The following is a 144,179-nucleotide window of genomic DNA, read 5'->3' as shown; positions in this document are numbered from 1 at the left end:
ACTTAAGTACCAACAGCGCCCCATAACATTAATGCTGAATCGGGAGTTCGGCGCGAATCTTCCTCTGATGAGGAAAATGAATCTTTCTGTCAGCAAACAGAAGTTGTTAGTGTTGGACCATAAGCACCCACAGATGTGTCACAAAAACCGAAATAACGATGCACCCAGCAACGTGAGTGACATCGTCACAACAATAGAAGAGAAAGTACAGGAGGCAACTTGCATTAATGCTTCAGAGGTAGACAATTAACAGAATTATTATCCGGATCCCTCGAAGTATTCACTGAACGCCCTGGGATCATAAAAGATTACCAGTATAGTATGAAATTGTATCCGCACAAAACCTATTGCAGAGCATCTTACTCGGTCCCCTGGACTAAGAAAAGCGAATTGAATATACAAAGGACCAATCAAAAGCGCAAGTCCACTACCCCATAACTGTAAATATATTGTTTATGGTAAAATAATTAGCACTAATAATGTGATAATATTATGTATGTATCAGTTTATGAGCTTTTATGCCAAGTATTACACTGTAATGTTCTTGAATTATTTGAACAAGGAGTAGAGAATCCCCATAATAAATGTATTTTTACTCTGAAAGGGATCAATAACTTGATAAACACTTGAGTGTTATTGCATTAAATGTGAGGAATTTTACCTTTCTATACGTAGGATAGAAATGATTAAAATGCTTAAATAATATATTCGTTCGTGTGTAAGAATGGATATAACAAAAATATTTTCATAAGATTGAGTCATGTGGTCCCACACACGTAGCGAGTGTCGGTGGTGTGTGAGCATGTTCCAAACATTCTCCCGGTCCGTTGGTTATACTCTCATATGGCGACAAGTGGGAACACGTAATGCACCCACGAACACCGTCGAACATGGTCGTTATGGTGGCCCACGTGTTGTGTTGTGGGGAGGCATTATGTTGCATGGGCTTACTGACCTCCGAATCTTTGAACACGGTACACTCAGAGGTCAACGTTAATGTCATACTATACTGTTCCCTCGTGTGCATCTTTTCTGGGATGCATTCCACCTTGTCTACATTTTCATGATGCCAACGGCCGACCACATCGTTCTGCCACTGATGAAGACACTCTTGAAACGAGAGTATATTCAGAGAATATTCCCCCGACTTAAGTCCTATCGAGCACGTGCCGGATGTGTTGGGCAGATGCACTGCAGCTCTTCCATATGCACCGACAATCTTCCAGCAGTAGTCAACCGCCCTGCTGGAGGAATGGAATGACCTACCACAAGAACTGTGGTTCGAGTGGGAAAACATCGTACACCATGCACTCCGGTACGTACCGATCACACACACTGTTATGGTCCATGATATGCAACAATAACTACCGTTCGTAAGTTCTACCCAATTTTCGTGAATACTAAGGCAGGGTGCTATCTGTTAACCAAAATGCATAACGTGGGTTCGTGGCAGTTGACCATGGCCGTACGACCACGATGACTGTAGCGTATTCGTACTGCGTTGGAAAATTTTATTGTTTTGATCTAGAAACAAATAATACATTCCAGTACTGTCAACACCGATTTAATAGCTTCTCTTGACACAGAAGTAAAAATGCTACAAGGGACAGTTTGGTGCTACTTATGACCTACATTTAAGTAAACACTGATTACACAGACACAGAAATACAGTATTGACCTACTTCAGTTGAAATTGTATTTCTATTTATATTGCGGTCATCAGTTGTTGCATTTCTACTGAGGTCGCCAATGTTATATTTCCATGCAAATTGAAAATACTGTTTAATTTCTTAGTTTTTATCTCATTTTCGTATTTTTGCAGATTATTATCGTACTCCCTCCAATAAACCATTGACCTTGCCGTTGGTGAGGAGGCTTGCGTGCCACAGCGATACAGACAGCCGTACCGTAGGTGCAACCACAACGGAGGGGTATCTGTTGAGAGGCCAGACAAACGTGTGGTTCCTGAAGAATGGCAGCAGCCTTTTCAGTAGTTGCAGGGGTAACAGTATGGATGATTGACTGATCTGGCCTTTTAGCACTAACCAAAACGGCCTTGCTCTGCTGGTACTGCAAACGGCTAAAAGCAAGGGGGAAACTACAGCCGTAATTTTCCCAAGGGCATGCAGCTTTGCTGTATGGTTAAATGATGATGGCGTCCTCTTGGGGGAAATATTCCGGAGGTAAAATAGTCCCCCATTCGGATCTCCGGGCTGGGACTACTCAGGAGGACGTCGTTATCAGGAGAAAGAAAACTGGCGTTCTACGGATCGGAGTGTGGAATGTCAGATCATCTGATCAGGCAAGTAGGTTAGAAAGTTTAAAAAGGGAAATGGATAGGTTAAAGTTAGATATAGTGGGAATTAGTGAAATTTGGTGGCAGGAGGAACAAGACTTCTGATCAGGTGAATTTTGGGTTTTAAATACAAAATCAAATAGGGGTAGTGCAGAAGTAGGCTCAATAATGAATAAAAAATAGGAATGCGGGTAAGCTACTCCAAACAGTATAGTGAAAGAATTATTGTGCCCAAGATAGACACGGAGCTCACGTCTACCACAGTTGTGCAACTTTATATGCTAACTAGCTCCGCAGATGACGAAGAGATTGCTGGAATGTATGATGAGATAAAATAAATTATTCAGATAGTGAAGGGAGACGAAAATTAAATAGTCATGGGTGACTGGAATTCAGTAGTAGGAAAAGTAAGAGAAGGAAACGTAGTAGGTGAATATGGAATGGAGGTAAGGAATATAAGGGGAAGCCGCCTGGTAGAATTTTGCACAGAGCATAACTGAATCATCGCTAACAGTTGGTTCAAGAATCATGAAAGGAGGTTGTATGCATGGAAGAAGCCTGGCGATACTGAAAGGTATCAGATAGATTATATAATGGTAAGACAGAGATTTAGGAACCAGGTTTTAAATTGTAAGACTTTCCAGGGGCAGATGTGGACTCTGACCACAATCTATCTATTGGTTATGAATTGTAGATTAAAACTGAAGAAACTGCAAAAAGGTGGGAATTGAAGGAGATGGAAACTGGATAAACTGACTAAATAAGAGGTTGTACAGAGTTTCAGGGAGAGCACAAGGGAACAATTGACAGGAATGGGGGAAAGAAATACAGTAGAAGAAGAATGGGTAGCACTGAGGGATGAAGTAGTGAAGGCAGCAGAGGATCAAGTAGGTAGAAAGATGAGGGCTAGTAGAAATCCTTGGGTAACAGAAGAAATATTGAATTTAATTGATGAAATGAGAAAATATAAAAACGCAGTAAATGAAACAGGCAAAAAGGAATACAAACGTCTCAAAAATGAGATCGACAGGAAGTGCCAAATGGCTAAGCAGGGATGGATAGAGGACAAATGTAAGGATGTAGAGACTTTTCTGACTAGGGGTAAGATAGATACTGCTCACAGGAAAATTAAAGAGACCTTTGGAGAAAAGAGAGCCACTTATATGAATATCAAGAGCTCAGATGGAAACCCAGTTCTAAGCAAAGAAGGGAAAGCAGAAAGGTGGAAGGAGTATATAGAGGGTCTATACAAGGGCGATGTACTTGAGGACAATATTATGGAAATGGAAGAAAATGTAGATTAAGATGAAATGGAAAATATGATACTGCTTGAAGTGTTTCACAGAGCACTGAAAGACTTAAGTCGAAACAAGGCCCTGGGAGTAGACAACATTCCATTGGAACTACTGATAGCCTTGGGAGAGCCATTCCTGACAAAACTCTACCATCTGGTGAGCAAGATGTATGAGATAGGCCAAATACCCTCAGACTTCAAGAAGAGTATAATAATCCCAAAGAAAGCAGGTGTTTAAAGATGTGAAAATTACCGAACTACCTGTTTAATAAGTCACGGCTGCAAAATACTAACACGAATGATTTACAGACGAATGGAAAAACTGGTAGAAGCCGACCTCGGGGAAGATCAGTTTAGATTCCGTAGAAATGTTGGAACACGTGAGGCAATACTGACTCTACAACTTACCTTAGAAGATAGATTAAGGAAAAACAAATCTACGTTTCTAGCATTTGTAGACTTAGGGATTAGCCGAGCGGTCTGAGGCGCTGCAGTCATGGACTGTGCGGCTGGTCCCGGCGGAGGTTCGAGTCCTCCCTCGGGCATTGGTGTGTGTGTTTATCCTTAGGATAATTTAGGTTAAGTAGTGTGTAAGCTTAGGGACTGATGACCTTAGCAGTCAAGTCTCATAAGATTTCACACACATTTGATCATTTCTTTTTAGACGTAGAGAAAGCTTTTGACAATGTTGACTGGAATACTCTGTTTCAAATTCTGAAGGTGGCAGGGGTCAAATACAGGGAGCTAAAGGCTATTTACAATGTGTACAGAAACCAGATTGTAGTTATAAGAGTCGAGGGACATGAAAGGGAAACAGTGGTTGGGAAGGGAGTGAGACAGGGTTGTAGCCTATCCCCGATGTTAGTCAATCTGTATATTGAGCAAGCAGTAAAGGAAACAAAAGAAATATTCGGAGTACGAATTAAAATCCATAGAAAAGAAATAAAAACTTTGAGGTCCACCGATGAGATTGTAATTCTGTCAGAGACAGGAAATGACTACGAAGAGCAGATGAACGGAATGGACAGTGTTTTGAAAGGAGGATATAAGATGAACATCAACAAAAGCAAAACGAGAATAATGGAATGTAGTCGAGTTAACGCGGTTGATTCTGGGGGAATTAGATTAGGGAATGAGACACTTAAAGTAGTAAAGGAGTTTTGCTATTTGGGGAGCAAAATAACTAATGATTGCCGAAGTGGAGAGGATATAAAATGTAGACTGGCAATGGCAAAGAAAGCGTTCCTTAAGAAGAGAAATGTGTTAAAATCGAGTATAGATTTAAGTGTCAGGAAGCGGTTTCTGAAAGTATTTTTATGGAGTGTAGCCATGTATAGAAGTGAAACATGGACGATAAATAGTTTGGACAAGAAGAGAATAGAAGGTTTCGAGATGTGATGCTACAGAAGAATGCTGAAAATTAGATGGAGAGATCGTATAACTAATGAGAAGTTGCTGAATAGTTTGGTAGGACATGTAGTGAGGCATGAAAGGATCACCCATTTAGTATAGGAGGGCAGCGTGGAGGTTAAAAATCGTAGAGGGAGTCCAAGAAATGAATACCCAAGCAGATTCAGAAAGATGTAGGCTGCAGTAGGTACTGGGAGATGAATTAGCTTGAACGGCATAGAGTAGCATGGAGAGGTGCTCTGGACTAAAGACCACAACAACAACAAATTATCTTACTTTGCAGCGAACCTATTCTAAATCCCTATGCTTTGACCCAAAATTATCTACAGTTCCGGTATTTACCATTTATTCCCACATACTGAAGAGCACATGTATTTGGACACCAAGGCTTTCTTGAAGCTTTTGTACCATATTTGACGTCACGTTTGGTAAATAATTACTGTCGCCAATAATTTTACTCCTAATTTCTTTTAGTTACAGTATCTTTCACGTACGACGCACGAGCTGTGTTTAACGTTAAAGGGGAAGCAAATACGGGGAAGCTAGCACAAGTTGCGGCCCGTGTCTCGGATTCTGTGATGCTTTTTGTTGGTTTTAGTCGAACGATACTAATTCGGAAGGAGCTTGACTAGTAATTGAGGAAATCATTGAGCCATTTAGCGCTTCATACTAAAAGACATGCTCATATGTTGACATGTAGTTTTGATTAACTTTTATTTATTTTCGGCCTAGTCGTCACATGACTGTTTTGGAACGAATTTAAATAGCATAAGAACTGACTGAACACCTTGAGATAATCACAAATGGTAGATTACACTGAACCAGTGGTAAAATCACCTAATAAATTTTAAAAATTAATTGAAAAATCTCCAAACCAACTGACCTCTCAGTTCAACAGGTAACAATGCAGAATCAACGAGCAGAGGATGAGTCTCTGTCAACAAAACACATTACACATTCAGAAATTACTGTGTGGTCTTTTTTTACTTATGAAGGGCTGGAAGTAGGTGGTTGACAGCTTAAGCAAACTACTACTCAAATAACCAGTCTTCATCTAGGATCTGGCCGAGCGGTTCTAGGCGCTACAGTCTGGAACCGCGCGACCTCTCCGGTTCTTAGGTTAGTTAAGTTTAAGTACTTCTAAGTTCCAGGGGACTGATGACCTTAGAAGTTAAGTCCCATATTGCTCAGAGCCATTTGAACCATCTAGGATCAGTTTCAATAGTCAATCTTCTACCTAACTAAGAATATGAGAGGAAAGTGGCGTACGAAGTACTCGAGGAAACATAGATTGACATGCGTGGGATAATTTCCTAGCAATACGGCTGAAATGCGATAAAAACTGGACTGAAATAAAGCAGGAGTCATTTACATGAGAACATGGTGGGTTGCTGGCGCATGATTTACTACGCAAGTAGGTACAAAAATTAACAAAATACTTTTCCTCATGGTCTCACCAATAAATTGTAACATGGAAAATAGCGATAGTCTGATGGACAGTTTTCACACATACACTTCCACATCCTAGACCATACAGAGAAAAGAAATGAGACGAGAAGGGTTAATACATATACCATAATCACTTATAGTCGGAAAACATTTCAATAATGAACTGAAAAACCGATTTATCCAAACATCCAGAAAAGAACTACGTGGCCGAACAGGTTAGCATGTGGAATTATCCACGAAAGCTCCACAATTTCGGAAGTGATAAAAGGTACACACAAAGAATTGCAAATGTAAAAGAACACTGCAATACTGAAATAACCATATCCTCGTGCGTGGACTAGCCACATCCGGTCATAGAATCACACAAAGCACCCTCTCAAGGGCAAGAACCGTTGAAAGTTGGAAACGATCAGAAACACAAATCAGAAATAGTACACATGACAAAGGAATTTAATTTGAAACTTAATGGTAAAGAAAGGAACAGAAGGATGAGAAACTGGAAGCTCATTCGTTTCTCGAACACGTTGTGCAAGTTACACAAAGATAGACAACGAAAAACATGAAAATCCTGAAAAATTTAAGACTTTGCTACATTAGAAATGTACTGCAAAGTACTGACAAAAGAAAACAGAGTCAGAGTACTAAAGGTTCTCTAAACCATATGTGAACAAGAGGAACTCAACAGACAAATTCACCAGTATGAAACAGATAGAAGTTGCAGAATAAAGTGAAACTAATGAAAAAGCAAGAATTATAACGCAAGAAACAAAAACACACATTCGTACTGCGTAAACTACAATATTAGCAGAAACCAAGCATTGTACAGCCATTACTCTTCCACATTGTTAAGTTGGCCGAATAATGCATCTATCTACAATAATCGAATAATAACAAAAACTGTACCACTCCCTATGTTCTATAAACTACACCTCTTGATCAGCAAGACCTAAAGATCAAACAGAAATGGATTAATACTTCAACTAGGCTGAAAATTGCACAGTCTCATTCACATAACTAAAGCCAGTACAGAGTAGCTCCCACGGACAACTAAACTCACCATCTTCCATGCACGATTATCTAGCACGCGAACAAAATTAAACTCAATGCATGTACATGTAGCCGAAGAGGCCATGGAAAGCCATTCTGCACAGTGCAACTTCAACAAAATATTGCGTCTACCAGACAGGGCCAAACCACTTTGCCTCACCCCAACGATAGTTCTTATCATTAGAAACACGCATGAACGTGTGTGCTATAACTGTACCAACGATGAACCGCTGCACATGAATTAGTCCGTCGATGCACTGCCGTAACTTTGTGAGATTTGAATTTGTGGAGAGCTGTAGATGTTACTTACACACCAGTAGAAGTACTGAATGGAACAACGATAGTTTTCGACTGCTTTCCAAAGCCACTTCTGTCTAGTTTTACTAAAACATATGTGCCACCTATTATGAAGCGAGGAACGGGCCATAGCCTATTTGGCGATCGAAAGATGCCATCCAAGTACTGGTTCCTCCAGAATGCCAGACATAACGCTTACGTCGTATGTAGTACGAGTTGTACCTAACAACACTTAGCTGCGAAGCTCGACAAGACCGAAAAAAAAAAGAGACCAGAAATGGTGGATATCTACGCAAAGGACTTCATATTCAACCCAGTTCTTAATAACGGTAGCGATTCCTGTATTGATGAACTGACCCCTGAAGTGCGGGGGCTTTTCAGAATCATAAATTCCGATGTTCTCTGGCATGCGGAGTAGTGGGAAGCCAAGTGATTTCAGCATAGCTGTGTGCCCGGCTCAAAAGGGACACATTTGACCTCGAACGCTAGGAACGCCACGAGACCCTACTTAAAATAACAATCGATTATAACAAACATTGGTCTGTGTCAATACCATGCAAAAAGTTGCATTCTACTATAAGTGACATTTCACTAGAGAGAAACCAAGTAACAGGATATAAATACCATACAAGGGAAATTATAAGTAATCTAATAACGTCATTGTATCATTACACTTTTAGTCAATAGTACCAAAACCCTCTGCTTAAATTCATTATAATAACGCAAAACACAGATCCTGCACACCTGACTTTTTTATTTTATTTTATCGTATGTCTAGAGTTCCCCGTCGGGCAGACCTTCGCCGGGTGCTGGTCTTTTAATTTGACGCCACTTCGGCGACCTGCAGTCGAGGAGGATGAAAGGATGATGATGAGGACAGCACAACACCCAGTGCCTAGGCGGAGAAAATTCTCCGACTTCGCAGGAAATCGAACCCGGGCCCAGAGAATTGACAAGCCGTCACGCTGACCATTCAGCTACCACGGGCGGACGCACACCTGATAGTTCTTATATTAGTCTTCGTAGTGCAGATCCGGGATTTCAATGACGTGGTTAAAACAGAGTGGAAGAGAACAATATGCACACCACGTTTTTACGTTCAGAATCGCTTCCCCGTTCAAGCAGTCCAATATCGAAAACCACACTAATTACGTTTTCAAATAACGAAATGGATACGTCAGTGTCACAAACTGCCTTTCGCCAACCATACTGCAACACAGGCGTGTACTTTGGTGCAGAAAATTGTTTGTAAATCACAGAGTGACGTTTGTGGTTACATAACGATCACGTGTCTTCACTTGCATTTTGCCACATTGTAGTCTTACAGAACAAGCAATCCGTCTGAAATAGAGGTTACATTGCGGAAAGAAGTAAACATCAAGGGGCTGGAAATATTTTGTCATTTTCGATGGCAATATCATCAGCATAATACGTTTGTTTGGAAAACTTGCATTTAGAAGGGTACGATCTGTATGACCCGAACAGGAATCACTCATAAAGAGACTCTTTTCACTTGTTACATGTTTGTCCAGTTAGAAAATGTTTTATGTGTTCTTTAGTCATTTTCCCCCCTAATTTTCCTCCACATGAATGTTTCATGGGCAGGTTGCTTCAAGTTGCTTTGAAATATTTGGGCTGAAAGAGCCTTGTGCCTCTTGGAAACAGGTGTACAACTTGCTTGTTAGTCTGCCTATGACTGATAAAGCCACTTCATTTGTGGAGATGAGGGTAGAGCTGTAGTTTTCATTCCTCTGTGAGAGATTGTTGATGATGAAGATATTTCATAGTGGAATTGAGTCTGGTCACTGTTCCTAACATTTCCTATCTCCGCACCCTGCTCTGTCATAAGATTTGATCAATTCCTCCACAAACTGTAGTGCCTTCTGACGTATACTATTATCGTCTTCTTTGTCCTTACGTGTGACAAAGGTAGTAATATGTCTGAATGAAATACCACATTCAGCCTTGAGATTGAGAAATCGAAGCTTTGAAATTATTCAAGCTAGCCATTTTAGGCGCTTCTAATGTCCACGTTAGCAGAAGTCAATAGTGAACTGGAGCTCCATACAACCTCACTCTATCAAACTACACCATTAAATGCTCTTTTATAGTTTGTAATTGGGACAGTCTGTTTCCTTTGAAACGAGCTACTGTTCGCCTTTTAGTAGACAGTTTAGAATTAATCTGCAATTGATTTACTTTTAATATAATTACAGCGGCGCATCAGTTTACTACAGGAACTGAAGCCAAGATTATCTTCATAAATGTTCTTCAGTAGGCTGCCACCAATAGCTTCTACGTCACTGGGTGACGACTGTTCGGGTGGAAACAGTTCGTACTCACTTTGAGTGGACTGTTCCTGTTGCTCTGGACATGAACATCGTGTACTGGTTGAACAGGCACATTCAGGTTCAGGTTCTTCCTACCCTTCAAAATCAATGCCTATATCCAGCGTAACGTCGTCTATTTCTGTGTCAACCCCATTATATTTCTGAATTACTGCGATTTCATTTCCCTTTTCAGTAAGTAGCAGCTTTGTCCCTAACATTTGAACTATATTCATAGGATTAATTCTCCTCATTATATCACAACACTCGATTTATACAGCAACCCGCATGCGAACACTCCAGGAGACACATTTGTACTGCACCTGTATCATTCACGCAATTCGAGCACTTGTTAGTGCAGCTGCAACTTGCCACTGCCTGATGAAAGTGCCAAGGAAAAGTTACTGAATGGCTGGCTGCATCGTAAACGTAAATCAAAACGGCCGCTGTCATTGAAAATTAACATGAATTACACGATGTAATCGACTTTCCTTGTGCATAAAAGATGAATGAAATGGCTCAAAAAATTCAAATGGCTCTGAGCACTATGGGACTTAACATCTATGGTCATCAGTCCCCTAGAACTTAGAACTACTTAAACCTAACTAATCTAAGGACAGCACACAACACCCAGCCATCACGAGGCAGAGGAAATCCCTGACCCCGCCGGGAATCGAACCCGGGAACCCGGGCGTGGGAAGCGAGAACGCTACCGCACGACCACGAGATGCGGGCGAATGAAATGGCTGAAATGGCTCTGAGCACTATGGGACTTAATATATGAGGTCATCAGTCCCCTAGACTTAGAGAACTACTTAAACCTAACTAACCTAAGGACATCACACACATCCATGCCGAGGCAGGATTCGAACCTGCGACCGTAGCAGCAGCGCCGTTCCGGACTGAAGCACCTAGAACAGCTCGGTCGCAACGGCCGGCAAAGATGAATAATGTACACAGTCACAGCGAACTTTGTGCAAACGACAGAGAGGTCGGACGAACATCGGTGACGGAGAAAGAAGTGGACGACCATTTGTTGTGATAAATGAACTTTTCGCAAATGTTAATCACAGGTCAGAGAAAAATCTTCGGTTCACAACTGCACCCTTATCAGTCAGTTACTCTTAGATAAAAGAGACAATAACTAATCTTAATCATGTTGAGACCATAGTTGATTGATACTAATATTCGTTATTAATGAGTAGCAACATGACTGTACAGATACACAGTTATTGTGTGATGACCGGCCACATCAGTGATTTAAGAGAGCCAACACAGCTGAACTGACTGATATTTATTGTTTCATAGCCAGTTTTGTTAGTCAGAACATCGCATGTCGCCGAGCTGTTCCAATGTCACGACGTAAGACGACCTTTCGCATCCAGACTCTGGCACAACACCGCATATTAATGATGTCCAAACGAATGACATCGGACGTGTTCCGATACAGTTGTTGTAGTTTTCATTCATCATCAATATCACGGCCAGAGTTGTATGAACTAGTAAGTTGTCATTCTGTTAACGTTACGTACTCCGGCATGTTACTTTTCGTTCACATAGTTTTCGAAATCCTTAATGGATCGGCCGTCAGAAATAGATTATGCTACAAACAAACAGCAAGAAGTAGGCCACGCAACATTCTGGACAATGAAACCAGCTACAGCTTCTGTTTAGATTGTTCTCCATCAGTCAGACATAATACTGCGAATTATTTATGAACGTTTATTTCACTCTTCTTCAAATTTTCTAGATGAGAGCATTACAATGAAGTAACACTACATATTAATAAAAAATAAAATTATTGCCAGTGGCCAATTATTGGTGAATTACTTGCAAACAGAAAGGGAAATATTCATAGTGTAGGTAATGACGTTACAAGGCGAAGGAATTGGAAAGAAACCTTACGCAAACCTTTGAGTGATATGGGCTTTAGTCATTGACGTTGTGAAAGTACATGCAACATTCTAGTGCACACTACTAGGGAAACAACGCATAAAAACTGAATTAAGAATCTAAAATGAAAAAAAACAGTCAACTGATTATGCTCGTATAGGAGGAAGTACAAAGCCATTTGTCAGCTGTTGCCACAAATCATTCATTATGGGACTTGTGACGCCATAGAGAGCCGCGCTGACGAGTAACTTGAAGAGGTGCAGACTCTGATGTGTCTCCAGGCCGACTCAGACGCCACAGGGTCATAGTGGGCGTGTGGAAAGGAGAAGGCTGGACGTCTTCTCCCGAAGGCCGCAGGTCATAGTAAATAAATCATAGCCGGCGTAGTCTATTTTTCACACTGTCACCTTTATTGACAAAAGAATTGGCTGAGTGCGCGGTCTTCGACAGGTCCGCCTGTCCGACAGCTTGCTGTGTGTGTAAGGGTGGGGGAGTCGGTGGAGGGGGGGAAAATGGGAGGGGAGATTTGAGGTTGAGGCGTGTGATGGAGGGTATGGGGTGGGGGTGGGAGGAGAGGGGAAGGAAACCTCCCGAGATGGCCCTCCATGATCGACTGCGCCTGTGACCCGCAGAACAAACAGCCCCACCCCTTCCGTCACTGGAGAAAAAATGGTGTCGTTTCAGTAACATTTTAGACGAATCTGCTAACTGATTGTGCGGTGAACAAGTTATTTTGTCATTTCCTGTACCCTTTTACGCCAATATTACATCTAATCATTATTTGAAGAAATTCTTTTGCTTCGACCGTTATCTGCCAAATTAATATTAACTGTTCCTGGGAGACCACGTTCCGTTTGCTTCACCATCTTCCGTGTTCATGTGCCACGTTGTAGCAATTATAGAATCACTGCTTTAGGTTTTCATCTTGGAGTCAGTATTCATTTTTGCGGCCAATTAGGGATTGGTGCCACGACTTTGAGATACGAAACTGTATGTACGTGTGCCAGGAAGGAGTTCTTTCAGAAAGCAGTGGCTTAAAGGGTCCTGATTAAACCGCGTCGAACTTATTTGATCATTTCTCTCCTGGAAAAATCAGTAACTATGTTCTAAATTACTCAGTGAAGCGGTCACTTCCCGTATTAATCATTAGTTATTAGTTAAACCCACCTATCATACGAGGCTTGTTCAAAACATTCGGGAATATTTGTAATTTGGCGCCAGTGGTGTGTTGGAGCGAAATGCGTTTGGCATACCTGCACACGCTTATGTTTAATGTGGAACTGCCGGAAGTGACATTGTTGTATGTCCGCCTGTTAGTTATTACTCAGTGCTATATTGAGTAGAACGTTGTGTCACACAGTTCACAAATTTTGTGATGGCGGAGTTATAGGAGCAATGCGTCTGCATTCAGTTTTGTGTGAAACTCAAGAAGACCTTTACAGACACATACCAAATCATGCAGCAAGACTACGGTGATAAGTGCTAAAGCCCTTCTCGGTGTTACGAATGGTTCACACGGTTTAAAAATGGCCGGACGGAAGTTAAAGAGGACCCTCGTTCAGGACACTCTTCGACGTCTCCCGACGACGCTCATGTCAGGAACGTCAACGAAATCGGGCGTGCCAATCGAAGGCTATCTGTTAGAGAAATTGCAAAAGAATATACCATTCGTGTTGGATCATGTCATGAAATGCTGACACAGCATCTTGGGTGGCATTGTATTGCCGCCAAGTTCGTCCCATGACTCATGAGTCAATACCAGGAAGACCTTCGCCTCTCAATCTGTGAAGAGCTTTTGGATCTCGTAAATGATAGCGGATGTTCCTTAAGAGATTCATAACGGTGATGAGACGTGGATCTACCGTTATGATGATGAGACCATGATTCAGTCTTCGCAATGGGTGAGGAAAGGTTATGTCCGCAGCTCGTGGTCGTGCGGTAGCGTTCTCGCTTCCCACGCCCGGGTTCCCGGGTTCGATTCCCGGCGGGGTCAGGGATTTTCTCTGCCTCGTGATGACTGGGTGTTGTGTGATGTCCTTAGGTTAGTTAGGTTTAAGTAGTTCTAAGTTCTAGGGGACTGATGACCATAGATGGTAAGTCCCATAGTGCTCAGAGCCAGAGAAAAGGTTCTACATGACCAAAGAAAGCTCTTCAGGTCAGGTAAAATGTGAAATCCATGTTGAAAGTTTTCTTTTACTTTTAAGGATTGGTTCATCATGAAATCGTGCCACCGGGACAAACTGTTAATAGTTAGTAGTATCGGGATGTGTAGCGACGTCTGCGTGAAAATTGGAGATGGAAGCGGCATGAAATATTTTGGGACAATTCATGGCTCTTGCATCACAATAACGCACCCGTACGTTCAACCCCTATTGGTGCGTGACTATTGTACAGAGAATGAAATCACTGTTCCGGCTCATCCTCCGTGCTCTTCAAACCTGACCCCTGCGGACTTTTTTATTCCCAAAGTTGAAAACCCCGTTGAAAGGACAAAGATTTGCAGTGATAAACGAGATAAAAGAAAATTCGCAGGCGGCGCTTCGCATGACCCAGCAAGAGGCGTAACAGGACTGCTTCTGGAAGTGGAAACGGCGTTGTGAGTGGTGTATCAGTTGTGGAGGAGAGTATTTCGAAGAAGACCATGCACAATAAGTAAAAGGTAAGCGTGGAAAACTTTTTTGTTCAATGCTCCAGAATTTTTTGAACAGACCTCGTGTAACTTTCTTTTAAGGGTTTCATGGCCTCCATAACAATTTAGTATTCTGTCTGGCTAAGTGTGTTTTCATGTAGTATCACTGTTTCTACTTTAGAGGAAAAAGTCAAACACTCTTAAAAATAAATTTATTGTAGCTTAGTGATTCTGAGGTACCAGTTATGTACCCATTCCTAAACACCTGTAATGGAATTAGATTAAGCTAGCACTGGCGGAAAAGCAAGCATTGGTTCTGACATGATGTCTATCATATAGGTGGCAAATATGTCTTGGACAGCGTTTAGAGTGTTACAGGCACGTTGGAGGAGAGTATCATCGATTGGGCACAGTAACTTACCCTCTAAAATGACAATCTGCTATTTGGCGAAATAGCCGTAATTCTCCCCCTTCCCCCTTCGGTATCTTAAAAATTGGAACCTCATTGACACTAGTGCATCCTATCCTGACCGTGACAAAAGCATCATACTTCACTCTCCGTAAGTAGGAAAGCCAAGACTAGCTTAGTCATCACTGAGATTGTCATACAGTGCCTACGGCACAGGCCGAGAACACAAGAAAAACTCTGGTAGATATTATTATTATTATGTTAACATTCTGGCACTCAACTTTTCGTCATTCACCATGTTGCTTCCTAGTACAATACTATTAAGTCTTCCAGAGCGCCTAGAGTTCCACAGGCACGCTTTGGACGAGTATTATCGATACAGCATCTTACCTTCTAAAACGACAGGGTGCGTTGGCAGAATAGATGCAGTTCTCCGCTCTTTTGATTATAAGGTCTCTTAGAAACCAAAAGCTCCTTGACACTTGTGCCTCCTATGCTGACCGTGACCCAAGAATCATATTTCTTTTTCTCTAGGTTGGAAAGCCAAGAGTCTACGTAGTAAAAACTGAGATGAATTTTATTAAATTTTATTAACTTAATCTTAATTTTACATACTATTTTAAACTTTCTTTTTTCGTGATATAATCATGTGATGCAGAACACCTTCTACAGAAGTCAGGACTAATATCTTATACAGGTGCTTGGCCTAACTGTAGTGAAGATGAATATGCCCACTACTTCTGTTCTTGGTCCGTCACACGACATTTTGCTCGATCGTTTTAATTCTTCATAAAACATTTTGTTAACAGATCTTTTCATTGCAAAATATGGCATGTTAGTTTTCCCACGTTGTTTAGTTTTTTTACCCCTTTTGGCTATAAAATGCGCTTTTTAATTACTATCTAAGCCACAGGGAGATGGTATCCACTCAACTGTAGCTGTCCTGTTCTTTTTTCTGTATCACAGAAAGCATAGAGAGCGAGGTGATACCGTCAAGTAATGATGCAACGGCACTAAAACGATGTTACCTGAGTGACAATTAGGTTAGCCTTTTGGCTCGTTGACACTCATACACTCGTGCTTCCACCGTTGAATTAGTGAACGAGCTGTGTGATTCAACGAGTAATAATACACTCCTGGAAATGGAAAAAAGAACACATTGACACCGGTGTGTCAGACCCACCATACTTGCTCCGGACACTGCGAGAGGGCTGTACAAGCAATGATCACACGCACGGCACAGCGGACACACCAGGAACCGCGGTGTTGGCCGTCGAATGGCGCTAGCTGCGCAGCATTTGTGCACCGCCGCCGTCAGTGTCAGCCAGTTTGCCGTGGCATACGGAGCTCCATCGCAGTCTTTAACACTGGTAGCATGCCGCGACAGCGTGGACGTGAACCGTATGTGCAGTTGACGGACTTTGAGCGAGGGCGTATAGTGGGCATGCGGGAGGCCGGGTGGACGTACCGCCGAATTGCTCAACACGTGGGGCGTGAGGTCTCCACAGTACATCGATGTTGTCGCCAGTGGTCGGCGGAAGGTGCACGTGCCCGTCGACCTGGGACCGGACCGCAGCGACGCACGGATGCACGCCAAGACCGTAGGATCCTACGCAGTGCCGTAGGGGACCGAACCGCCACTTCCCAGCAAATTAGGGACACTGTTGCTCCTGGGGTATCGGCGAGGACCATTCGCAACCGTCTCCATGAAGCTGGGCTACGGTCCCGCACACCGTTAGGCCGTCTTCCGCTCACGCCCCAACATGGTGCAGCCCGCCTCCAGTGGTGTCGCGACAGGCGTGAATGGAGGGACGAATGGAGACGTGTCGTCTTCAGCGATGAGAGTCGCTTCTGCCTTGGTGCCAATGATGGTCGTATGCGTGTTTGGCGCCATGCAGGTGAGCGCCACAATCAGGACTGCATACGACCGAGGCACATAGGGCCAACACCCGGCATGATGGTGTGGGGAGCGATCTCCTACACTGGCCGTACACCACTGGTGATCGTCGAGGGGACACTGAATAGTGCACGGTACATCCAAACCGTCATCGAACCCATCGTTCTACCATTCCTAGACCGGCAAGGGAACTTGCTGTTCCAACAGGACAATGCACGTCCGCATGTATCCCGTGCCACCCAACATGCTCTAGAAGGTGTAAGTCAACTACCCTGGCCAGCAAGATCTCCGGATCTGTCCCCCATTGAGCATGCTTGGGACTGGATGAAGCGTCGTCTCACGCGGTCTGCACGTCCAGCACGAACGCTGGTCCAACTGAGGCGCCAGGTGGAAATGGCATGGCAAGCCGTTCCACAGGACTACATCCAGCATCTCTACGATCGTCTCCATGGGAGAATAGCAGCCTGCATTGCTGCGAAAGGTGGATATACACTGTACTAGTGCCGACATTGTGCATGCTCTGTTGCCTGTGTCTATGTGCCTGTGGTTCTGTCAGTGTGATCATGTGATGTATCTGACCCCAGGAATGTGTCAATAAAGTTTCCCCTTCCTGGGACAATGAATTCACGGTGTTCTTATTTCAATTTCCAGGAGTGTATGATTGAAATTATAATTCGTTCAAACGACGGCCTTCCCCAAGCTTCTGAGGCTTCGGAACTTAGCTGAACTTTTACCAACGTAGTACCTAAACTGTGTTGGTCTATGGGATCCCCGACTGATTGTACTATCCGAGGAAGCTCGTGTTATTACTTCGAAGTCGAGATAAGAAGTGGGGAAAGTTGTTCCTCATAGATCCTACTTACAATAACCTGCCCAGAGAAGGTCAATCAACTTCATTCTGCTTCTTAAAGGCAATCTGACTGCGTCGTTTTTAGCAAGTTCTGAAAAAACATAACACTCTGGGATTATAGGTGGCCAGACTCATTTTTCCAATTAATTTGTGGGTTAACTTACTAGTCTCACTTTATTCTGCATCATTCTGGATTTTCCATCGAGTACTGCCACCATCAGAAAGTAAGCCATCACAACCTTCTAGGTGAAAGAATGATAGGACTGTTCAGGCAACATTCTGCACGTATCGAACAGCGTTCCCTGTGAAATAACAAAGGTGAACGAGACGTGTAGCCTGCTGCAGACAAAACCATAGCCTAGGGTCGACCAGTGTCTTGGACGATAATATTCCTCGTGACGGAACTTTGCACAAATATGTCGTATGTGCGACGTGCGAACCACCATCACCTGCGTGCGTGTAGAATCTGCATTCATCCTGAAGATCACAGGGAGCCATTCCATCCTTCGCGTGATCCGCAGACGACGCCACTCCAACTGGTGAACGTGATGCTGTGGCGACAGTAGAAGACAGGCTAAAGGTGTGCATCCCCCTATTAACCTGTACACAGTAGTACTCTGCACAGCCTGGTACAACTGCTCGCACTATACGACGATGTTGATGGGCGTCTGTGCTTCGTGGATTTACAGAACCTCGTCTCCCAGTGTGGGAACTTCCATGTGTCGGCTATTGTTCTCCTACATTACCATCCTATCACGCGAAAGATCAAAACTGAATCATTCTCAGTGCGACTCATTTGGCTGTTGAAGGTATGGGTGCATCTCAGCAGCATTTTCCCAGCTTGCCCTACACATTTGCACGACAATGAGCCTTATGGCCGCAGAAGGTCGTAGAAGGCGCTGTGGTTGTTGTGTCAGTATGCATCTGCTGACAGATGACATTGCAACTATTATCAGTGCACCTACTGCCCCCAGTGGCATATGCTCTCACTTAATAGAAATCGAGATCGTATTCCCAGATGTTCGTGTAAAAAATCTCGTTAACACATCAGCGACCATTGGTGCTACATCAGTAGGATAGTAAGTTGTACATCTAAGATACTGTCTGCTTTTATAGTTTACTTCTTCAGTTAGTCTTGCTAGGATGGTTAAGATGTGTTCATGCTGTGCGCTGATGCGGGAAGAGTTGGCCGCAGTTCACGAGCAGCTCAGTGCCCTTTTGACAACTTCCAGTCACCTTCAGGCTGCTGCCTCGGGGCGTAGCGGTGGCAGGGATCTGGTGCGTCGCATGGGATACCTCAGGTGTCGTTGACCACAGGCTCTGCTTCCGAGGCACCTCCTAGTGCACCTGACGCAGTGGATCCGCCCACACAGCGGGGTGAGTGGCGGATGGTACGGCGTTAGCGTAGCTCGAGGCGAAAAGCCGATGTGAAAACTAGCCGCCTGGCCTCGCCCATTCAACCTGTGAGGGAACAGGTGACCGCTCATTAAGCAGGGTTCGAGCAAGGATACGGGTTCAGGGGTTTACAAATTATCAAGAGCTCCAACATTAGGCGCGCTATGGAGCCGCTTAGGCAGATGGTGTTCAGGGCTTGAAAGAAAGCCAGTGTGCTCTCGGTATGGCTGCCAGGGACCCTCATCCGAGATGAGGAGGCGGCTTAGCCTGCGGCTATCGAGCGTACAGAATGCAGTTGTCTGCAAGTTTTGGTTCACGTCGGCACCAACGACGCCTCTCGCATGGGTTCGGAGGCCGTCCTCAGGTCATAGGAGTGGCTGGCGGAGGTGGTGAAGGCCGCTCGCCTCGCGTGCAGGTTGTAAGCAGAGCTCGTAATTTGCAGTTTTTTTCTCAGACTTTATCGGGGTCCTTTGGTTTGGAGCCGAGTGAAGGATCTCAACCGAAGGCTTCGTGACAGTCTTGGCTGCTTAGTTCTAGACCTCCGTTTTCGTGTGAGGATTTTTAGCACTCTCCTTTATAGTCACAGGTGCACTACACAAAGGAAACAGCTACTCGTGTAGCAGAATACTTGGGAAGTGCAGATGACTTTTTTTTATGCTAGACGGAAGTTGGAGGTGCTCTGATGACCACTCGGTAGTTCATATACAGCAAGGGAAGTTACGAAGCGCTCAGAATAAAGACACTTCGAATATCACAGTTTTATCAGTAAACTGTTGAAGTATTCGTAATAAAGCACCCGAATTCACTGCCCTCGAAGAAAGTTCTCACGCTCGAATTGTTCTTGGGACCGAGAGCTGGCTGAAACACGAGGTGGAAAGCTCTGAGATACTTAGCAAGTCGTGGAACGTATATCGGAACGACAGATTAGATACCACAGGAGGGGGAGCGTTCACTGCAGTTGACAAAAAATACTGTTTCTATTGTGGCAGAAGTTGAGCTTGACAGTGCAATTATCTCGTCGCGTATAACAAGTGCAGGTGAAACCAAGCTAATTGCTAGATGTTTTTACTAGCCACACCATTCCTCTGTTGGAGATGGCGAGTCATTCATAGAAAGTCTAGAGCCAGTAGAGACAAGATTATGAAATACTAGTTGGAGGAGGCCGCTAGAGACAGTCATACGAAGTACTTTTGAACTCGTTTTCTGAAAACTGTTTTGGGCAGTTAGTTCTGCAGCCCAAACGCACTGGTCCTTACAGTCAAACAGGCCGGACCTTGAATGAGATTTTCACTCTGCAGCGGAGTGTGCGCTGATATGAAATTTCCCTGGCAGATTAAAACTGTGTGCCGGACCGAGACTCGAACTCGGGACCTTTGCCTTGCGCGGGCTAGTGCTCTACCAACCCTGAGATACCCATGCTCGACTCACGCCCCGTCTTCACAGCTTTACTTCCGCCAATACCTCGTCTCCCACCTTCCAAAGACAAAGATCCCGAGTTCGAGTCTTGGTCCGGCTCACAGTTTTAATCCGGCAGGAAAGTTTCAGGCCGGACCTTATCGACAATATCAGTATAGAAATGGGGATTAGCGATCACGATGTCATTATAGCAACTATGATTAAGAAAGCTGATAAATTAGTCAAGAAGACTAGCAGAGTGTTTGTGCTAGACAGAGCAGATAAGTAGTTGTTAGGCAGTGAATTGAAATCACTTAGTTCCAATAAGATGGATATAGAGGAATTATGGGTAAAGTTTACGCAGATTATAAATCATAATCTGGCAAGCTATGTTCCTAGTAAGTGGATAAAGGATGGGAATAATCCATCATGGTTTAATAACGAAATTCGGAAGATGTTGGCGAGGCAGAGGCTGTTACGCTGTCGGTTCAAAAGAGAACAGACAAATGACGACAAGTGGAGATTAGTAGAGATTCCTGCGTCTGTGAAAAGATCTATGGGCGAAGAATACAACAACTAGCACCGTCACACCTTAGTCAAAGATCTGGCAGAGGACCCAAGAAAATTCTGGTCATATGTAAAATAACTAAGCGGGTCTAAGGCTTCCATTGAGTCCCTCATTGACCAGTCTGCTGTGGCAGTTGAAGATAACAAACCTAAAGCCGAAGTATTAAATTTCACGTTCAAGAAATTGTCCACATCAGAATCGTACAGACATGCAAGTACTGTCATTTGACCATCGCACAGACTCCCTTAGGGGCAGAGAAACAACTGCGTGATTTGAAAGAAAATAAATCCCCAGCCCCGGATAGAATCCTAGTTTGGTTTTACGAAGGGTACTCTACGACATTGGCATCGTACCTAGCCTGTATATATCGTGAATCCCTCGCCCAGCGCAAAGGCCCAAGAAACTGGAAACCAGTGCAGGTGACTCCAGTATATTAGAAGGGTAGAAGAACGGACGCGCACAATTACAGAACAATATCCCTGACTTCGATTTGCTGAAGAATCCGTCAATATATTCTCAGTTCGAGTATATTAAACTTTCTGGAGACGGAGAAACTTATCCCACGTATCAGAATGGTTTTAGAAAGCATCTCTCTGGCGAAACTCGCTTGATATTTTGCGAAATATGGATGATGGGCAACAGCCGGATTCCTTATTTCTAGGCACTTCGACTGTCACAATTTTATCGGTATAATTCCAGATTTCTAGATTTCTGTAAAGCATTTGACACGGTGCCCCGTTGCAGGTTTTTTACCGAAGGTACGAGCATGTGGAATAAGCTCACAGGTACGTGAGTGGCTATAAGACTTCCTAAGTAATAGAACCCAGTATGCTGTCCTCGACGGCCAGTGTTCACCAGAGACAAGGGTGTCGTCACGGGTGCAACAGGAAAGTGTGGTGGTACCGCTGTTTACATAAATGATTTGGCGAAAAGAGTGGACAGGAATCTGCCGTGGTTTATATCCAAGTTCTGTAAGCCCTTTTTTAAAAAAATAATAAGAATAAAACTGTGAAATGTCACCGATTTACTACCAGCGACTATTCCTAACCATAGGTATGCAACATGCACAGTGTTATTCACTTGTTGGTAGCATTAAGTCGATCTGTGCGTCGGTGCATCTTTGTCAAATGCGGTGATGTTGGGATCTCTGACCGCAACCCAAGTTCGGACGGTTGAAGCGTGTTTTTTGAACCACAAAGGATTCAGCAATTGACGTCCCGTCTTCTATCTGGGCAGAACGCTGGTAACAAGCAGTAATTCAGACTTCTGTGAGCTACATGGAAGCTTTTGGGCAGCACACTTTGATATAAATGTTGAGATGCATATACCCGTTCGTATTCCAATTGCCTTCATACGAATGAGCTTCATAATACAAGGTTTGACAAAGTCGTCACTAATTTTCTTCATGACCTAATCTCGTGTGTTAAGTGTGGATTTTCATTCACCCTCGTATTTGCTTTATAAAACGTCATGATACAAATCTCCTTGAATGATATACGTCTGTAACCTCAAGTGACTTACAGATGGCTCTTTCAACTTTACCGAGGAGTGTTAATTTTGCGGCGTGCTTCCAACATACTGTATTAAAGGAATTTAAAGACAGCCTATTTCGAATATGTATTACCATTCACTAGGACTAAATTGTAAATTGGACTTCTTTGGCGATTATAGAAGGTTTCAGATTAATTTGTCTACGGAAATTTATATTGTTACACCAATGTACCCGATTTACCAATGCTACCACGTGTAACCGCATCCCTGTTGGAATTTCCGAAATTGACCCCATGAGCGTGGTGTCTAATGAACATACGCTGCATTTTGCTTTAGAGTCGTATTGCAGACATCCGTCCCCCCCCCCTTTTTTTTTCAGCAGCTGATGGTAAGGATCATCCTATAGTGGCGACAACAAATTTGCAGTTAATAACTTTCGTGAATAGTAATGATCCTTTCAGCTGATAGGTGACTGATAATAAGGTAATTAATGGAACTATTTGGACCTATAAGATGCACGTTACCACAATTTTATTTCGTGCAGTGTGGAGTTTACGCTTTCACTGCGTTTTTAGTGTCCGAATGGTATTACGACTCATTGGCATCTCCCTGTTATTAGTAAAATCTGATCGCGTTATTCATAAACCATATTTTCTGTTAGAGAGTGTATATCAGAACATGAAAATTAGTTAGATGTCTGTATAGACACTCGTGGTTAGTTTAAGAAGGAGTGGTAGCTTCGAGGTACAGTATATCAGTCTTACCAGAATGACATTTCGCAAGTACAGAGTGTGCACGCAGGTATGCACATGTCAATATTTCTTCAGTCAGAAGCTTAACAAAATGTTGTAGGGGATCGAATTTGGCAGCAGTTACGAAGATCTGTGTTCTGTTTACTAAAGAGGCGTAAAATGTCACATTTTTATTTGTCTGGAGTCATCCCCATAGTTCACGATACAAGTGTCTATTAGAAGGAAAACTACTATTTACGTACCGGTAAATGTTTTGCTGGAAACATCAGCCATGATTTCAGTTTCAGATAAATGTTCTTATTTTCTTTACTAATGCAATAAATAGTTTTATTTGAGTAAAGTGTCTTGATATTATGGCTTTAGCCTATTGCTTTCGACCTTATTTTGAATTTCAGTCACTATTTAAACATGGCAATTACTTATTAAAATTATATTTAATATTAACATTTCCTTGTTACGTTTAGCTGAGAACCAGTCCATCATTATTGAGCAGAATTTCGTTCCTGCAACGTAGAATATACACAGTATTTATGATTTGCTATCAGTTAAATTTGTATTATGTTTGTATTCTGGATTAAGTAACGGAAATATGCCTCTCTGAACGTCTAATTAAGCCTCTATGGAGTTTCAAGGAAAATAATAAGATGAAGTTTAGAGTCGATTGGTGAGAAAAGTTTGGATGGCGAAACTGAGGTAGGGTGAGTCGGCATTTAAGTCTTGCTGTCAAATACAGCGTTAGACAGCCACAAGTGATAAGTATGGTGTAGGTCACTATCCATAATATCGTAGGAATGGTATGTGTCAAAGTGCTTTCTCGTCCCTGTTCCATTACTTTCTCCCTACCTCTTCGAGCCAGTTTGTATTCATGGTACGCTGAAGTCTTACTTTCGTCATCCTACTGGTTGTGTACTGTTTCCTATCCGATAGATAATACCTCACAAAAGATCTTTATACTGTTTTGTAAGCACCTTAGTACACACGACAGCAATAAAGGTTTCCATGGTGCTGTCCTTACACCAGCCACGTAGAATGGAGACGCAACGAAAAACGTTCGAGTTGCCATTGTTTCCGTTGAGCCGGCCTTTTCTTCAGTTGGAACTCCACTTTGAATAAAAGTGCCTGGTAAGATAACCAGCGACGACAGAAAACTGGGACAACGAAAGATAGTGTGCAGCAAGAGGGGTGCCGGAGGGGGTCAACTCTACTTTGACGTCAAACTGCTAATGCACGCACTGTTATATACACTCCTGGAAATTGAAATAAGAACACCGTGAATTCATTGTCCCAGGAAGGGGAAACTTTATTGACACATTCCTGGGGTCAGATACATCACATGACCACACTGACAGAACCACAGGCACATAGACACAGGCAACAGAGCATGCACAATGTCGGCACTAGTACAGTGTATATCCACCTTTCGCAGCAATGCAGGCTGCTATTCTCCCATGGAGACGATCGTAGAGATGCTGGATGTAGTCCTGTGGAACGGCTTGCTATGCCATTTCCACCTGGCGCCTCAGTTAGACCAGCATTCGTGCTGGACGTGCAGACCGCGTGAGACGACGCTTCATCCAGTCCCAAACATGCTCAATTGGGGACAGATCCGGAGATCTTGCTGGCCAGGATAGTTGACTTACACCTTCTAGAGCACGTTGGGTGGCACGGGATACATGCGGACGTGCATTGTCCTGTTGGAACAGCAAGTTCCCTTGCCGGTCTAGGAATGGTAGAACGATGGGTTCGATGACGGTTTGGATGTACCGTGCACTATTCAGTGTCCCCTCGACGATCACCAGTGGTGTACGGCCAGTGTAGGAGATCGCTCCCCACACCATGATGCCGGGTGTTGGCCCTGTGTGCCTCGGTCGTATGCAGTCCTGATTGTGGCGCTCACCTGCACGGCGCCAAACACGCATACGACCATCATTGGCACCAAGGCAGAAGCGACTCTCATCGCTGAAGACGACACGTCTCCATTCGTCCCTCCATTCACGCTTGTCGCGACACCACTGGAGGCGGGCTGCACGATGTTGGGGCGTGAGTGGAAGACGGCCTAACGGTGTGCGGGACCGTAGCCCAGCTTCATGGAGACGGTTGCCAATGGTCCTCGCCGATACCCCAGGAGCAACAGTGTCCCTAATTTGCTGGGAAGTGGCGGTGCGGTCCCCTACGGCACTGCGTAGGATCCTACGGTCTTGGCGTGCATCCGTGCGTCGCTGCGTTCCGGTCCCAGGTCGACGGGCACGTGCACCTTCCGCCGACCACTGGCGACAACATCGATGTACTGTGGAGACCTCACACCCCACGTGTTGAGCAATTCGGCGGTACGTCCACCCGGCCTCCCGCATGCCCACTATACGCCCTCGCTCAAAGTCCGTCAGCTGCACATACGGTTCACGTCCACGCTGTCGCGGCATGCTACCAGTGTTAAAGACTGCGATGGAGCTCCGTATGCCACGGCAAACTGGCTGACACTGACGGCGGCGGTGCACAAATGCTGCGCAACTAGCGCCATTCGACGGCCAACACCGCGGTTCCTGGTGTGTCCGCTGTGCCGTGCGTGTGATCATTGCTTGTACAGCCCTCTCGCAGTGTCCGGAGCAAGTATGGTGGGTCTGACACACCGGTGTCAATGTGTTCTTTTTTCCATTTCCAGGAGTGTATATTTAATTGTATCTTATTTAATGGAACTTCCTGGCAGATGCAACTGTTTGACGCATCGAGACTCGAACTCAGGACGTTTGCTTTTGGCTGGTAATTAATGAGTTACTGAAGCACAACTCACGGCCTCTGTTCAAAGCTTCACTTCCACCTGTGCTCATTTCGTACCTTCTGTACTTCACATAAGTCCTCCTGCGAAAATAGAAAATGAGGTAATGGTGGAAGTAAAGCTGTGAGGACGGGTCGTGAGTGGTGCTTGGCACTCATTCGGTGGAAGAATCCCGCAGATGTCAAAGGCACTGAGTTCGAGTTACGGTCTGCCACGCAGTTTTAATCTGTCATGGCATTTGAAATCAGTGCACACTCCAGTGCAGAATGGAAATATCATTCTTGACCTTACAGCTTATCTCTCTCTCTCTCTCTCTCTCTCTCTCTCTCATCTTTACCACCTTCTGATGACATATCACGGAAGAAGTCTGGGCATACCTCAAATATTCAAGTCAAGAAACCTAATTTGAAACCCCTTCAGCATACGCGCATCTTAAAACCAAGTTAATCGAATGAAGTCTCCAATCCCTCATAAAACGGACGTGTTCATTGAGTAAGGCATGATAAATCAGTAAACATGTTTTTTTTTCTTCTGCATATTCTGTTTTTAGAAAATCTTAACGAATTGCATGTTCTTCGAAGATGATATCTCTATTCGAATTGATATCCTGGGCTCTGCAGTTAAGATTGTATTTCTATGCGTTCCTAATATCTTATTCGTCATCGTTTATAGCGAAACAATCACAGAGTTAGGGATAAATCAGAAGTTTACTCCTGATTCCATAAAATTACACAAAACATATGATTTTTTACCACTAAGAACACAACAAACTGAAAATCTTGGCAGAAAGAGGCACGATGAGAGCATGAGTGTTAATACATAATGGAATTACTTCCATGGTACTTACGGGAGCTGTACAGCGTGAAAATTGCAGAAAAAGACAGAAACTTGACAGTATGTCCAACAAAATGAGGACGTTGAGCGCAAAAGCTACTCTGAGATGAAGAGGTTGGCACGGGAGAGGAATTCATGGCGAGCCGCACCAGACCAGTGAGAAGTAGGACGACTGATGACTCCACCCAACCTTCCACACAAAAAAGGGGGGGGGGGCTTACGTGACCGCAGACCAAACGCAATTGCCGCTTTTCTTTGACATATTTGAAACTGATATCCAAGGTAAAATAAATGCAAGAGCTATTCTCTGACGCATTGTGTGTGAAATCTCAGCCGAAGAAAGGATGGGAAAACGTTTGAAAATATGGATCTATGTACTGTATCGATATCGACAAAAGAAATCCTTATTATCGAGACAAAATTTTTGATATACTGATACATTGCTCAATATTTTCAGTATTTACAGGAATTTAAACAAGTTGATCGAAGTCACAGAAATGGTTAACAAAAATTTAAAAACCGACGAATACTTTATTAAATCCAACATAAACCAATAACACACACAACATGCTATAAAATCAATTATTTACAAAAAAAAAAAATTAATGAAACCGATAATCATCACCGACAGATATCAGCAAAAGTCTTTGTTGTCCCATACAGGCGTATTTGTTTTTTAAACTCAGATCAAATTGAAGCTGAGCCAAACACTCTTATTAGAACGGGAACACATTTCACACACAGTCACAGGTTCACGTGTAACTGAGTAGGCACTGTGTTCCACTACACACAGACACTGTGTTCATTTCAAATATATGCACTGTGTCATGTCGCGATAACCAGTTAACTTTAATTGAGCGCCTAAATAACGTCAGGTTGCTTCATTCTTCGGTGTACGTTCCAGATACTGCGTGAATGGCTTCGCAGTATTGTCAATAGATGGCATCCCCCAAGCGATGTGCTTCACTGAGTTGCACTGTTCTTGGGAATACTCTTCGTGCCAGACGTGTCTGACATACGACGAGCCAACAGAAGCAAAATGGCTGACGAGAGAGAAGACTCGATTCCTTAGGAGAACGCACTTTTGATCGTGTTCTCAGCATGAAATATTGTACTTAGCATAAATATTCAACAGAGTACATTTTTCGTTAAATGCCAGTACAGTAATGTGTCTGATTTCTCTGCCGACTGTGAGTTACTTTTACAGTGCGTCTATCTTTTTTTTTTTATTCACATAATCAGGGGGTAAGAGAAGCGCACTTTATGCCTCACAGTTGGAAGCAGGGAGTAATAATTTCCACCATTCTCATACAGTGCTCTCATAAAAGTGTTCATTTTGCGCCTTGTACCTGTCATTGCTCGTTGTAGAAATGACACCTCGAAGAACAAGTTTTCATGAATTTGCAGTATAGATACATTCATGTTCAGATCTGGTAATCATTTGTATTACTGAATATGAAGTTAAATTAAGCTCACTGTGAGCCATTTACTGTCTGATTGCAAAGTTTGGTAGTAGTTGGAATGCGCAAGAAATCTCCTGATAACACCTGCAATACCTATGAATCAAGAAGCAACAGACAATAAAAATATGGCTTTTCATGTTAACTACAAGTATCGATTAATCGACATATCGATGGGTGAAATACCGACGATAGGTGTCGATACTATACAAAACGTCCTTGGACCTCTTACCGCGCCAGTTCAGAGCAAAACCTCGACCTTTCGATGATTTGATGATTTCCACCATTGTCTTCGAGAGCTGCAACAGTCAGTTGCTGCTGACGAAGACGATGGTGGAAATCGTCGAAAGCTGGAGGGTTTGCCCTGAATTGACGCCGCAAGAAGTCCGAGAATGTTTTATACAAAAGTGACGTCGAGAAAGACTTCGTTCTCATACATCGATATTACTTTGAAGAAATATCGATATCCTGATATGTCAACACTTTTTGCCCTGCCCTAGTCGAAGGGAGGTGCAACGAGCACTTACTATGTCAACTTTTGTGTTCGGCTTGATATGGGATCAGGTCAGACAGTTCGGTGTGTCAATGTTACGAGTACATATCGACTTCAAAAATTGGCTCTGAGCACTATGGAACTCAACTTGTGAGGTCATCAGTCCCATAGAACTTAGAACTACTTAAACCTAACTAACCTAAGGACATCACAGACATCCATGCCCGAGGCAGGATTCGAACCTGCGACCGTAGCGGTTGCGCGGTTCCAGACTGTAGCGCCTAAAAGCGCTCGGGCACCCCTGGCGGGACATATCGACTGCCACATCTTAGTCGTTAGGCACGAATGACCTATCGATGTTTCATCACCTGATCATCGTTTGTTAGTCTTACGCGCGCTTCGTTGTAAGATACATGACGAGCCTGCTTTCTCTGCTGCCGTAACTGAGGTTTGCATCACACCTCCCATCTCTTTTCTCTGTGTGGACTATTATCTTTTGCGAATTCTCCACACATACAGGTCACGTCGACCAGTCGTCTGTGTTTTGTCAGTATCGTGGTGGCCAATTTCTGAGCCACGGAGTGTTATGTTCCGTTAAACAGTGTAATTGTGCAGTATAAGCTGTGGTGAGCTTGAGAGAGTCACGCTTCACGTTTTCGACAGCCTAGCAGCGAACCCGCGTGTTGTGTGCCCATTGTTCTCGCTGCCGCCTGCCGCATAGTACTGTTTCACTCACCACACGCTACGCCCTCTTGCGTTGCACTCTGCTGTTTGCTTGCCGTACCGATTGAATTGAAAGGTGAGTGGCTGCTCGTCGAAACAATCGGGCAATAGTAGAGGTACTGTCTAAGAAGGGGACGCCCAGAGGCGGGACCGCAGTGTTTGCATATCTGTCAGATCGAATTTTGTTTTACTTCGTTTGATATTCAGACGCAGAATAAGTGCATCGATTCGGTGCAGTGCTTTTATTTCGTGAGTCTTTCAGAAACGTCATCCTGACACTTAAATCTATACTCGATGTTAACAAATTTCTCTTCCTCAGAAACGCTTTCCTTGCCATTGTCAGTTTACATTTTATATCCTCTCTACTTCGACCATCATCAGTTATTTTGCTCCCCAAATAGCAAAACTCATTCACTACTTTAAGCGTCTCATTTCCTAACCTAATTCCCGCAGCGTCACCCGATTTAATCCGACTACATTCCATTATCCTCTATTTGCTTTTTTTGATGTTCATCTTATATCCTGCTTTCAAAACACTGTCCATTCCGTTCAGCTTCTCTTCCAGGTCCTTTGCTGTCTGTGACAGGAGATATAGTATTATATCATAGGTGAACGACAAATGCAATCTGACAACGTTCGTTTCTTCGTAGTTTCCTGGAGCGTATAGACGCAGTGTGATGCTGTATGCGGAACCAGTACTAGTCTGAAAAAACGACGTGGTACCGACACTGCTGTGTGCAGTGTTGTTGTTGGACGCACTACTTCCGGCACGCCTCTCTCTGCTTGCTGTTTCCTGAAAGGACAGCCGCCACAACAATGTTCATCGTTCGGTCAATTCCTGGCCCTCTGCAATTTATCCGTGTGCATGTTCGGCTACAAACAACACCATTTAAGGTAAGATCTTCTGCGTTGTTAGGCCGCATCATGTTTCTTCTATACAATCGATACCTACAGCGACGGCAGGCAGGAAAGTCTGCAGACATACGAGAGGTCCTTTTAAGCCCAATTTATTGACTCAGGTTGCGTGACGTGACTTTACGATCCAGCAGGTAACAGCGAACAATACATACGACTTCTCGGATGCTGTTCGCGTGGCTACTGAAATCTTGCATGGCGTTTAGTGCAACGACTCTGTACCCATGGATTCCACGTTCGCGTAACTGTCGTGTGATTCTGACCAATGCAAGCTGTAATATCGTGGAGCGGAGAAACATAATCTTGTTAGGGATTGATCCTGTCGTTGTAGCGGAAGTTTCTACGTTAGGCGTAACACGATCTTCTCACAAAAAACCAATACTCAAAATCGATTTTTGAAAAAAAAACCTGTGTGTAATTTTTCCTTACATACCGAATATAGTAGGTATATCTACCACCTATTCTTTGCGTTTGCTCTCAAAGGCTAATCACTTGCATTTCTAAGCATGTTGTACCCTTTATGCCAATTTGGCGCTTGTTGCAAGCCACACTCACGCTGTTTCAGTTTCAATAACCAGCAGTGTAAAAACAGGGAGCATCGAATAAAGACAATCATCCTATTCGTATTCTAAACATCTACCATTCACACGGAAAGAACATTCATAATCTACACCTCTCCTAGTCGCTGAATGTAGAACTCTGATAAATAAATCAAACAAATTATTTGTATATACAAAGATGATGTAACATACCAAACGAAAGCGTTGGTATGTTGATACAGACACTAAAAACATAACGCACAATCACACACACAAAGTTCAAGCTTTCTCAACCCACGGTTGCTTCATCAGGAAAGAGGGAAGGAGAGGGAAAGACGAAATGATGTGGGTTTTAAGGGAGAGGGTAAGGAGTCATTCCAATCCCGGGAGCGGAAAGACTTACCTTATGGGGAAAAAAGGGACCGGTATACACTCGCACACACACACATATCCATCCGCACATACACAGACACAAGCAGACATGTCCCTTAAAACATACATTCTTTCGTCTTTCCCTCTCCTTCCCTCTTTCCTGATGAAGCAACCGTGGGTTGCGAAAGCTTGAATTTTGTGTGTGTTTTTGTGTTTGTTAGTGTGTCTATCAGGATACCAGCGCTTTCGTTTGGTAAGTTATATCATCTTTGTTTTTATATATTTTTTTCCAACGTGGAATGTTTCTCTGTATTATAAACAAATTATTTGGTAATATCTTACAGGTTATATCGACACCGTACTAACGGATATCAAGAAGCAGAGAAAATGTCGCCATGGAAAGCCTTGTAGATCGAATTACGATGATCTGAAGACTGAAAAATGTAGAAATGTTAGTGGGCAGAGTAATCTTCAAACCACTGCGAAGGACGAGGTAGAGGCCACTTCCTGTTACCAGTTGTGACATAGCCAGGAAAAAGTTTTCAGCGATCAAGGAAAATATGAAATATACATTACAGTTACTTACTACGTCTCTCTTTATGTGCCGTATGCAAGCTTCAGTGGTGCTCTTTACAAGCCACCATTTTATTTGTTTGTCGAAACCGAAATGGCTAGTGATTTTCACTCCACCATCACATGTGATGACGTGATGTGTGTAACGCAGCACGTTTCTACTCAGGTGTGAAGACAATCATTACCAACTGAAATTAATATCCTGATTGGAAATGAACATTGTGATCCAAGACTGGAATTATAATAAAGCAAATACTTACTATTACACTCGCAAACGTAGTACGTGAAAAATGACATAATCTCAGTGCGTTAAGCTGCACTATGTGATGAAAACTATCCGGCCACCTGCCTCATAATGACTTACAAGCTGGTGGCGCCCTCCATCTATAATGCTGGGATTCGATATGGTTTAGCCTTGATGAGAGTTTCCACTCTCGCAGGCATACGTTTAATCAGGTGCTGGTAAATTTCTTGGGGAATGGCAGACCATTCTTCACAGTGCTGCACTGAAAAGAGGTCTCGATGTTTGTCGGTGAGGCCCGGCACGAAGTCGGCGTTCCAAGACATCCCAAAGGTGCTCTATAGGATTCAGGTCAGGACTATGTGCAGGCCAGTCCATTACAGGGATCTTATTGTCGTGCAACCACTCCGCCACAGGCCAAGCATTATGAACAGGTGCTCGATTATGCTGCAAAACGTAATCGTCATCCCCGAATTGCTCTTAAGCAGCGGGAAGCAAGGAGGTACTTAAAACGTCAATGTAGACCTGTGCTGTGATAGTGCCACGCAAAACAACAAGGGATGCAAGCCCCCTCCATGAAGAACGCGACCACACCATGACACCACCACCCCCGTATTTTGCTGTTGGCACTACACACGCTGGCAGATGACGTTCACCGGGCATTCGCCATACCTTCACCCTGCCATAGGATCGCCACATTGTGTACAGTGTTCGCCACTCCATAAGACATTTTTCCTCTGTTCAATCATCCAATGTTTACGCTCCTTACACCAAGTGAGGCGTCGTTTGGCATTTACTGGCGTGATGTGTGGCTTATGAGCAGCCGCTGGGCCATTAAATCCAAGTAATCTCACTTCCCGGCTAATTGTCACAGTACTTGCAGTGGATCCTGATGCAGATTGAAATTCCCGTGTGATGGCTTGGATAGATGTTATAAAATAAATAAAATAAATAAAATATTGTTTAAATATTAATTATTCTATCTGTATGATGGTGATTGTGATTGTAATTGTAATAAATATTTGCTTATCTGGAACGTGGACGTTTAATTATTCGGTATCAGACGCTTGACAATGGCTTTCTCGTAAAGGCAATGTTACTCGTAGTTGACCGTGAAATAAAACTGAAATAATCGGACTTCGTAAATAAATCGTTTCCAAAGACTGCTGCGGTAGGTGCGGACTCATAATCTAAATCTCAATATTTCAATAATTTGCCAGCCATGCCAATACGTCGTACAGAGGTGATTGTCTACTAAACATAAAAAAGTTACACAGTTAGTTAAATCAGATATATTCAATGAATAAGCCTACAGTTCATAATCCTACTTACTTTTATAAATATAAATTCTTTACAGAATCGAGTGCCTAGTCTGGTTGCAACTCGCAGTATTCTTCTATAACATGAAATATGGCGGTGTGCCAGACAATAGAATAAAATACGTGCTTCTCGCACCACTTCTACCAGAGCTCTCCCCTTTCTTAATCAAACATAAGAGTAACGTAATTGTGCTTTTGTTTTATCAGCGACACAGCGCTGCAGTTGTGTGCCATAGGCTTTATTTATTTGTCACTGATTATTTATTTAATTAATATTTCGCGTTTCCGAGGAAAGCCACGCTCGGCATGCAAATGCGCCTTTATATTGCCCCCTGAATTGCGAGGCGAAAGGACACACCTGCAGGCGAGCAATTCACCTAAAGGCACAAGAAAATCTAAGTTATCTACAACTATTTACATGACTTACATTATACACATTATATACAAAATTTGAATGACGCGGGTGCGCCGTAAAGGTTCTTATGTTGGCAGATAGAGTGCGCGCATGCGCAGAAGCGTCTGTGTGACTCTGGCACTGCCGTTATATCGTACAGTTAGATCACGCGACACAGTATTGCAGTTCATATTGTTCGTGTGCGCGCGTTTCTCAGTCGTTGCACAAAGAAAATATTCAACCAAGATTACATATGAAGACTACATTCTATGACAGGTAACTTAGTTTTAAATTTACAATATTTGTTATCACACAATACAACTTAGATTGTTGAATGTTCTTAGTTACATAGTATTGTTTTGAAATACTTCAAAGAAAAATGTCCGTATGTTTCAGGTGCGTTGACCTATACACATCGTGTCGTTATTACAGTTCATATTCATCTGCTGCACAATAATTTTTTTTATAGGTTAGTATCGTCGTGGTAAAGTTTTTTTTTTTGATCACAGTAACATCGTTGTATAACAACGTGATTAATACATAAGCGTGTCCATTTCCCATTTCCATTATAGTTGTTGTGATGCAGTTCGTTGTGACTAAAGGCATTGCTCATTACAGATCAGACGTGACCCGTCGAGTAATTGGTCCACGTGCAGTTCGTTTTTTTTTTTTTTTTTTTTTTCTATTCCGTGGAAGCTTGGTTGCAGAACCTCGGACGGCACATAGCTGGCGTCGATCCTTGGACAGTCCAGGTAAGAGTGTCCGTCACATTTCGAGAACATTTCATTCCCTGAAGTTCCAACCAAAATTCTTCCACCCGTCATGTTGTTTTCTGGACAGGCACTTTGTGTCCATTTAATCCAGTTAACATCTTGAAGTTAGGTACTGTAGTAATGTCACTAGACGATGCACGAATTATGCCCTTCACATTTTCAGTTTTTTGCTGAATATAGCTCACCTAAATGTTCGTAGTTATTAATCAAAGAAATCATTCATCGCGTTTACATAGATACGCTGCATAATGAATGGCATTAACCGTTTCTTTCACATAGGTTTCTGCGTAGTTGCAGAGTTAGTAATGTTCGTTAATGTCCGTGAACAGAGGTTCACTATGCAATGTCTTTTTGGCACTCGTTTTGTTCAAATTTTTTACATAGTAACAGTTACATGATACATCAGTTAAAAAAATAAGTAATTATACATACACACGTCACATATTTTCTTAGCATAAACATAATACAGTTGCACATAAACATGTTTGCATCATCATTACATAGCTATAGGTTATTACATTGTGTCACGTGATGTCATCTGAAATTAAGATAGGTTAGACACAACATTCATTACATCAGTAGGCAAGACCAGGCGTTTTCACTACTCAATAATATTCAAAATAGTAAGAGAGAGAAAATGTTCGATTCCTCGCGTTTTGTGCGTGTGTGTAGAGTGTCTGTGTGGCCTTGACTACTGATAGATGCTTTTCGTGTTGAGAGATGTGCGTCTAATCTATTTCTCAAAGTAAAAGATCGCTTCACAGATGACGTCTGTCGGTTCGTCAGGTGTCATACCAAGTCAGTGGTACCTACAATAACAAATGTTCCGTGAAAAATTAATATATCATTCACTGCTACGTAATCATAAATTTTATTTTAATATTCCGTCTTCCAGGTGGAGACGCGCGCTGAAAGAAGAGTTCTTCTGTCTTCAACTGCGACTCTGGAACCGCTGAAATGAAAATTTCTACACCACTTATTATCTGTGTTGTAACAACAGAGTTTTTCGAGTTGCTTAGCAATATTTCGATGGGTATGACTTTGACATTATTCAGCATGAAATGCTCTAAGATCTCGGTGTGCGTATTTTTCTAAAATTCTTTGAAGTGTGCCAACGTGTTCCTTCCAAGACTGTGTAGCTATCAGTATATCATCTACATAGTGTGTGACTGTCTCAACTAAATCGTCGCCAAGCACGGTATCCAGGGCTGTAATGAATACCCCAGAGCTGACATTCAGTCCGAAAGGTAGAACACAAAACTGATAGGTTCGCCCCCCGAACATAAATGCAGTATATTTCCGTGAATCAGGAGTGATACCCACCTGCCAAAACGAATTAGCAAGATCTATTGTGGAAAAATATTTTGCATCTAGAAATTTCTGTAATTGCTCTTCTAAATTTTCGGGTTTTGTGTGAACCGGTAAAATTATTTCATTAATAGCTCGTGCGTCTAACACTAACCTAATGCTTCCATTTGATTTTTTGACAACAAGTAGAGGACTACAATAAGGTGAGGTGGATGGTTCAATGGTTTAATTCTTGCCACACAGCAGGTCGTTGAGATAACGGTACGTTATATGTCTTGTGGTAGAATATCTTGTGAGGCTTAACTTCAATCTTGTATACATACGTGTTGATAACACCTAATCGTTTGGTAAAAACTTGTAAATATTTGGATAACACTTCCTGTAGTTTTATACGTTCATGTACACTGAGAGCTGTAGCTTCACTTATCTTATGATCAAGCAATGTTTTCAAGTCCATTAGCTCTGTGTCAGATGAGTGTGTTTGCATATCTTGAATGTCATTGTCAAGTACTAACTGAACCTTGTACCCTGTACAGTGTTTGTCATGCTTTAGAGTTCTCCTGTCCAAATCAATAATAATTACACTGCCTTTGTCATTTAAAATACATTTACCTTTGGAGAAGTCTATAATAGAGTCCTTCTCGCTCATAATATCTGTTCCTAATATGCAATTTGTCACAAGGTTTTGTACAACCAGGAATGGCCATTGTACGGTTCCATTACCTATTTTAATGTTTACAAAAACTTGCTTCGTAACCCTACATGACTTATTACCTAGTGCAGTAGTTATTTTACAGTTTTGGGCAGGAAACTCAGGCACAGGTTCCAATTCACACATCTTTTTATAGAAATTAAAAGACAAAACGCTCACAGCTGCACCTGTATCTAGGATAATAGTAGTTGGAATCCCACCTACTACACCAGTAGTAGATGCTAAAACAATTTCATTTGTGTTTGAACGACATTGTGTACTGTCTTGTAAAAGTTCATCTGATATATTCTCATTGTGGTTGTATCTTATAAATAAAACAGGTAATTTTTGTTTAGAATTATTCGGCATATCATTATTCTGTTGTTCAAGTGTGGTGTCAAATAACTGATTAACATTGCAGTCGCCCCGCAAGAATTCTTCAGCCACGACCTGGGGCATAGAAGTGACTGTTTCTAGTTTGTTGGATTAGCATTTGTACTAGGTACTGACACAGATTGATGTTGTGCATCAGGTGTCATTTCTATTATATTCACATTCGGATATTGCCTATTATGATCTCCAAACTTTTGCGGTTGTTGTTGCTGTTGCGCATTATAACTTACCTGTCGGTCGTAAGGTATGCTCCAATTTTGTCCTGGTGGCTGCTGTGGTAAAGCAGAGTTTGAATGGAAGTACTGATCGTTACGAGTCCAACCTTGATGCTGTCTTGGCTCGTAGTTATTATTATTTCTATTTCTGTTTGTGTTTTTGTTGTTGCCTTTGTATCCGTTGTTACCGTTGTAGTTATTACCGCGGTGCCTTTTGTATGGATTGCCGCATGAAGTGTTATTACTGTTGTAACTATTGTTTGTATTGGAATACGCGTGTTGATTTTGATTTTCGTATTGAAACGGCATGTGAGTTTGCTGTTTTTGCTGTACCGCGTATCCAACTGTGGGCGCGCCAGAATTGAGTTGGCAAGCCTGCATGTTTTGCATACCACTAGTGTAAACATTGTGGCTGCTGTTTTGCCGCGCGAAGCGCTGATCTTCAAGTAACATGTCAACCGAATCTAAGGCAGTTAAAAAATAATCTGAATCGTCATCCGGGATATGTAGGAGTTTTTCTTTAATGTTGAAAGGCAATTTGGCCTTCAACGCACGGAGTATATCACGCGTTGCGACTGGTTCGTCTAAAAAGTGTCCCATGTTCAAGTATTTTTCAAAATATCTGCGTAAGTTGCCATTTTTACTGTTAAAAATTTCTGGTTCTAAAATTTGTCTTCTGAGTCGCTACTGGACGGATTGCGACCAGAATTTGTTCAGAAAAGCACGCTCAAACTCACTGTACGTGGTACATACGTCAGCTTGACTGTATGCCCAGACAGCTGCATCGCCTTGGATGTAACCGACAATATATGAAATCTTTTTCCGGTCACTCCAAGTGCGTGGAAATGCGTTACTAAAAGATTTAAGAAAAATCACCGGATGAATGGTTCGTTTTTCTGGGATAAAAATCTGAAATTGCCTGTGTTTCATTAAGCTTTCTTCTTCCTTCGTATTGTGATATGGATTTATTCCACTGTAATTACTGGTATGTTCAGCTGGCGAGTAATTACGATAATGTTGCTGTGGTTTACCATGATAATAGCTTGTGTTTGTGTTTGCACATCGTGGTATGTGTTGTAGTCGTGGTGTGTTTTGTTCTTGTGTGTTTGTCGTGTGCGGTATGTGTGTGTCATACTCGAATGTATATTGGTTCCTGAACTGTGCATTTTGACTGATATTTTCGTTACATTCAGACTGTGGTCGATCGGTGAATTGTCTCATGGGTGCAGTGACGGATTGTACTGCGTCACTGATCAGCTGTTTGTTATTAGTAATGTATTGCGCTACGGAGTCATGCACAATTGTTGGTAAATTTTCACGTAAGCATCTATCAAAATGTTTGTCTTTGTTCACTACCCAATCATGAAATTCTTTATTAATATTTTGAAAATGAGCTGTGGCATCAGATTGTAAGATGTCAGTCAGGTGTTGTTAAACATTGTCAAATTTATTCTGTACGTCAGTAATTCGTTTTTCAAGGTTGTCATGTACTGAAGGATATGTTTGAATTTGTTCAGTAAGAACTTCACACGTGACATTAAGGTTTTTTACTTGTGTCTCTAAAAGTGCTACGTCAGTTGTAGTCTTTTCTTGTCTCGTATTAAGCTGGGAAAATTTAGTACTGAGTTCAGTCATCTGTTTGGTCAGTGTGGCCTCTATAAGTTCCACACGTTTACATAAAGTGTCATTACCTGTCTTGAGTGCTATGAGGTCAGATTTAATTGCGTCATTTTGTGTCTGTAAGGTTGCCATGTTTTCGGCGTTTTGTTTCATTAGCATTTGTAACATGTCGGCAATGTTTACTGTTTGCAAGGTCTGTGCCCCCGTCGCGTCATTAGACGTGACGTCATGCATCAACATGGGCTCTGACTGAGACTTTGAAATTTTTGTAGTGGACGGCCTATTGCCAAAATTTCCGTCAACACTTGCGTCAATGTTTGATAAATCGTCACTACCGGTTGCTGTCGTAAAGTCATTTTCTAACATTTGTCTCTCGTCCGAGTCGGATTGCGTCTGAATAGTACGTCTTTGCTGTTCCATTTTTGCGTATTGATTTCTAGTTATTACCATCCCACACGTGATATATGTTTCAAGAAAATATTTGACACTGATTTTAAAATAAAATGCAGTTGAGCATGAATCGCTCGTAGCAACAATGGCTGTCTGTTAATTTAAAAATATAAACTGAATTTGAGATTATTGGTAATGGCTGCTGTCCATGTTACTACGTATCGTACAGAAGTCGGCCATATTGTACACTCGTGTATTGGTATTGTTGCATACGTTATTGTTTAAGGAAAAGTACTGAGAATGAAATTTATCACTGAAAACTGTTATGCACGAAAGAAACACTACAGAATCTACTGAAAAGCTAATACACTGAATTATACGTCTGGTCAAGCCTGCTAATGCAAAGATGCTGCGTCTTACCTTATTTTGCTGTTAGTTTCATTGCGTCTTCCCGCAAAATTTTAGAATTGGAAAATATCTTCAGATTTTTTGTTATCTCTCATACATTCACGTCCAGGTCCAGAAAGTTGATTTTTTACATGAAACAAAGAGAACAATGTAACAAATGACAAAATAACAAGTCCGACACGCAGTCGCCAATATAAAATAAATAAAATAAATAAAATATTATTTAAATATTAATTATTCTATCTGTATGATGGTGATTGTGATTGTAATTGTAATAAATATTTGCTTATCTGGAACGTGGACGTTTAATTATTCGGTATCAGACGCTTGACAATGGCTTTCTCGTAAAGGCAATGTTACTCGTAGTTGACCGTGAAATAAAACTGAAATAATCGGACTTCGTAAATAAATCGTTTCCAAAGACTGCTGCGGTAGGTGCGGACTCATAATCTAAATCTCAATATTTCAATAATTTGCCAGCCATGCCAATACGTCGTACAGAGGTGATTGTCTACTAAACATAAAAAAGTTACACAGTTAGTTAAATCAGATATATTCAATGAATAAGCCTACAGTTCATAATCCTACTTACTTTTATAAATATAAATTCTTTACAGAATCGAGTGCCTAGTCTGGTTGCAACTCGCAGTATTCTTCTATAACATGAAATATGGCGGTGTGCCAGACAATAGAATAAAATACGTGCTTCTCGCACCACTTCTACCAGAGCTCTCCCCTTTCTTAATCAAACATAAGAGTAACGTAATTGTGCTTTTGTTTTATCAGCGACACAGCGCTGCAGTTGTGTGCCATAGGCTTTATTTATTTGTCACTGATTATTTATTTAATTAATATTTCGCGTTTCCGAGGAAAGCCACGCTCGGCATGCAAATGCGCCTTTATATTGCCCCCTGAATTGCGAGGCGAAAGGACACACCTGCAGGCGAGCAATTCACCTAAAGGCACAAGAAAATCTAAGTTATCTACAACTATTTACATGACTTACATTATACACATTATATACAAAATTTGAATGACGCGGGTGCGCCGTAAAGGTTCTTATGTTGGCAGATAGAGTGCGCGCATGCGCAGAAGCGTCTGTGTGACTCTGGCACTGCCGTTATATCGTACAGTTAGATCACGCGACACAGTATTGCAGTTCATATTGTTCGTGTGCGCGCGTTTCTCAGTCGTTGCACAAAGAAAATATTCAACCAAGATTACATATGAAGACTACATTCTATGACAGGTAACTTAGTTTTAAATTTACAATATTTGTTATCACACAATACAACTTAGATTGTTGAATGTTCTTAGTTACATAGTATTGTTTTGAAATACTTCAAAGAAAAATGTCCGTATGTTTCAGGTGCGTTGACCTATACACATCGTGTCGTTATTACAGTTCATATTCATCTGCTGCACAATAATTTTTTTTATAGGTTAGTATCGTCGTGGTAAAGTTTTTTTTTTTGATCACAGTAACATCGTTGTATAACAACGTGATTAATACATAAGCGAGTCCATTTCCCATTTCCATTATAGTCGTTGTGATGCAGTTCGTTGTGACTAAAGGCATTGCTCATTACAGATCAGACGTGACCCGTCGAGTAATTGGTCCACGTGCAGTTCGTTTTTTTTTTTTTTTTTTTTTTCTATTCCGTGGAAGCTTGGTTGCAGAACCTCGGACGGCACATAGCTGGCGTCGATCCTTGGACAGTCCAGGTAAGAGTGTCCGTCACATTTCGAGAACATTTCATTCCCTGAAGTTCCAACCAAAATTCTTCCACCCGTCATGTTGTTTTCTGGACAGGCACTTTGTGTCCATTTAATCCAGTTAACATCTTGAAGTTAGGTACTGTAGTAATGTCACTAGACGATGCACGAATTATGCCCTTCACATTTTCAGTTTTTTGCTGAATATAGCTCACCTAAATGTTCGTAGTTATTAATCAAAGAAATCATTCATCGCGTTTACATAGATACGCTGCATAATGAATGGCATTAACCGTTTCTTTCACATAGGTTTCTGCGTAGTTGCAGAGTTAGTAATGTTCGTTAATGTCCGTGAACAGAGGTTCACTATGCAATGTCTTTTTGGCACTCGTTTTGTTCAAATTTTTTACATAGTAACAGTTACATGATACATCAGTTAAAAAAATAAGTAATTATACATACACACGTCACATATTTTCTTAGCATAAACATAATACAGTTGCACATAAACATGTTTGCATCATCATTACATAGCTATAGGTTATTACATTGTGTCACGTGATGTCATCTGAAATTAAGATAGGTTAGACACAACATTCATTACATCAGTAGGCAAGACCAGGCGTTTTCACTACTCAATAATATTCAAAATAGTAAGAGAGAGAAAATGTTCGATTCCTCGCGTTTTGTGCGTGTGTGTAGAGTGTCTGTGTGGCCTTGACTACTGATAGATGCTTTTCGTGTTGAGAGATGTGCGTCTAATCTATTTCTCAAAGTAAAAGATCGCTTCACAGATGACGTCTGTCGGTTCGTCAGGTGTCATACCAAGTCAGTGGTACCTACAATAACAAATGTTCCGTGAAAAATTAATATATCATTCACTGCTACGTAATCATAAATTTTATTTTAATATTCCGTCTTCCAGGTGGAGACGCGCGCTGAAAGAAGAGTTCTTCTGTCTTCAACTGCGACTCTGGAACCGCTGAAATGAAAATTTCTACACCACTTATTATCTGTGTTGTAACAACAGAGTTTTTCGAGTTGCTTAGCAATATTTCGATGGGTATGACTTTGACATTATTCAGCATGAAATGCTCTAAGATCTCGGTGTGCGTATTTTTCTAAAATTCTTTGAAGTGTGCCAACGTGTTCCTTCCAAGACTGTGTAGCTATCAGTATATCATCTACATAGTGTGTGACTGTCTCAACTAAATCGTCGCCAAGCACGGTATCCAGGGCTGTAATGAATACCCCAGAGCTGACATTCAGTCCGAAAGGTAGAACACAAAACTGATAGGTTCGCCCCCCGAACATAAATGCAGTATATTTCCGTGAATCAGGAGTGATACCCACCTGCCAAAACGAATTAGCAAGATCTATTGTGGAAAAATATTTTGCATCTAGAAATTTCTGTAATTGCTCTTCTAAATTTTCGGGTTTTGTGTGAACCGGTAAAATTATTTCATTAATAGCTCGTGCGTCTAACACTAACCTAATGCTTCCATTTGATTTTTTGACAACAAGTAGAGGACTACAATAAGGTGAGGTGGATGGTTCAATGACCTTCCAGTCTAACATTTGTTTTAATTCTTGCCACACAGCAGGTCGTTGAGATAACGGTACGTTATATGTCTTGTGGTAGAATATCTTGTGAGGCTTAACTTCAATCTTGTATACATACGTGTTGATAACACCTAATCGTTTGGTAAAAACTTGTAAATATTTGGATAACACTTCCTGTAGTTTTATACGTTCATGTACACTGAGAGCTGTAGCTTCACTTATCTTATGATCAAGCAATGTTTTCAAGTCCATTAGCTCTGTGTCAGATGAGTGTGTTTGCATATCTTGAATGTCATTGTCAAGTACTAACTGAACCTTGTACCCTGTACAGTGTTTGTCATGCTTTAGAGTTCTCCTGTCCAAATCAATAATAATTACACTGCCTTTGTCATTTAAAATACATTTATCTTTGGAGAAGTCTATAATAGAGTCCTTCTCGCTCATAATATCTGTTCCTAATATGCAATTTGTCACAAGGTTTTGTACAACCAGGAATGGCCATTGTACGGTTCCATTACCTATTTTAATGTTTACAAAAACTTGCTTCGTAACCCTACATGACTTATTACCTAGTGCAGTAGTTATTTTACAGTTTTGGGCAGGAAACTCAGGCACAGGTTCCAATTCACACATCTTTTTATAGAAATTAAAAGACAAAACGCTCACAGCTGCACCTGTATCTAGGATAATAGTAGTTGGAATCCCACCTACTACACCAGTAGTAGATGCTAAAACAATTTCATTTGTGTTTGAACGACATTGTGTACTGTCTTGTAAAAGTTCATCTGATATATTCTCATTGTGGTTGTATCTTATAAATAAAACAGGTAATTTTTGTTTAGAATTATTCGGCATATCATTATTCTGTTGTTCAAGTGTGGTGTCAAATAACTGATTAACATTGCAGTCGCCCCGCAAGAATTCTTCAGCCACGACCTGGGGCATAGAAGTGACTGTTTCTAGTTTGTTGGATTAGCATTTGTACTAGGTACTGACACAGATTGATGTTGTGCATCAGGTGTCATTTCTATTATATTCACATTCGGATATTGCCTATTATGATCTCCAAACTTTTGCGGTTGTTGTTGCTGTTGCGCATTATAACTTACCTGTCGGTCATAAGGTATGCTCCAATTTTGTCCTGGTGGCTGCTGTGGTAAAGCAGAGTTTGAATGGAAGTACTGATCGTTACGAGTCCAACCTTGATGCTGTCTTGGCTCGTAGTTATTATTATTTCTATTTCTGTTTGTGTTTTTGTTGTTGCCTTTGTATCCGTTGTTACCGTTGTAGTTATTACCGCGGTGCCTTTTGTATGGATTGCCGCATGAAGTGTTATTACTGTTGTAACTATTGTTTGTATTGGAATACGCGTGTTGATTTTGATTTTCGTATTGAAACGGCATGTGAGTTTGCTGTTTTTGCTGTACCGCGTATCCAACTGTGGGCGCGCCAGAATTGAGTTGGCAAGCCTGCATGTTTTGCATACCACTAGTGTAAACATTGTGGCTGCTGTTTTGCCGCGCGAAGCGCTGATCTTCAAGTAACATGTCAACCGAATCTAAGGCAGTTAAAAAATAATCTGAATCGTCATCCGGGATATGTAGGAGTTTTTCTTTAATGTTGAAAGGCAATTTGGCCTTCAACGCACGGAGTATATCACGCGTTGCGACTGGTTCGTCTAAAAAGTGTCCCATGTTCAAGTATTTTTCAAAATATCTGCGTAAGTTGCCATTTTTACTGTTAAAAATTTCTGGTTCTAAAATTTGTCTTCTGAGTCGCTACTGGACGGATTGCGACCAGAATTTGTTCAGAAAAGCACGCTCAAACTCACTGTACGTGGTACATACGTCAGCTTGACTGTATGCCCAGACAGCTGCATCGCCTTGGATGTAACCGACAATATATGAAATCTTTTTCCGGTCACTCCAAGTGCGTGGAAATGCGTTACTAAAAGATTTAAGAAAAATCACCGGATGAATGGTTCGTTTTTCTGGGATAAAAATCTGAAATTGCCTGTGTTTCATTAAGCTTTCTTCTTCCTTCGTATTGTGATATGGATTTATTCCACTGTAATTACTGGTATGTTCAGCTGGCGAGTAATTACGATAATGTTGCTGTGGTTTACCATGATAATAGCTTGTGTTTGTGTTTGCACATCGTGGTATGTGTTGTAGTCGTGGTGTGTTTTGTTCTTGTGTGTTTGTCGTGTGCGGTATGTGTGTGTCATACTCGAATGTATATTGGTTCCTGAACTGTGCATTTTGACTGATATTTTCGTTACATTCAGACTGTGGTCGATCGGTGAATTGTCTCATGGGTGCAGTGACGGATTGTACTGCGTCACTGATCAGCTGTTTGTTATTAGTAATGTATTGCGCTACGGAGTCGTGCACAATTGTTGGTAAATTTTCACGTAAGCATCTATCAAAATGTTTGTCTTTGTTCACTACCCAATCATGAAATTCTTTATTAATATTTTGAAAATGAGCTGTGGCATCAGATTGTAAGATGTCAGTCAGGTGTTGTTAAACATTGTCAAATTTATTCTGTACGTCAGTAATTCGTTTTTCAAGGTTGTCATGTACTGAAGGATATGTTTGAATTTGTTCAGTAAGAACTTCACACGTGACATTAAGGTTTTTTACTTGTGTCTCTAAAAGTGCTACGTCAGTTGTAGTCTTTTCTTGTCTCGTATTAAGCTGGGAAAATTTAGTACTGAGTTCAGTCATCTGTTTGGTCAGTGTGGCCTCTATAAGTTCCACACGTTTACATAAAGTGTCATTACCTGTCTTGAGTGCTATGAGGTCAGATTTAATTGCGTCATTTTGTGTCTGTAAGGTTGCCATGTTTTCGGCGTTTTGTTTCATTAGCATTTGTAACATGTCGGCAATGTTTACTGTTTGCAAGGTCTGTGCCCCCGTCGCGTCATTAGACGTGACGTCATGCATCAACATGGGCTCTGACTGAGACTTTGAAATTTTTGTAGTGGACGGCCTATTGCCAAAATTTCCGTCAACACTTGCGTCAATGTTTGATAAATCGTCACTACCGGTTGCTGTCGTAAAGTCATTTTCTAACATTTGTCTCTCGTCCGAGTCGGATTGCGTCTGAATAGTACGTCTTTGCTGTTCCATTTTTGCGTATTGATTTCTAGTTATTACCATCCCACACGTGATATATGTTTCAAGAAAATATTTGACACTGATTTTAAAATAAAATGCAGTTGAGCATGAATCGCTCGTAGCAACAATGGCTGTCTGTTAATTTAAAAATATAAACTGAATTTGAGATTATTGGTAATGGCTGCTGTCCATGTTACTACGTATCGTACAGAAGTCGGCCATATTGTACACTCGTGTATTGGTATTGTTGCATACGTTATTGTTTAAGGAAAAGTACTGAGAATGAAATTTATCACTGAAAACTGTTATGCACGAAAGAAACACTACAGAATCTACTGAAAAGCTAATACACTGAATTATACGTCTGGTCAAGCCTGCTAATGCAAAGATGCTGCGTCTTACCTTATTTTGCTGTTAGTTTCATTGCGTCTTCCCGCAAAATTTTAGAATTGGAAAATATCTTCAGATTTTTTGTTATCTCTCATACATTCACGTCCAGGTCCAGAAAGTTGATTTTTTACATGAAACAAAGAGAACAATGTAACAAATGACAAAATAACAAGTCCGACACGCAGTCGCCAATATAAAATAAATAAAATAAATAAAATATTATTTAAATATTAATTATTCTATCTGTATGATGGTGATTGTGATTGTAATTGTAATAAATATTTGCTTATCTGGAACGTGGACGGTTTAATTATTCGGTATCAGACGCTTGACAATGGCTTTCTCGTAAAGGCAATGTTACTCGTAGTTGACCGTGAAATAAAACTGAAATAATCGGACTTCGTAAATAAATCGTTTCCAAAGACTGCTGCGGTAGGTGCGGACTCATAATCTAAATCTCAATATTTCAATAATTTGCCAGCCATGCCAATACGTCGTACAGAGGTGATTGTCTACTAAACATAAAAAAGTTACACAGTTAGTTAAATCAGATATATTCAATGAATAAGCCTACAGTTCATAATCCTACTTACTTTTATAAATATAAATTCTTTACAGAATCGAGTGCCTAGTCTGGTTGCAACTCGCAGTATTCTTCTATAACATGAAATATGGCGGTGTGCCAGACAATAGAATAAAATACGTGCTTCTCGCACCACTTCTACCAGAGCTCTCCCCTTTCTTAATCAAACATAAGAGTAACGTAATTGTGCTTTTGTTTTATCAGCGACACAGCGCTGCAGTTGTGTGCCATAGGCTTTATTTATTTGTCACTGATTATTTATTTAATTAATATTTCGCGTTTCCGAGGAAAGCCACGCTCGGCATGCAAATGCGCCTTTATATTGCCCCCTGAATTGCGAGGCGAAAGGACACACCTGCAGGCGAGCAATTCACCTAAAGGCACAAGAAAATCTAAGTTATCTACAACTATTTACATGACTTACATTATACACATTATATACAAAATTTGAATGACGCGGGTGCGCCGTAAAGGTTCTTATGTTGGCAGATAGAGTGCGCGCATGCGCAGAAGCGTCTGTGTGACTCTGGCACTGCCGTTATATCGTACAGTTAGATCACGCAACACAGTATTGCAGTTCATATTGTTCGTGTGCGCGCGTTTCTCAGTCGTTGCACAAAGAAAATATTCAACCAAGATTACATATGAAGACTACATTCTATGACAGGTAACTTAGTTTTAAATTTACAATATTTGTTATCACACAATACAACTTAGATTGTTGAATGTTCTTAGTTACATAGTATTGTTTTGAAATACTTCAAAGAAAAATGTCCGTATGTTTCAGGTGCGTTGACCTATACACATCGTGTCGTTATTACAGTTCATATTCATCTGCTGCACAATAATTTTTTTTATAGGTTAGTATCGTCGTGGTAAAGTTTTTTTTTTTGATCACAGTAACATCGTTGTATAACAACGTGATTAATACATAAGCGTGTCCATTTCCCATTTCCATTATAGTCGTTGTGATGCAGTTCGTTGTGACTAAAGGCATTGCTCATTACAGATCAGACGTGACCCGTCGAGTAATTGGTCCACGTGCAGTTCGTTTTTTTTTTTTTTTTTTTTTTTTTCTATTCCGTGGAAGCTTGGTTGCAGAACCTCGGACGGCACATAGCTGGCGTCGATCCTTGGACAGTCCAGGTAAGAGTGTCCGTCACATTTCGAGAACATTTCATTCCCTGAAGTTCCAACCAAAATTCTTCCACCCGTCATGTTGTTTTCTGGACAGGCACTTTGTGTCCATTTAATCCAGTTAACATCTTGAAGTTAGGTACTGTAGTAATGTCACTAGACGATGCACGAATTATGCCCTTCACATTTTCAGTTTTTTGCTGAATATAGCTCACCTAAATGTTCGTAGTTATTAATCAAAGAAATCATTCATCGCGTTTACATAGATACGCTGCATAATGAATGGCATTAACCGTTTCTTTCACATAGGTTTCTGCGTAGTTGCAGAGTTAGTAATGTTCGTTAATGTCCGTGAACAGAGGTTCACTATGCAATGTCTTTTTGGCACTCGTTTTGTTCAAATTTTTTACATAGTAACAGTTACATGATACATCAGTTAAAAAAATAAGTAATTATACATACACACGTCACATATTTTCTTAGCATAAACATAATACAGTTGCACATAAACATGTTTGCATCATCATTACATAGCTATAGGTTATTACATTGTGTCACGTGATGTCATCTGAAATTAAGATAGGTTAGACACAACATTCATTACATCAGTAGGCAAGACCAGGCGTTTTCACTACTCAATAATATTCAAAATAGTAAGAGAGAGAAAATGTTCGATTCCTCGCGTTTTGTGCGTGTGTGTAGAGTGTCTGTGTGGCCTTGACTACTGATAGATGCTTTTCGTGTTGAGAGATGTGCGTCTAATCTATTTCTCAAAGTAAAAGATCGCTTCACAGATGACGTCTGTCGGTTCGTCAGGTGTCATACCAAGTCAGTGGTACCTACAATAACAAATGTTCCGTGAAAAATTAATATATCATTCACTGCTACGTAATCATAAATTTTATTTTAATATTCCGTCTTCCAGGTGGAGACGCGCGCTGAAAGAAGAGTTCTTCTGTCTTCAACTGCGACTCTGGAACCGCTGAAATGAAAATTTCTACACCACTTATTATCTGTGTTGTAACAACAGAGTTTTTCGAGTTGCTTAGCAATATTTCGATGGGTATGACTTTGACATTATTCAGCATGAAATGCTCTAAGATCTCGGTGTGCGTATTTTTCTAAAATTCTTTGAAGTGTGCCAACGTGTTCCTTCCAAGACTGTGTAGCTATCAGTATATCATCTACATAGTGTGTGACTGTCTCAACTAAATCGTCGCCAAGCACGGTATCCAGGGCTGTAATGAATACCCCAGAGCTGACATTCAGTCCGAAAGGTAGAACACAAAACTGATAGGTTCGCCCCCCGAACATAAATGCAGTATATTTCCGTGAATCAGGAGTGATACCCACCTGCCAAAACGAATTAGCAAGATCTATTGTGGAAAAATATTTTGCATCTAGAAATTTCTGTAATTGCTCTTCTAAATTTTCGGGTTTTGTGTGAACCGGTAAAATTATTTCATTAATAGCTCGTGCGTCTAACACTAACCTAATGCTTCCATTTGATTTTTTGACAACAAGTAGAGGACTACAATAAGGTGAGGTGGATGGTTCAATGACCTTCCAGTCTAACATTTGTTTTAATTCTTGCCACACAGCAGGTCGTTGAGATAACGGTACGTTATATGTCTTGTGGTAGAATATCTTGTGAGGCTTAACTTCAATCTTGTATACATACGTGTTGATAACACCTAATCGTTTGGTAAAAACTTGTAAATATTTGGATAACACTTCCTGTAGTTTTATACGTTCATGTACACTGAGAGCTGTAGCTTCACTTATCTTATGATCAAGCAATGTTTTCAAGTCCATTAGCTCTGTGTCAGATGAGTGTGTTTGCATATCTTGAATGTCATTGTCAAGTACTAACTGAACCTTGTACCCTGTACAGTGTTTGTCATGCTTTAGAGTTCTCCTGTCCAAATCAATAATAATTACACTGCCTTTGTCATTTAAAATACATTTACCTTTGGAGAAGTCTATAATAGAGTCCTTCTCGCTCATAATATCTGTTCCTAATATGCAATTTGTCACAAGGTTTTGTACAACCAGGAATGGCCATTGTACGGTTCCATTACCTATTTTAATGTTTACAAAAACTTGCTTCGTAACCCTACATGACTTATTACCTAGTGCAGTAGTTATTTTACAGTTTTGGGCAGGAAACTCAGGCACAGGTTCCAATTCACACATCTTTTTATAGAAATTAAAAGACAAAACGCTCACAGCTGCACCTGTATCTAGGATAATAGTAGTTGGAATCCCACCTACTACACCAGTAGTAGATGCTAAAACAATTTCATTTGTGTTTGAACGACATTGTGTACTGTCTTGTAAAAGTTCATCTGATATATTCTCATTGTGGTTGTATCTTATAAATAAAACAGGTAATTTTTGTTTAGAATTATTCGGCATATCATTATTCTGTTGTTCAAGTGTGGTGTCAAATAACTGATTAACATTGCAGTCGCCCCGCAAGAATTCTTCAGCCACGACCTGGGGCATAGAAGTGACTGTTTCTAGTTTGTTGGATTAGCATTTGTACTAGGTACTGACACAGATTGATGTTGTGCATCAGGTGTCATTTCTATTATATTCACATTCGGATATTGCCTATTATGATCTCCAAACTTTTGCGGTTGTTGTTGCTGTTGCGCATTATAACTTACCTGTCGGTCGTAAGGTATGCTCCAATTTTGTCCTGGTGGCTGCTGTGGTAAAGCAGAGTTTGAATGGAAGTACTGATCGTTACGAGTCCAACCTTGATGCTGTCTTGGCTCGTAGTTATTATTATTTCTATTTCTGTTTGTGTTTTTGTTGTTGCCTTTGTATCCGTTGTTACCGTTGTAGTTATTACCGCGGTGCCTTTTGTATGGATTGCCGCATGAAGTGTTATTACTGTTGTAACTATTGTTTGTATTGGAATACGCGTGTTGATTTTGATTTTCGTATTGAAACGGCATGTGAGTTTGCTGTTTTTGCTGTACCGCGTATCCAACTGTGGGCGCGCCAGAATTGAGTTGGCAAGCCTGCATGTTTTGCATACCACTAGTGTAAACATTGTGGCTGCTGTTTTGCCGCGCGAAGCGCTGATCTTCAAGTAACATGTCAACCGAATCTAAGGCAGTTAAAAAATAATCTGAATCGTCATCCGGGATATGTAGGAGTTTTTCTTTAATGTTGAAAGGCAATTTGGCCTTCAACGCACGGAGTATATCACGCGTTGCGACTGGTTCGTCTAAAAAGTGTCCCATGTTCAAGTATTTTTCAAAATATCTGCGTAAGTTGCCATTTTTACTGTTAAAAATTTCTGGTTCTAAAATTTGTCTTCTGAGTCGCTACTGGACGGATTGCGACCAGAATTTGTTCAGAAAAGCACGCTCAAACTCACTGTACGTGGTACATACGTCAGCTTGACTGTATGCCCAGACAGCTGCATCGCCTTGGATGTAACCGACAATATATGAAATCTTTTTCCGGTCACTCCAAGTGCGTGGAAATGCGTTACTAAAAGATTTAAGAAAAATCACCGGATGAATGGTTCGTTTTTCTGGGATAAAAATCTGAAATTGCCTGTGTTTCATTAAGCTTTCTTCTTCCTTCGTATTGTGATATGGATTTATTCCACTGTAATTACTGGTATGTTCAGCTGGCGAGTAATTACGATAATGTTGCTGTGGTTTACCATGATAATAGCTTGTGTTTGTGTTTGCACATCGTGGTATGTGTTGTAGTCGTGGTGTGTTTTGTTCTTGTGTGTTTGTCGTGTGCGGTATGTGTGTGTCATACTCGAATGTATATTGGTTCCTGAACTGTGCATTTTGACTGATATTTTCGTTACATTCAGACTGTGGTCGATCGGTGAATTGTCTCATGGGTGCAGTGACGGATTGTACTGCGTCACTGATCAGCTGTTTGTTATTAGTAATGTATTGCGCTACGGAGTCGTGCACAATTGTTGGTAAATTTTCACGTAAGCATCTATCAAAATGTTTGTCTTTGTTCACTACCCAATCATGAAATTCTTTATTAATATTTTGAAAATGAGCTGTGGCATCAGATTGTAAGATGTCAGTCAGGTGTTGTTCAACATTGTCAAATTTATTCTGTACGTCAGTAATTCGTTTTTCAAGGTTGTCATGTACTGAAGGATATGTTTGAATTTGTTCAGTAAGAACTTCACACGTGACATTAAGGTTTTTTACTTGTGTCTCTAAAAGTGCTACGTCAGTTGTAGTCTTTTCTTGTCTCGTATTAAGCTGGGAAAATTTAGTACTGAGTTCAGTCATCTGTTTGGTCAGTGTGGCCTCTATAAGTTCCACACGTTTACATAAAGTGTCATTACCTGTCTTGAGTGCTATGAGGTCAGATTTAATTGCGTCATTTTGTGTCTGTAAGGTTGCCATGTTTTCGGCGTTTTGTTTCATTAGCATTTGTAACATGTCGGCAATGTTTACTGTTTGCAAGGTCTGTGCCCCCGTCGCGTCATTAGACGTGACGTCATGCATCAACATGGGCTCTGACTGAGACTTTGAAATTTTTGTAGTGGACGGCCTATTGCCAAAATTTCCGTCAACACTTGCGTCAATGTTTGATAAATCGTCACTACCGGTTGCTGTCGTAAAGTCATTTTCTAACATTTGTCTCTCGTCCGAGTCGGATTGCGTCTGAATAGTACGTCTTTGCTGTTCCATTTTTGCGTATTGATTTCTAGTTATTACCATCCCACACGTGATATATGTTTCAAGAAAATATTTGACACTGATTTTAAAATAAAATGCAGTTGAGCATGAATCGCTCGTAGCAACAATGGCTGTCTGTTAATTTAAAAATATAAACTGAATTTGAGATTATTGGTAATGGCTGCTGTCCATGTTACTACGTATCGTACAGAAGTCGGCCATATTGTACACTCGTGTATTGGTATTGTTGCATACGTTATTGTTTAAGGAAAAGTACTGAGAATGAAATTTATCACTGAAAACTGTTATGCACGAAAGAAACACTACAGAATCTACTGAAAAGCTAATACACTGAATTATACGTCTGGTCAAGCCTGCTAATGCAAAGATGCTGCGTCTTACCTTATTTTGCTGGAAGTTTCATTGCGTCTTCCAGCAAAATTTTAGGATTGGAAAATATCTTCAGATTTTTTGTTATCTCTCATACATTCACGTCCAGGTCCAGAAAGTTGATTTTTTACATGAAACAAAGAGAACAATGTAACAAATGACAAAATAACAAGTCCGACACGCAGTCGCCAATATAAAATAAATAAAATAAATAAAATATTATTTAAATATTAATTATTCTATCTGTATGATGGTGATTGTGATTGTAATTGTAATAAATATTTGCTTATCTGGAACGTGGACGGTTTAATTATTCGGTATCAGACGCTTGACAATGGCTTTCTCGTAAAGGCAATGTTACTCGTAGTTGACCGTGAAATAAAACTGAAATAATCGGACTTCGTAAATAAATCGTTTCCAAAGACTGCTGCGGTAGGTGCGGACTCATAATCTAAATCTCAATATTTCAATAATTTGCCAGCCATGCCAATACGTCGTACAGAGGTGATTGTCTACTAAACATAAAAAAGTTACACAGTTAGTTAAATCAGATATATTCAATGAATAAGCCTACAGTTCATAATCCTACTTACTTTTATAAATATAAATTCTTTACAGAATCGAGTGCCTAGTCTGGTTGCAACTCGCAGTATTCTTCTATAACATGAAATATGGCGGTGTGCCAGACAATAGAATAAAATACGTGCTTCTCGCACCACTTCTACCAGAGCTCTCCCCTTTCTTAATCAAACATAAGAGTAACGTAATTGTGCTTTTGTTTTATCAGCGACACAGCGCTGCAGTTGTGTGCCATAGGCTTTATTTATTTGTCACTGATTATTTATTTAATTAATATTTCGCGTTTCCGAGGAAAGCCACGCTCGGCATGCAAATGCGCCTTTATATTGCCCCCTGAATTGCGAGGCGAAAGGACACACCTGCAGGCGAGCAATTCACCTAAAGGCACAAGAAAATCTAAGTTATCTACAACTATTTACATAACTTACATTATACACATTATATACAAAATTTGAATGACGCGGGTGCGCCGTAAAGGTTCTTATGTTGGCAGATAGAGTGCGCGCATGCGCAGAAGCGTCTGTGTGACTCTGGCACTGCCGTTATATCGTACAGTTAGATCACGCAACACAGTATTGCAGTTCATATTGTTCGTGTGCGCGCGTTTCTCAGTCGTTGCACAAAGAAAATATTCAACCAAGATTACATATGAAGACTACATTCTATGACAGGTAACTTAGTTTTAAATTTACAATATTTGTTATCACACAATACAACTTAGATTGTTGAATGTTCTTAGTTACATAGTATTGTTTTGAAATACTTCAAAGAAAAATGTCCGTATGTTTCAGGTGCGTTGACCTATACACATCGTGTCGTTATTACAGTTCATATTCATCTGCTGCACAATAATTTTTTTTATAGGTTAGTATCGTCGTGGTAAAGTTTTTTTTTTTTGATCACAGTAACATCGTTGTATAACAACGTGATTAATACATAAGCGTGTCCATTTCCCATTTCCATTATAGTCGTTGTGATGCAGTTCGTTGTGACTAAAGGCATTGCTCATTACAGATCAGACGTGACCCGTCGAGTAATTGGTCCACGTGCAGTTCGTTTTTTTTTTTTTTTTTTTTTTATATTCCGTGGAAGCTTGGTTGCAGAACCTCGGACGGCACATAGCTGGCGTCGATCCTTGGACAGTCCAGGTAAGAGTGTCCGTCACATTTCGAGAACATTTCATTCCCTGAAGTTCCAACCAAAATTCTTCCACCCGTCATGTTGTTTTCTGGACAGGCACTTTGTGTCCATTTAATCCAGTTAACATCTTGAAGTTAGGTACTGTAGTAATGTCACTAGACGATGCACGAATTATGCCCTTCACATTTTCAGTTTTTTGCTGAATATAGCTCACCTAAATGTTCGTAGTTATTAATCAAAGAAATCATTCATCGCGTTTACATAGATACGCTGCATAATGAATGGCATTAACCGTTTCTTTCACATAGGTTTCTGCGTAGTTGCAGAGTTAGTAATGTTCGTTAATGTCCGTGAACAGAGGTTCACTATGCAATGTCTTTTTGGCACTCGTTTTGTTCAAATTTTTTACATAGTAACAGTTACATGATACATCAGTTAAAAAAATAAGTAATTATACATACACACGTCACATATTTTCTTAGCATAAACATAATACAGTTGCACATAAACATGTTTGCATCATCATTACATAGCTATAGGTTATTACATTGTGTCACGTGATGTCATCTGAAATTAAGATAGGTTAGACACAACATTCATTACATCAGTAGGCAAGACCAGGCGTTTTCACTACTCAATAATATTCAAAATAGTAAGAGAGAGAAAATGTTCGATTCCTCGCGTTTTGTGCGTGTGTGTAGAGTGTCTGTGTGGCCTTGACTACTGATAGATGCTTTTCGTGTTGAGAGATGTGCGTCTAATCTATTTCTCAAAGTAAAAGATCGCTTCACAGATGACGTCTGTCGGTTCGTCAGGTGTCATACCAAGTCAGTGGTACCTACAATAACAAATGTTCCGTGAAAAATTAATATATCATTCACTGCTACGTAATCATAAATTTTATTTTAATATTCCGTCTTCCAGGTGGAGACGCGCGCTGAAAGAAGAGTTCTTCTGTCTTCAACTGCGACTCTGGAACCGCTGAAATGAAAATTTCTACACCACTTATTATCTGTGTTGTAACAACAGAGTTTTTCGAGTTGCTTAGCAATATTTCGATGGGTATGACTTTGACATTATTCAGCATGAAATGCTCTAAGATCTCGGTGTGCGTATTTTTCTAAAATTCTTTGAAGTGTGCCAACGTGTTCCTTCCAAGACTGTGTAGCTATCAGTATATCATCTACATAGTGTGTGACTGTCTCAACTAAATCGTCGCCAAGCACGGTATCCAGGGCTGTAATGAATACCCCAGAGCTGACATTCAGTCCGAAAGGTAGAACACAAAACTGATAGGTTCGCCCCCCGAACATAAATGCAGTATATTTCCGTGAATCAGGAGTGATACCCACCTGCCAAAACGAATTAGCAAGATCTATTGTGGAAAAATATTTTGCATCTAGAAATTTCTGTAATTGCTCTTCTAAATTTTCGGGTTTTGTGTGAACCGGTAAAATTATTTCATTAATAGCTCGTGCGTCTAACACTAACCTAATGCTTCCATTTGATTTTTTGACAACAAGTAGAGGACTACAATAAGGTGAGGTGGATGGTTCAATGACCTTCCAGTCTAACATTTGTTTTAATTCTTGCCACACAGCAGGTCGTTGAGATAACGGTACGTTATATGTCTTGTGGTAGAATATCTTGTGAGGCTTAACTTCAATCTTGTATACATACATGTTGATAACACCTAATCGTTTGGTAAAAACTTGTAAATATTTGGATAACACTTCCTGTAGTTTTATACGTTCATGTACACTGAGAGCTGTAGCTTCACTTATCTTATGATCAAGCAATGTTTTCAAGTCCATTAGCTCTGTGTCAGATGAGTGTGTTTGCATATCTTGAATGTCATTGTCAAGTACTAACTGAACCTTGTACCCTGTACAGTGTTTGTCATGCTTTAGAGTTCTCCTGTCCAAATCAATAATAATTACACTGCCTTTGTCATTTAAAATACATTTACATTTGGAGAAGTCTATAATAGAGTCCTTCTCGCTCATAATATCTGTTCCTAATATGCAATTTGTCACAAGGTTTTGTACAACCAGGAATGGCCATTGTACGGTTCCATTACCTATTTTAATGTTTACAAAAACTTGCTTCGTAACCCTACATGACTTATTACCTAGTGCAGTAGTTATTTTACAGTTTTGGGCAGGAAACTCAGGCACAGGTTCCAATTCACACATCTTTTTATAGAAATTAAAAGACAAAACGCTCACAGCTGCACCTGTATCTAGGATAATAGTAGTTGGAATCCCACCTACTACACCAGTAGTAGATGCTAAAACAATTTCATTTGTGTTTGAACGACATTGTGTACTGTCTTGTAAAAGTTCATCTGATATATTCTCATTGTGGTTGTATCTTATAAATAAAACAGGTAATTTTTGTTTAGAATTATTCGGCATATCATTATTCTGTTGTTCAAGTGTGGTGTCAAATAACTGATTAACATTGCAGTCGCCCTGCAAGAATTCTTCAGCCACGACCTGGGGCATAGAAGTGACTGTTTCTAGTTTGTTGGATTAGCATTTGTACTAGGTACTGACACAGATTGATGTTGTGCATCAGGTGTCATTTCTATTATATTCACATTCGGATATTGCCTATTATGATCTCCAAACTTTTGCGGTTGTTGTTGCTGTTGCGCATTATAACTTACCTGTCGGTCGTAAGGTATGCTCCAATTTTGTCCTGGTGGCTGCTGTGGTAAAGCAGAGTTTGAATGGAAGTACTGATCGTTACGAGCCCAACCTTGATGCTGTCTTGGCTCGTAGTTATTATTATTTCTATTTCTGTTTGTGTTTTTGTTGTTGCCTTTGTATCCGTTGTTACCGTTGTAGTTATTACCGCGGTGCCTTTTGTATGGATTGCCGCATGAAGTGTTATTACTGTTGTAACTATTGTTTGTATTGGAATACGCGTGTTGATTTTGATTTTCGTATTGAAACGGCATGTGAGTTTGCTGTTTTTGCTGTACCGCGTATCCAACTGTGGGCGCGCCAGAATTGAGTTGGCAAGCCTGCATGTTTTGCATACCACTAGTGTAAACATTGTGGCTGCTGTTTTGCCGCGCGAAGCGCTGATCTTCAAGTAACATGTCAACCGAATCTAAGGCAGTTAAAAAATAATCTGAATCGTCATCCGGGATATGTAGGAGTTTTTCTTTAATGTTGAAAGGCAATTTGGCCTTCAACGCACGGAGTATATCACGCGTTGCGACTGGTTCGTCTAAAAAGTGTCCCATGTTCAAGTATTTTTCAAAATATCTGCGTAAGTTGCCATTTTTACTGTTAAAAATTTCTGGTTCTAAAATTTGTCTTCTGAGTCGCTACTGGACGGATTGCGACCAGAATTTGTTCAGAAAAGCACGCTCAAACTCACTGTACGTGGTACATACGTCAGCTTGACTGTATGCCCAGACAGCTGCATCGCCTTGGATGTAACCGACAATATATGAAATCTTTTTCTGGTCACTCCAAGTGCGTGGAAATGCGTTACTAAAAGATTTAAGAAAAATCACCGGATGAATGGCTCGTTTTTCTGGGATAAAAATCTGAAATTGCCTGTGTTTCATTAAGCTTTCTTCTTCCTTCGTATTGTGATATGGATTTATTCCACTGTAATTACTGGTATGTTCAGCTGGCGAGTAATTACGATAATGTTGCTGTGGTTTACCATGATAATAGCTTGTGTTTGTGTTTGCACATCGTGGTATGTGTTGTAGTCGTGGTGTGTTTTGTTCTTGTGTGTTTGTCGTGTGCGGTATGTGTGTGTCATACTCGAATGTATATTGGTTCCTGAACTGTGCATTTTGACTGATATTTTCGTTACATTCAGACTGTGGTCGATCGGTGAATTGTCTCATGGGTGCAGTGACGGATTGTACTGCGTCACTGATCAGCTGTTTGTTATTAGTAATGTATTGCGCTACGGAGTCGTGCACAATTGTTGGTAAATTTTCACGTAAGCATCTATCAAAATGTTTGTCTTTGTTCACTACCCAATCATGAAATTCTTTATTAATATTTTGAAAATGAGCTGTGGCATCAGATTGTAAGATGTCAGTCAGGTGTTGTTAAACATTGTCAAATTTATTCTGTACGTCAGTAATTCGTTTTTCAAGGTTGTCATGTACTGAAGGATATGTTTGAATTTGTTCAGTAAGAACTTCACACGTGACATTAAGGTTTTTTACTTGTGTCTCTAAAAGTGCTACGTCAGTTGTAGTCTTTTCTTGTCTCGTATTAAGCTGGGAAAATTTAGTACTGAGTTCAGTCATCTGTTTGGTCAGTGTGGCCTCTATAAGTTCCACACGTTTACATAAAGTGTCATTACCTGTCTTGAGTGCTATGAGGTCAGATTTAATTGCGTCATTTTGTGTCTGTAAGGTTGCCATGTTTTCGGCGTTTTGTTTCATTAGCATTTGTAACATGTCGGCAATGTTTACTGTTTGCAAGGTCTGTGCCCCCGTCGCGTCATTAGACGTGACGTCATGCATCAACATGGGCTCTGACTGAGACTTTGAAATTTTTGTAGTGGACGGCCTATTGCCAAAATTTCCGTCAACACTTGCGTCAATGTTTGATAAATCGTCACTACCGGTTGCTGTCGTAAAGTCATTTTCTAACATTTGTCTCTCGTCCGAGTCGGATTGCGTCTGAATAGTACGTCTTTGCTGTTCCATTTTTGCGTATTGATTTCTAGTTATTACCATCCCACACGTGATATATGTTTCAAGAAAATATTTGACACTGATTTTAAAATAAAATGCAGTTGAGCATGAATCGCTCGTAGCAACAATGGCTGTCTGTTAATTTAAAAATATAAACTGAATTTGAGATTATTGGTAATGGCTGCTGTCCATGTTACTACGTATCGTACAGAAGTCGGCCATATTGTACACTCGTGTATTGGTATTGTTGCATACGTTATTGTTTAAGGAAAAGTACTGAGAATGAAATTTATCACTGAAAACTGTTATGCACGAAAGAAACACTACAGAATCTACTGAAAAGCTAATACACTGAATTATACGTCTGGTCAAGCCTGCTAATGCAAAGATGCTGCGTCTTACCTTATTTTGCTGTTAGTTTCATTGCGTCTTCCAGCAAAATTTTAGAATTGGAAAATATCTTCAGATTTTTTGTTATCTCTCATACATTCACGTCCAGGTCCAGAAAGTTGATTTTTTACATGAAACAAAGAGAACAATGTAACAAATGACAAAATAACAAGTCCGACACGCAGTCGCCAATATAAAATAAATAAAATAAATAAAATATTATTTAAATATTAATTATTCTATCTGTATGATGGTGATTGTGATTGTAATTGTAATAAATATTTGCTTATCTGGAACGTGGACGTTTAATTATTCGGTATCAGACGCTTGACAATGGCTTTCTCGTAAAGGCAATGTTACTCGTAGTTGACCGTGAAATAAAACTGAAATAATCGGACTTCGTAAATAAATCGTTTCCAAAGACTGCTGCGGTAGGTGCGGACTCATAATCTAAATCTCAATATTTCAATAATTTGCCAGCCATGCCAATACGTCGTACAGAGGTGATTGTCTACTAAACATAAAAAAGTTACACAGTTAGTTAAATCAGATATATTCAATGAATAAGCCTACAGTTCATAATCCTACTTACTTTTATAAATATAAATTCTTTACAGAATCGAGTGCCTAGTCTGGTTGCAACTCGCAGTATTCTTCTATAACATGAAATATGGCGGTGTGCCAGACAATAGAATAAAATACGTGCTTCTCGCACCACTTCTACCAGAGCTCTCCCCTTTCTTAATCAAACATAAGAGTAACGTAATTGTGCTTTTGTTTTATCAGCGACACAGCGCTGCAGTTGTGTGCCATAGGCTTTATTTATTTGTCACTGATTATTTATTTAATTAATATTTCGCGTTTCCGAGGAAAGCCACGCTCGGCATGCAAATGCGCCTTTATATTGCCCCCTGAATTGCGAGGCGAAAGGACACACCTGCAGGCGAGCAATTCACCTAAAGGCACAAGAAAATCTAAGTTATCTACAACTATTTACATGACTTACATTATACACATTATATACAAAATTTGAATGATGCGGGTGCGCCGTAAAGGTTCTTATGTTGGCAGATAGAGTGCGCGCATGCGCAGAAGCGTCTGTGTGACTCTGGCACTGCCGTTATATCGTACAGTTAGATCACGCGACACAGTATTGCAGTTCATATTGTTCGTGTGCGCGCGTTTCTCAGTCGTTGCACAAAGAAAATATTCAACCAAGATTACATATGAAGACTACATTCTATGACAGGTAACTTAGTTTTAAATTTACAATATTTGTTATCACACAATACAACTTAGATTGTTGAATGTTCTTAGTTACATAGTATTGTTTTGAAATACTTCAAAGAAAAATGTCCGTATGTTTCAGGTGCGTTGACCTATACACATCGTGTCGTTATTACAGTTCATATTCATCTGCTGCACAATAATTTTTTTTATAGGTTAGTATCGTCGTGGTAAAGTTTTTTTTTTTGATCACAGTAACATCGTTGTATAACAACGTGATTAATACATAAGCGTGTCCATTTCCCATTTCCATTATAGTCGTTGTGATGCAGTTCGTTGTGACTAAAGGCATTGCTCATTACAGATCAGACGTGACCCGTCGAGTAATTGGTCCACGTGCAGTTCGTTTTTTTTTTTTTTTTTTTTTTTTCTATTCCGTGGAAGCTTGGTTGCAGAACCTCGGACGGCACATAGCTGGCGTCGATCCTTGGACAGTCCAGGTAAGAGTGTCCGTCACATTTCGAGAACATTTCATTCCCTGAAGTTCCAACCAAAATTCTTCCACCCGTCATGTTGTTTTCTGGACAGGCACTTTGTGTCCATTTAATCCAGTTAACATCTTGAAGTTAGGTACTGTAGTAATGTCACTAGACGATGCACGAATTATGCCCTTCACATTTTCAGTTTTTTGCTGAATATAGCTCACCTAAATGTTCGTAGTTATTAATCAAAGAAATCATTCATCGCGTTTACATAGATACGCTGCATAATGAATGGCATTAACCGTTTCTTTCACATAGGTTTCTGCGTAGTTGCAGAGTTAGTAATGTTCGTTAATGTCCGTGAACAGAGGTTCACTATGCAATGTCTTTTTGGCACTCGTTTTGTTCAAATTTTTTACATAGTAACAGTTACATGATACATCAGTTAAAAAAATAAGTAATTATACATACACACGTCACATATTTTCTTAGCATAAACATAATACAGTTGCACATAAACATGTTTGCATCATCATTACATAGCTATAGGTTATTACATTGTGTCACGTGATGTCATCTGAAATTAAGATAGGTTAGACACAACATTCATTACATCAGTAGGCAAGACCAGGCGTTTTCACTACTCAATAATATTCAAAATAGTAAGAGAGAGAAAATGTTCGATTCCTCGCGTTTTGTGCGTGTGTGTAGAGTGTCTGTGTGGCCTTGACTACTGATAGATGCTTTTCGTGTTGAGAGATGTGCGTCTAATCTATTTCTCAAAGTAAAAGATCGCTTCACAGATGACGTCTGTCGGTTCGTCAGGTGTCATACCAAGTCAGTGGTACCTACAATAACAAATGTTCCGTGAAAAATTAATATATCATTCACTGCTACGTAATCATAAATTTTATTTTAATATTCCGTCTTACAGGTGGAGACGCGCGCTGAAAGAAGAGTTCTTCTGTCTTCAACTGCGACTCTGGAACCGCTGAAATGAAAATTTCTACACCACTTATTATCTGTGTTGTAACAACAGAGTTTTTCGAGTTGCTTAGCAATATTTCGATGGGTATGACTTTGACATTATTCAGCATGAAATGCTCTAAGATCTCGGTGTGCGTATTTTTCTAAAATTCTTTGAAGTGTGCCAACGTGTTCCTTCCAAGACTGTGTAGCTATCAGTATATCATCTACATAGTGTGTGACTGTCTCAACTAAATCGTCGCCAAGCACGGTATCCAGGGCTGTAATGAATACCCCAGAGCTGACATTCAGTCCGAAAGGTAGAACACAAAACTGATAGGTTCGCCCCCCGAACATAAATGCAGTATATTTCCGTGAATCAGGAGTGATACCCACCTGCCAAAACGAATTAGCAAGATCTATTGTGGAAAAATATTTTGCATCTAGAAATTTCTGTAATTGCTCTTCTAAATTTTCGGGTTTTGTGTGAACCGGTAAAATTATTTCATTAATAGCTCGTGCGTCTAACACTAACCTAATGCTTCCATTTGATTTTTTGACAACAAGTAGAGGACTACAATAAGGTGAGGTGGATGGTTCAATGACCTTCCAGTCTAACATTTGTTTTAATTCTTGCCACACAGCAGGTCGTTGAGATAACGGTACGTTATATGTCTTGTGGTAGAATATCTTGTGAGGCTTAACTTCAATCTTGTATACATACGTGTTGATAACACCTAATCGTTTGGTAAAAACTTGTAAATATTTGGATAACACTTCCTGTAGTTTTATACGTTCATGTACACTGAGAGCTGTAGCTTCACTTATCTTATGATCAAGCAATGTTTTCAAGTCCATTAGCTCTGTGTCAGATGAGTGTGTTTGCATATCTTGAATGTCATTGTCAAGTACTAACTGAACCTTGTACCCTGTACAGTGTTTGTCATGCTTTAGAGTTCTCCTGTCCAAATCAATAATAATTACACTGCCTTTGTCATTTAAAATACATTTACCTTTGGAGAAGTCTATAATAGAGTCCTTCTCGCTCATAATATCTGTTCCTAATATGCAATTTGTCACAAGGTTTTGTACAACCAGGAATGGCCATTGTACGGTTCCATTACCTATTTTAATGTTTACAAAAACTTGCTTCGTAACCCTACATGACTTATTACCTAGTGCAGTAGTTATTTTACAGTTTTGGGCAGGAAACTCAGGCACAGGTTCCAATTCACACATCTTTTTATAGAAATTAAAAGACAAAACGCTCACAGCTGCACCTGTATCTAGGATAATAGTAGTTGGAATCCCACCTACTACACCAGTAGTAGATGCTAAAACAATTTCATTTGTGTTTGAACGACATTGTGTACTGTCTTGTAAAAGTTCATCTGATATATTCTCATTGTGGTTGTATCTTATAAATAAAACAGGTAATTTTTGTTTAGAATTATTCGGCATATCATTATTCTGTTGTTCAAGTGTGGTGTCAAATAACTGATTAACATTGCAGTCGCCCCGCAAGAATTCTTCAGCCACGACCTGGGGCATAGAAGTGACTGTTTCTAGTTTGTTGGATTAGCATTTGTACTAGGTACTGACACAGATTGATGTTGTGCATCAGGTGTCATTTCTATTATATTCACATTCGGATATTGCCTATTATGATCTCCAAACTTTTGCGGTTGTTGTTGCTGTTGCGCATTATAACTTACCTGTCGGTCGTAAGGTATGCTCCAATTTTGTCCTGGTGGCTGCTGTGGTAAAGCAGAGTTTGAATGGAAGTACTGATCGTTACGAGTCCAACCTTGATGCTGTCTTGGCTCGTAGTTATTATTATTTCTATTTCTGTTTGTGTTTTTGTTGTTGCCTTTGTATCCGTTGTTACCGTTGTAGTTATTACCGCGGTGCCTTTTGTATGGATTGCCGCATGAAGTGTTATTACTGTTGTAACTATTGTTTGTATTGGAATACGCGTGTTGATTTTGATTTTCGTATTGAAACGGCATGTGAGTTTGCTGTTTTTGCTGTACCGCGTATCCAACTGTGGGCGCGCCAGAATTGAGTTGGCAAGCCTGCATGTTTTGCATACCACTAGTGTAAACATTGTGGCTGCTGTTTTGCCGCGCGAAGCGCTGATCTTCAAGTAACATGTCAACCGAATCTAAGGCAGTTAAAAAATAATCTGAATCGTCATCCGGGATATGTAGGAGTTTTTCTTTAATGTTGAAAGGCAATTTGGCCTTCAACGCACGGAGTATATCACGCGTTGCGACTGGTTCGTCTAAAAAGTGTCCCATGTTCAAGTATTTTTCAAAATATCTGCGTAAGTTGCCATTTTTACTGTTAAAAATTTCTGGTTCTAAAATTTGTCTTCTGAGTCGCTACTGGACGGATTGCGACCAGAATTTGTTCAGAAAAGCACGCTCAAACTCACTGTACGTGGTACATACGTCAGCTTGACTGTATGCCCAGACAGCTGCATCGCCTTGGATGTAACCGACAATATATGAAATCTTTTTCCGGTCACTCCAAGTGCGTGGAAATGCGTTACTAAAAGATTTAAGAAAAATCACCGGATGAATGGTTCGTTTTTCTGGGATAAAAATCTGAAATTGCCTGTGTTTCATTAAGCTTTCTTCTTCCTTCGTATTGTGATATGGATTTATTCCACTGTAATTACTGGTATGTTCAGCTGGCGAGTAATTACGATAATGTTGCTGTGGTTTACCATGATAATAGCTTGTGTTTGTGTTTGCACATCGTGGTATGTGTTGTAGTCGTGGTGTGTTTTGTTCTTGTGTGTTTGTCGTGTGCGGTATGTGTGTGTCATACTCGAATGTATATTGGTTCCTGAACTGTGCATTTTGACTGATATTTTCGTTACATTCAGACTGTGGTCGATCGGTGAATTGTCTCATGGGTGCAGTGACGGATTGTACTGCGTCACTGATCAGCTGTTTGTTATTAGTAATGTATTGCGCTACGGAGTCGTGCACAATTGTTGGTAAATTTTCACGTAAGCATCTATCAAAATGTTTGTCTTTGTTCACTACCCAATCATGAAATTCTTTATTAATATTTTGAAAATGAGCTGTGGCATCAGATTGTAAGATGTCAGTCAGGTGTTGTTAAACATTGTCAAATTTATTCTGTACGTCAGTAATTCGTTTTTCAAGGTTGTCATGTACTGAAGGATATGTTTGAATTTGTTCAGTAAGAACTTCACACGTGACATTAAGGTTTTTTACTTGTGTCTCTAAAAGTGCTACGTCAGTTGTAGTCTTTTCTTGTCTCGTATTAAGCTGGGAAAATTTAGTACTGAGTTCAGTCATCTGTTTGGTCAGTGTGGCCTCTATAAGTTCCACACGTTTACATAAAGTGTCATTACCTGTCTTGAGTGCTATGAGGTCAGATTTAATTGCGTCATTTTGTGTCTGTAAGGTTGCCATGTTTTCGGCGTTTTGTTTCATTAGCATTTGTAACATGTCGGCAATGTTTACTGTTTGCAAGGTCTGTGCCCCCGTCGCGTCATTAGACGTGACGTCATGCATCAACATGGGCTCTGACTGAGACTTTGAAATTTTTGTAGTGGACGGCCTATTGCCAAAATTTCCGTCAACACTTGCGTCAATGTTTGATAAATCGTCACTACCGGTTGCTGTCGTAAAGTCATTTTCTAACATTTGTCTCTCGTCCGAGTCGGATTGCGTCTGAATAGTACGTCTTTGCTGTTCCATTTTTGCGTATTGATTTCTAGTTATTACCATCCCACACGTGATATATGTTTCAAGAAAATATTTGACACTGATTTTAAAATAAAATGCAGTTGAGCATGAATCGCTCGTAGCAACAATGGCTGTCTGTTAATTTAAAAATATAAACTGAATTTGAGATTATTGGTAATGGCTGCTGTCCATGTTACTACGTATCGTACAGAAGTCGGCCATATTGTACACTCGTGTATTGGTATTGTTGCATACGTTATTGTTTAAGGAAAAGTACTGAGAATGAAATTTATCACTGAAAACTGTTATGCACGAAAGAAACACTACAGAATCTACTGAAAAGCTAATACACTGAATTATACGTCTGGTCAAGCCTGCTAATGCAAAGATGCTGCGTCTTACCTTATTTTGCTGGAAGTTTCATTGCGTCTTCCCGCAAAATTTTAGAATTGGAAAATATCTTCAGATTTTTTGTTATCTCTCATACATTCACGTCCAGGTCCAGAAAGTTGATTTTTTACATGAAACAAAGAGAACAATGTAACAAATGACAAAATAACAAGTCCGACACGCAGTCGCCAATATAAAATAAATAAAATAAATAAAATATTATTTAAATATTAATTATTCTATCTGTATGATGGTGATTGTGATTGTAATTGTAATAAATATTTGCTTATCTGGAACGTGGACGTTTAATTATTCGGTATCAGACGCTTGACAATGGCTTTCTCGTAAAGGCAATGTTACTCGTAGTTGACCGTGAAATAAAACTGAAATAATCGGACTTCGTAAATAAATCGTTTCCAAAGACTGCTGCGGTAGGTGCGGACTCATAATCTAAATCTCAATATTTCAATAATTTGCCAGCCATGCCAATACGTCGTACAGAGGTGATTGACTACTAAACATAAAAAAGTTACACAGTTAGTTAAATCAGATATATTCAATGAATAAGCCTACAGTTCATAATCTTACTTACTTTTATAAATATAAATTCTTTACAGAATCGAGTGCCTAGTCTGGTTGCAACTCGCAGTATTCTTCTATAACATGAAATATGGCGGTGTGCCAGACAATAGAATAAAATACGTGCTTCTCGCACCACTTCTACCAGAGCTCTCCCCTTTCTTAATCAAACATAAGAGTAACGTAATTGTGCTTTTGTTTTATCAGCGACACAGCGCTGCAGTTGTGTGCCATAGGCTTTATTTATTTGTCACTGATTATTTATTTAATTAATATTTCGCGTTTCCGAGGAAACCCACGCTCGGCATGCAAATGTGCCTTTATAATGTCTGCCTACTACACATGTCGACCCTCTTCAACTGTCGGCAGTCTCTGTCAGTCAACAGACGAGGTCAGCCTGTTCGCTTTTGTGCTGTACGTGTCCCTTCACCTATCATATCGGAAACAGTGGGCCTAGGAACCTTTAACAGTGTGGAAATCTCGCGTACAGACGTATGACACAAGTGATGCCCAGTCAATACACCAGTCAACCCGGACCGTTCTTGTTCGTATTCCCACTATCTTTCCTGTTACTCCGATTTGATATGAGTTCCATACAGTTGAGAGCTATTCAATTATGTACCGTACTAGTACTAGTATGTAATCCATTTTGAAGGAAAAGTGAAGATCCCCGCATCTCATCAATTTGGCTTACCTACAACCATTCCATATGGTATATACACGCCATAACTCTACTAACATGCGTAACACTAGTCACGACTCATTAGTCCTGTAGCGGAATGATACCATGCTTTTGCGTTTCGGGACGTGCATAACCTTTTATTTCTCTACAAAATAACCAGTTTTGCTAAGGAGAGCAGGAACGCTGTTCGTTGCAGAAACTTCCGCTGTAGAGACTGCGTATCCGTTAGAGAATTCTGATTCAGAGGCATCTGCTCGTGGATAAAGCGTAAAGTTCTATAGATACCATCACTGAAATAAATTAGCATTAAGACGTACTTGTGCATCTACATCCCCAATCGACAACCACGAATCTGTTAACGTGATGGTCTAAAGAGTACACAATATGGACTCAGGGTAAACAGGAAGTAGTGAGAAGTAGCACAAATAAGAATAACGAGGAACATGTCACCAAAACTGGTGGACACAAAATAGACGAAGTTAAGAAATTGTGTTATTTTAGAAGCAACATAACCCATGACGGACGAAGCTAGGAAAACGTAGGTGAAGAGGTTATTCCTGCCCAAGAGAAATCTACTAATAGCAAACATAGACTTTAATTTGAGGAAGTGATTTCTGAGAACGTACGTTTGAAACACTACATCGGTATCGGATCACGGACTGTGCGAAATGTGGAACAGATGAACATCGAAGCATGTGAGATGTGGTGCTACAGAACGATGTTGAAAATTAGGTGGACTAACAAGGAATGAAGAGGTTATCCGTAGAATTGAAGAAGAGAGGAAAATTTGGGAAATACTGACAAGGGGAAGGGACAGCCTGACAGGACATATGTTAAGACATCAAGTAATAGCTTCCACTGTCCTAGATGTAAATATCTAGGGTAAAACCTGGAAGGGAAAACGCAGGTTGGAATACATCCAACAGGTTATTGAGGACTTAGGGTGTAGGTGCTATTCTCAAACTAAGAGGTTGGTACAACAGGACAAATCGTGAGAGGCTACATCGACTGTCACAAAACTGATGAAAGGAAAAAAAGGACCCTCATTTTACGGTGTACTTGCAGATTAAGGTTTTTGACATTAACAAAAATCGACAGAAGTGAAGGAAAAAATAACCAAGAGTTAACAATCGTCTCGCACTAAATTAGCTTGAAGTAAACGCCTAAGTAAGTACTGCGAAAACACCGCTGTCTCAGGGACTAGGCCACCGGTCGAATGTAAATGGCAGTAAATAATTAAAACGGGGGAGTATTAGTAAACCCTCATTTTGGAGGTACTGAAATTTTCAGTCCTTCCCAGTAACTGCTCTACTGCATTCATCCATATCTTCTAGAATAAAGAGAAAGCAAATAATTCACGAGCTTCGTTACGCTCACTCCTGTTCAACTTAATAATAGAGCATATTATTGACACCATAAGAAAGAAACCAGGATGCAAACTGGGGAATAATGTGGTATATATAATTTGTTACGCTGATGGTGCTGTAGTGATAGGATCTAAAGAGGGGAATTAAAAATGGTTACTTCAGCAGTTCAAGAAAACAGCTAAACAATGCAACCTGGAAAGCTCATTTTAAAGACTAGAGATCATGATAATATCAGAAACATATTTAAGATGTAAACTAGAAGCAGATGTCGAGTCAGTTGAACAAGAGATAAGTTTCAATTGTCTAGAACTGTTCAAACTTCCTGGCAGATTAAAACTGTGTGCCGTACCGAGACTCGAACTCGGGATCTTTGCCGTTCGCGGGCATTTGCTTTACCATCTGAGCTACCCAAGCACGACTCACGACCCGTCCTCACAGCTTTAATTCCGCCAGTACATCGTCTCCTATCTTCCAGATTTCACAGACGCTCTCCTGCGAACCTTGCAGAACTAGCAATCCAGGAAGAAAGGATATTGCGGAGACATGGCTTAGCCACAGCCGGGGGGTTGTTTGTAGAATGAAATTTTCACTCTACAGTGGAGTATGCGCTGATATGAAACTTCTTGGCAGATTAAAACTGTGTGCGGGACCGAGACTCTAACTCGGGACCTTTGCCTTTAATCTGCCAGGAAGTTTCAGATCAGCGCACACTCCGCTGTAGAGTGAAAATTTCAGTCTAGAACTGTTATTCTGAGCTATAAAGATTTAACTATGGAAACCAAGTGAGAAAGGCAGTTAGAGTAGCTGAGTGCTTGCAAGATACTTTATGAAGGAACTGAGGGGGAAAATAAATTACATAAAAAATGGTGCGTCTTATTATGATATATGCAGCAGAAACAGAGCAGGAATTGGAAAGATAATACAAAAGTTAACGGCAAGGGAAATGAAGACACTAAGACTGATCCAAAGAGTAATGATGCGGGACATGAGAACAAATGTATCGATAAGGTATCAGTGTGGAATACAAGATACAAAAAAATGGATGAAGAAAGGGAAAGAAATTGGGACGATCGTGCGGATGGGAAGGATCCACAAGACAAGTCAAAATCTGTAAACATGGACGACTGGAGGGGGAAACTACTGCCCGCACAAACTCCCAAGAGATGAGGCAACAGTTGGTCCAGTACGTTCACGGAGGTCTACAAACAGGGAAAGCACTAATCAACAAAAGAAGAATTTTTCTCTTGTACCGAGCGAAAAGACACCCGTCGGTACAATGGTGTGTTCTTTCGACTATCCAGGAGGATACTGAGTGTATATTGTAACACATAAAATATTAGTTCACTTTACACTGAGGTGACCGAAGTCATGGGATAGCAATATGCTCATATACAGATGGCGGTAGTATCGCGCTTATGAGGATCCAAAGAGTAACTTTGTGAGACATGGGAACAAATGTATCGATTAAAGATCACTGTGGAATATAAGATATAAAGAAATAGATGAAGACAACAAAAGAACTTGGGAGGATCATGCAGATACAATGAAGCTACCCTTTGTATTCAGGTGATTCATGTGAAAAGGTGCCCGAGATGATTATGTATCCACGACGGGTATTAACAAACTTTGAAAGCGAAATGATAGTTGGAGCTAGACGCAATGGACAGTCGATTTCGGGAATAGTTAGCGAATTCAGTATTCTGAGATTCACAGTGTCAAGTGCCAAGTTCAGGCATTTCCTCTCACCACGGAGAACGCAATGGCCGACGGCCTTCACCTAACGACCGAAAGCAGAGGCGGTTGAGTTGCCTGCTCAGAAAGTTCAGATTTAAGTTGGTAAGAACTGACGGTGGGGTTCGAGTGTGGTTCGGACCCCATGAAGTCATGGATCCAGGCTGCCAACAAGGCACTGGAAGCTGGTGGTAGCTGCATAATGGTGTCGGCTGGGTCTACGTACAACTGACTGGGTCCTTTAGTTCAGCTGAACCGATCATTGACTGGAAATGCTTATGTCCGGCTACTTGGGAAGAATTTTCAGTCGTTCATAGGCTTGATGTTCCCAAACAACGACCGGACTTTTATGGCTAATGCGCCATGTCACTGCATCACGACTGTTCACAACTGGTTTGGAGAACATTCTTGAGAATTCAAGTGTATGATTTAGCCCCACCTTCGAACATTTATGGGACATAATCGAGTGGTCAGTTCGTGCACAAAATTCTGCACCAATAAATCTTTCGGAATTATGGACGGCTATTTGGAGGGCAGCGTGGAGGGTAAAAATCGTAGAGGGAGACCAAGAGATGAATACACCAAGCAGATTCAGAAGGATGTAGGTTGCAGTAGGTACTGGGAGATGAAGAAGCTTGCACAGCATAGAGTAGCATGGAGAGCTGCATCAAACCAGTCTCAGTACTGAAGACCACAACAACAACAACAACAACAACAATAGAAGCAACACTGCTCAGTATTTCTGCAGGAAATTCCAACGACTTGTTGAGTCCACGCCATATCAAATTGCTGCACCACACTGGGCAAAATGATGTCTGACACACCTTAGGAGGTATCCCATTACCTTCGGCAGCTGAGCGTATTATAACGTAGGTAAGAAGAACTACTTATCTTCGTACAATCCAACGAGAACTTTATGAGTATTTACATCTTTTTATGAACATTAACGTATCTGAGCCGTGGCGGCTGGCGCTAGGGTGTTCGACTTGCATCGCTGATATCGATATTCGGCTGTCCTGCTATCTCTGACTGCTCCTCTGACAGATATTCCGGGTGAACGTGTGACGAGGGAGTCTCCGGTCGGCGTTTAATGAGCCAGCTTGTGTTGAAAACAAGCCCGTGTCCCTAACAGTGGTGCATGGGCCTTGCCGTGCTCGCCGCCCTTGCCTTTTCGCGCGAGCCGGATGTACGGTGCCGATCATTGGGCGCCTTGACGTGCAAAATCGTGGTGGGTTCGTCGTCTCACGCTGAACAGCTTCCCAGCTCGTAATTTGCAAGCTCCAAGTTACGTATGACTTTTATTCTGTGTTTAACTAAGAAGATTGTTGAAACTCATTGTGGCATGGGTAACTGCCGGCGATGGTTCTGAACTTGGTTCCACAGTGGCTATTTTATTAAGGCTGATGTTCCTCATTCCGTTTTTGACCATCCGTGGAGTGTGTGTTTTAAGTAGTTTTCATGCAAATTTTAACTTGTTTTTGGACGTATTGTCCGCCTGGGGACTGGCTGCGGTTGTGTAAGTGCCCGGCACCCGTAGAGTTAATTGTTTCATCATTTGTCACGGCAGCATTTGGTACGTTTATTTAATGTTGAAAGTGCCTTAAGGCAACTGGAAGCGATCTCTTAAGTTTCCTGCTAATTTACTGGGAGACGGGTAATGTTATTGCTCCTTAAGAATTTGGGGGCGTGCTTATTATTTTCCAGTGTGGCTGTGATTTGACCTTGTATTCATTGCAATCTATTTGTGCTGCAGGCCATTGTTAAGACTGCTCGTTCCCCGCCGTCGGCACGGTTATGGATTCTTGTCAGGACCGCTCATTGCGGGGCCGGTAGGATTATATATAAATGTATACCGCCTGCTATGTGACCCTGTCAACGCGTGTACGCTCGTATTGCCTGCCGGCCATAGCGTTATGGCTTCCAAACACTGCTATGGGCCTTAACGATAATCTATAAAGTTAAGTGCAATTTGGGAATCATTCTAAGTCATTATGTGCGTTAGTTAAGTGAGGCCACCTTGTTAGTACTGGCGTTTCTGTAAGTCATTTTATTGCTTCAGTTATTACTAGCCCTTCTTATTCAACACTTATGTTAATAATTTGTGTATCTTTAATGAACGTGCAACTTGTTATTATTCCAGTGTGCAAGTTTTGCTATCTTGGTTGGCCCACTTTGTATTTTTAGTATAAGCGTGTTTCACTGTGGACCTTTATGTGGGCAGTTCAGTTTAACTTAAGTTTTAAGATCTCTTTGTTCTTTATGAAGTTGTGGCATTATGTGCCTGTGTAACTTTGGTTGGAAGTATATAGTGTTATTAGTCTCTTGAGATATGGTTAAACAAAAACGATTGTTTCTGATTGATTATTCACCGTGCCTACTATCAATGATTTTGGTTGCGGACGCAAAAGAATATGATTCTTATTCGGGTTTATGTAATTCAATGAAAGTGAAGATTTGTATATTGCGTCAGTAAGAGGGCAAATGTCCAAATTGAACTTTACAATAAAGTCTATTTTGAGTCAAATTAAAACTGTAAAACAATCACAAGCTTGTCCATCACCAGTGATCCCGGGCTTCCTATTTCCTTTATTTAAGTGTGGTGGGATTGTAATTTTGTTTTTCTAGAGGATTGGTTAGTACTACGGTTCATTATCACTAGATACAGACAATATACAAGTCTCTCACCCAGAGTACATTTAACAGTAAGTTTTACGTTGTGTTCTGTCTAATACAATGACAACACGGGTGGCCTACTAGAAGAGGAGCAGTTGGGGCGACTTAGCGAAACTTTTTCGTGTATGGGTATGTCGGTGTCGCTAATTCGTCGTTGAGGCTTGTTGTTGCGTAGCGACATGCTAATCTCCACAGGTACCAAGCTCTTCGAACGGAGAATTTCAGGTACAACACATTGATAGATACTACACTGAAGAGCCAAGGAAACTGTGCACCTGTGTAATACTGCGAGGAAGCAGAAGTGTCGCAATACGACGTGGCATGGACTCGAATAATGTCTGTACGGGGAGCAACTGACACCAATAATCCTGCAGGGGTGTCCACAAATCCGTAAGAGTACGAGGGGGTGGAGATCTCTTCTGATCAGAACGTTGCAAGGTATCCCAGATATGGTCAATAATGCTCGTGTCTGGGGAGTTTGCTGGCCAGCTAAAGTGTTTATGTGCCTGTAGCCACTCTGTAGCAATTCTCAACGTGTGGGGAGTCATATTGTCCTGATAGAATTACCCAAGTCCTCCAGAATAGCAGGCCACGGTGGCCGAGCGGCTCTAGGCGCTTCAATCCGGAACCGCGCGACTGCTAGGGTCGCAGGTTCCAGTCCTGCCTCGGGCATGAATGTGTGTGATGTCCTTAGGTTAGTTAGGTTTAAGTAGTTCTAAGTTCTGGGGGACCGATGCCCTCAGATTTTTAGTCCCTTAGTGCTCTGAGCCATTTGAACCATTTGAGCCTCCGGAATACACAATGGATATGAATGGATCCAGGTGATCAGACCGGATATTTACGTATGTTCCACCTGTCAGAGTCCTATCTACGAGTGTCATGACTCCCATATAACTCCAACTGCACACGTCCCACACCAATAAAGAGCTTCGATCAGCTTGAACAGTCCCCTGCTGACATCCAGGATCCATGGAGTCATGAGGTTGTCTCCACAACCGTACACGGCCATCCGCTCTATACAATCTGAAACGGAACTAGTCCGACCACGCAAAATGTTTCCAGTTATCAACAGTCCAATGCCGGTGTTGACGGCCCCAGGCGAGGCATAAAGCTTTGTGTCACGCAGTCATCAAGGGCTCACGAGTGGGTCTTCGGCTCGGAAAGCCCATATCGATGATGTTTCTTTGAATGGTTCGCACGAAGACACTTGTTGATGGCCCAGCATTAAAATCTGCAGCAATTTGCGGAAGGGTAGCACTTCTGTTACGTTGAACGATACTATTCAGTCGTCGTTGGCCCCGTTCTTGCAGGATATTTTTTCGGTCTCAGCGATGTCGGAGATTTGATGTTTTTCCGGATTCCTGATATTCACAATACACCCGTGATATGGTCGTATGGGAAAATCCCCACTTCGTCGCTACCTCGGAGATGTTGTGTCCCATCACTCGTGCGCCGGCTAAAACACCACTTTCAAATTGACTTAAATCTTGATAACCTGCCATTGCAGCGGTAGTAACCGATCTAACAACTGCGCCAGACACTTGTTGTCGTATGTAGGCGTTCCCGACCGCAGCACCGTATTCTGCCTGTTTACATATCACTGTATTTGAATACGCATGCCTACACCAGTTTCTTTGGCGCTTCAGTATATTTTATTGTCTGCGTTTTGGAGAACAATCGTTTGTGTGGCAGCCGGTGTGATGACCCCTGGGTTCATGTTAGCTTATACCCTCTTTTAGTCTTCAATGTTGACTCATACAGACTGCAATGGTAAGCGTCTCAGCTAGGGGAATAGTGCCTTTTAAGAAAAGTCCCTGTTTTGAATTATGGTATTCTGGAAGAAATGGACCCAGGCACTGTTATAGTTTACATCTGCCTCAATTACGACGACCGGCAGTTTGTTTTCGTCACACCGCTCGTCACGTCACGCTCGTGACACTCAACCTGGCAGTTAGGGCTGGCAGCACGCCTCCCCTGCTCCACCAGACCGTATGTAAACCGATTCAACCTGCGCCGCCGCTCTAAATGCGCCGTGCCGTGGGCCCCTAAAAATACGGCGTCTCCGGGAAGGGCCCGTCTACCGCGGGGTCCTCAGCTTCCGTAAACTGGGGTGGGGACTGGCTTTCTAACAGCTTCCCACCGGCGGCCCGCCGTGTACACAGCAGACGCCAGCGCCACCGGGCAACATTAACAAGTGCACGTGTTAATTCCGGCTTCCGGGACGGCCCGCCGACGCTATTTCCAGAGTTCTGGGTCCCGTCTCGGTGGGAAGACATGAGCCATAACAACCAGCCACTTACTCCTTTACTACCATCTCAGGGAACACATTCGGAAGCTATGGCAGCAGTGAATCATCCTGTCAAGTCGCATTATTCTGACAGATGTAGGACGTATGCGTTGGCGAAGTCTTTATCTACATCTATAACAGAGGTCGACAAATTTTGACCTTTTGTGTGGAGATTCCATGGAAATGTGAATTTGTCACCAAATCAGTTGCGCTGATCAAGAATTCGGAAGCTATCTTTTTACAGCCCTTTATCTTCTTGCAGCACCACCATCACCATCATCATCATCGTCATCATCACCGTCAAAGGGATATGTACCCTATGAAGTCGGAAATTAGTTACAGGGATATGGAGGCGAAATGCTGATAAAATGGAAAGTGAGAGAGATATGAAAAAGGAGAAGAAAAGTGGTGTTTTGGACATTTACCAGCTGGAGGTATTATATTTTTTTCCGCTTACGATTTCTGGTGAATGACCGCTTGATGTCCTTTCTTTTAGGTATCACTCCTCCTTCACACCAGCAGTAGTCCGTCATTATATTTATTCCCTAACGATCTTGATAACGATGCCTCAGTGTTTCAAGTTTCTGATGGAACTTTTCCCCATGTCACTTTAATGTCAGCCAAATTCTTCTGAAGATTTTGTAGGTGCGACTTCGAAAATTTAGTTTTAAGGAGACCTTACATCGTAACTGTTTAAACGAAGGTAGCGTATAATCTACTATTTCCTTGTAATCATACTGCTTAGTCTGGCCAAGGAAACGGAGCACAACATTTTTTAAACATCTCCAAGCTTCCCGTTTCATTTCCGTCATTGTACTTTCAGAGTGTTCTTCACACATTAACATGAGCATATCCGGAACAACAAATGTCCCATCTTTCAGTTTTGCACCCCATAGATATGGGAATCGACTACACATGAACTGGAAACATTTTCCTGTCATCTCAAATGCTTTCACATACTGCTCCACCATTCCTAATCTGAGGTGTAGTGGAGGTAATACAAAGTGATCTGTAGTAGCCAAACTCTCATTGGTAGTATTCTTCTATGCCACTACAAAGTTTTCATCTTAGGCAAATCTCTCTTATTCTTATGCTCATGACATGGTTTACTGTCCCATTCACACTTATACCAAGGCATCTCGATGTACACTTTTTGCTGATCGAGCAGAATACTAATCAGTTGAAAGCCACCACACACAATCCACTGGTGTTCTACATGCTTCACAAATGTACTGAACACGCAGCTGGATTTCATGCTAACTTATTTCCAATGCGTACCAACACTGCTTTCAGACTTCGCTTTGAAGTATCTATAGACAACCTCCATTGCTTACTGTCAATATTTTGAGGGCCCAACTTCGTCAGTAATTCGGCGAAGTCTTTGGAGAACACCATACATCTATTTTAAACAAAAAAATTACTATAGTCTTTATCACGATTTCTGTACGTTAAATATGATGCAACGTGCGCTAATAAATTATTTTCACTGAGGCGCAATCCCTGAAGTTCTTCGGCGTCTTTTGAGAGTCGCAAATCTTTAATCAAATTGTTAAATCTCCTTTGAGTAACAGATTTCGGGCTACTATCGGTACCACAATCGGAATATTCAGATCCACTTATTTCATGACTTACGTCCGAATCAGAGAATTCAAATATACTCACTGATGTTGGTGGAGAGAATATCGATAGCCCTGGACAGGTTCAATCGTCGAAGCTAAGTCCGGATACAAGATTTTTTTCATGTTTCTTTCGTTATATCCCGCTACTATTGTTATACAGAAGTAACAATCATCGACGTGATTCTTCTATTCGTGCCGTACCATAGCTACAGTGGAATTCAGGCTCTTCTTTATACCTTCAGTCCACTTCCTTAATTACTTGGAATTCTAACTCTTTATTTTACCTTTAGTCCTCTTCGTTAATTGCTCTAAGCATGTGTGACACACAGTGTGTAGAGCAATGACTTGTTCTGATCTACTAACTTCATGTCGAAACAAGCAAAATATGTAATCCTCACGTATTCCGTTATTTGTCGACATCTTGCACTTAATCACGCAATTTCTACGTATGTAACAAAATGTATCGTGACTATTCACACTCCGCCTTTTTGATACACTGAACACACCTTCGATGAAATAATACCGTCCACAACAACGTGCGTAATCACCTTCTTCTGGCTCTCGCACTAAGTTGACTGTTGATTCACGTGGCGATAACGGAACATCAGATCTGAAGCTCATTCCGCCCTCCACTTTACCTTCCGACAAACAGGCAATCCTGCCATTTATATAAATTACACTACGTAACACAGATTTCGCAGCCAACAGGAAATAATAAACAGCCCGCAGGAGGCTGGAAGAAGGGTTAGCTGTATAGAGAAGATACAGGGTGATGGAAAAAATGTGGTATCATTCTCGTGTTCGGAGGCGGCAAATTAGTAAAGAATAGCACTTACTTACCAAACCCCAGAACCTGTGTAATCAGCACAACACTGTGAGGTGTATGGTAGATGGCACTTCCCATTGCAACACATATTGAGGAAACTTCGCGTTCTATTCACATACAGTATGAGGATAGAATGACACATTTGTAATACCTCTGCGTTTGCTCTAATTATTGAATTTTCCCTGGGTTCGCACCGACAGAAATTATCTGCACATATTACAAAGTCCCCTGCCACATTTGTATCTGCATGCTCAGGCTAATCGCAGGAACTTCTAAAGAGATTTCGACAGAGTGATTCACAAGGGAATGTTCGTGTACATACAAAGGACGATCAAAAAATTTCCGTTCGTAGGACATACAATCCAGAAATGGTACGGCACTCCAGCTAAATTTCCGTGAGCATTGACGCAATCATCCCAACGACGCACCAGGTTGTAGATAGACGTTTGGTACAACGCCGCGTCCTGCTGCGTCAAGAAGTCGGTAACTGCCTGCTGTACATTGTCCGACAGAAATCGTCGACCATTCAAGGCCTATTTTCTGGTACCAAATGCCACCGTAAAGACACGAATGCCACACTATCGCTTTAACTACATGTCGATACATACATACCCGCAATGTAATCGCTCTATGTTGCATATACGCTACAAAATCACCCTGAAACGGAAACTTTTTGATCGCCCTTCTAATTTATAATTTTAGTAATGAAAAGTGTGTAATGCCTGCACTTTTTTTCTGTTCTGTATTTAATTGTCGATTGGAGTGACATCTCGTGGCAATGATAGAATGTACGAGCTGGTCACCTCCAGATGATGCGGTATCTGGCGAGAGAAACAATATAATAAACAGGCATCTCAGCTGTGGAGAGCAGCAAAGAATGACCAGAATTTATACATATCTATAGAGGAGATCCCAGGAGGGTGATCAGTGTTCAGGGGCATTAGAGGAACGATGATCTGGCAGAAAAAGTCTACTAAACATTGACTGTAAAATGCGTGGGATAACCACGAGAGAGCTCATGCTGTCAAACGAAATCGCATCCCGGACCATGTCTCCAGGTGTAGTCCAGTGAGTCTAGCGCGCAGGCAGGTTGGTTGCTGACATTCGGCTGGAGTCCTTCTGACCAACACACGGTCATCGCTGGCATCAAGGCGAAACCACTTTCATCAGAAAACACAAGGGACCTTCACTCTGTCCTCCAATGAACTCTCGCTTAAAACCACTGAAGTCGCAATTGGCGGTGGTTTAAAGGGCGTCTAGCTCGCAGCTGTCCTTGAAATAACCGATTTGTAACAGTTCGTTGTGTCACTGTACTGCCAACTAATATTCAGAATGCTACTGTAGATGCACCAGAGCCGTACAACGAAACTATCTTCCCCTCGGTAAAGCCAAATGGCCATCCGGAGCCTGGTCTTCTCTCGACCGTACATTCTCGTCATCATCGCTGGCAGCAATCATGTATAGAGGGCACATTCCTGCCAAGTCTTTCTGTAACAACGCAGAAGCCCAATTTCACGAATTCTTTCCAAGTCCTTGGGGTGTTGATAATGGCGTCTTTGTCGCTTTAAAGCCATTCATCACGTCCAGGCTCAAAGGTAAGTAACCCTCACGACTGTGTATTTAAAGTAAACCTGATATGCATAGCGATAGTGGTGCTACTAGCACCATTCTTAAGCAACTGGTGCGAAATATTCATCGACAACATCTCTGAGATGTAGAAACACGCCTACCAACTTTCGTTTATGTGGTACAACTCCTTCTTGATGATGCGATGTTTTTTTTTCCGTCAGTGTATCTTCAAGGGTACTTGTCGTGCATAACAACCAGCAACTCATAAATAAAAGACTGCTCTCATGATTCTCTCCCCTCTCGAGCTTTCACTCCATAAGGGCGAAACTCACATAGAGACTTCCGCGTAACACGGGCCTGGTTCGCTGCCAGGCCCTTGGAGCCCGTCGATTTTATCAGTCCATTATTTCGTGTCCTTGACTGAGTTTTAGTCTTCCATGTTGGTTTTCGTTTCGTAGTTAACAGAAGCTGGTTTCATTGCAGTGTGCCTCTGTTTAAGATTTCTCGTGCATATTGTGTTCATTGAATTGCATTGTAAATATGTTGCTCGTATTCTGATTGAGTTCTGCTCACGGCTGTAATATTCGGTGTGGTAAGTTATCACATGTTTTTTTTTTCTTTTTATTGTATTTTTTTCATATAAAAGAGAAGCTGGGATCGATACATGATGTTCTGTGGACTATTGCGTATTTGTTACTGCTTACGAATCTGTCGTGACTGCTCGACTTAAATGTATGTTGCGTATATTGCTTTTATTCTACTTAACATTTGTTTGCTTCTGTTATCCATACTTTTTCGCATTTCAATTAAAAATCCACGTTAGCAGGTTTTGGGAGCACAGTACTGATATTCCACTTTATTACATCATGTCACAGAATGAACATGTAATTCTGCTTCGAATTATGTTTCTCGACAGAGAGTGCCATGCTTTCCACAGTGGCTTGCTGTACATGTATGTACACTGAACAGCCAAAACATTATGAATTCAGCCCACTGCGATTTGGATGCCGTCTGCTGGAGTTTCGGGCATGTGACACGATAGCAAAATTATGTAAGCGGAGCAGACGCGGACTGGGAATCACCCTAGCGAAGAATTGGGTTGCAAATGGGGACATCCACTGAGATAAGCGACTTGGACGAAGGGCAGATTTTTATTACGCAGAGCCTGTGAACGAGTATCTCGAAAACGGCGAAGCTGGTCGAATTTCAGGTGCTACTGTTGCGGGCACCTATAGAAAAAGCCAGTGAAACTAACAATAGGGGCAAAATGGTTAGATCCCCACTACCTTTCACAGAATGTGGGGTTCAGAGGCTTATCTGCTCTGTCAAGTAGGGTAGATGGTACCCTGTGGCATCTCTGCCTAAAGAGCACAATGCTGGTACTCACACAAGTGTTTCGGAGCACACAGTTCAAAGTACATTGCTGAACATGGAGCTCCGAAGCATACCCCCTTACGTGTTCACATGTTGATCCAACGACGCCATCGGTTACGGTTGCAGTGGCCACGAGACCATCGGGATTTGACCGTCGATCAACGGAAAAACATGTTGGCTCTTCAGCTTTGCTACAGTAGGTGATGGTCGTGTTCACAAACGCGGTCATGGAGGTGAAATGCGGCTCAAAACGTTCAGCGCGCCACGGACGCAGGCAGATGAGAGCAGTATAAAGCTACACGAGACATTCTCCTGAGATTGACTTGTACCTTTGGAAGTAATCGAAGACACGCTGACAGCTGCGAACCTACTGCATCCCTTTTGATTGATGTCTCCGCCAGCGGCAGTATTATATTTAAGCAGAATAACTGTCCGTGTCTCGGAGACTAAACCGTGTTAGTTTGAGAAGCATTATAGTGAAATCACGATGATGTGTCGGCGAGCAAATTCGTCTGATGCCGCATGCTTCCATAAACCTGCCAACAAACTACCTGATCTCTTATACGCAGCAACAGTGATGCATTTCGTTCCAAAGACGGAGAAACAAGCTATACGCAGGTGGTCATAATGTTTTGGCTCATCAGTGTAGATGTAGGGGAGTACGCTTTGTAGTCTTGGTTACTAGAGCGTTCTACTTTGCAAGTGCAATAAACGCGACAGTAATTACGCAAATTTTTCACACGCTAGTAACAGGCTCTGCAAACTGTACATTTTCAGCAGGAGTCAATGAAAATTTAGGTGGCCTCTTTGAAATGCGAGAGTACGAAAAACTGATGGAAACAAAAATAGTGTTGAATACGATAAATGCACTTACTATCCATTTAAATCGATCAGTTCACACACGGACTCGTAAGCAGTAAAACCAGCCCACAGAATACCATGCGACCGTAGCAGCTACGTGGTTCCGGACTGAAGTGCCTAGAACAGCTCGTTCACAGTGGCTGGCAATCAGGAACATAATTTCTAACAGATAACAGCCACCCACATGGTCGACATTGAAAAATAGGGTTTGACAAATAAATACGCTGTACGACCAGACCGGCAGACTCACCCATAAAGTATAAATGAAAAATAATATCATTCAATACTCGTATTTAACAAAGCAGAATACAGATTGTAAAGCCATATTTTCCCAAATTACAGGTCCTCTGCGAGGCCACTCACCGCGCTAGTGTCAATCTCTGGTTCCACACTTTACAAAGTGTCACTGATATCTCAGTGTTTCGTCCCGCGATCTAGTGAGGTGTGATGGCACTGTCTCCATGACTAGTCTTGCCCACGTAATTCATTATTGAGATAAAAATTAAAATCAAATTACTACGATAGATTTCATTTGTTTGACGGCTAATTCTTGATTAATTGACTTGATTGTTTCAACTGAATGTTGCCGCCATGCTTCCAAACTGATTAAAATCGTTATCGATTATTCTGTTATTCTAATATTTGTACTGGGATTGAATTGTCGATCTGGCGCCTAGTTGGTAAAACAACACCAACTTTGACAACTCAGTGATATTTTTCGGAGATCAACAAGTTCGTATTTGTGTGTTACTTCTACTTAAAAATATCAGCAGAATGTTTATGCGAGGGGTGTTCAATAATTAACGCAACACTTTTATTCTCGGCCCAGTTGACAAAATGTGCGGTACATCGTGGAATATTCCCGCTTCAGCCCTTATAGTTACGACTGGTGGCGGCGCTATACGCAGCCTTCAAAATGGCGTCTGTAACAGGGTTGCTTTTCCGCCAGAAACCAATCTCTGAGTCTCTTTCAGCGGAAAATCGGAGTATCGCGGACATGCATAGGCGCTTGCACAGTGGCGGCGGATACCTGGCGGTGAACGAAAGCACGGTGAGTCGTTGGACGAGGCGCATGTCATCATCGCAACAAGGTAACGCAAATCTCTCTGACCTCTCGCGTGCCGGCCGGTCGCTCACAGCAGTGACTCCTGAAATGCTACAACGTGCGAACGCTATCATTCGAGGTGATCAACGGATCACAAACACCACGTTGCACAACTGGATGTCTCTGTTGGTTGTGTCGACACTTTCGTCCACGAGTCGCGGTATTGTAGGCCCAACAGAAGACTATACAGAGCAGCGAAGGACCTTTGTAAGGAATTTTTTCCGCGTTACGAGACTGATCGTAACAATTTTTTGTGGAACATCGCCTTAGGCGATGAAACATGGGTTCTTCACTTCGAACTGGAAAGAAAACAGCAATCCGTGGAATGATACCACACGACCTACCCTCCGAAGAAAAAGTTCAAAGGCACACCATCAGCCGGTAAATCATGGCAATTGTCTTCTGTGACTCTGAAGGGCTTATTCTGTTTGAGATCCGGCATCATGGTGCAACCATCGACTCTGAAGTGTATTGTGCTACCGTCAGAAAGTTGCAGAAGCGACTTTAGCGCGTTCGGCCCTCCCCCCCCCCCCCTCCCAACATAAACGAACTTCTACTTCTCCATGACATCGCAGGGCCTCATACAAATCTGTGCACCCGAGAGGAGCTCACAGAACTTCATTGTACTGTTCCTTCGTATCAACCCTAGAGTCCAAAACTCGCACCTTCAGACTTTCATTTCTTTGCCCATATAGGATGCGCCCCGTAGGAAGCTGTACGGTGCTGCCGGGGGGGGGGGGGGGGCGTTATTGACACAGGAAGAGTTTGGCTCCGACGTTGACCAGTAATGTGGTACGATGCCTTTATACAGGCGGTGTAAGGCGGTCGCACTGAACGGGGGTTACGTTGGAAGATAGTGTTTTATTGACAAATCAGTGGGGAGGAATACGATATATTGGAATTCAGGAAATCGCCATCTTGCTCTCGGGACAAAATTGTGTTGCATTACTTATTGAACGCCAACCGTATAAGATGTACCCATACTGTATAAAATCTGCTATTTTAAATTTGTTCAAAAACAGTAAGAGTTTGTGCAGTAGTTGGCTTTAATGCCATTTCCTCAAGCAGAGAGAGAGAGAGAGAGAGAGAGAGAGAGAGAGAGAGGGAGAGAGAGAGGAAGGCAGAGAGAGAGACGAAAAACAGAGAGACAGAGAGAAAGATACTCGTTTTTCTCTGTATAGCGCAAAACATCCTTCCAGACAAAAGTGAAGCATTTCACAAATATTCTGCTTTTGCGTAAAACACAAAACAGCATCTTTGTGCTACAAAATACTATATGATTTGTATATTTACGTTTCAGACAAAGATACTGGCTGTACGTCATGTAGGTGTTAGTTATCATAATTGTATCATGAGCAAAAGTCTATAGCCTATTCAGTCTACTTTGATGTTCGCCACTGTCAAATAAAATGGAAACTTTTCCAGCTGCGGATTTCAACTGTCTTTTGCTTATGTGAACACTAAGATGGAATTCGCTATTACTTATGACTGCAGCAGATTTTTTTAACAATCATACACATTTTCTTCATATGACAACACGTTTAAAACATTTATTCAAAATGTAACCAAAACAGCACAGTACGTCGAAGTACTCTTTCAACACAAACTGTTTCTCCTTTTCATGTATTTGCATCTTTAGCGGCAACATTAATTCATAATTGATATTACGAGTAAAGAAAAGGTAAAAATACAGCAAATCCGTCTAAAATTACTAGCTTCGAACTTTGTGGAAGGTATAAACAAACAACGTCGTCTCATGGTCACGTAACAATCCCAGCTTAATGTTGACAAAATGTGCAGAATGTAATGCTCACTCCAGAGATGTTTCCTATAGTTCGCTTAAACAACACGGGATGTAACTGTGCTCCGATAAAGTGTATATTATTGAATGTTAATAAATAGTATTTTAAGTTCAACTTTAAATAAAGTGTTATTTATGAGGTTAGCCACAGGTCGGTAGCCAATAGTGGTGACTCCATTTTGGACGAATCACCTAGCATGAAATTTCATTTTTGCGTTGCATGTTGTCGCAAACAAACAGGGGGTCGACTCTACTCACTCGTATTTTCCAGTCTATCCGCAAAACACAGTGACAGACAGTAACTATCATTAATATGAATACTTTCTTAAGCATCAACAGCTTCAATCTCCCATCATTCTCGACCGCCAAACTGAAGCTATGGTTCGCACAAGAGGAAGGTGTGGTGTACACAATTACTCTGATAATTGTCCGGTGCTTGTGTCACAGTTGGACTTGAATGTAACTGATAATATTTAAGACTCTCTGCAACAACAATGCTACGCCCCCCTTAAAGGAGGCATATTGCAAGTTTTGCTGCCACAAATTCATTTACAAAAAGGATTATTGGGCAACAGCACCAGAATCTGATCTCTATTACAAATGTTCAAACATTTACGTGGGTCGGCTGGCCCAGCGTTATTACCAGCCCATAACTATTACCGGAGAAATCATTCGTATTTTGGCTACATAAGCTACCGGCCAACATTCAAGCTATTGTACCGTTTTATCAAGACATATCGTTGAAAGAATAGGCACGTAAAACAGATGCAGTATTGAATGCCTTAAAAGAGTGTGTCTGCAAAAATCTCGGATGGACAGGAGTGGCACAGAACAAGCATAATCATTCAAGCCGACACCAGTGGGCCAGCAATACGGGTGGATACTTCAAAACAGTAGCAGCTCAACAGTTGGCTCACTGTCAGTCAGGTGGCTGCAGAACTGACTCGTGTTAACTCAAGGCTAGACAGAATGGAGCAGCACAAGAACTATAACTAAAAAAACATATAGCGGCGCACGTGAACCACCACACAAAGGCGGCGGTGCAATGTCTGAGGGTAGTGAAGTACTCAAATGGTGTTGGTGCTGCAGACGATTCAGGATTGCAGCCCGACGGTGCACAAGACATTGCAATTATCCAAACTCGGAGGAAGGATATTAGAGGGCGCGCACACTCGTTGAATACACGTGGTGCAACTATACAAATGCTACAGTGTCGCAGCAACTTATTATGCATGGTTGTAACGCCGAAGAAGAATTCCTCGTTAACTCCAAACTAGATATCCGTGTTTATCCTCCGGGACTCAGCTAACAACCTGTGACAGTACACCGCATATATTGACCGTCACCAACGGCAACAGAATGTCCACCAATGGAGAGAAGAAGCGATCTTTGTGTCTGGAGGGTTGACGTCATGTGGCGTGGATTTTCGTATCAGCTACTGAGGACTGATCGAATAATTGGTCCTGATTTCCTTCGCCATTTTCAACTCATGCCGTATCTAGTTATCGATTACTGCAGGTTTCTCACAGGGAATTTTGCCTGTTGCATCTCCAGCGTCGGGTAGTGCGATGTGCCAAGTACATGTATCTGCCCACTCGATGATGGTCGGTTCTATCGTGTCCACTGTGCCAGTCCTGCCACAGTCGCTGCCGTATCCGTCATGCAGAAGAACGCCATCCTCAAAAATATGCCTGCAGCAGATAATATAGCGTCAACATCTGATGAAAAACTTTGTCAAAGGCTGTTTCACGAGTTGCCAGCACTGACACGGTCGCTAGCGGTCTAGCGTCTTCATTCAACGTAGCGTGGCATTCTCACCAACCCTCGACAACCAGTTCCTTCACGTCTTCGCCGGTTATCACTGGAAAACCGTATCGCAGTATAACCCGACTTCAGCAGAATGATCGAAGAAGCTACTGTAGCCAGATCTGATTGCTCTTGGGCTCACCGCTCCACGTGACATGAAGAAAGGATGGACCGTTGAGGCTAAGTAGCGATTAACGGCCTCCAATGCAAGTATTATTGGAGACCGATATCCGGTTCCTAAGGTAGCAGACTTCAATAATAACATTGCAAGTGCATACGTGTTCAGTGTGCGAAAGCGTTCTCACATGCATCGATGGCATCTGCTGACATGCAAATACCAGCTGTTATTATGTTTCAGTTTAAATTTATGTCATATGGTCTGCGAAACGATGTACATACTTGGCAGTGGTTCATGCAAGATGACTTTTCTTACATATGCGATATTTTAGTGTTCTCGGCATCACTGGAGAGCAACCTGAGCGTGACAACACTTTCGCCATTTAGAGAGGTATGGCGCTTCAATTAACACAGCCAAATATGTTTATTAAACCAGAAAAACAATTTCTGGATTACTCATTCCCACATGCTGGCCTAACTCTTTTTCCGGGGTGTTCACAAGCTGTACAACAGTTACGGCTGCCTCCAACTTACAAAGGCATCCGCAGACCCTTTACTGCCCACCGACGCATACCTCACTTAGCAGCTGCGCAGGAATCGCTCAATACACGAGGGTTGTTCGGAAAGTAAGGGACGTTCGGTTGAGAAATGGAAACCACAGTGAAAATCAAAACTGTTTTCTTTGCACATTTAGCTTCACCTTCCAGGTACTTCTCTACATAGTCGCCGCTCGGTCTTAGACATTTGTCGGAGCGTTATACCAAATTTCCTACACCATCGACATAGAGGGCAGCGACCAGTGCTTTCCGATAATACTCTACGCTGGTCTATAGTGCGTAGCCTGCGCTCAAGTGTTGTTTTCGTATCCAGTGTTCCAGGTGAGCAGAGATGATACTCAGGACGAGCCAATTAGGGCTATGTTGTGGGTGATCGAACACTTCCCATCGAAAAGGTTCACGAGCGTCTTCACTGTCCCTTCAGAGTGAGGCTGAGAATTGCCATGAAGAAGGAAGTGCGTGGCAGTTGTGTTAGGTGGTTTGCATTCATTAAGGCGAAGCCTGTTAGTGGGCCCTCCTAGTGGGTGGGAGACATTGCTGTTCTAGGCACCTTTAACGCTTATGGCGGATACAAGACAGATAGCAGGTGGCGCTCCATTGCAACAAAAGGGTAATGGAAAATGACAATCACTTGCATTTTTTCCGAAGAATCTCTCTGAATAACAAAGAAGTGGAGCGAAATCGACAGGAAATTGTTTGCCATCTACCCGACTGCCGAACATTTTAGATCGTCCGTTGAAAGTCAACATTTTGCAATATTCCAGATCTTAAACCGCTCAGAAACATATCTCAAAGAGTAACAGAGCTCATCTCGCCTCACTGAACCAAGCAGGCGGAATTTATAGCACAATTCCCGACCGACATGCAGCACATATACGGCAAGGATAATATTTTGGTTGATCGTCTCTCCCAGAATTGCGCTAGTCTGAGCTCTGTGAACTGGGCTCGTGTCACCAGCGAACAAGTAAAAGATTATGCTCTTCAACATCTTCTCAGAGATCAGCTATCCACAGCTTTATAGACCGAACGTGTACCGAGGCTCGAGAGACACTGTGACCATTTTCCTGAGAAGTATTGCCGTGGCATGTCCGACGTCTTGCACTATCTGGCCCACCCTGGAATCAGGAGACTGGTTGCTGACAAAGCCATTTGGCTCGGGCCACGGAAAAAGTCGGAGCTGTTAACGCAACAAAATAGCCAGACACGTTTCTGGATAGGTAGCTCACCTATGCACGCGGCATGCTTTGCGCACCTTCACGTGGACATTGTGGGATCTTTGCTGTATTCATCTGGGTCACGCTACCTCCTGACGATCGTCGATCGCTTAACCAGGTGGCCGGAAGCAATGCACTTCCAGACTGCTGTGATAAATCTGTCGCCCGAGCGCTAGCTCAGTCATGCTTCGCGAGAAACGGCATTTCATAAACCGTAACAGCCAACAGAGAACGTCAATTCCAGCGGCCGCTATTTCAGGAATTGCTCCAGCTCTGCGGTTGCAATCACATTCGCACAACAAGTCGTCATTCCGCCGTAACTGGATGGCAGAGCGAATGCATTGCACGCTAAAACCGCTCTGATGTACCGCGCGCCATAGCAGTTCGACGCACTTCCGTTAGCCCTGCTGGAACTACGTACTGCAAAGATGGTATGCGCTGTTCCCCTTTACAGTTGGTTTATGGAGAGCAGCTGCGGGTGTCCGGCGAACTCGCTACGCCTTCTTCGCTGTTGCTGTTGCCACTATTGTCGCAGGTATGTACGAATTTTGTGTAACAATTAAGTGCACACATTGAACATCTCTGGCCAACGAGACATAGAGAGAGACAAAAGTTTCTCCACAAGGACCTGCAAATGTCTGAAAACGTTTGGCTCAAAGACGACTAAGTTCGTCGGCCGCTCTCGACACCGTACTCCGTGACCAATAGGGGTATTTCCAGAAGGAGCAAAACGTACGTTCTAGACAGGAACAGTACAAAAGACATCGTATCTATTGATTCTCACGTCTTCCAAAACGCCACTTCAGAAGTCCCCGAACGCGACCCCTGCAGATACAAATCTTCAGATACCAGATTCGGCAGAAGAGACCACGGCGCCGCATCAGCGGAGTTACTGCGAGAACTGCCATCACATGCACATCTAACCATTTCCAGGCGCGCCGGCAGGCAAATAAAGTGCCATGGGATTCCGGGTTCAGCAGAGGGATAAGCGCGCCGACAGCTGAAGCAAATCAGCTGACTGGGACACACCCCGTGCCATCTGTCAGTCAACAGCTGATACTGACCGCCTTCCGAGTTAACTTACGCGCAGGTAACAGGGGGTAGCGGAAGCAGACATGCCCGCCATATACGCTGTGCGCTTTTGCTACTAAACCACAAAAGAGAGAGGGCCCAGACGTATTCCACTCACGCAGCGCGCCACAACAGAGTTGGTCGCCGCCTCCAAGATTCCAGGGGAGAGGAGCGGGGAAGATGTGGTAGCCGACGTTTGCAGCCAACTCTTCAGCACATTATGGACTTCATTCTTCAAAAAAGGATGAAGCAGAGGGGGCGTCGTGTCGATACTCATCGTGACGTCATCATCCGCAGCGAGCGTTATCGTTGACTAAAAGCACCCGTAGCCTGAACTTAGCTTAAACGAAATGCGATGTATTTGTGCTAAAAAATACATATAATAAATAAATAACAAAGAAATAAAATAAAAATGAAAAAGGGCTCCAAGCACTGTGGGACGTAACATCTGAGGTCAGCAATCCCCTAGACCTAGAACTACTTAATCCTAACTAACCTAAGGACATCACACACATCCATGCCCGAGGCAGGATTCGAACATGCGACCGTAGCAGCAGCACGGTTTCCGACTGAAGCGCCTAGAACCGCTCGGCCACTGCGGCCAGAATTTGTGCTCTGGTCATGTGTATGTTATCGAATGTTAATAAATATCATTTTTCGTTCAACATTTAAACGTGTGTTATTTATGTGGTTAAGTCACAGGAACTTCTAATCCCACGATAAAGTCGAAAAATAACCAATGGACAATCTAGGAATTATCCTACGATAATGGCAGTGCAATAATTGAGCTGTCGCATCCGAAACACTGCTCTCGTAGATAAACTCCCCATAGCGCACGAAGGGAAAAAAATAAGGAAAATTAAAATCATAAGGAACAAGTGATGGCAGGACTCGTGTTCTGAGGATTCCGTGCAAACGTAATTGTATATACAGATCATTTATAGCTTTTGGTGAGTGAAATGACGAGTATCAAAATACGTGACATAAATGGCCGTATCTTTTGATTACATTGTCTTTGAAACTTAAACTTTTTCACATTATCAGTGGATTCTTGTATTTGGTATAAATTTCAACTTGATACCTCTACGCCTTCCTGAAAAGCAGGGGCTCAACAGAAGGCCGTATCTTTTTATTTCATTCACTGAGGTGCTTAAATTTTGCACACTGCCAAGGGGCAGTTGACTATACTATTTGACATAAATTTCAGTTTTGTACCTCTAAGCGTCCCCGACAAAAAGAGGTCTTAGCAGACGGACAGGCCAACACAAGCGAAAAAAAATGAAAACAATTATTTGATATAATTTCAAATTAATAATTTTCGGATTTTTCCTTTACTTATAATGTGAAACCTTGCTTCTTGCCAAATTTCACGATTCTAGGTCAACAGGAACCATCCTATAGGTTTTGATGAATGAGTTTGCAAGCATCAGAATTTGTGACATAAATGGCAGTATTCTTTGACTGCGTTGACTTAGTTTATATTTTTACACATCAAGGAAATACAGAGTTTAGTATTTGTCTTCAGTTTCAGGTTGTTACCTCTGAGACTCCTTCCTAAGACAATGGGGTCTTAACAGAGGCGGGCAACAAATGGCGAAAAAATTATGTGATACGATCACTAACTAAAAATTTTCAGTTTTTTTCCTTTACTTGTGCTGTGAAATCTTTCATGATTCTAAGTCAGCTGGAAGTACCCTATACCTCTGCAATGAGTGAGTCTGCTAGTATCAAAATACCTCATATAAATGTCTGTATCTTTTGACTGCATTGGCTCAGAAGCTTCCACCGTAGACCCAAATATTTGAGATAGATTCCAACTTGATACCTCTACCTTTTCCTGAGAAAAAGGGATCTTAACAGACTGACAAGTAGACGGTGGAACAAGAAAGTGCTCGCTGAACATTGTTTGTCGGAAAATCACGCCATGGAATATGACCGCACGAGGATTCTGGTACAGACGTCGAGATACTGGGACAGCGTTGTTAGAGAGGCCATCGAAATTCGCACCAATGACGACCTCATAAACCGGGACTGTGGCTATAATCTTAGCAAGGCTTGGGAACCAGCGATCGGGTTAATCAAGAGTAAATCGAGCAGACGTATAGTTGTGACGACCTCGGCGGACAGAGCCATCACACCGACGTCATCTCAGACGCCGTCGCAATCTGTTCCACCGCGCGACCGTGGCGCTGGGCGCGGACGGCGGAGGGAGCGCGCCGCGGGCGGAGGGTATTTAAATCGGCCGCCGCCGCGACCAAACCCAGTTCCCTCTGAGCAGCCATAGCGTACGGATCTCCGTGCCGGCACGTTCACAGGAGCTCAGTCCGTCAGTTCACCTGATGATGGCGACATGTTTGATCGCCGAAATATTGTGCCCGTTGGACACTATAGACCGGCAGCATACCCGTGGATATTTTGATTATCAAATACGCCGGGAGAAACTCAAGAATCACATCATACACCTTTACGGGGAGGAGATGTATCGCAGCATGAAGAAATTTGAAAAGTTGCGCCACCGTAGATGTCGTTTGCTAAGTACTCTTGCCTTTCTAAAGAGATGTCGTTCCGAGAATGTTGTTCCAAATTTTGCTAAGGTTATGCATCACATCGATTCTGCAGCAGCTAAAAGAATCAAGAAACGAGCCAGCCTCGCATTGGTACGTGAGAGAGTGCAATTCACCCGCCGGAGCCTTGAGTTTATCTCACAGGAATTACTCAAACTACATTTGCAACTAGCTAGTAAGTTCACTTCTTGTTCCTGGGATTGGATTGATGGTGTCACCTGGGTGTCAGCTGATTCCGCCCATAAGAAGGCTACAGGACGTCAAACAGCTAAGTTCTCACGTCTCCTTGACAAACCATCCCTGCAAGTTCCGTGCAAGACTGTCATCAATTTGAGTGGCATGGTGTTGAGTGATGATGCGGTCTCGGTTTTGCAGAGAGGTCTCAACTTCGCTCCCACCCCCAAGCTCACTCCGGTCGCAGAAATTGTTAGTGCTGTTGAACAGGTTGCAGCTCGACTTCCGCCAGAATCAGCCGAGGAAATACGTCGTGAAACTTGTCGTGCGTTGACGAAATCCAAGCCGATGAAGTCAAATATCAGCAGTAAAGAGAGGGCGGCCATTCGTGATCTGAGGGAGCGCTCTGAAATTGTTGTCTTACCAGCTGACAAAGGCAATGCTACAGTTGTTGTCTCCCATAAGGACTACACTGATAAGATGCAGAGCCTGCTAAATGACGATTCCTACCGGAAGATCAGCGTTGACCCTACAAAGAAGGTGGAGAACAAGACGAGGGCGCTTCTCAAAGACGCAGATTTACCGGAGGGTGACGCTAAGAAATTGTTACCCCAAGGTCCGGTACCGCCTAGACTATATGGACTCCCGAAGGTTCACAAAGAGGGGGTACCATTACGCCCCATTGTCAGCAACATCAGGGCACCTACATATTTGTTGGCCAAATACCTGACGGGAATATTAAGTCCTTATGTGGGTAAATGCCCTCATCACATCCGTAATTCCGTGGATTTTGTTAAACGCCTTGATAGCTTCAGGTTGGATGAGTCAGATATCATGGTGAGTTTTGATGTCGTTTCCTTGTTTACGAGGGTACCCCTGCGAGAGTCACTAGAATTGATTAGTCAGAAGTTTGATGAGAAGACCACTGAACTTTTTAGGCATGTCTTGACTTCCACGTATTTTCTTTTTAATGGAGAATACTACGAACAAACGGAGGGAGTCGCCATGGGTAGCCCACTCTCACCGGTGGTAGCGAATTTGTACATGGAGAACTTCGAGGAGGAAGCCCTGTCGTCATCCGTATGGAAACCTACTTGCTTTTTCCGTTACGTGGACGACACGTTCGTCATCTGGCCACATGGTATGGATAAACTCCTTGACTTCCTTACACATCTAAACTCCATACACCCCAACATCAAATTCACTATGGAGACTGAAACGGAGGGTAAATTACCTTTCCTTGACGTCTTGGTCAAGAGAAGGGCTGACGGCACCCTAGGTCATGGGGTGTATCGGAAGGCTACGCACACTGATCTGTATTTGCATGCAGACAGCTGCCACCACCCTTCACAGAGGAATGGGGTACTTAAAACTCTAGTACATAGGGCGCGCACTATCTCTGACGCAGAGAGTCTACCCCAGGAATTGGAACATCTGAGAACTGTATTTCGAAAAAATGGGTACTCAGAGTGGCAGATTCAACGTGCTCTCCGCCCACCCACTGCAGCACAACCTGTTGAGATGGATGAAGTCACGAGGGAGGAGGTAGGCATTGCATTTATTCCATACACAGGCGCACTCTCGGGGAAAATCGCCCGCATTCTGAAGAAACACCGGGTCGGAACTGTGTTTTGTCCTCCAAATAAAACTCGTGCACTGGTGGGGAGCGCCAAAGATGACCTCGGTTTGAGGAAGGCCGGCGTGTACCAGATTCCGTGTCAATGTGGCAAGTCGTATATTGGTCAGACGATGCGTACCGTCGAGGATCGATGCCGTGAACACCAGAGGCACACTCGACTGATGTATCCGAGCAAGTCGGCGGTCGCTGAACATTGTTTGTCGGAAAATCACGCCATGGAATATGACCGCACGAGGATTCTGGTACAGACGTCGAGATACTGGGACAGCGTTGTTAGAGAGGCCATCGAAATTCGCACCAATGACGACCTCATAAACCGGGACTGTGGCTATAATCTTAGCAAGGCTTGGGAACCAGCGATCGGGTTAATCAAGAGTAAATCGAGCAGACGTATAGTTGTGACGACCTCGGCGGACAGAGCCATCACACCGACGTCATCTCAGACGCCGTCGCAATCTGTTCCACCGCGCGACCGTGGCGCTGGGCGCGGACGGCGGAGGGAGCGCGCCGCGGGCGGAGGGTATTTAAATCGGCCGCCGCCGCGACCAAACCCAGTTCCCTCTGAGCAGCCATAGCGTACGGATCTCCGTGCCGGCACGTTCACAGGAGCTCAGTCCGTCAGTTCACCTGATGATGGCGACATGTTTGATCGCCGAAATATTGTGCCCGTTGGACACTATAGACCGGCAGCATACCCGTGGATATTTTGATTATCAAATACGCCGGGAGAAACTCAAGAATCACATAATCGAAGGTTGTTTTCCAAATCATTCTGAGGTTGAGGTATGGGAATAGTTTACCTCCTTCTCGCAGGTATCAATTAATTAATGGAAGGGGTAAGATGGGAGTAAGTGTTTTGGCCAAGGCTGTGACGGAGCATTCATCTCGAGTGGCGTGTGCAGTGGCGTTCAAAAAATAATCGAGGTAGAATTAAGATCTAGTCCTTAAAGACCTTGTAAAGGCTAAGAGGATAATTAAAAATCAGCCCAGAATTTCGAAACAGCTGAGAGGGAATCTACAAATTCTTTCACGTCAGCTTGCCACAGGGATGAGAAAGCATAAGTGGGCTACGTTGTGTTGAGTGAGCAATGAGATGGGCGTGCAGGTGGAGGAAGAGTTCTCACATTAGGTACTGTACTTGTCCTGGGGTACTCAAGGCTTTGGTTATGTCCCTGTAGAAGTGAAAACTGTTTGAAGTATTTGTTCTTTTCTCTAGCAGCACTGTTGGGACACCACTACCCCAGAATATTGTTACTGTGTACGTTTTTTCACTTGTTTCCGTTATTATGAAGTTATTCTCACAGCGTAATGACGCAGTAATAATAACAATAGTAACAGTAGGTCTAGGCTCAAATGGTTCAAATGGCTCTGAGCACTATGCGACTTAACTTCTGAGATCATCAGTCGCCTAGAATTTAGAACTAATTAAACCTAACTAACCTAAGGACATCACACACATCCATGCCCGAGGCAGGATTCGAACCTGCGACCGTAGCGGTCACGCGGTTCCAGACTGAAGCGCCTTTAACCGCACGGCCACCCCGGCCGGCAGTAGGTCTAATGATTATAAATTATACAGGTCTAAGGTGTGAGTAACATTATTTTGTTTTATCCATCAAATTTGCTGAAAAGGCTGTGAAAAGTTATTTGAATGGTAGATTCTCATGATATTCTGAAAGTGAATGTGATACTGAAGGAGGAGACGAAATTCGGCGCAATAAAACAGATTAACGTGAGTGCAGAGGTGGTGATAATGTACAAACTTATGTAGTAGTCGACGATGAAGGTATATTTTGGGAAAAGAACGTAAGTTACACCCCAATAAACGATCCCATAAGAGTTTAGTACTAGAGCAGTGTGCTGTCGTGTTAGTGCCAGGGAGAACGACATAAAGGCAACGGTTAAGCGTAAAAAATGTAATAGATTTATTCGCAGCATGCATAAATGGTCTTTATACCCAGATTCTGTGTAAATTACCTGTGGGAAACTGATTTTACTATTCACTGGATGGTTAACAATAATTTCATAGCAAAACAACGTGAATTTCCTTTATTGCAATAATGAGCTTCATTATTTTCGTAATTGAGGTGTACAGTCCCCATTTTTATTGATAGTGCGCCAAGCTACAGTACTGCACGGTTAATTTTTTTGCGCCTGTTTTTACGCTTGCTCTGTGCTCGCACCCTTGGCGGGTGTCTTCCTTGCCACCGTCTCGGTACGGCCATGCTTCCGTAACACTACGTCTCCAGCCTTCGATAATCCTCGTAACCAGTTCCCACGCAGTCGGAATTCACTGCTATACAACGCTCTGTTTCAGATAAATATTCCTAGAAATTTCGTTTTGAAGTTGTCAACTTTTTGATAGTAGACTTCCTGCAGCGTCGAATTCTCTCTTTGTCTATGTGACTCTGATCCCTATACCTTCGTTTCATCGACCGTCGTGCATTACTTCGCTACCATGGCAGCAGAACTCATCACTTCATCTTACTAAGCCGTCTTATATTTTGGTGTTATTTTGTCACGAATCTCATTTCTGTTGTTCCTTAATGCTTGCTGTTATCGTACTCTTTATATTCTTGGCTCAGCAGACAGTTAATTCATTCAACAGGTCCTGTAATTCTTCCTTTCTTCCTCGGAGGGCGCCAAAGTTAGTGGGCAATTTTATCTTTGGCATCCTACCACTTCGAATTTTAACCCCTTTTCTTAACAGTTCTTTTTTTTCTTGATTCTTTCTTCGATACATGGTTCTCTGGCTTACATCTTTTTATCATTCCGAACACTTTCCTCTTGTTCTTCCATTGCTACTGTTTCCCCACACTTCTGGTGCATATTATATAATTCCCATCTCTCTTTAAAATAATAGGTTAGAGCGTAAATTCGTTGCGCTTATCCAGAATTAAATACACACAACAGTGCACGTAGCAGAGACTTTAGTCATCATTAACATATTCTCCTTCACTATTTACAACAATCTGCCAATGCTGGGGTCACTTTTCGATTCTGCGGCTGTAGAAACCATGTGGTTTTGGCGCGAAGAACATGTTCGGGGCGCATTTTCATCCGGAAAGGAAGGTCCCTGAAGGTAGTTCGATAGAGAGCGGAAAAGAAGGAAATCTGAAAGCGCAAGATGCAAGATCAGTTGAATAAGGCGGTGGCGGAATGAGTTCCCAACCCATGTCCGAAACAACAGATACCATCTTCATATAGATAATGCTTACCGACCAGTGCACTCATACTGCCGAACTCCTACGGGAAATCGGTAGATTGACTACCGCGAGTAATGAGTATAGTGAGCAGGGGCACTACAAATGTAGTGTGTGGACAGTAGGTTGGGTATGTGTGTCTCACGTGGAGCGTGCCAAGTCCCTGTAGGCCCACTGTCCTCTGTGTCCTCGGTGGCTCAGAGGGATAGAGCGTCTGGTTGATATTTATCAACGCCTGTAAGTAGCTAAGGGTCTGGATTTCTATGTAATTTAATAATACATATCTGCTTTCCTGAGAAACCAATTAGTTAGCCAAATGGCCTCATATGAGACTGTAGCCGGTAGTATTTTTCGATAAACTCCCATAACTGTCGGGCTACTTTTATCATCATCGTATACGTAATCTATTGTTGATTCTCATCCTGTGAACAGTTACTGTTTGGAGGGCCTCAACAGTGTCATGTGGGATATAGACATAGGAAAAGAATTTCCTTGCACCAAATTGTTTTCCAGGTAAGACTGTTTCTAAAGTAATTCTAAGGCACAGAGGTTCATATCACATTGTTAGGCGCTATATCTGATGCACGCTGCAGTAAGAAAAAGAATATTTAAATTGTGACTGGTGAGAGTAGTTACGTGTGTGCACGGAGTCATGCCACTTATTTTTCGTATTAAGTTGTAGTAACACCAGTTTTTGCCAATTAATGCAATAGGTAGCGGGAACGTTGTCAGACGAGTCGTATTTTCCGCATAATTACCGCAACCTGCCAGAGGAAATAAACATCCCTGCTGTGTGTAATAGCTTGTGCACAGTGATTCACCAGCGTCTTCAGGAATGCTACACGGGGAACGTCCAGTGGAACCATTCGTTACTCGTTTTACAACATTCCGTGCCGCCAAGGTACTATGAATTTATGGTTTCTCTTTCAGTCCACAACACATAAAATGCGAAGAATATGCGGTAGCCGGCTGAATCACGGAGAAACGGGAGAATATCTCCGCCGCTTTATCAACTACTCGTTCTGCGGAATGGAACTCTCAAGAATATGGCTGCGCGGCGTGCAGCTCTTGCACAACCGGTGAAGCATAAACATGGGATCAAACGCAGCGATCCTCTCCCGTACGGTTTATCTTCAGATTTCGTTCCGCTGAATCGGAAATGCAAAGCCATAACTTGTCTCTGAGGATATTGCAGCTCAAGCTGGGAAACGATTTCTCTTGCCGTGTGCGCAGCATGTACGAGATGTATGAAAACATAAAAAGAGGAAAACGAACCAGTTCTTCTATTGACACTCGAAGATTACACCTTGACGTCAGTTTCGGTACCTCAGCTGAGGTTTCTTGTTATATGCAGAGCATTTTCTCAGAGTGGCGAGGACTATTACAGGATCATAAACATTCTGGCGTTCTCCTTTCTTTCGCCTAGTCTAACAACCAATCATTTAGCTGTTGTTGATTCCTCAATACGAGGGAAAATGTATCCTACACTCATAAGCCAAAACGCATTTATTGTAGGAGAATTTATTCAACAATATATGATTATCGTTTTGACAAACTAGGAGACAAACACTACCAAAAGTTATTGAATGAAGGAGAAAGAACAAATTCGATATTCATTCTTCCACGTAAGCCGACACTATTCAGTGGGTTTAAGTTCACTATAGTCGTTCTGGGAGTAAATTAATCATAGGTTGTGACAGGGTTTCATCAAAGAACTGTGAATGTGAATGTCGTGTGACTAGGGCCTCCCGTCGGGTAGGCCGTTCGCCGGGTGCAAGTCTTTCGATTTGACGCCACTTCGGCGACTTGCGCGTCGATGGGATGAAATGACGATAATGAGGACAACACAACACTCCAGCCGGGAATCGAACCCGGGCTCTTAGGACTGACATTCTGTCGCGCTGACCACTCAGCTACCGGGGGCGGACATCAAAGAACTGTGGAAAGGAATAATTGGACACAGCACATTGCAGCACCAAACAAACTGATTTCAAACACCTTGAAGGTCGACATTTAACTTGTAATTTTTTACGTTTCATTTCTTTTTCGTACTAATCATTGCAGACTTACTGTAGATATGTAATTCTGTACCTAATGTCGATTGACAATAACTTAGTTATCATTGTATTAGTCTCTGAGGTGTCCGAAGTGTTCTTTGGGTTCCGGGAAATCAATTCGCAGCCACCTCGCAGAGAATGCTGTGACATGAGTATTTTGAATGAGGTACTCTTACCTTCTGCCTGTTGGAGTGCGGTCATGCTTTGGAGTCTGACGCCGCATGCTGTTGTATTTCTTTACGTTGAGGTGGCGTGAAATGTAACTTGACTGAGTGCTAACTTGAGTCCATTTGCAATTCTAACTTGCCAATTATTCACAGCGATCGCATGGTGCATGCGTAAATACTCTCTTGATCCGCACCGCGCCAAGTTACTGCAACTTTCGTGTTTACAGTCTTGGTTTTTGTGCCTTTGTGAGAAGAGTATGTTTCGAGGCTCGGTACAGGAACTGCTTGGTATTAATACATGCGAATGGTAATTTTGAGAATTTTGTTACATTCTCTATATACGAAACTTTGTCAACGATTTGCGATTTTTAAGGATTATGCAGGGTGGTCGGAAATTGGCGTTACTGACTTCTAGGACATGTAGAGGGTAGTGAGTACAGAACATTTTGAATAGGAGCCCATGTCCGGAATCGTATTGTTTCCGTTTTACGACAGTCCATTCAGATGTGTTCCTCGTCAACGTCTGCTTAGGGCAAGAGAAACGTCTCAGAGTTCCCTGTCTTGGTATGCAACAGGGTAGACACGATGACGTGTACTACGTCAAACGATCCCCAGATGTCACTTATTGTCCGCTTTGCTGTGAGACCGAGTCAATACCTGTGCTTCACCGATAGAGGAAACATGGTTCTGTACACGTTTGCGGAATGCACAGACATCCTCCTTGTGTATGACGAAGCTGGAGGTAACGGAGGAGCTGTTAGTCGGCTGTCTCACGATCGTTTTCCACACCGTCACTCTCCATCGCACAAACTGTTTGCCCAAGTTATACAACAGCTACGAGAAACGGGCACCTTCACCGTGAGGCGGCAGGACTGTGGTGCTCCACGGCGACGCCGCACTCCTCAATTAGAAGGAGGTGTACTGCGTCGCATTGAAGATAGCCCGTCAACGAGTTCGCGAACAATTGCACGTGCAATGGTTGTTCGTCACTGTACCGTCTTGGACGTCCTGCATGAACAACAATTACATCCGTACCACTTACAAAAGGGAACACGCTATGGGTCCATCAGACTTCCACAAGGCGTCGCCATCTGCAAATGGTTCCTCCACTGCTGCATCGACGCTCCCCTGTTTCCACGTCGAGTTCTCTTCACAGATGAATGTAGGTTCACAAGGGATTGTGTTCTGAATGCTCGAAATAGCCATGTCTGGGCGGACGAACACCCTCATGCCATGGCATGTTCAGGCATTTCAAGACAGGTTTGGAATTAGCGTGTGGGCAGGTATTCTGGACGGTCATGTGATTGGACCATACCTCCTTCAATCCAAGCTCAGGGGTCCCGCATACTTGGTCTTCCTACGACACGTAATGGACCCGTTCTTGGACGCTGTGCCATTGAATGCCCGTCAGGAAATGTGGTTTCGGCATGATGGAGCACCACCTACTTTTCACTGGCTGTCCGGAGACATCTCAACAGACGGTATGCTGAAAGATGGATAGGCCGTGGTGGACCAATCGCGTGGCCGCCACGATCGCCGGATTTAACCCCTATGGACTACTTCTTGTGGGGTCGTATGAAGAGCCTAATTTATGACACACCTGGAGAGACAGAGGAAGATCTTCTGGCACGAGATGTGGCCGCAGCACAAGAAAATGAAGAGACACCAGGTGGTATGGAGAGAGTGTACAAGAACATGCTTCGGAGGTACAATGTGTGTAACAACGTTGATGGTCGCCACATCGAGCCGTTGTAATGCATCGGTACGTTTTGGCTGGTGCCGTAGATGCTGGGTTCTTGTTATCGACTGATGTAAACCATAAGGCGTACATTGTAATGCAAATGCGTAACTAATAACGAAAGAATCAGTGTTATTTTCAAATGGATTGCAACAATTGTACTGCGTCACGCCTAAGTACATTCCTCACGTGGGTGTGGATAAGATAGTCATCTGCATGGAAACTGTCGTAGAACGGAAACGATATGCTTCCGGACATGGGTTCCTATTCAAAATGTTACTTACTCACTACCCTCTACATGTCCTAGAAGTTTGTAACGGGAATTTCCGACCACCCTGTATTTTTTTTTTTTCATATCAGGGATCTATGAGCTACATGTCTTCTGAACACTTACATCACACCTACTAATGCGACTGAGCTACGTTCCGGGGTTCAGCTATGTGAATTTATATAAAATATTCTTTCAAAGTGGTTTACCTTCTCACTCATTTTGTCGTCTCTACGGATTATGCCTTCTTGCACTCAGCAGATGTTATACGTAACTTGATATGAGAAGTGTTTTTTGCCTTCAACAACTGGTAAAATATTTAGGTGTCTCTCACTGCGACTAACAACAGTATGAGTAGTTATCACTACGAACATTATATTTCGCATTTCTTTGCATGCTTTTCAGCAGCAAAGGTAGGCATCGGTGTTATTGCAGCTGGCAGAGACCGAATGTACTTTTCAATGCAAAATGTGCTTTTTTCATTTTTTTCTGTGCTTTATTATAACAAATTGGACACGCAAGGCCACTGCACTGCAGCGGGCTACAAGCCACGATGCTTTACACATCTTTATGCTAGGTCATATAATTACTGATTATTGAAGTTCACTTAAATTCAAATGGCCAATGCAAAGCGTTGTACCACAAATGAAAGTGAGAATACACTGTCCAGGTAATTTTTTACAAAAACTTATAGTCAGGTCGCATAATTAATTTGCTACATAGGCCATTTTTCTTAATTCAGGACGTATCCGGAACTGCATTCACAAGTAACCAATACCGGAAACCTAGAAGCAATGTTACATCCTTTGTTTCAGTTTCCGTTGCTTCTGAATATAATGCTGTGACGTTGGCGGGTGTCTGTCGTATTACCTTAAGTGTTCAAGATACTCATTGTCAATCGACATAAAGGCGGAATTCCCGAGATTCACAGTCCTAATAGTTTGATTTTTTTAAGCTTTGATTCCGAGCTACATCATTCTACATGTTTGTGTGGTTAGTGTCATTAGAAATATACATGGTTACCGCTATATTATTAGCGAACAGCCGAGTGCAGAGATATAATTATTGTTCCGCTGTTTCCCAAATCAATGTATGAGATCCAAATCGGCTTTTGGTGATTTCTCTAAATCACTGCAGATTAATCTACAAACGGTTCCTTGAAAGTGGCAGCGGTCAACCAGCTGTGCCCACCACGTCCAACTTGGATTCCCCTCCTGTCGCTAACGATGCCTGTCTCGACAACACATCTATCCTTGACCTTCCTCACTACGCACACAAATAATGTACATAATGTAAACCACAGTTTCTATCATGCTATGTTTGCAGACTTCAGATTAACTGATAATTGGGGAGCGGATATATCACCAAACTTAATAACAGCAGTCTTGGCAATAATATTTCTTGCTTCAGTTTCATGCGAGTCTTTCTTATTTCTCTCAGGTTAATGTACAATACTTTTTTCTATACATACATACATGGTGTTTCAGAAGTGATGGTCAACAATTCACATACTGAAAGTACAGGCCAAAAGTAGCTAGAAGGCTCCAATAAACACGGTTCCGCAAGACAACTGTTGGCGAGGTATCGCATTAGCTAGAGCTTGGAACCAACTGTAACCGCCCCTGGATACCGCGGTATTTACGTTGGTATCTCCAGGCTTGCGATCGGCTGTTTGTTTACGCATGCGCAAGTACTTCCCTTTCCCCCTCCGTACACTGTGCCGTACCGGCCGCACAATCAGTTACGAACGTGATGGCACAATGGACGGAGGCTCCACCAATGAGGAGTACGTTGCATGCACTTTATGTGTGGCAAAGCGAATGCCAGTGCTCTTGAGGATGCATGATTGCATGAAGAAGCTTTTCCTTCCACAGGCAACCCGAGCGGTGTACATGTTGCCCGTTACGTCAGCGTCTTAGAGAAATCGGGAGTTCCTCACACAGAGTACGAGAGGGTCGACCCAGATACATAACACCCGATGTTAAGGATATGGTATTACGGATTGTACACGAACATCCCAATACTTCAACAAGGAGGCCTGCTACCCAAGAGCATGTCTTGAGTCAGAGCAGTGTGTGGTGGATTTTACATCGGCAAGTACTCTATCCATAGCATCTCCAGCGAGTGCAAGCCTTCAACAATGCAGACCTCCCTCCTAGAGAGAATTTCTGCAAATGTTTGCAACAACATTGTACCCTGGATCTCCTGTTTGTAACCAGTATTATGTTAACGGATGAGGCTGGATTTAACTGTGGCGGTATTTTTAACTACCGTAACTGTCACGTTTTGGGCCGCTGTCAATCCCAATGCAACATACGTGTCGCGACATCAGCAGCGTTATTCGTGGAACGTCTGCGCAGAACTGCTCGGAGACAGCGTAATTCCAGCACGCTTCCTACCACAGACTACCCGGACAGCAGTACATGCGGTTTCTCCTGACTGCACTTCCAGATGTACTTGGTGATGTCCCACTGAACCAACGCCTAGCGTGTGGTTCATGTATGACGATGCTCCAGCACATTTTCATTTACGAGGGCGCCGGCTAACTCGGACGTATTGGATAGGTCCTGTGCGTTGTCCTCAACGGTTTCCAGATTTAAATCCTATGGATTTTTGTGTGTAGGGTTGCGAGCTAACATCCCAGAGATGTTCGGGCTCACATGCGGTTCCTCTTCGTCGAAATTTCTTGGCTCAAACTCATCTAGGGGTGAACTGCACGTGTCGCATTAAACGCCCTAGATTAGACACTTATGACCCTTTGGTTAAATTGCCTGTCTGATGGCAAGTTTGCGAAATTTTATGAAACATACAAAGTTAATGTAACATATAACAACAGTAATAATATCAGGAAAAAAATTAATGACCCATAAATGACATAGGCCACACTGTTACGATTTGGTTATAATAATGTTTATTCAGAAAGCAAACTTATAGCGAAAGTGGTCGTATTTAAAGATACTGTTACACTCGAGCGCATATCCATTTGACACAGTTCAATCATTTATAATCTCATCGCGAATCACAAGTCCAGTACTCCACCTCGTTATTCACACGAAAAGTTCAGAGTTCACATCAGTCGCGTGGCTGCTCACCGCTCAGAGACTAAATTCCGCGATACCACACAACACCAAATTTTGTAAGTCGCGTCACTTCCTAGCTACGTAAAGACAGACCGTCCGCTTTCGCATCTCCATCAGCACTGTACCCTTTGGTGTCTACACCAGAACTGCCCACTTTGGTGTCACCAGCCGAACTGTCCGCTTTCGCGTCTCCACCAGCACTGTCCCTCTGCCCGTCTCCGGCCGCGTCTCCCGCGTGTCGAACATCGTCGCTCAACCGACTAGTGCAGTTCCCTTCCCTGAAGACGTCCATCTGATTTGCTACAGCTCAGTCTACATTATTTTACATGTTAACATATTTAAATAATCAAAGCTTAACCACTTTCATGTTCTAAATAAAGTAACAATAATATCCATTACGTAATAAACGTTAAATTCTTTTACATAAAACCAATACAATTTCCTTCTTAACTTTGAATGTCACGGCCAGTAGCCTTGCACCAATGTTCTTTCTGACAAATAAATAAAGAATAAAAGTAATTACTATGCACTAAACTTTACAACAAATATACTATTACCTAATGATTCAACAAGGTGTCATGCTGTCATCGTTCAATGTGTTTTTTGTGGAGGAAATGATGATCTGATGCTTAATTGAAAATACTGATAATTTAAATTTACTATTTCTTTTAAACAAATAAAGTTACTGAGTTAATATTTACAACATTTGTCATTCTAATGATGCGCTTTTATATGAAACGTATATCGTTAAGATCGACCAAAGCGTTCAGATTTTAGCATTCAGGTCATTGTTACTAAACATCTTAATTTCACTTTAACAGTAAATCCTAAACTATTATAGACATGATCAATATTCAAGTTTTATTGGGATCACCATAAAAATTACTGTGGCTTCATTCCCCGAATTACTACAGAATTAAATAGTTTTCATAAATGTTTCCCTTTATGGCCCATCTTAGGCCCGCCTTATTTAACACTGCTACGCCTCCCTGGACACAAACAGCTCCTTCGGGGTTTCCTTATGACCTAGGTTCTCGTCTGTCTCATCCGCACATACAGCGCTTAGGCCTGAACAGCCTGGCCTCATTCAGCACAATAGACGCCTGTGAATTTCCCCAACTCGTGTCGAATCTGCACTGTTTGTGGCACACTGTCCTGGACGACAGGATTCGTTGCACAATTCCTGGGAGACTGTCTCTTTCAGCCATATACCTAAATGAGAGCGAAATGCTCGTTGACTCATAAGGTCATGTCAAAAGCCTGGTCTACGCAACTGAGGTCAACTCTCTTGTGGAATTACGCTTGCGGATTGAAACAGCCTTCCAGCATCTACAGAATTCCCCAGAACTGCCTGAGAGGATTCGCAATTCATTTCAGAGACGAGTTCAATGTTGAATTCAGACGCATGGACGATATTTCGAACACCTACTTTAACGTTTAGAGACGCCATGTGATCCTAGGCGCTGATAAACTGCAACAGAAAATGGATTCTATCTCGACAACGATTTATTTGAGGACCCATATTTATTGTAGCTTTTTAGCTACTTTTGACCTTTACTTTCCATGTGTGAATTATTGACTATCGCTTCTGAACCCCCTGGCAGATCCTGATCTTTTTAATGTTCTCACCATTTCAGATCACCAAACAGAATTTTTGCATTTTCAAGTAAGTGAATATTACCTATGTTTCTAGATTATTGGAGTACCACTTTTCTCTGTAACCTCAGTAGGAAAATAAATTTGTCTGAGAGTTACTTATTTTGTAGTCTGCATCTTATGGTTTCACTTGATCGTAGCCGGATTTGGCCTTAACCATAATCGGATCGTATATCCTCTTAAGTGGGGATTATAGCCCAACAAGGATCATTTAACCCACATATCTCGTGTGTGGACGTAGTGTGTTATGCAGTGCTTTGACTGACATTGTTTAAAATGAGATATGGCCTGACGAAGGACTGGGCTGAGCTTAGTAAGACGAAGCGAATTCAAGCAATTTAAATTTTTGCTATTTCTGCTAATCTTGAATGGAGATCAGTGACGTATTTTGGTTTGGCCATTCTCTCGCACCCATAGGTTTAATTTATGTTGTGAAAAATTCCCAGTGAGCTGGAGATACTAAGTACTCTGAAATTATTATATGATTGTGACTACAAAGGACATTTTGCTCCATTTCTCCAAACATAAGGTGATAAAGAAGTCCACGTATTTGACGCAGTTATTTCTGGTATTACCAACAAAGTAATGCTTAAATTACGGTCCAGGTTTTGTGCTGAGAAAAGGCTATAGGTGTTACAACTAATGAAGGTAGCACCGCAGCCACAATGTATGACTGTGGCTATTTTAGCAAAATCGAATTGTTTCTTATACAAAATTTTATCACTGTGGTGGCTAAGGACGCTACTAAAAATTATAAGCGGACATCTGTAATTTTTACTTATAAAGAGAGTAGCTTGTAAAGTAGAAAATTACAGTATTCTCGAGCACACGTCTCATTTGAAAATAGAAGTACATAAAACTGGCAACCACATTCCACCTATTATGAACAACAGTTATAAATTCAATAAAATATTGAATGCAAAACTGAAAACATCATATACATTTCATTAATTTTTTAAAGTTAGAAAAAGGTTGTTAACTGGTTGTTAACTGGAACTGGATACTTGAATGAGAGTTAACCTTTCTGGACTATGCTACCTTGGCACAACTTTACATAGCTAATCTTTATATACATGTCTCTATTATCAGAAATTTTGGTATTATAAAGCGCAATCTACTGACTTATAAGAAATGCCAGTATGCCCAAGATAACGTAGCAATGAGTTAATTAGTTACCTACGTTTTATTAAACAGTTTTTGGTGGAAATAAGCTATCTCTTTCGAAGTAAAATGTCAAAATGCCTCACATCAGAGTTCTGATTCCCATCCCAGGACCATATTCTAGGTGTTATGGATTAATTAAGAACATCAAAACGAGAGAGATTATTTTCCATAGACACTCTCAGAAATATTAAGACCCGAGATTAGTATTTCCAGACACAATGCAATTGCTTGGTATGCATGCCAGTGACATTTCAGATATTTTTGTCTTCATAACATAACCATGTCATCAATAAGATGTACAGCTCGCTTCATTCTAGGAAAATTACTTCAAGTGCAACAGACTTAAAACAGACTACCTTAGCTGAAGTCAAAGGTTGAATACTGAGATTGGGTCTGTGCGAAGCATTTAGCTCGAGTAATTAGTGCGTGTGTGAAAGAGTTCACAATATGCAAACACTTACTTCACCTACATCACTTTTGCAGGTAATTTCAGTAGTAGCGAATGCTTTTGTTTAGTAGTAGCGAATAAACTAATCAACTGCGAAAATTTTATCATTTATTACAATCGTTGACTGTAGAAGGAAACAACTCTGAGACTTGAGGAGGAGTCGAGAATCACCGGACGACACATCTGTACAGAACTGCAAAGAATAAATATTTATTGAATTGAAAAATGGCTCTGAGTACTATTGGACTCAACTGCTGAGGTCATAAGTCCCCTAGAACTTAGAACTACTTAAACCTAACTAACCTAAGGACATCACACACATCCATGCCCGAGGCGGGATTCGAACCTGCGACCGTAGCGGTCGCGCAGTTCTAGACTGTAGCGCCCAGAACCGCTCGGCCACTAAGGCCGGCTATTTAACTGAAATCGTGGCTTTGACGAACATCTTAAATTCATATAGGGAATACACAAAAGTTTCACTAAGCTTTTTTTCTGTCGGTCCTCTGGGGTTTGTGGTTTGATATGATGCACGACTTCCTGTCACGACTTCCTTTCCTGTTATTCCCTAATTTCTTAACACACCTCCTAGCATCCTGTTCCTTCTTGTTGTCAGTATTTTTCACGTACTTCTTTCCTTGCAGTTCTGTGGAGAACCTTCTGTTTCCTTACCTTATCAGTCCATCTAATTTTTAATCTTCCTCTATAACATCACGTCGGAAACGCTTCCATTCTCTTTTCTCTACTTGCTGTATAGCTCCTGACTCATTTCCATGCGATGCTGGGCCCCAAACGTACAACTTCCGATACATTCTCAGGAATTCCTTACTCAAGGTAAGGCTTACGTCTGATACTAACAGGCTTCATTCACCTAAAATTGCTCTTTTTGCCTGTGCTACTCAGCTTGATATGTCCTCTTTGGCTCATCCATTACGCGTCATTTGGCTTCCAAGGTAGCGGAATTCCTTCACTTTGTCTACTGCGTGATTCCAAACTTTGATGGTAAATTTTTCAGACATCTAATTTTTTCTACTTCTCATTATACGCAGTCCATAGTTTGTGCTCAACAGACTGTTCGTTCCTTTCGCCAGTTCCCGTATTTCTCTCTTACTTCCATTAACGATAGTAATGACACCAGCGAATATTATCATTGATATTCTTTCAGTCTGAATACTTATCCCACTCCTGAACTTACGTTTTAATTCCGTCATTGCTTCTTTAGTGTATAGATTACACAGCAAGCAGGGTAGGGTGGGGGGAGGGGGGATACGCATCCCGGTCTTGCACTATTTTTAATCCGGGGACTTGGTTCTTGGTCTTCCAGTCTTTTGTTTTACTTCTTTGTTCTTATACGTATTGTACAATACCCATTTTCCCTACAGTTTGCTTCTGTTTTTTTGAGAATTTCGAACATTTTTCAACATTTTTCATTGTCAAACACTTTTTATAGTTAGACAGAGCCTATGAAGGTGTTTCCATTTTTGTAAAGCATGAAAGGAGTCTACTGGGACACATTTGTATGTGGCACCAGACTACGATTTTATAAACGATTTATGTCTTTGGTGGGCTTTATATCGCTGACTGTGTAAGACCACAGAACCAGAGATACTGCTTCTGGTCTGAGATTATTGTTGTGTTGGAGTAAGATAGCGCTGGGCGCATAGTTGCAGGTAGCTGTCTGTGAGCGAAAGACGATGGAGTAGGCTGTTTTTGTGGTGTGCTGTGTGAAGCCATCATGTGTTAGATTAATGTAGGTATGTCAATATTGTTGAACATGGAAGCAGAAGATTCATGCAAGTAAGGTAAAGATGTTAAATAATTATACTTTCTCTTTTTGCCAGCGCGTTAGTGTATATGAGTTGGCTGATAATTTGCAATTGTTGAGTAAGCCCAGAATGTACGTAAACCGTTTTGACAAAAAGGCTTGTTATATATTACACTTTTGTAATGTTTTTAAGATTTGCCAGGAGAGCTATGTGGAATATGATGATTTGCGTTTATGTTTGATTAGTTGAGGTTAGATAGTACTTGCTGTTTAAATCTCATTGCTTGTGAATAAATTGTGAGTAATGTAACTTCAGTTGTCAGATGTTTTTGAAAAAACAAAGTTAACATGCAACATAATTTTACTAAAAAAAAATTCCCCAGTGTTAGTAATTCACCATAGTAACGCCTCCCGGTCCAGGTCAAATATTTTTTCAAAGAAGTTGGACGTTTCTTAATTGTTCTCGTTTGTCAGCCAAGAGAATTTCATGTGCATTTCAAGTATTATTGCCAGCATTGCACATTGCTTAGCCTGTAGCTAGCATTTTTTTTTAATGAGAGACCAGGATACATCGTGTTACTCCGTTTACAATTTAATTTATTTGTTACGTGCGCAGGGACCAAAGTTTTCAGTTTTGAATAGGGCCAGATGTTTCAGTGCTTAATGGGCTGAATGTATTGCGCAGTTTATTCCTATTGGTAGTTGTGTTGCCCCATTGCCGCGTATGAAGATTTAGGTAACAGTAACACAGAGTAAGCACACCTAGTAGTCAGCTGATACTGTGATAGTTCTCGTAATTTCATGCTGTTGCTATCCCCGGAATTGTGTGGATGATATTTCTCGAAAATCATATGGTATGTCGCCAATCTCACAGGTTCTGCACACAGGGTTTCATCAGAGAACTGCGGAACACAATAGTTCGACACATTACATTGCAGCATCAAACAAATTGGGACAACCAGAAAGTCAATATTTAATTTGCAATTTTATATGTTTCAGTTATGAGAGTATTAATCACTACCGGCGTACTAAAAAGTTTCAATTCTGTACCTAGTATTGATTCGAATAGCTTAGTCTGTGAGGCGTCCATGAAGTGCTCTTTAAGTTCTCGCCAATCAATTTGTAGCCGCATCGCAGAGAATGCTGGGACGTGAGTACTTTTGTTTGTTTATATTATTCCCAATAACTTCAGAAATTCCGATCTCTATGCATTCCTCCTTATTTCATTGCATGTTTGCCAAAGCTCTGTCAAACTCGGCCGGCCACTGTGGCCGAGCGGTTGTAGGCACTTCAGTCCGCAACCGCGCTGCTGCTACGTTCGCAGGTTCGAATCCTGCCTCTGGCATGGATCTATGTGATGTCCTTAGGTTAGTTAGGTTGAAGTAGTTCTAAGTATAGGGAACTGATGACCTCAGATGTTAAGTTCCGTAGTCCTTAGAGCCATTTGAACCATTTTGTCAAACTCGGCATGTAATAGTGGATTCCCCATTGCCCGCTGTAGGTCGTGAGCCTCGATGTAACTACCGATGTAATGTCTGACCGCTTCTTGACTTTCCGACAGTCAGAGCACTCCCCATTTATTCAGATACGTGATTAGGAGCTCGCGCAACAGATTAATAGATAAAAAGGCTCTTCGTAAATGAATAATGGTTCAAATGGCTCTGAGCACTATGGGACTTAACATCTATGGTCATCAGTCCCCTAGAACTTAGAACTACTTAAACCTAACTAACCTAAGGACGTCACGCAACACCCAGTCATCACGAGGCAGAGAAAATCCCCGACCCAGCCGGGAATCGAACCCGGGAACCCGGGCGTGGGAAGCGAAATGAATAATGAGTATTTTTCTTACAAGACCAGTACATAATAGGGACAGGGATTGACTAGCTACAGAGTTAGTAGAAAAAGTCCATTCAATGACCTTTCTAAATGACTAACAATCACCTACATGAGAAAATGAATAAAATAAAATTTTACATAGGAACAAAGCAGGCGTGGGAAAGGGAAAGTATTTGCACTGATCATGTTTTATGCTCATGGGTGGCCGCAAAGTACTGGGTAAAGTTGACTCCAGGGCTCACGCTCGAATCTACCACACCGATGTTGTTGAAATAATTGCACTGGCCATGCTGTGAGAGGGGCGTGATAATAGGGTGTGCAAAGGAATATATGGTAAGCACTTGTTAATGTAATGAACTATCACATGGAAGCATGTACAGAAAGACAAAGTTAACTCGCAGACAGACAACAGTAAGAAAATAGTTAATGCGATACGAAACAAATCACAGCGAGGATCCTAAAATCAAATGATGTTGGACTGAAACTAAACACCCTGTGAATTCAAATGGTTCAAATAGCTCTGAGCACTATGGGACTTAACATATGAGGTCATCATTCACCTAGACTTAGAACTACGTAAATCTAACTAACATAAGGACATCACACACATCCAAGCCCGAGGCAGGATTCGAACCTGCGACCTTAGCAGCTGCGTCATTCCGGACTGAAGCGCCTAGAACCGCTCGGCCACCACGGCCGGCCCTGCTGTTTCGATTCAAGTCAACTACGCAAACGGAGCAGCACTAACTGAACCAAAATCAGAGTAGGAGTTTACTGACCGCGAGTCTGAAGCAAGGTGACCGAAAACTTTGCTCCTCTCCTCCTCCCACTAAAATAATATATGTAGCTTAGCATCGGCCTATCAAAGCTCGTGGCCTGTTATAACGCAGTGACTTGACAGGAGATCACAGTCGCAATTCACCCTCCTAAAAGAAAATTCGCGCCGGCCAGAGTAGCCGAGCGGTTCTAGGCGCTACAGTCTGGAACCGCGCCACCGCTACGGTCGCAGGTTCGAATCCTGCCTCGGGTACGGATGTGTGTGATATCCTTAGGTTAGTTAGGTTTAAGTAGTTCTAAGTTATAGGGGACTGATGACCTCAGAAGTTAAGTCCCATAGTGCTCAGAGCCATTTGAACCATTTTTGAATAGAAAATTCGAAATAACCGACCGAGATCGTACAAAGAAAAGGGTAGGATTACAAGTAACCGATAGGCCAGAGGCAGCACTTCGCGACGTCCCTGTGCTCAGAATATTTCAGATATAACCAACCCCGCAAACAAGAGAAGCATGCAGTAAGGTGGGAAATGCCAGGAGTGCACCATGCTTCCATCATCTAGAGAGGCAGAGGCAACTTCCCTCAGATTTCCTCACTCCATAAAACTCGAAAGGCGCCCTCCCGTGCTGGCAATGGTCAGGCTAGGTGGCGGATGATCGCCTCCCACATGGTGTGAAAGGTGACTGCACTCTGGTGTCCCTCTCGCAAGAGAAATTCGGCTTCTTGGCAGAACTTACAATCTTTCAGTAAAAATCGGAATGCTCATACACTGCTTCTGCAAGAAAAGCGTCTAGTTATTAGAAGAAGACGCGGTATGAAAGGTACTAACTACTTATCATTTACAATTATTTCTGTAACTCTTTCAAGTTGCTACATTCATTACTTTCATGACTTTGCCGGAAATCAGTACCTCACTAAAAGAGTTAGTGAGACGTACCGTTTTTCAATATGTCTTGCAAATCGATTTCCATGTTGTCTTCTATCACGTCACACCCTTAATACTCTTTCCATCCATCCGTTCGGACCTCACTGTTAAGCAACGGAATTCCTCTTGGACTCTTTATGTTGACACTTCCGCTTTTTCAGTTTCCCCGAAGGTTGCTTTGACCCTTCTGCAAACTTAATCTCTCTTGACAACTATCATTTCCGTTTGGATTTCTTCGTCTTCTTTCCTGCAACCATTTCACATACCTCACTAAAAGAGTTAGTGAGACGTACCGTTTTTCAATATGTCTTGCAAATCGATTTCCATGTTGTCTTCTATCACGTCACACCCCTCATACTATTTCCATCCATCCGTTCGGACCTCACTGTTAAGCAACGGAATTCCTCTTGGACTCTTTATATTGACACTTCCGCTTTTTCAGTTTCACCGAAGGTTGCTTTGACCCTTCTCCAAACTTAATCTCTCTTGACAACTATCATTTCCGTTTGGATTTCTTCGTCTTCTTTCCTGCAACCATTTCACATTAATTTTCCTGCACATACTATTTATTTCCTACCCAAGTGACTTATAACCGCTTCATTGCTGTCTTTTTCTGGGCATTTTTGTATTTTTTTCGTTGGTACATTCAAATATTTTTTCCTACTGTTCAAGGTGTCTTTGCAATTTCCTACCTTGTACCTATACTTTGTGTGTTCAGTGTCTGCTACTGTCTTTTTTTATTTTTTTATTTTTTTTTAGAGATGTCCAGTCCTCTTCAGTCGATTTGCTTTCTGTAGTATTCATTACTGCAGTATCCACAGCCTAAGAGAACTTCATATCACATCATTATCTCATTTCTGTCCTCGTTGATTCTTCCTTGTAAATCTTTCAAACATGAACATACTCTTCACCATTACAAAATTGTGTTCTAAGTCGATATGTGCTCCTGCTACACCTCACAATTTAACAAATAATTTCAGAATATCTGCCTGACTTTACATGACATGTATAACTGCGTTAATGTTGTTGCCGTTGGTTTACTGTTGATGCTGATCTCTGTCTCCCACTATATCTAGACTGAGCCTTTGCGTTCAGGTTTTCAGAGTTTCTAGTTTTCCTACTACATTCTAATTTCTGATATTTCATGCTGTGACTGCTGGAACTTACTGTATAGTTACTTATTTATTCTTACCCGCATGGCCGACTCCTCGTGGCAGTCCCCTCCAGGAGATTGGAAATGGAAATGAGCCTTAGGCGTCATTGGCTGGGAGGCCACGTACGGGGCAGGTCCGGCCGCCTTGATGCAGAACTTATTACGTTCGACGCCACGTTGGGGGAGCTGCGCGCCGGATGGGGATGAAATGATGTTGAAGACAATACAACACCCAGTCGCTGAGCAGATAAAATCCCCGACCGAGCCGGGAATCGAACCCGGGTCAGTCAGTCACGCTGACCACTTAGCTATCAGGGCGGACTCCAGATTGGAAAGGGGGACTAATCCGGAACCTTTTGCGAATAAAGAGAGACTATCACAACACATTTTCAGTTACATGACTATACAATTTGGTTACACATTAAGTGTATTTAACGCTGTAGCTGATATATGTCCTACAAACGGAGATGGACGTACGTCATTCATATGTAGTTGTAACAACAGAGGCTTTCACGAGAGAACGAACTCTGCTGGAAAGTGAAACATCATTTTAGGAAGTTTGTTAGAATCGAAGAACACGGATACTATTGCTACTAATGGAATCGGTTTAAAAAGAAAGTGCCCTATACTCACTTGGAAGGTAGAGCTGGTCACAAACACACAAATTTCCATTTGGCACATGTCCTGTAACAAATACTTGTCCCTTTACTTGTGAAGAGAGCGGTCAGTAGTCAAGTGTGTGAGCTGTCTTCCTATTGATGTATATTATTTATTTCTGACTGCTTGTATTTGCCTCTGTCCTTCAACTTTTAACTGTGATTCTGTCGTCAGGTGTAGCATTTACAACTGTCCACTTTACTAAGCACTCTGTACGTATCGTTTTGTGGTTGTACTGGCTCGTTTAGGTGTGATGCTGGCGTCAGCACGAGTTTGGTGACAAACTATCACGCGCTTGTCCTCACAGTTTCTAAACGATGTACTACCTCTGCCAATTAGAGTACTTCAGCATTGCAGAAATAGAACTGATACGACTTACGCACGACGGGGCATCACCACAACGCCTAATGATAAAGCACCAAACAAAAATTAACGATTGACTAACTGGGAAATCCCAGTAATATCTTCCCTGTACACTTCACATCAATCCTTCAGATCATTAGCAATGAGGAATTTATTGATATAAGTGTATTCCACACCTAATGACAAAGTGCACAAGTGCAAGAGCAGCGTGCGTCCCATAAATGTCACCAACTCCGAGGGTAGATAAATGAGTTCGCAGGAGTTCATGTTGTAAATTTCCCAGTGTTTTCCTTTCCTGTCTGTGTGTCACTGAGACTCTCTACGTGGTGTAACATTAGGTGGGATTTGAAATCTAGGAAGGAGTGTTCTAAATCCTGATTATAGTGTCACAGTGGCGGTTTGCGCAAATTTTTGCCATTGTCGCCTATGACATCGTAAGGACGGGCGTCTGGTTAGCCCTCCTCTGTGTTCCACGCCGTAATATTTTGTCTGCTGAGTAACTTGTTTCCTAGTTTCCTTCAGCATTATATCTTGTAAGAATAAGGGTCCGTTAAGAAAACTAAATACGTCTTTGTGTATTACCCAAGAATGACGTCGAAACGAGCAATTTTAGTTGCGTGTTCAGACGTAATATCATGTGAAACGTCCTCACAGCTTTACTTCCGCCGGTACTTCGTCTCGCGGGAGAGCTTCTGTAAAGTTTGGAAGGTAGGAGACGAGGTACTCGCGGAAGTAAAGGTGTGAGGACGGGGCGTGAGTCGTGCTTGGGTAGCTCAGATGGTAGAGCACTTGCCCGCAAAAGGCAAAGGTCCCGAGTTGGAGTCTCGGTCCGGCACACTGTTTTGCGTCCATGGACGAACCCCTGGGCTTTGTGATGTGACACTTACCACTGAGCACTTGATTGGAGAAGAGCTTTTTGGCGAGTCGAGCTGGGAAGGAGGGGAGGGTGGTGATGTGTTCCGCACTCAACCATTCGGTATTACCTGCAACTGATTAGACTTGCGTTGACAACATCTTAACCACAGACGAGCACTCTGGTGACACTGCAAGACCGGCCGGAGTGGCCGATCGGTTCTAGGCGCTACAGTCTGGAACCGCGTGACCACTACGGTCGTAGGTTCGAATCCTGCCTCGGACAAGGATGTGTGTGATGTCCTTAGGTTAGTTAGGTTTAAGTAGTTCTAAGTTCTAGGGGGTTGATGACCTCAGAAGTTAAGTCCCATAGTGCTCAGAGCCATTTGATTTTTTTGACACTGCAAGGTATCGCTCGGCGCGGGCTGGAGGACCCTGGTTCGGCGCGGAAGGCGTGGGCGCTGGCAGAGTCGCGTGTTGGCCCACGGGCGCGGCTAACCGGTCGCCTTGGCGGAGCGGCTGCTCGGCACGGAGGTTCGCAACACTATCTGCCGCACCTCATCTTTCGCCGCGCCTCCGCCGCCGCGCCGGGTCGAGCTGGGCCGGCCGGCCCTGCCTTTCGAAACACTTGTTGATCGGCTGCTGCCGTTCGCTTCAATGTTATCTTGATGCCCGTCCGTCCGTCTGTATACTTTCAATTATTTGTAATTGATGTTCTTGCACCCAACGGCTGGAACGCCTCCTCCTCTTCCTCCTCCTTCCCCTGACCCCCTCCCGTCTCCACGCAATCTCTGCCTCTCCCATCTTCACTCCTGCCCTGCACCCTTCCATTCGATCTGCTTGTACCTCAGCGACAACAAGATTAAACGCTACTGCGCTCCTGAGAAAAAGAGATACTGAGCACACCTCGTCATAGCATTGTCAGATCGCTTAGATTGTTTCACGCGAAATTCATTTTGCTACCTACGGAGATCTCATTAGTGTCCAGCGATAAGAGCCGTAATAATTCATTTAGAAATGTAGTTTCATTCAGCAGAATTGCTTGAAAGCCTCTTTCTCTGTGTAGACAAGCAAAGATATAGTTTCTTTTCGTCTAAAGAGTGCTGAAAACTAGCCACTTGGAATTACCACAATTAGGTTTAAAAAGTTCTAAGTTCTAGGGGACAGATGACCTCAGATGTTAAGTCCCATAGTGCTCAGGGCCATTTGAACCATTTTGAGCACTACCTCTGTGAATTATTTGTTAGGTTTTCGTTTTATCTGAAAGTGAGGGCTGCTGCCAGGACTCAGTTCAAGTGGTTCATATGGCTCTAAGCACTATGGGACTTAACACCTAAGGTCATCTGTCCCCTAGACTTAGAACTTCTTAAACCTAACTAACCTAAGAACATCACACACATTCATGCCCGAGGCAGGATTCGAACCTGCGACCGTAGCAGCCGCGTGGTTCCGGACTGAAGCGCCAGGACTCAGTGAAATCATATGTAACAGCAGATGTTTTTGACACCTGTGGTATCACTCGGGCATGTGTCCCACATGGTACTTTTTTCTTGTGGTATTAAGCGCTGCTTCCTATCTGTTTGTAACGATTAAGTGGATCTCCTAAAAATTTATCACGTTTCTTTCTCACGGTTTGTTTGTTGGTTGGTTAGATGATTAGGGGTAGGGGGCCAAAAAGCGAGTTAATCGGTCCCATCGGATTGCGGAAGGATGGGGAAGGAAGTCGGCCGTGCCCTTTCAAAGGAACCATTGCGGTATTTGCCTGAAATCGTTTATGGATATCACGGAACACCTAAATCAGGATGGCCGGACGCAGGTTCGAGTCGTCGCCCTCCTGAATATCGGTCCAGTGTGCTAACCACTGCACTCCTAGCTCGATCTTCCTCTCGGCTGCATGGAATTATTAAGGAATCATCATATGCGAAGCAGGAAAAAATAAGTAGAAATATTAAACAGGAAAACACTTCTTAATGTTCTTCAAAATTATCCTAGAATTTATTTGGTCAGGAACCGGCTTTTGGCTTCACACGTATCTTCACGTGACAACCGAATGTCGCAAACACAGCTAAAAATTATGTACGACTTCCACAGGTATTCTTTGCGCAGAAGATACAAAAACTGCATAGTGTGTTTACATAGGAAATCATTGCATTTTCACCTAGAAAGAATTACATTAACTAAAAAAGTGGGAGAGACATTTAATCACTAATGGAAATTAGATCATTTTACAACTTGAATCTAGTATCTGTAACTATCATCTAATTTAACAAACGAGAAAAAGGAAATTGAGTCTCGTCATTTAGTAATAATCTGGCTTTCTGTGTCACGTGTTTGTTGATTTCCAGTACAGTCATCTTTCTGCTTTTCTTAACAAAATGTGGAACTTCACATTCTGCATCATATGCATGATTTTCTTTTAGATCACGATCTGCTAAGGTAAATTTTTTTTTCCTTAATATCCAGCTCCCTCATGTTTAGATAACCCAACTGCCACAGTTCTGCCTGGCTGACCTAAACACATATTTTAAATTTGCTCACAAGTTATTTGATGTGCACCACACAGTACCAAGAGTTGCAGTTTGTCTTAACTACTGAATAAATATTTTGATTGTAACGTGTGTGCCAGTGGTTGTGAGATTTTAAGTTTGTTACAAGGTTATCTGAAATATTGCCAATGTATCGGGCTTTGCAACAGGCTTTGTAACTGCTGTTGGCCAGCGTACAGAAGTGATGCAATTTTACGCATTTTTTTCGTAGTATATTATCAGTCAAGGCAGCGTTATAGGCACTGAGGAAAGCCATATTTTTCCAAGTCTGCAGTTCAATCTGAAACGCTAATTCAGATAACGGAAGAGATATGAGGTGATGAACCATCGAATGGGAAACGGAATGTTTGTGGCTGTATGGTTGCTGGGAGCTTGCATGGACTTCTCTACCTGTAACGATGTCTTTTTTTCTTTGTAAATACTAAATAAATTTCTTCTTGTGCAGATATCTATTGTAAGGTCCAAGAAATTTATATAAAAGCCTCCCAGCTCTATTGTAAACTGTAATTTCTTATGTTTGACTGATGACCTCAGCAGTTTGGTCCCTTAGGAATTCACACACATTTCTAAAGGCTGCAGTAATAAACCTAATATTCTTGTGGTAGCAGTCCACAAACACAGCGCATAATCCACGTTCCTGAAACAGTACCGAAATTTGAATTCCGTTGGCTCTTTCCATAACAAAATTTGTTCGAAATTATTCGTGGACATTTCAAAAAGTACACGAGTAAAAGGGAAACCGTAGCTTGGCCAGCAGACTGAATGCCACTTTTCTTCTGAAACTGGAAGTAATTCTGCTTTACACACATTTGAGAAACAATGATTATGTCATGTAATCCTATAAGATTTACTTTGAACTTGTGCAAAAGGTCTGTTGATAAGAAGAGGTTGAAAAAAATGAGCCAACAAGTTGCAAAACAAAGGCTTATTAGCCCATGACCTAGGTTTCGATATTTCTAAAAATATCTTCTTCAGAAGGAGTGGGCCTTGTTACATCACATAATGCTACATTAAATTAGCTGAAGAAAATATTTTTAGAAATGTTGAAACCTAGGTCAAGGGCTAATAAATCTTTGTTTTGCAACTGGTTGGCTGATTTTTTCGACCTTTTCCGATTTGCACAGTTGCTGTTTTGCAGCCATGTTTAAAATTTTGAAATGTGTTGATAAGTTTATTGATTTATCAGTAGGAACATTTGTAAATAAGCTATTGACGTCGAACGATGCTAGTTTAGAACTTGAATTAACAAGAGCCATAGAACTTTTTTTAACAAACTTAGGGTTAAGGTCGGTTTTCTTTTTAATAATATAATCTAGCTTCTTCGCTAGCAAGTAGTAAGGAGCGGGAACCTATGACACTACTGTGCGTACTGAAATACCATCTTCATATAATCTACATAATCCATATAATCTACGTGATATACGATTCATATTAGCAAGCATACGGCCGTTGGTTTCAGGTATGATACTTTTACTTAATTTGATGGTGGCTTTTATTTGACCATTGAAAACTGCAGTCGTACCTTTTTGTAGAGTTTGAAAGTCGGAACTATGAAGGATCTGGTTCACTTTGGTAATGTAATCATCTACATTCAAAAGAACTGAACTGTTTGATCTGCCGGCTTTCGTAATGATGACACTGTTGGAGATAATTTTCTTCTTAAATCTGCTTAACGACTAATTTAACTGGGTGAGGCTTCGTCGCTAACAAAGGCATCAGATTTTAAACCATGGGCTAGCAAATGTTTCGTAGAAATACCGTTATCTAATGCGTGCTCAAGCTCTACTATTTAGCACCTGTATCGGTTCATGGTGGAGCATATTTAATAAATTTACTTAACACTTTGAGTTCGTCTGTAGTAGCTGTATGTTTGATATGTTCGTCGTTTTATCAACTTTAACCGTTGACTGTGAACAGATATTGCCTACGGTTCGTGTTTTGTTAACAGCAGCAGATTTTATTTTTGGACAAATACATTTGGTGAATAATTGCATTTACACCTTAGTGCTCACTACGATCAGAAGTGTCGAACTCACACAGTTAAGTTACGGTCATGGTAAGCATGTGATAAATTTTTAAATGTGAATTCAAATTATCGCGGATTCAACACCAGTTTCGCATTTGTTCTCTTATCCATACTCCCTTCTTCTTGACAGCCTTAGTTGCAGCTAAGGAAGCACACTTTGATTTAATGTTGACGTATTTTGGAGTGACGTTCCAATGTAAACATTCCCCGTTGAACCAAAAATGTAGTTTCCGTTCAACTTCTGCTTCAATAATCTCCTATATATGACGGTTAACTGCACTTCATCAGCAAACTTTATGACCTTAACTAGTTAACATCCTCGCCAAGCAGCGGCGGAAAAAAAATTCACTTAAATACGTAGAATGCTAATGACATTAATGGTATTTATTAGTGTCCACATTTTTCATTATTTCCTCAGTATGAAGCCGCTTGATCGTTAAATGAATTTGTTCAAAACTGAGGAAGATTGTAGTCTACCTGATGACTGTTTTTCAGTTTTGCGACGGCTTCATGACGCTGGATCGGGCAAAGTACATCTTAGCACTGTTCATACTGGATTTTAGGTATCACCATTATGTTTGTGCTAAAATGTTATCGATACTTGACATGGCTGTGGACTGTCTATAGCGAATCCACATACGACGGCATGTGAAAACTCTTAAAGCTTTTTAAATGGAACAGATTTTATTGAAATTATACATTGTTATTCATTACATCTACCTATTTATTTCCCAACATTTTCACCCTGGCGACGAAAACATTTCTTCCAACGGGAGACCAATTTTTTGATGCCTTCACAGCAGAATGTTTGCTGAGGTAGCAACAACCTCACCTGTACTTGCACAGCTCGATCACTATCAAAGTGAAGTTCTCGAAGGTTTAAGTCTTGGAAAGAGACGAAAATCGGATGGTGCCAAGACAGCACTGGATGGAGGATGATCGATGACAGTCAAACCAGGGCGTCGAATTGTTTCAGACGCAGCGCTCGTGGCTGGCCTGGCATTGTCATGCTGAAAGAGAGAGTGCACCACATGTGGGTGAACTCTTAGAGCTCGTTATTTCAAATTATTCACCCTCCGACGTATTTACTTTACACACCGCCATGGTAGACGCTATAATTCGGAACCCACTAGCAGCAGAGGGTTGCGACTTCGGCAGCGAGGTGGAGGAGTCGATCATGTAATATGCATGATATCTTATACTTCAAGCGATATTGACAGCAGAATTAAAAATTCAGAGGCATTCATTTTCAGCACGTTGTCGTACTTGGCTGTTCAGATCCTTAAGCATTATGCATTGTAGTTGACTGCTATTATTAATAATCATTTTGTAATACCGGCTTATCGCATTGCTCCGTTTCTGAGTGAGATACTCGTTAATAACGGTGGAATCGTCCGCAGTACGATGTCCCATGCTATCATGCAAAAGTTGTCACCTCACTATGATATCACAAGTAATTACGTCGAAGTAGACACGCCCCCAAGTGTTACTTACGGCGCAGCATCCGTTAAGTTACTTATTTCTGAGCACAGTACTGCTCCGCTCAGCCTCCATGTAATTAGCGACCACTTGTAATCACCGCTTTCGACGACAGTTCCAGGTGCGTGCTAATCGAACAGTTATTCAGGAGTTCATATTGTACTTCGATGTGAAACAATTATTCTACAGCAAAGTGCTACATCTTATAAGTGTCAGCGAAAGTATCAAATAAATATCATCTGTGAAGAAAGTAATTGTTTATAAAGTATTTGCCTTGATCATGTTTTAATAAATTACTAATAATTAGTGTGTTTTATACATATTCAGAAAAGAAACAGAACACATTGAACTACTAGACGTTCATATTTAGAGGACATGTACACTAGTATGTTCTGCAGAAATGATGAGTATTTCAGTAACCTTGGTACAGTACGTGTCATGCTGCCTAGTAGAGACCCTGATAACTTGTTTCATGCGTGATGGCATCGACGCGTATAAGCTGCAAATGGCGTCCTGTGGTAATGCTATCCACGATGCATTCATCTGGTTCCAAAATTCGTCTGTGATGCTTGGCACAGGGTCACAGCGGTGCACGCGTCTTTCACCGTATCCCACACATTTTCAATTGGCGACAAGTTTGGTGATCTGGCAGGCCAGGGCAAAAGGCTGACATCCTGTGACACCAGGAAGGCACGTGTACGTACAGCAACATGTGATCTTGTCCTGCCACGCTGAAAAATAGACGTTTGGGGTGTTATGCAGAAAAGGCGTGGCTACTGGTCGTTGCATGTCATTCACATAGGTCACGCTGGTCACAGTGCCCTGGACACACATCAACTGTGATTTATGGTTCTACCCAGTAGCACCCCCATCATAAAACCTTGAACTGGCGCTATATGTCTCGTGTCAATGCCGCTCCCTTTGTCTGCGATGACCCAAAATAGGTCCATCATTTTCAAGCAAACAGAAAGTGGATTCGTCCGAATACACTGTCTTATGCCTTTCCCGTCCAAAGTGATGTCATTCCATACACAACTTCCGTCTAGCATGTTTCTGCACATTCGTCAAAGGTAGGCGGAGAAGTGGACGACGAGCGCCGAACCCACGTCGTAATAAACGGCGACTGACTATCACGCCTGATAGTGTACAATGTGTTACGCTGTTCCACTCTTGCGCCAGAGCCGAAGAGGATGTAGATCTGTCCGGTATTGCCATTCGTATGAGGTGTCGATCTTCTCGGGGTTGGTCTGGTTGGTTCGACCTGACCCGTCTCTTCGTGACCTACGGTCTTCCGTGACCCATTCTGCACGCATCCGTTGCATTGCCGAATCACTTCGTCCCACACGAGCAGCTCTTTTCCGGCTGGATGCATCACTTTCTCTCATACCTCTTGCCAACTCACTATTTGACGGTACAGTTCGCACAAACGTCTGCGACGCATCCTGCACGTCTGCTCAAGTGACTTTGATCCATTAACATCGGTTTATAGCGACAATGAGAGCCACAGACACTTTTTCTCGGTACATGGTAATGCGTCACGATATCGATATTGACCTTGAACCCGAGGGCCTACGTGATTGAAATGCTAATCATTTCTTCACAACATGCTAAGGGACATCTCCTGTGAATATGAGCGTCCTATCTCTAGTCGTTCAAGGTGTTCTGTTTTTTCTGAACATGAATGTAGTATCTACTCTACCTGCTTGGGAAGTTATCTACATTTACTACAATGAAATACAATAAGAAACCCACAGGTATTCGATATACATTAGGTCCTTGCAGTTTTTCTGTCATTTTTCGCTCATTCTATCTAAATATTTATCTATTACAAAAAATCCACAAGAGACTGGCGGTAAGTACCAAATTATAAATCCAGATGTCTGGGTTTCAATCATCGGTAGTTTCTTAAAGTTTATCGCTCCATTGGTGTAAAAAATAGCAGGCTACGTCATAGTTCCTGATAGGAAGATCCAGTGATCAGAAGAAGGTAAGGATATAAAACATTCAACAGGACAATTTCTAGTAGAGCACTGTAGCATTTAATCCAACCTTGCAAACGAGAAACTTCATAAACATCTGGAAGTTGCTTTATAAATGGATACGTAGAATTATCTCAAAGTCATTATGAACCACGTGCTGCTGATGCCAGGTAAGGGTAGTTTCGTACACCGCCCCTACACTTACATTACAAGGATGTGGTACATAGAAGGCCCTTTACTCATTAAATTAAGAGGGCATGTCACTGTCCTTTCAGGTTCCTTTGCCATAGGAAGCTATACGGAACTGCGGAAATATTAATTCTGCATGTATTTCAGTTGGAAATTTATCAACACGAAAGACAGCGTCCCTGAATGCGCCTGAAGTATCTAGACAACATTGAAGACAGGTAAGGATTACTTGAAAGAATTTAGAGTTCTAATGTACCCAAATGCAAGCTCAGCATCTCGCGTGATCCTTCCTTTCGCACAATTTAACCTTTCACTATGAGTTACTGGATAAGGATTTTTGTTTGAGAGTACCAGGGTAGTTGTATATATTCACGAATTATTCCGATACTTCAGAACGTGTTAAGTCAACGATGAGAATTCATTATCAACATGTTCCGAGTTAATGATCAGGAAGAAGACTAGTAGTACTAGCAGCAGTGTTGGTCTGGGAATTTTATAGCAGTTTCGTGACAACGAATTGTCTAATGTTGCATTGTAAATGTCGTGTGACTACGGCCTCCCGTCGGGTAGACCATTCGCCGGGTGTAAGTCTTTCGATTTGACGCCACTTCGGCGACTTGCGCGTCGATGGGGATGAAATGATTATGATTATGACAACACAACACCCAGTACCTGAGCGGAGAAAATCTCCGACCCAGCCGGGAATCGAACCCGAGCCCATAGGATTGACTTTCTGTCGCGCTGACCACTCAGGTACCGCAGGCGGACAATGTTGTGTATACTCGTATAATACGTCGCACGGCGGAACAAATTCTGCGAACTACACTCCTGGAAATGGAAAAAAGAACACATTGACACCGGTGTGTCAGACCCACCATACTTGCTCCGGACACTGCGAGAGGGCTGTACAAGCAATGATCACACGCACGGCACAGCGGACACACCAGGAACCGCGGTGTTGGCCGTCGAATGGCGCTAACTGCACAGCATTTGTGCACCGCCGCCGTCAGTGTCAGCCAGTTTGCCGTGGCATACGGAGCTCCATCGCAGTCTTTAACACTGGTAGCATGCCGCGACAGCGTGGACGTGAACCGTATGTGCAGTTGACGGACTTTGAGCGAGGGCGTATAGTGGGCATGCGGGAGGCCGGGTGGACGTACCGCCGAATTGCTCAACACGTGGGGCGTGAGGTCTCCACAGTACATCGATGTTGTCGCCAGTGGTCGGCGGAAGGTGCACGTGCCCATCGACCTGGGACCGGACCGCAGCGACGCACGGATGCACGCCAAGACCGTAGGATCCTACGCAGTGCCGTAGGGGACCGCACCGCCACTTCCCAGCAAATTAGGGACACTGTTGCTCCTGGGGTATCGGCGAGGACCATTCGCAACCGTCTCCATGAAGCTGGGCTACGGTCCCGCACACCGTTAGGCCGTCTTCCGCTCACGCCCCAACATCGTGCAGCCCGCCTCCAGTGGTGTCGCGACAGGTGTGAATGGAGGGACGAATGGAGACGTGTCGTCTTCAGCGATGAGAGTCGCTTCTGCCTTGGTGCCAATGATGGTCGTATGCGTGTTTGGCGCCGTGCAGGTGAGCGCCACAATCAGGACTGCATACGACCGAGGCACACAAGGCCAACACCCGGCATCATGGTGTGGGGAGCCATCTCCTACACTGGCCGTACACCACTGGTGATCGTCGAGGGGACACTGAATAGTGCACGGTACATCCAAACCGTCATCGAAACCATCGTTCTACCATTCCTAGACGGGCAAGGGAACTTGCTGTTCCAACAGGACAATGCACGTCCGCATGTATCCCGTGCCACCCAACGTGCTCTAGAAGGTGTAAGTCAACTACCCTGGCCAGCAAGATCTCCGGATCTGTCCCCCATTGAGCATGTTTGGGACTGGATGAAGCGTCGTCTCACGCGGTCTGCACGTCCAGCACGAACGCGGGTCGAACTGAGGCGCCAGGTGGAAATGGCATGGCAAGCCGTTCCACAGGACTACATCCAGCATCTCTACGATCGTCTCCATGGGAGAATAGCAGCCTGCATTGCTGCGAAAGGTGGATATACACTGTACTAGTGCCGACATTGTGCATGCTCTGTTGCCTGTGTCTATGTGCCTGTGGTTCTGTCAGTGTGATCATGTGATGTATCTGACCCCAGGAATGTGTCAATAAAGTTTCCCCTGCCTGGGACAATGAATTCACGGTGTTCTTATTTCAATTTCCAGGAGTGTATTAAGAGGGCGATGAAAGTTGTGTTGCACCATGCAATGAAATGGAGATTGAAAATTGTCTTGGAGTAAGTATTTCATTGAGAGATTGTACAGTTACAGATAAGCATAAAAAAGGGTAAAACAAAGGGCAGAAGCGATTCAGTGCCCTCTGTGCGAAAAGCGTTACGGTAAAGACAGACCTGGTAATTACCACTACTATGTTAGATGTTTATAAAAATATTCTTCGTTACTGGTGTTATCTACACAAGACGGAAATTGTGCAGTTGTAATGCGTCATGCCAGTATCTACTGGCTGACCAGATAATCTAAATTTTGAATGGTTTTATCACTGCACTGAAGCTAAAACTGGTTTTAGCTCATTCGTCTCGAAGTAAGCCGCTATTGTATTATTGATTAAGTAGCTCCAGTTGTTTTCCAGTTTTTCTCCACCGCTATCGATGAGAATACTGATCCTCAGATAGGGTGTCATTGTACCTAATGGGCGTGTGGGACAGTCCAAGGGACTTCGCTGAAAAAGGTGTACAGTACAGCGGTATAAAACAATTTGACCACTTAGGATCTGTTTCTGGGTTATGTGCAGATCCAAGATAAAACCTTCCCAATTTTCCCCAATATTTAAGTCAAACATGGCACTTAGCAGGCTAGCAAGTCCTGTGTGATGTAAATGGATCTGGTTTTGCGACTGGAAACTTCTCCCCATTCACAGATTCAATCCCGTACGAAGTTTTCGCAGTACTCAAGCATCCCATTCCTCTTTTCACAGTTTGCTTATAGCAAGAATTTCTGATCATGTTTTCATCATTTGGGTTATTAACCGGCAGAATTATTGTAAAATAAAAATTATTCGTTACCATCGTCTACTGTAAAGCATCTCGTTGTGCTGAGGGTTCATATAGTGCTTCCTTTACGACCCACTGCCGACAAAGACCGTAAGTTGATGTAGAACACAATTTAGTGATTGACCCGAAATATTCCTTCACTTTCAAACGTCTTTCTTACTTTTTTTTAAATTAATCTTGGTTATCTTTTTCGCAGTTGTCAAAACATTCTGCTTAACTAGTTTTGCAGGCGAACAACAATAAATTCAAAACTTTTTTGAAGCAGACTGTCCGTTTTCACATTACGAATTTAAATACATGCCAGCCTTGAGGCTCTTGTCTTGGTCTCAGTTTCGGCATCCTGCATAGAAGTAATCAAAAGACGGAAACCTCGTACTAGCAGTTAAAAAAAAAAAAAAAACTCCGTTTACAGTTTGAAGCACATATTCAGAATATTTTCCAGTTTCCCTATTCCTCTTCTGTGACATTATTAGCACAAAACACAGGCTTGCATCATAATGTACACTCAGAATGTAATACATTGCTTACTCAACGAGGCCATTGACGATAGGAATATTATGCAGGAATAAAAAGTCATCTATCCACTCTCCTAATGGAAGGTAATTTTATGACATCTATTTTCAGTCTGTACAAAGATCTCTGCATAGAAACTCTACTCCAATGTAGCAAAAATACTCTCCGCTCAAGGACTCAACTTCGCAGTCCCTCAATTAAAATTTGCTGTTTCTCAAGTTAGATATATCACTGTCAAGGAACTCCTTGAGCGCGAGGTCCCAATTTCAGTCTTTAGTAAGATTTGTGTTAACAATTACGACAGAAAAATATTAGCAGCTAATGACAACTATGTGCACCAGGAGGGCGACGGAAAATGAATGTCTGAGAGGTGCAGAGATCAGCCTTCAATGGGACGTACTTATTACACTTCACAAACTGGATATCGTCGTCACACAAAACTTGTTCAAAACAAAACATTAACTTGCACCATGAATACCGAATGAAAAATGGCGCGCCATGGTGATCACAAATGCTGGGACCACCAAGATCGAAGGCTAATTCGTTGGCAGTTGGGACGTTCAGCTAGGTATCCACTGTCAAATAATGCGTATAGAATCACACTGGTGTAGCAGGGTTGTGGTAATTGATGGAATGTGATGACGTGCAACCGAAGACGAAACAATCTGTCTCAAAGCTTATCGTGAAACTGGGTATTACTTAAGTTGTAGCTGCAGATAATGTGATAATATGTTTTACACGAACGGAAAAAACGAACCTCCAGGGGCTGAATTTGTCTAGTTGATCCAGGTGGCATGAACAGCAATGTCACGCACTTTACAGGAGGGATAGTTTGCTGTAAAGGAGAATGGCTTTTATTCACAGACCAGCAGTCAAGGAAAATGTACTAATTTTAACCAGCTATAGGACAATAGGAGTGGTAATACCTCAGTTGTAGTTCTCTTATGTTCATTTTCCCTCCCTTTCTTGCTCTTACATAAATATTTCCTACTGCCCTTGCAAGATCACGTAGGGGACAGAACATCTCCAATTTCTCACAGCACAATAAATAGGTTTCCAGACAATTTACGATCCAGATTAACAGTCGACGTAATTGGATACGAATGCGTTGTGACATTGAACTTGGAGGGGGAGGGGGAGATAAGTGTTTAATGCCCCGTCGACAACTGGGTTATTAGAGACGAAGCAGAAGCTCACATTAGGGAAGGATGACGAAGGAAATAGGCCGTGCCCTTTCAAAGGAGGGGCATTTGCCTCAAACGATTTAAGGATAACTCGGAAAACCTAAATTAGGATGACCGGACGCGGGTCTCAACCATCATCCTCCCGAATACTTGTCCACTACGAATTGATCTTGATACGTAGTACCTCTTCTTTCTAGGATTCTTTTTTCATATGTTTTCTTCTTCAGATCCCGACTGGGGGAAGTTGAAAACAAATTCGATACTGAACGAAAGTGTAAGTTTGTTTATCTCTTCTACAACTTTTCGACAGATTCCGCAGTTTACTGTGCATCTCCAAGCTGACGCTTTGATTGAAATTTCGTTATATTACGTCTTCCAATTCTGTGGCACTTTTTGAAGTTGTGCAACCATCTATTGCTTGCCTTGAAATCACTGTAAGCTATGTCGCGTGCAATTTGATGTGCATGACATATTAGTCGCTATCATGCACATCCTATAAATTGTAAAATGCATCCGTGAAACGCGCAAACAACAGTTTTTGTAACAACTGCGCCTTGTCCCACCTCGAACATCCGTTAGCTTTTCTTATGCATTATACTGTCATATTGCGGCGGACTCATTCGAAACCTGTTCATAATTGTTTTTGTAATAATGTGATTGGTTGTTCCCTGTCAGACAAGTATATGAACCAAATGGCTCGACACCTGTTTAATATCACTGTCACTTGCTAAACACGTATCCTAATACTGTACTCCTCATGTACACCGTCCGCACAGTCGAGCATTTACTAACTCACGTTTCAGAAACGCAAATATTTAATCTATCAGTTCTTTCTCACTCAGCGAAATTCCTTGGGTTCCTTACTGACAAAATTACAACTCCGGCAACTATTGTCGATACAATGCAATGGTTGCGTTGTTTGTCGTTGCCATTGCCGATGTGTATCAACTCCGCTAGCACTGTAGCAGTGTTGTGAGTGTTTCGTCGACTAAGCAATTCAACTACACTCGTTCGTCTCTTTCTGTGCTCACATTTCGAAACCTATAGTCCCGCCCCTTGTTGCCTTACCTGTCAATGTTGTGGTTGAATGTAAGGAAATATTTGGGTTTTAAATGCCGTACACATCATTGGCCTTTTGCGACCTCGCACTCAAAAGGTTTCTTGTGAGTGATAACCTGTCCTGGTACATCCATCTTTCATATTCTCCAACCAGAGCAACTTCTTTCCATCTCGTCTAAGAATTCTTTTCTTCTGACTTCAGTATTTCAGTAATTACATCCCATTTGAAGGTCTGTACGAATCCCACTTTCTTTTGTAATCTGAAGGCAACGATTAGATACACGCTCTCATTTTATCCTCTTCGATATCCTTATTTCATTCAAGTTCCGGTGGAGTTTCTAAGCAACAACAAAGCAATCATGTCACCTAAAGTTTGTCCGTATTCCTCTATTAGCTCAAATCTTTACTGTATATGTGACTAATTCCATACCACCACACTGAAACCTCTCGGCTATTAATGGTGGAAAAACTACCATATATCATCGACCCTTCCAGACGTATGAGTACGCTCCGCCCCTCCATCCCATATCTATTCGTCTGGGGCTACTGAATTCAGCTTGTGCTGTTATCGTCACGAAGATTTTGAAGGTCGTGTAATTTGTAGTAAATAGACGTCTGACTTGTACGTTGTACATGCACCCAAGCTTAAAGTACATTCGTTTCTCTGAGTACATGTTTCACCAGATTTTCGATTACTCTGCCGGAAAAGAAATTCCAGGGACAATATCATTTTATCGATACCTGATATGATAGTTAGTTCATAACAGTAGCAGAGTATGATAACAAATTCAGACCAAATTACACAGGATACACTATAGGATACCCAAATAGTCGCATCGGTACACAGCGTACCCTCTCAGGATCATAAAGGTGCTGACTGGCATCCTGTGATAGATGTTCTCTGGCATTTTGCACCTACTGTTTCAGTTCGGCAATGGTTCTCGCACGCAATGGAGAACAAGTTTAGTTCCCGCTTCACAACGTCCCATACGCATTCGTTAGGCAAGAGACATGATGATCTTGCTGGGCAGGGCATTTGTTTCACACCACACGTTGAGTCGCAGGAGCCGTGCGTGGACGTGCATTGTCCTTCTGAAAACGCACATCAGGAAGATAAGATGTGCAATGGGTACTCATTACTTTGGCCTGTAGAAACACCAAATGTGACGGCGTGGTGTAACTGACTCTCGTCCCCCCACCCCGTCCCACCCCATCCACCATCCACCCACTCTCTCTCTCTCTCTCTCTCTCTCTTTCTTTCACACACACACACACACACACACACACATTATGAAGCCTGGGGTTATATCTGCGTGTCGTGGACGACTGCACTCCGTAATAAATTGCTCACCAAGCCTAGGCCATACATGTGTATGTTCATCAGTCGCATAAAGGCAGAACCTACTTCGTTCATTGAAGACAACAGAGTGCCAGTCCACTCTCCACTCGACCCTTTCATGCTACCAGGGTAGCTGTGGCTACCAGTGTCATGGTATCAGTGGCAGCCTGGCCAGAAGCATAAGTGATTTTAGTCTGCTGCAAGCAGGCGGTTACCACTGGTTCCTTGGTGACACCAGGTGCATCATATGCCACAATATCTTCACTGGATGGCGTTCGTCCGACCATCGCTGCTCACAAAATCCGTCGATCTCGACTTGCGGCTGTACTACGCGAACGTCCACAATCTGGTCTCTGGGTGTGGGAATGTTCCACACGACTCTTCTGGAAGAAGCTACTCACTACCGATGCGCTGTCCCCAATGCGTGCAGCAGTCCACCCGTACGTGCATCCAGCTCTCACAGGCCCACAATGCGTTCCTGTTCAAATGGATACAATTCCTAAACAGGAGTGCATCCTCGTCGACGGGGCGTGATTGTCCCGTAGAATGAATGTTGCAATCAATTTTCACCTCTGAAATCAGCGTAGCTACTGCCTGCAGAGTTAAAACAAAGGGCGCACTGAAAGGCTTCCTGAGCACCATCTGATGCTGATAATAGAATTCCCACAACTCTTGTATAGATCATTAGTGACTTATAACATCCTCAAATAGTTATAGTAAATACTGTTCTCCAACATTTCACTAAAAAGAAAAAAAAGAGAGCAAACAGGTTTCAATACGACAGTTCCATTTTCAGGTGCACAGACTATCCGTACGACTCAATTAAATGGGGGTACCACAGTGATTCTCTCACACAAGGCTTGTAAGCAGGAAATTTATCTCATATATTCCAAGACCGCACGGAAAACCACCCGCAGAGCAATGGGTAGGTCAAAGCCTAAGCTTGTCACTAACATACGCCCGCGTGATGTGAGGTAATCAGACTTACACGCACAGTACCTTAAATACGCCCATTGAGTACTGTACCAACCGCACACTGACTTTACTACTTAATGAAACTGTTTGCAGACTTTATCAATCATGGATGAATTATTTTCACTACAGCCCTTCAGTACGTACATGCTATGCTGGTGCCACTGAATGCAGTTCGTGAGGGTTTTGCATTTATTTCCTGGTGTAGTTTGTGGCCTGAATTGGCACTCATAAGCACGCCAAGTGATGTGAGTGATGTGAAATTTATTAATGTCTTAGCAATTGCATAAATTAATTTAAAAATATAGTGTATTTTCTCCTCTCTGTCGTACTCTCAACTTACATTCCTTCAAATAGTAGCGGAAAAATAATTATGCATGCATTCAAACTTACTGTACAGTATATAAATGTAATGAACACCTAGTGCTGGAACAGACTGAACGTAAAACATTGACTATCTAAACGGAATATGTAGTGTAATATGAAAACACCTGTTGTTGATTCAGTAGTAACGTAATTAAAACAATTTGAACGGAATAAACGGTATAAACTACAATTAATAAATTTTTCATGTGCATCGCAATTATGCCTAATGTCGTGACACGAAACTTGTGTACCTGGTGAGAAAATGTCGCAGGTTCGTAGAACACATAGTCCTATAACTGGATCTTCGTTTTGACCAATTCCGACTTCTTTAATTTTTGTTCACACCCCAGAAAACACACAGGCAGTGGACAAGAGTGTTTGATTTGCTTTAAAGTAGATTCTTGCAGCCTGTAAATTACAGCAGCATCCCAACAAGACAGTGAGTTATATAACACTGAATGATATAAAAAGTATAGGTAACTGTAGCTTAAACGGATACCAGAACGAAAGTGAGGAGCTGCATCTCCACTGCTGAACTGTGATAATCATATAGCCGCAACTATGTCTAACTGTTGACCTCGGTAATATTATATTTTACTATGAGAAAGGTTGTTATTACATACATAATATTTACGAGGGCATGCTGGATAGCAATGCCCTCAAATATTTTATTCTGTTCTTAATATCGGTTGAGGTATTGTAGCGTGTGACATAGCGGTATGTAACGTAACTACCTCGTTACGTGAGAAGAATGGAAGCACAAATTCGAAGAGTTCGTCCACACATCGAGCACCCTCTTGTTCAGCATGACAATTCCACACCACACAAGATCGCTGCGAAATTTGCAACGACCGGCGCCTTGGGTTCACTGTCATCGATCACTCTCCATACGGTTCCGACTGGCCCCATCCGCTTTTTGTGTGCTTCCCAAGCTTAAAGAACAACTTAGAAGACTTCACTTTGATGGTGATGAAACGGTGCAAAAAGAGGTGAGGTCGTGGCTCGGTCCACAAAGTGAACAGTGACTATATCATCAAACTTGTCTCCTGTTGGGAGGAACGTGTTCGTCGCCAAGGTAAGTACTTTGAGAAATCAATGTGTAGAAATGAAGTATTAAGGTGCAAAATATGTAGAAATGAAGTATAAAAATGTAGAAAGTAAAATTGGTTTTATTTTGAAGCTTTAAGAGTTTTCACACAAAAAAATCGTAGGTGTTACCTTGCAATGCAATTTTCAACTTTGACCATTAAAAGAAATTTAGTACGAGAAACTTGTTTGACAGTACCAAAACCAAACGTTCTTTACTCTAGCGAGGGGCTCGGGGTTGAAACATAAGTTCGATGGCCTATTCTTCTTGTAAGTTCTGAGACAGTGAGAGATGAGGCAAACGTGGAGATATTATACTCACATTCAGTAGAAATGAGGTTCAGATCTACGTGAGGCCTCCCAAACTGAGGTATTCCAGGGTTTCCCTGAACAATTTAAGGCCAATGGAGGAATTTCCTGCCGACCTGAGTGGCCGTGCGGTTCTAGGCGCTACAGTATGGAACCGCGAGACCGCTACGGTCGCAGGTTAGAATCCTACCTCGGGCATGGATGTGTGTGTCGTCCTTAGGTTAGTTGGGTTTAAGTAGTTCTAAGTTCTAGGGGACTGATGACCACAGAAATTGAGTCCCATAATGCTCAGAGCCATTTGAACCATTTGAGGAATTTCCTTCCCCTAATTTTGCAACTTTCTTTTACATTGCAAGGTATGTTCTCCGTTGACACTGTTCTGGTCCAGAGTCCAAGTTCTGTTCATTCTTATTTGCTAGACTTCTTCCTCAGTTATATAAGAAGTGGACTTAGAGGCAGATACTCTCTAAGACTAAGGAAGAACGGCGCACCACGACGGAATTACCTGAATGGGACGGAAATTGGTAGATGTGATGGACCTGTAGTGGCAAACAAACGATTTCAGTTTCTTGAAAATTGGATAATTTATTCAAGAGAAACAGCTTTAACAATTTAGCAAGACAATAACGCGAAATTCCACCTCTCGCCCTGATGCAAGTAGTTACTCGACTAGGCGTTTGTTCATAGAGATGTCAGATGTCCTTCTGAGGGATGTTGTGCGAAATTCGGTCCAACTGATGCGTTCGATCGTCAAAATCCCGAGCAGCTCGGAAGGTCCTGCCCATAATGCTGCAGACGTTCTCAGATGGTCGTGCTGTGAAGCGGCACACCAGACCATCACTCCTCGTTGTCGGGTCGTATGGCGGGCGGCAGGCAGCTTGGAATCCCATCGCTGTCCTGGGAGTCTCCAGATACGTCTTCGCTGGTCATCGCGGCTCATTTCGTAGTGGGACTCTTCATTGAAGACAGCTATGCTCCAATCAATGACATTCCAAACCGAATGTGACCGACAAGACAGGAAACGCCCTTGTTAATATACACAGGTCACTGGCTCAGCGTTCTTTCTGTGAACCGCCTATATATGGTCCTTGGGGTTATTGAAACACAAGCTGCAAAGAGTGATGAATCCGGGGCTCCGAGTGACTCTCTGGCGGTCGCTCGGTCCTCACCTTCTATCGCCTCTTTAGGTTGACCGCTTCTTTCTTGGCGCTGTGTTCCATCATGCTTCTCCCACTCCTGCCAACTTCGTTGAATAGTGAGATCGCACCTACTCATATGTCGGCTTCTTTGAACCGAACTACACGTCCTTCCTCAAATGCTGACATCTGTCTACTGTGTTCTCGTGCCTGTCTGCAAGACATAGTTACTGTCCAACTGAGTAAACAGATTGAAGTTCGCACAGTGTGTAAACTCTGGTATCTTAGCCAGTTGCGCAGTGAAACTGCGCTGCAGAACGTCGCACATGACACATACCTCCGTCGGCCGCCTTGTTTACAATTCTGCATTTTCCGTCGATACATATCTCAGTATCAATTCTTTACCACTTTACACAAATCCTTCTGTTTTGTGTGTGCGTGTGTGTGTGTGTGTGTGTGTGTGTGTGTGTGTGTGTGTGTGTGTGTGTCTGTAATTCACATAAACTATTTTTTTCTGGTAACAGGCTTTATTTCGGACAATCGTCAGTCGTTAAACTGTCTGCCAGACTAAAACACGAATCTAGTCACCCGACTTCGCGAGCCAAGCATATCCAATTGGACACCAGTATAAGACTCAGCTTGCTGTTACATTTTTCCTCAGATTTTAATCTTTTACTGGAACGCCTGCGTAAGGCAAATATAGTTGGAGATAAGGCTTCCGCTTGAATGCAGTATTACGGTCGCAGGACACCTGGCTGTGGGAAGTGCTGGAGATAGCTCTATTCAGCTCTGACAAGTGTCACGAAACAATAAAGAAACACCTGGCTTCTAGCGGATTCATAAATGATAAAGGCACACAGTACGCATCATTAGGTCGCTCCGCCGATTTCTTACTAGTGTCTATCTGATTTTCAAGAACGCGGACGAGCATATTCAATATTCATATGGCAGTAGCGGGCATTTTACAATTTTGATCTATAACAATAGCTGCTGCATGTAACGCTTACAAGAAATTGTTACAGGGTCTGGTTTCTCGATGAAAGTGGCAGACGAGTCTTTCCGATATTCTGCATTTGTCCTCCGAGTGTCACATCTCCAATGTCTACATACCTCTCTCATGACACCATTCCTGATGACCAAATCCCCATATGGTACTGGCGCTCTACCACTTTCACGTTGTGCAGGTGTTCTCCCCTCGCAAGCAACCACCAGGAAAGGTCAGAATTCATCAGTCTGGCGACTGCATCTCTCTGGTACTGCCTTCCTAGCATAAAGGTGCCACAGCATCTCATACCTTCTTACTTGATCAGCGCCAGTGTTTCTTTGAGAGGAGATAAATTGTGTCACGTCTGTAGATCCTACTTTCGGTGATAGAGGTGGCTAACCATTCCCGCTAGCCGTATCTCGTCCTTGTAAAACCTGATGGCATGAATTAGTATTTACCAGAAAATTTCACTTGAAATTTAAATCAGGCCATGGCAGTAATTGCAGGGCAGTACTACCTCGTACTGACATGCTGTCCTTTTATGTTCTGACTGGATTCGCTTTGTACTGTAGTAATGACATGCAGAGGTAGACAAGAAACCGCCAGGGAACAGCGAGTTCTGCAGAGGAACCGAGGGTCACAGTGGGAGGTTGTTCCTTAATAGTTACGGGGTCGTGTCCTTCTTAGCCTTACAGTGAACTATTAGCCAGAGGAAGAACGATGATTTGTGCGGAAGGCCTTGCAGTCTCTAGGCAGGCGCCAGGCTACGAGTCGACAGTGTCGGGTGACAATGATTAGGGATGCAGCCCCGATGTTACAGGCAAACCCCCTCCCCCTTCCCCAGTCTAACGAGAGGGCCCTAGCACATGCCCACAGGTTAACTTGTCTAGTTCAAATGGTTCGAATGGCTCTGAATACTATGGGACTTAACAACATCTGAGGTCATCAGTCCCCTAGAACTTAGAACTACTTAAACCGAAGTAATCTAAGGACATCACACACTACCATGCTCGAGGCAGGATTCGAACCTGCGACCGTAGCAGTCACGCGGCTCCAAACTGAAGCGCCTAGAACCGCTCGGCCACAGCTGCCGGACCTTGTCTAGTGGTGGAGGTGCGTCTGACGGGGGTGGGGGGGGGTGGGGTGGGGGGGGGGAGGGGCCGGATTCCAGAGAAGTGCTCTCGGCATCTCTGTGTTTGCTAAAGCCATTTTAGAAAGCGTACCCATATTTATTCCATAGCTGATGGCCATCCAAACCGACACCAAGAGAGTAGGACGTTTATTTTCGTTTTTCTTTTCCCATAGGTGAAAACGTGCCAGCAGGAGACGCACAGTACTACATTGGTACACAGACTGTGACGTAGGTCTGGACTTCCACTTTTTTGATAGAGGCGATAACGCAGCTAATTAGGAGAATAGTTTTAAAGAGCCACTAGAGGGAAGATGAAAAACATTACAAAAAGATACTGTTGGCCAGTGTTAGCAGAACTTCGCGGCTGGCTGAAAAGTTTAGCCCCGCTAAAACCACACATTGCCGACATTGGGACATTTGATAGTTAACCAGGGGAGAGGACTTAACCAGCGGAGGTGGGAGAAGAAACACTGAGTCTACGGAGATGATCCAGGACACGTCAGCGTCATAAAAGGAGAGAGAGAGGAGATTTGAAATCCTCCCTCAGCGGAGAGATGGAGGACTCCATCGAGCTGAAACTATTATGGTTCGACGCCAGCCTTCTCTAACGCTGGGATGTAAACATTGCGGTAACAGCATAATTGGGCTAGACATGCATGTTAACTCGTACACTCCATGGAAGTACTGAACGCTCGATCGGTCGCTCTGCCCCAGTGATATGCTTGCCTTCACTTATTATTGTTCTCTAGGCTTGCAATCACCGCGTACATACTGTTTATCATCGTGGCAGGATAAAGATGACTGGAAATCCACACCATCAAATTACTACATACATTCACCTCGCAATAGAAAATCCCCTCAGATTTAGCGGTAAGATGGCCAAGTGGATAGCCCGTCAAAAACTGAGCACAGATCAAGAACGAAAACAGGAGGGAGATGTGCTGGACTGTGAAAAAAGAAGCGAAATAGAAACAGTGAATGGTCGAAGTTGAAGGTGTGCAAGATGGAGCGAATTTTAATAGCCCTAGCATCGTGGTTGTGTGGCCGCAGTGTTGGACTCCGAACGAGAAAATACATGCTCAAATCTCTCTCCTGCGCTTCTTTTTAATACAAAATCCAGTCATTGTCGTATCTGTTCCCCGTATTCATATCGCTTTGCAACAGCAATGTATAAGGAAGGGACCTCCAGACCTACGTCCTATTTGTTCTTCACAAGTAACACAACACAAGTTATGACTCTTGCGTTCCATTTGGAAAGCTTTGGTTCTTGAATTCCTTTGTTGTAACATGGTTCACACCCGTTTATCTGTTGCTTTCACTTCTGTGAGAGCTCTGTGCGGCATCTCGCCTGCTCTTACTGTTCATTCCATTTACTTGCGACGGTAACGTATTCTTACCACATGGCCCATATTCTGTAACCAATGTATAGTATGACAAGTGGCAAGACTGCAGAAGGAGAGCAGACATGTCAGTGACCGGATACAAAGTTCATAATCATGTGGAGAATAAATACACTCCTGGAAATGGAAAAAAGAACTCATTGACACCGGTGTGTCAGACCCACCATACTTGCTCCGGACACTGCGAGAGGGCTGTACAAGCAATGATCACACGCACGCCACAGCGGACACACCAGGAACCGCGGTGTTGGCCGTCGAATGGCGCTAGCTGCGCAGCATTTGTGCACCGCTGCCGTCAGTGTCAGCCAGTTTGCCGTGGCATACGGAGCTCCATCGCAGTCTTTAACACTGGTAGCATGCCGCGACAGCGTGGACGTGAACCGTATGTGCAGTTGACGGACTTTGAACGAGGGCGTATAGTGGGCATGCGGGAGGCCGGGTGGACGTACCGCCGAATTGCTCAACACGTGGGGCGTGAGGTCTCCACAGTACATCGATGTTGTCGCCAGTGGTCGGCGGAAGGTGCACGTGCCCGTCGACCTGGGACCGGACCGCAGCGACGCACGGATGCACGCCAAGACCGTAGGATCCTACGCAGTGCCGTAGGGGACCGCACCGCCACTTCTCAGCAAATTAGGGACACTGTTGCTCCTGGGGTATCGGCGAGGACCATTCGCAACCGTCTCCATGAAGCTGGGCTACGGTCCCGCTCACCGTTAGGCCGTCTTCCGCTCACGCCCCAACATCGTGCAGCCCGCCTCCAGTGGTGTCGCGACAGGCGTGAATGGAGGGACGAATGGAGACGTGTCGTCTTCAGCGATGAGAGTCGCTTCTGCCTTGGTGCCAATGATGGTCGTATGCGTGTTTGGCGCCGTGCAGGTGAGCGCCACAATCAGGACTGCATACGACCGAGGCACACAGGGCCAACACCCGGCATCATGGTGTGGGGAGCGATCTCCTACACTGGCCGTACACCGCTGGTGATCGTCGAGGGGACACTGAATAGTGCACGGTACATCCAAACCGTCATCGAACCCATCGTTCTACCATTCCTAGACCGGCAAGGGAACTTGCTGTTCCAATAGTACAATGCACGTCCGCATGTATCCCGTGCCACCCAACGTGCTCTAGAAGGTGTAAGTCAACTACCCTGGCCAGCAAGATCTCCGGATCTGTCCCCCATTGAGCATGTTTGGGACTGGATGAAGCGTCGTCTCACGCGGTCTGCACGTCCAGCACGAACGCTGGTCCAACTGAGGCGCCAGGTGGAAATGGCATGGCTAGCCGTTCCACAGGACTACATCCAGCATCTCTACGATCGTCTCCATGGGAGAATAGCAGCCTGCATTGCTGCGAAAGGTGGATATACACTGTACTAGTGCCGACATTGTGCATGCTCTGTTGCCTGTGTCTATGTGCCTGTGTTTCTGTCAGTGTGATCATGTAATGTATCTGACCCCAGGAATGTGTCAATAAAGTTTCCCCTTCCTGGGACAATGAATTCACGGTGTTCTTATTTCATTTTCCAGGAGTGTAGGTCAGGAGGCAGATTTAAACACGGATCTCCCGCTTTGCAGTCCAACACCATGACCACACAAACACGACGCCGTGGTTCTTGCAATTCGCAGGATGCTGCACGTTTTGTACTTGTATTCTTCACTATTTCTGTTTTTCTTATTTTCTGACAGTTCAGTAGACATTCTTCATAATTGCATGTATGATCTGCGTTCGCTTTTGACGGCCTGTCCACTGGGCCATCTTAGCACTAAATCTGAGAAGCGTGCGATGGGGAGTTTCCCTTGTCAGAATCTAGTCAGCAATTACGTTAGTCATTCATTGTCTCTCCCCTGCTCTACTGTTGCCTATAATTTCTTTCGACACATATCCCTCATGTATCGATTTCAACCTCTGATTTTCTCCTCACTTTTTCTTGTGTAGTCTATGACCGAATATTACTTCCTTTTGTGATCCTTCCACTTTCAGTATGTTAGAGAAGAATTTTAATTTCAAAGACGCTACCTGAAAAGTAACTGGAGAAACATAAGATGACAGCGTTTTCAGTTTTGTGCGGTGGCCTGTTGGAATTTGTGGAACAGTTTCGTAGGGAGTATTTTGCGGCAAACGGCAGGAAATAGGTGACGTAGCTGGCCAGCAAACTTCGCGCCAGTGTTGTGGATTACAAGGAGTGGGGGCATGTAGTATTCTTTATCACGATCCGTCCATCAGATGCGTTCGTTAAGACTAGTGGTTCCCGTGGTGATATTTCAAAGGAGCCAGCTATGAGCTGGCACCAGTTTGCCACCTATCCCTTCTGTCACCGTCGTACAACATACGCGTTACATCTAGTGTTCATATGATAGAACTGCCACTCGGCCGTGGTGGCTCGTATCGATTCTTTTTTCAATAGGGGTCATTCTCTTTGGTTTCCGGCTATTCGAGTCGCCTAGATGGCGAGCGGCGGCGGAAGACTCTTGTGGCGAGTACTGGTGGCCAGTGACAAAGCGGATGCGAAGTGAGTCGACACACGGAATGCTTCTCCGTATGGCCGTGCAGTTTGATTTGGAGTTTTCTTGGCCGTAGTGCGACGTGCCCGACCTCATAGTGGTTCTGCCGTAATGCCTTCTTGAGCGTTGTCATGTTGTGGAAGATGGTTTTATTCTGTCTTTGCCTTGGTTAATGATTTACTTCTTGGCTAACTGGAAACTCGTTGTTTCGTATTGGGATTATATGCCGATTATATGTTTGTAATAACCAACGAAAGGATAACGTTCTATGAGCCAGGGTGTGGAATGTCAGAAGCTTGAAGTGGTAGGGAAGCTGGAAAATCTGAATGGGGAAATGCAAAGACTCAGTATAAATGTAGTAGGGATCAGTGAAGTGAAATGGGAAGAAGACAAAGATTTCTGATCAGCTAAGTATAGGATGTAGGATTGGTTATGAATTGTAAGGTAGGGCAGAGAATGTGTTACTGTGAAAAGTTCAGTGTTAGGCTTGTTCTTACCAGACACGACAGCAAACCAACACCGACAACGATAGTTCAGGTATACATGCCGACGTCGCAATCTGAAGATGAAGAGACAGGGAAAGTATATGAGTATATTGAGAGGGTAATACGGTACGTAAAAGGAGATGAAAATCCAATCATGGGGGACTGGAATGCAACTGTAGGTGAAGGAGTAGAACAAATAGTCACAGGAGAATATTTGACTTGGTACTAAGAATGAAAGAGGAGAAAGACTAATTGAGTTCTGTAACAAGTGTCAGCTAGCAATAGCGAGTACTCTGTTCAAGAACCACAAGAGCAGGAGGATTACTTGGAAAAGGGGAGGAGATACGAGAAGATTTCAGTTAGATTACATCATGGACAGACAGAGATACCAAAATCAGATACTGGGTTATAAGGCGTATCCAGGAGCAGATATAGACTCAGGTCACAATGTAGTAGTGATAAAGAGTAAGCCGCAGGATTCTGGTACAGACTTCGAGATACTGGGACAGCGTTGTTCGAGAGGCCATCGAAATTCGCACCAATGATGACCTCATAAACCGTGACTGTGGCTATAATCTTAGCAAGGCTTGGGAACCAGCGATTGGGTTAATCAAGAGCAAATCGAGCAAACGTATAGTTGTGACGAGCACGGCGGACAGAGCCATCACACCGACGTCATCTAAGACGCCGTCGCAATATTTTCCACCGATTGACCGTGGCGCGGGGCGCGGACGGCGGAGGGAGCGCGCCGCGGGCGGAGGGTATTTAAATCGGCCGCCGCCGCGACCGAACCCAGTTCCCTCTCAGCAGCCATAGCGTACGGATCTCCGTGCCGGCATGTTCACAGGAGCTCAGTCCGTCAGTTCACCTGATGATGGCGACATGTATGATCGCCGAAATATTGTGCCCGTTGGACACTATAGACCGGCAGCACACCCGTGGATATTTTGATTATAATACAAGATGTTCAGGAGTGAGATTGAAATTCAAGGTGGAAGGATATCAATGATACGATTCGCTGATGAAATTGCTATCCTGAGCGAAAATGAAGAAGATATACTGATTCTACTGGCTGGAATGAACATTCTAAGAGTACAGAAAATGGAGTGACAGTACGTCGAAGAAAGACTAAAATAACAAGAAGCAGCAGAAATGAGAACAGCGAGAAACTTAACATCAAGATTGATGGTCAGGAAGTAGATGAATTTAAGGAATTCTGCTATCTAGGCAGCAAAATAACCATTGATGGATGGAGCAAGGAAGACATCAAAAGCAGACTGACACTGGCAAAAACGGCATTCCTGATCAAGACAATTCTATTAGTATCAAAGTTAGGCCTTAATTTGAGGATGAAATTCCTGAGAATCTACATTAGGAGTACAGCACTGTATGGGCTCTGGGAACACCGGAAGAGAAGATAATCAAAGAGTCTGAGATGTGGTGCTACAGAAGAATGTTAAGAATTAGGTGCGCTGATACGGTAAGGAATGAGGAGGTTCTGCACAGAATCGAAGAGGAAAAGAATATGTCGAAAACACTGACAAGGAGAAGGGACAAGGATGATAAGACATCTGTTAAGACACCAGGGTTCAAAAATGGTTCAAATGGCTCTGAGGACTATGGGACTTAACATCTGTGGTTATCAGTCCCCTAGAACTTAGAACTACTTAAACCTAA

This window comes from Schistocerca cancellata, chromosome 5, assembly GCF_023864275.1.
Source record: "Schistocerca cancellata isolate TAMUIC-IGC-003103 chromosome 5, iqSchCanc2.1, whole genome shotgun sequence".
Classification (NCBI taxonomy): domain Eukaryota; kingdom Metazoa; phylum Arthropoda; class Insecta; order Orthoptera; family Acrididae; genus Schistocerca; species Schistocerca cancellata.
Note: the sequence above shows the minus strand (reverse complement) of the source record.